The 144,179-nt window shown below is 44.8% G+C and overlaps 1 protein-coding gene and 1 non-coding gene across 3 annotated transcripts; both read right to left on the reverse strand.

The window, feature by feature from the left end:
- Positions 1 to 13,830: 13,830 nt before the first annotated feature.
- LOC137432984 (uncharacterized) lies at positions 13,831 to 116,127 on the reverse strand. Of its 2 annotated transcripts, XM_068125360.2 has the most exons (6): positions 115,992 to 116,085; positions 74,463 to 74,590; positions 73,939 to 74,172; positions 72,346 to 73,861; positions 71,977 to 72,141; positions 13,831 to 17,299 (listed from the first exon to the last, which is right to left on the reverse strand). In XM_068125360.2, the coding sequence occupies exons 3-6, from the start codon at positions 74,158 to 74,160 to the stop codon at positions 17,067 to 17,069; spliced, it is 2,136 nt and encodes a 711-aa protein (XP_067981461.1). In that variant the 5' UTR covers positions 74,161 to 74,172; positions 74,463 to 74,590; positions 115,992 to 116,085; the 3' UTR covers positions 13,831 to 17,066. The 2 variants fall into 2 exon arrangements, with proteins under 2 accessions (XP_067981461.1, XP_067981456.1); XM_068125355.2 differs by lacking the exon at positions 74,463 to 74,590 and having other exon boundaries at positions 115,992 to 116,127.
- TRNAT-GGU (transfer RNA threonine (anticodon GGU)) lies at positions 24,474 to 24,546 on the reverse strand. The gene has a single exon. It is a non-coding gene; the product is annotated as a tRNA-Thr (tRNA).
- Positions 116,128 to 144,179: the final 28,052 nt, after the last annotated feature.

Raw genomic sequence — 144,179 nt, forward strand, 5'->3', positions numbered from 1 at the left:
GCCAGGGGCATCGTGACCCTGCCCTAACCTTAAGTTGTGCTACCCATGGCCGTATCTTCCCTGGAAAGGGGGCCACGGGATCCCTCCCCTCACACTAAATTGACTAAAACATATTTTCCTTACAAAACTACATGACTGATTATGGACCAAATTTGGTACAATACATCAGAACAGTAAGGTCTCATGAAGTTGTGCTCCTTGCACCCTATAAAATTCAGGTAATTTATTTCAAAAATCTTTTCAGAAACCGTGAGGAAAAACCATCATTCCCTCACGGGGCTGTTTATTACTTGCAAAATCGAAGATTTTTCAAGTATATTGGTCGGTTGCGTTTGTGGTTCTGTCTGTCTGTTTGTTTGTCACCGGCCTACAGTTCACAATTTTCAACCGATCTTCACGAAACGTCACCAAATGGTAGAGTTGGTCATAAGCAAGAAGCCTATTGTTTTTGGGGTCAAAAGGTCAACATAGGCCAAAGGTCACCAACTTTGCTAAATTTCTAAAATCCTCAATTTTCATCGAATTGACTGGAAATTTGAAGAGGATTTGCATATCTGGTCACTGAATTCAACCACCAAATATTTTTGAGGTCAACATAGGCCAAAAGGTCAACATAGGCCAAATATCTAAAATCCTCAATTTTCATCCGATTGACTTCAAAATTGAACAGCATTTGCACATTGAGTCACTAAATAGGGAAACTATTTTGAGTCACTATTTTTGAGGTCAAAAGGTCACTCGAGGTCAACCTTCCAAAATCATTTTTCCTCTGAAAAATCGTCACTTTTCTTCCTGTTGACCCGAGCTTTGATCAAGATTGTCAATTTTAATCTTGATGAAATGGACAATTTGCTGTATCAATGGAATTTTTTTTGGGGGAGGGGGGGGGGGTCATCAGGTCTTGGGGGGGGTGGATTTTGCAAGTATCGTGCTCTGCATGACGTCTTCTTGTTTTTGTTTGTCACCACAGGTCACAATTCTAAAGTGATCGTCACGAAACTTCAAGTTTTAGAGGTCGTCAAAATTGAGAAACCTCTTGATTTTGAGGTCAAAGGTCATTGAAGTCAAATTTCTAAAATCTCCATTTTTAGTCTGACTTGAAAATTGAACAGCATTTTCATATCGAGTCACTCAATAGGAAAACCAACTATTTTTAGGTCAAAGGTCAACTCAAGGTCAAACTTTCAAAATCATCAATTTTCATCTGAAAAACAGTCAATTTTCATCCGATCAACTTGAAAATTGAACAGCATTTGCATATTACCTCACTGAATTCAGAAACCAACTATTTTTAAGGTCAAAGGTCAACTCAAGGTCAAACTTCCAAAATCATTTTTCAACTGAAAAATCGTCACTTTTCATCCTATTGACCCGAGCTTTGATCAAGATCGTCAATTTTAATCTTGATGAAATGGACAATTTGCTGTCAATGGAAACCTTTGGGTGGGGGCATGATATGTCATGTGCTATGGCAGCCAAATTGGATTAAAGGGAAAACTGGCAATCTTCTTCTTTGAAACTGCTCAATGAAAAAAATTGATACTTGACATATCAACTCCCCATGGGGAATAAAGTTTCATATTGCAGATGACATCATAGATGAAGTGGTGCAGCAGCCATAATTGGATGAATCAAAATCCTTATCCTTATCTGCTTGAAAGATTGATACGAAAATTTATATATGATCAACGAGCCATGAGAAGGTAATTTGACAAGTATGACATCATAGGTCACATGGTTTGGCAGCCATATTGGATCAAAGTTCCATGTCCCATCTGTCCAAAGATCAAAGTTCTGATCTGTTCTGTGTCTTAGCTCTTACACGAGCCTAGACCTTGTGTATAAAAAAGAAAAGTTTTTTAAATCATCTTCACTGAAACCACTTAACTGATTGATGCAAATCTTCAAATATATGATCGACACTACCGATGGGGGAAAAGGTTTGCTAACATCGACGTCAATGCAAGGCGGATTTGCTAACATCAACATAGTGCAAGGTGACCCAATTCTTTGTACGGATTTTCCTTTTCCTGCCCTCACTTTTTCATCTTTATTCGCTTTTAAATTAATTTTCTCTGCAACCGCCTGAGATATTGATTCAACTTTCAACATAGGAGCATCTACCCATGAAGAATTCCTTTTTTTTTTTTTCCTGTCTGGCAGCCATATAGCATGTGGCAGTTAATCTCGTTTCCCGCTCGCACTGTCTTGAGGGCATTGTGATCTCAATGGATGTATGTATTTTATGACCAGTGAATAACAACCAGGAACTGTGTCTTCATGATAGTCATGGTCATTAACTCCTGCTTGTTATCGTCCTAAAAAATTATATCGTACCTATTATGCAGTAGTGGTCATGAGATCAATCAACTGAGCAGTTGCTGGTTTGAGATTAAACTTTCTCTTGTCTTCTCCTTCTGTTATGTGTGTGTGTGTGTGTGTGTGTGTGTGTGTGTGTGTGTGTGTGTGTGTGCGTGCTCGCTCCTATGTTGAAAGTTGTATCAATATCTCAAGCGGTTGCAGAGATAATGAATTTAAGAGCTTGCAGCGATGTTAGCATCATGGATGACCTGACAGTTGTCCAACAGTCTGCTGATGCAGCAGTTGAGGTACTGGGACGACTGGAAAGGTTGATGCGGTGGGCTAGAAAGTCGAGGAGTGTGGTCGTGAGATGAGGAGTGGTGGATAACATGCACATGTTTGAGTTGGGAGGGGAGGTGGTTCCATCATTGGTAGCGGCCCCTGTGAAGAGTTTGGGAAGATGGTATACAGTGGAGTTGAATGATGTGGGAAGAGTGGAGGAGGTGACGAACAAGCTTTTGAGAGGTTTGAAGAGGATTGATGGATGTGGTTTGCCAGGTAAGTTGAAGGTATGGTGTTTGAAGTTTGGATTGATGCCACGAGTATTGTGGCCATTGATGATGTATGATATTGCAATTGGGCATGTAGAGGATGGAGGTTGTGGTGAGCGGGTTTGTGAGGAGGTGGTTGGGAGTGCCACGCTGTTTGACGAACATTGCCTTTTGTGGTCAGGGGGGAAAACTCCGGTTTCCCTTGACATCATTAACCGAGGAGTTTAAGGTGGTGAGGGTGCGGGAGTTCATGATGTTGCAGAATTCGAGTGATTCAGTGGTAAAGAATGCTCTCCCAGAGAAGAAGGGAAGTCGGAAGTGGAATGCAAGAGCAGAGGTGGATGAGATGGAGGAGCGGTTGCAACAGGAGGAGGTCATGGGGATGGTACAGCATGGGAAGCATGGCTTGGGGTGGATGAAGCATGAGTGATGGGGAAAGGCATGTGTGAAAGAGAGGAGGAAGATGGTTGAGAGGGAGGTGAGAAGAAAGGAGGAGTAGGGAAGATATGTGAAAGCAGTCAGACAGGCACAGCAAGGTGCTTGGATGCGGTGGGAAAGTCTGCGAGTGAGGACATTGAAGTGGCAAGAGATTTGGAGGATGGAGCCGATATTGTTGAGTTTCCTGTTGCGGGAAACAGATGATGTGCTTCCGTCACCAGTAAACTTGAGATTGTGGGGGTTGTTGCAGGAGGAGAGATGTTCTTTGTGTGGAGGTTTGGGGACGGTGCAGCATGTACTGAGTGCATGCTCAGTAGCATTGACAGCAGGAAGATACAAGTGGTGACATGATCAGGTGCTGGCGGTGGTGGTGCAGATGGTGCAACAAGAGGTGCTGAGATCGAGAGAGAGAGAAGAGTGGAGAAGGAGACGAATGGGGGAGAGGTGTTGTTTGTCAAAGAGGGCCAAGTGGTAAGAGGTGGAAAGAGGAGGAGGTGGAAAGCAAGAGGGCTGTCAGATGCTTGTGATTGGCAGGTGGTGGCAGACCTACAGCCACAATTGGTATTCCCAGAGGAGATCTGTGTGACAAGGTTGTGGCCTGACTGTCATTTGGTCAGGTGCAACAAGACAGGTCATCTTAGGGGAATTGTCTGTACCTTGGGAAGAGAACATGGAGGAGGTGCACGAGAGGAAAGTATAGTGAGCTGGAGGCAGAGTGTCGGGAGAAGGGTTGGCGAGTTTCTTGTCAGCCATTTGAGGTGGGGTGCAGAGGGTATATTGGCAATTCCTTTTCTGCATTTCTTGCTCGGCTGGGAGTGTGTGGGACAGAAAGAAGGAGGATGTGTGACAAAGTGGCCCAGGTTGCCTTGAAAGGCTCATTTTGGATATGGAGGAAGTTTATGGAGGCACGTCGAATGGTGTAGGTTGAGGGTGTGGGTGGTGGTTCATTTCAGCCAAAAGGGGTAGTGACTGAGCACGGAAGAGAAATGGAGAGGTGTGAATGGTGGTTTGAGCAGCAGTGTGCACTACTCACAATAAGTTAGGGATATTGTGGGAGTGAGTTTATATATTTTATAGGGGTTAGGGTTATGGTATTGAAATCAAGAATGCTGTTTTTTCACTCATTAATAACCATAGAATTAGGACCAACAACTTTTTTCAACATAATTAATACACAAAATCAACCACACCGAAGCACCTGACAATATCCCTAACTTAGTGAGTAGTGTATGTTGAGGCTACTTGGTTGGTTGTGTACGTGTTTTTGTATGTTGTAAAGGGAGATGTGTGTGTGTGTGTGTGTGTGTGTGTGTGTGTGTGTGTGTGTGTGTGTGTGTGTGTGTGTGTGTGTGTGTGTGTGTGTGTGTGCACGTGTGTGCATTTTGTGTGTATGTGATCTGGTCTGTGTTTTGTTGGTGAGTGGTAAAGGTTATAAAGGTGGGTGTTTGAGTGCTGCACCATGTTCACTTGTTTGGTGCTGTGGATTCTGGGAGTGGAGGCGATTTTGTTGTTGTAGTCTGTGTTCGCACTGGCTGGGGGTGGGGGTATGTACACATCCAGGTGTAGCTGCTGCATGTGGAGGCGTATGTGCCTCTGCTGGCCCACCTTAGCTGACCATATGGAGGTTGAAGGGCCGAAACGGGATGATGCTGAGGACTTCGACTGAGGACCCGGTCAGTGAGGCACACCAGGTGTGTTTTGAAATTATATATTATATTTATTGATATATATATATATATATATATATATATTACACACACACACACACATGACAATTATCAAATGAAAGACCAATAACTGCATTGTAGTCTCCAGGAGGAAGCCAGATAGACCCCCCCAAAGAAAACCACACACACACACACACACACACACACACACACCCTTCAGAAAGGATGGACTTTTTTCACATTTTGTTGTTACAGCCTCAATTTAAGATGGATTAAAAGTTTGTTTTTTTCACCGATCTACAAATAATACCCCATGTCAAAGTGGAATTTTTTAAATAGAATTTTTTACAAAGCAATTTTAAATGAAATACAGAAATTTCGAATTTAAATAAGTATTGAACCCCCTGAGTCAATACTTCATAGAGAGGCTTTGGCAGCGATTACAGTTTCGAGTCTTCTTGGGTATGTCTGTAACTTTGCACATTTGGATTTGGGGAGTTTCTCCCATTCTTCCTTTCATATTTATTCAACCTCTGACAACTTGGACGGGGAGTGTCGGTAAACAGCAATCTTCAAGTCTTTCCACAGATTCTCAATGGAATTCAAGTCTGCGCTTTGGCTGGGCCACTCAAGGACTTTCACATTATTGTTTTGAAACCATTCCAGTGTTGCTTTGGCTGTATGCTTGGGGTCATTGTCCTGTTGGAATTGAAATCTTCGCTGTAGTCTAAGGTATTTTGCACTCTGAAATAGGTCCTCCACAATGATTTGGCTCCATTCATTGTTCCTTTTATCCTTACAAGTCTTCCATTCCCTGATGCTGGAAATCATCCACATAGCTTGTTGCTGCCACAACCGTGCTTCACAGTAGGGATGGGGTTAGAGGGGTGATGAGCCTGCTCGGTTTCCGCTAGACATAGTGCTTTGCATTCAGGCCAAAAACTTATTTTGGTCTCATCAAACCACAGAATCTTTAGCCTCATGCTCTGAGTTTTTCACGTGCCTTTTTGCAAACTCCAGGTGTGCTGTCATGTACCGTTTTCTCAGGAGTGGCTTCCGTCTGGCCACTCTCCCATGAAGCCGAGATTTGTGAAGTGCTGCTGAGACTTGTCCTTCCGGCAGGTTCTCCCATCTCAGCCAAGGAACTCTGTAGTTCTGTCAGAGTGGTCACTGCGTTCTTGTTCACCTCCCTGACCAAGGTCCTTCTTGTCCAGTTGCTGAATTTGGTCAGACGAACAGCTCTACGAAGAGTCTGGGTAGTTCCATACTTCCATTTCCTAATGAAGGAGCTCACTGTGCTCTTGGGAACTTTCAACACTCTAGAAATTGTTTTATACCCTTCCCCAGATCTTTGCCTCCTCTCAATTCTATCTCGGAGTTCTACGGACATTTCCTTGGACCTCATAATGGAGTTTTTGCTCTGATATGCACTGTCAACTGTGGGACCTTAAATAGAAAGGTGTTTTTCTTTATAAATCTTCTCCAATCAATTGAATTTGCTACAGGTGGACTCTAATCAAGTTGTAGACATCTCAAATATGATCAAAGGCCATTGGATGCACCTGACCTCAATTTGGATTGTCCTAGGAAAGGGGCTGAATACTTGACAAGACCTCAGTTTGGATCACTCAGAAAGGGGCTGAATACTTGACAAGACCACAGTTTGGATCATCCTCAGAAAGGGGCTGAATACTTGCCAAGACCACAGTTTGGATTGTCCTCAGAAAGCGGCTGAATACTTGACAAGACCTCAGTTTGGATTGTCCTCAGAAAGGGGCTGAATACTTGACAAGACCTCATTTGGATTGTCCTCAGAAAGAGGCTGAATACTTGACAAGACCTCAGTTTGGATTGTCCTCAGAAAGGGGCTGAATACTTGACAAGACCTCAGTTTGGATCGTCCTCAGAAAGGGGCTGAATACTTGACAAGACCTCAGTTTGGATTGTCCTCAGAAAGGGGCTGAATACTTGATAAGACCTCAGTTTGGATCGTCCTCAGAAAGGGGCTGAATACTTGATAAGACCACAGTTTGGATTGTCCTCAGAAAGCGGCTGAATACTTGACAAGACCACAGTTTGGATTGTCCTAGGAAAGGGCCTGAATACTTGACAAGACCTCAGTTTGGATTGTCCGAGGAAAGGGGCTGAATACTTGATAAGACCACAGTTTGGATTGTCCTCAGAAAGGGGCTGAATACTTGACAAGACCACAGTTTGGATCATCCTCAGAAAGGGGCTGAATACTTGACAAGACCACAGTTTGGATTGTCCTCAGAAAGCGGCTGAATACTTGACAAGACCTCAGTTTGGATCGTCCTCAGAAAGGGGCTGAATACTTGACAAGACCACAGTTTGGATTGTCCGAGGAAAGGGGCTGAATACTTGATAAGACCACAGTTTGGATTGTCCTCAGAAAGCGGCTGAATACTTGACAAGACCTCAGTTTGGATCGTCCTCAGAAAGGGGCTGAATACTTGACAAGACCACAGTTTGGATTGTCCGAGGAAAGGGGCTGAATACTTGACAAGACCACAGTTTGGATTGTCCGAGGAAAGGGGCTGAATACTTGATAAGACCACAGTTTGGATTGTCCTCAGAAAGCGGCTGAATACTTGACAAGACCACAGTTTGGATTGTCCTAGGAAAGGGCCTGAATACTTGACAAGACCTCAGTTTGGATTGTCCGAGGAAAGGGGCTGAATACTTGATAAGACCACAGTTTGGATTGTCCTCAGAAAGGGGCTGAATACTTGACAAGACCACAGTTTGGATTGTCCTAGGAAAGGGCCTGAATACTTGATAAGACCACAGTTTGGATTGTCCTCAGAAAGCGGCTGAATACTTGACAAGACCACAGTTTGGATTGTCCTAGGAAAGGGCCTGAATACTTGACAAGACCTCAGTTTGGATTGTCTGAGGAAAGGGGCTGAATACTTGATAAGACCACAGTTTGGATTGTCCTAGGAAAGGGCCTGAATACTTGACAAGACCTCAGTTTGGATTGTCCGAGGAAAGGGGCTGAATACTTGACAAGACCTCAGTTTGGATTGTCCGAGGAAAGGGGCTGAATACTTGACAAGACCACAGTTTGGATTGTCCTCAGAAAGGGGCTGAATACTTGACAAGACCTCAGTTTGGATTGTCCTCAGAAAGGGGCTGAATACTTGACAAGACCTCAGTTTAGATTGTCCTCAGAAAGGGGCTGAATACTTGACAAGACCTCAGTTTGGATTGTCCTCAGAAAGGGGCTGAATACTTGACAAGACCTGTTTGGATTGTCCTCAGAAAGGGGCTGAATACTTGACAAGACCTCAGTTTAGATTGTCCTCAGAAAGGGGCTGAATACTTGACAAGACCTCAGTTTAGATCGTCCTCAGCAAGGGGCTGAATACTTGACAAGACCTCAGTTTGGATTGTCCTCAGAAAGGGGCTGAATACTTGACAAGACCTCAATTTGGATTGTCCTCAGAAAGGGGCTGAATACTTGACAAAACATTTCAGCTTTTCATTTTTAATTAATTTGTAAAAATTTCGATTAAAAAAAACAAACCACTGACATTATGGTGTATTATGTGTTGATCAGTGCAAAAAATCCATTTTTAATTCAGGCTGCAATACAACAAAATCTGAAAAAGGTCAAGGGTCATGAAAACGTTCTGAACACACTGTATACATATACTAACACACATATCTCGTTTTTTAAAATTTATTATACAGTAACAACTGTTCATAAAATATTATATTATATTATAATGTAATAGCCTCGTGTTGGCTTAGCGGTTAGGGTGCCGGCTTGGGATCCTAGGATCCTGGGCTCGAATCCCGGTCGATCGCTGAATTAATGCCAGGGGGGTTGACTCAGCCTGTCATCCTTCCAAGGTCGGCAAATTGAGTACCAGCTTGCTGGGATGAATGACCACGATGTGTACCCCGATTTAGAATAGGTACACAGTATCCCTGCGCATTGTAAGAGCGTGACCAAGGGTTGGCGTCAGGAAGGGCATCCGGCCATAAAAACATTGCCTCAAACAGGGAACCATGATTGTCATGGGGCCCGCAAGGCCAACCCCCACTTTAGTGGGGAAAAATGGCCTCAAAACGATCATTCATTCATATTCATTCAATGTAAAGGATCATGAAGAAGTGGACATGAGACTAGCCCTGCAGGTGCGAAACGCAGTCGATGCTGATCCCTCCATCATCCAGGTATGCAGTCTTGATACGGATGTTGCCATCATATTACTGTCTAACCAGAAAACCCGTTAGGACAGTAGATTTGAACTCTGTCTTCCGTTGCCTCAGCGAAGATGTCTGCACGTCCCTCATTGGCGTGCACGTGTTCACAGGATGCGACTCGGCCACCTGTTTCAGAGCCAAAGGAAAGAAGCAGCTCCTAGATATGGTACAGGCATCATCATGTCACTGCAATACATTCAGTGAACTTGGCCAGAACTTCAATCTTCCTGAACATCTGCGTGCTTTGCTCGAGCAGTTTGTGAAATGTACGCAGAAATGTTTGTTGAGGAAGCTCCAATGTCGTCTTTTTTTGTGGAGGAGAAAATGTGGATCACTCTCTGCCCTTGATGAGTGATGCTTTGTGGCAGCATTGGCTCGCATCAAATTATCATTGTGCAATCCTCAAGAATGGCCATCCCATCACTGGTTCATAAGTTCGCTCAATAATAGAATTTTTGTTTACATAACGGGACCTCTGACCTCTCGACCCCAAAATCTAACCAGTTCATCTTTACATCATTATACATACCTGTACCAAGTTTGACTTGGATCCCTTCAGCCGTTCTCAAGTTGTCGCGGTCACAAAAAACTATCACCGATGCACGGACGGACGGACAACCCGAAAACATAATGCCTGCAGCGACTTCATCAGTGGAGGCATAAAAATGATTTAAGAGATCTAGAGGATGAGAATGTTGGTGAATGTTGATGGAGCAGAAAAGAATACATTGAAAAACGTTGCAAGGCCACCAACTTGATCGAGAGAGATGAGCACGTTTTTGGCTTGAGTCTCAGTTGGAAAAATATTGAGTTTGAGGGATCCTTTAATGAAACACTTAGGAGCACCAGCTGTGGAGGGAGGCATAGTTATCTCTACCAAATAAATTAGAGAATTCATAGAACACCTTATCCCACACAGTCTTGAGAAATAAGGACATGGGCGGGGCAAGCGACAAATTTGATTGATCGAGATGATGTAAAATGCCCTATTATTTTGTTCAAGTAATGCTAAACAGGTTTTTTGAAGGTTCCAAAAAGGTGCTTTGCATTCTCCAATGTTCACCTATATTAGGCCACCAGTCTACCAGTCGGTCGTCTTTGATCAGATCACAAAATAGAGTGAGTTTCACGTGTATGCCATCATGTACTGTGCTTATGCCAAGTTTGAACAAAATCGGAACATGCATGTCCGAGAAATTGTTGAGGAGGGACGGATAGAGGAGACCGACAAGTGTCCTTTACGACAGTAAGTTTCCTGTTTGGAATGATTTTCAATTTTGTTTGACTGCCAGGCAGACAGAGTAAAAAATATTATCTCACTCCTCTGCACATGTGCGATCAGGACAAATTCAGAGACAAATTACTGCTAAATTTCATCAATGTGTGTACCATCCCTCAGATGGACGTTAGACTGGTGTCCCATCTCCTGGTATTAGTTGGTGGACGTTAAAGACCACAGGGTAACAACACCATGTATCAAATACCCTTCACGAAGAGTAGGCCAGCTATTGCCAGAACCATGAACAAATTCCTGCCCTGACTTCCTGAATCGGAGTGGCGACTCATCCGGGATTGTAACCCAGTAACTTCTTCAGCAGCACTAACGCTCTGCATAGGGCAGGGTGCATGATGATGCTGATGATCTGGATGTATTAAGAAATTGTAATGGTGGTAGAAAATTGATGAGGATGGTGAAGCTCGTCAAACTGATGGATTTGGACGTGTCGAGAAAATCTAAATTGGTGGAAGGGGGAGTCCAGGTGAGTTCAGAGCTGAACTTTAGAGCAAGGAGGTCACTGGTTCAGGTTTTGGTAACTACGGAAACACACGAGTTGGTTGTATCGTTCACAGAGAGGAGTGGGGTTTTGCCATGACAGTACTGTACAGGGTTAAATAACAGGTTCCTATATGGACCATGAATGGATGGTTGTAATGAGAGAGGCAGAAGCTGCTGAGCAGTAGAGACGAGAGGGTGCAGCAAAAATGAACAACGGAATTCTCTAAACATGTAGAAACATTCCAGCAAATAGACAAAGAATGAATATGCAAACTTGGCCTACCACTGCCCAAGGAAACAGGCTTTTAGCCTTACTCACCCCATTCTACAAGCTGGTGCTAATTACACAGCTAACCAGGGACTTTATCAGTACAGCTTCACACAATGACCTACCCTTTTCTGAATGACAATGGGATAATTTGATACATCCATGGCCCCAGCCAGACCCACATGGTTAAAGATACAACACCGCAGGCAGGTTGGTGGTCTTTCTGTCTTCTACCGACTCCTCTCCGGCCTTGCTCCCCCTGCTCTGTCTGTGCTCTGTCCCCCAAGATCTGCCTGCAACCCTCTTCTGGTGAAACTGCCAAAATCAAGTCTCTGTTCACCTTCACTCTTTCATTCCTCTTTTCTCCCACCTCTGGAACAAACTCCCTCAGTCCCTTCAATCCCTCTCCTCCCTCCAGGTCTTTATAACAGCTGTTCACCACCATCTCTCGTCTTCCCCCATCCAAAACCTCGATCTTTTCTACCCCCGCTAAAACACCCCAAACCCACCTCTTTCAATCCTCAACTTCATTCCTGAAATTCCTAGCAGTGTTCATTTGCTCTATACCATGTACCCCTATCTCCTCCCCAGCCCTCCCCCTTCCACAGATCTACCGACGTCCTTGTTCTCTTCTGTTGTTGTGCTTGTGTACTTCCCTCTCTCTCCCTCTTGTCTCCCGCTCCCTTCACTGCATGTTTTATGTGTCTGTGCATGTTTTCATGTTCAATGTGTTTAGCTCTTAGACGAGCCTCGATTCTGTATACAAAAAAAAAAAAAATCTGCTGGCAATATCAGACCAGCAGAATTAAGCCTCACTGGCACAGACTAGACCTCGAAGGTTGAGCACATGACCAACCTCATAATCGTGATCTGCATGCTTACCCGATAGTGAGATCCCCAAGTTCTGGCCCTGTTAGGATAATGCACAGGCCATTTCGAGTAACTGCCCCACGTCGTCATCACTGAACTGAAAATATATAGAACTAGCAGAAGTACCCGACATTGCCGGGCGGGGGAGGAGAGGGGAGGGGAGGGGAGGGGAACGGGGGGGAGGGGAGAAGAGGGGGGGAGGGGAGAAGAGGGGGGGGAGGGGAGAAGAGGGGGAGAGGGGAGAAGAGGGGAAGAGGGGAGAAGAGGGTGAGGGGGAGGGGGAGAAGAGGGTGAGGGGGAGGGGGAGAAGAGGGGGGGATGAGGAGGGGGAGGGGGGGGGAGGGGGAGGGGGGTGGGAGGTGGGAGGAGAGGACGGGGGAGGGGGGACGGGGTAGGGGGGACGGGGGGAGGGGGGAGGGGAGGGGAGGGGGGAGGGGGAGGGGGAGTCAAGTCGGAAGTCATTGTCGTCAATTGAATGTCGCATTTATTTTTTATTCCCTGTCAAATGGCATTGGTCCCGCATTCCGAACCCGGAAGTCGGAAGTCATTGTTGGCAAGTAAATGTTTCACTCTCTGTCACATGCCGTTGGTCCCATGTCAATCGGATGAAGTTGAAAAATTAACGTTACGAAGTTTCTCTGGGACGTACTGATTCCGAATATGAAGTTTAAAAATTAACGTTCCGAAATACGCTGATGACGTCATAATTTTAAAACGCGAAGTTATTTAAATTTTAAGGTGTGCTGTAGTTGCTCTGAGACGTACTGATTCCGTATATGTCTTTGGTTTTGCTCTGCGATGAGTAGTACTCGAGTTATAAGAGGACAAACAAACAAACATACTTTACTGCTTTATGCTTTATATAAATAGATGACCATTGCCATTCACACCACACAGGTGGTGAGGTAGCTACCGGGCGCCATCTTGGTTGGCACGCGATGCTGGGCGATGGCGATTTCCGTCACGCGTTTGCACGTAATTCAGAGCGAAAAGCGATTGCGTTTTTTCACCTTTTGTGCGATCGTTTTTCAATAGCAAACCTATCGCAGTTACTAGAAAACTTTCCTTTATCCTTTCCTTTTCACAAAAAAAAATTCGAGAACAAATATTGTTAATTTGGGAGCGTGAAGAACTCGGGACATTTTCATGAAACTTGCGAAGTCTGTCCGAATTATTTCACAATGATTTGTTTTTGGTCAAAATTGAAAACATGAATTTAGCTGTCCTTTTATTACGTATCAAAATAATGCAAACTAAAGTGATGAAATGTAATCAACTTTATTAAGTAGGCCCAAATGGTTGGCAGAGTGAGCAGCTGGGAGAATGTACATGTCTGTGTGTACAATGTGTGTACATGTAATGTTTGTTTTTGTATGCCACATGATTTTGTCATTATATTCACTCCAGTAGCAGGTATATAATCATCCTAAGTAACCGGTGTGCGTATATGTGTGTATATAATATGTATGTATGTGTGTGTGTATGTGTGTATGTTTGTGTGTGTGTGTATATATATGTCCGCGAGACATGTGTATGTGTATATGTATGTATATGTGTATATATGTCCGCGAGAGATCCGCGAAGCGAGTCGGGCTAACCAAGATGGCGACACGGCGGCCACACTTTTCACGGAGTATGAGCGTTCTATATATTTTCAATTCAGTTGTCCTCATCATGACTAATGAATTCACATCTTGCCTGATCAATAAAAAGCAACCAAAGTTGGGCCATATTTGTTTTAATCCACCATTGTCAGGCATTAATCTTAAAAGGAAAGAATAGTTTCTCAAAATAGTCAAAAATGATTTGATTGATGAAATATGTCTGAGTTATTCTCGTAACCATAAGCCTTGCACAGGTTTACCAAAAGGAGATTGAAGAGAAGATGAACGTCCAGTGCAGCTTCCTGCTTCTTTGTAGTTTTCCTGCCTGATTGGGACTTGATGATTCAAGTGAGTTCATCCAATACATTGTCAGTCTTGATTCAATTATGAACGCACAAAGTGGAGTTTTTGACCGAAGGTCATGCTGCTGTTGAGGTGCCGGTAACCAATAAGGGAAGTGATGTTCAACCTTCGGGAGTCACGTGATGGGGACGGAGAAAAGCCACGGAGGGTTCGGTGAATTCCTCACACCTTACGCTACGGGGTTGGAAGGTGAGGTGCTCGGTGGAAGATTTGTCATCACATGAAAGTAAAGACCCGCTTCACAATCACAGTCGTCAGAAGCATGAACCTATTTAGGGACCGACTTGGGTTCATGGAACGTGTCCGAGGATGAAGTTTTGGGAAAATGCAACGCCGTTTGGAGCATGCGGCAACGAGTGGCATCGCTGAGAGCACGGCTATGCCCCGACCTGCCTGCTTGGGGAATAAGTTTTCAGAATCGGCCAAAGGGGTTAGTGATAACTCCCCTACTCTTCACAAAAGACACCGTGAGATCGTTGATGTCCACCAACTAGCGATAGCAAACAGGACACCCAGCTTAACGTCCGTTCGAGGGACGGTCATGCAAAGCTCTAATCTGATTGTTTATAGTCGGGTCAGCGATTGAACCGTCGACTAGACAGCCCATAAGTGCACTACCCTGTGATGATGCCATTTGAGGCCACGTTCAACAATGTTTAACCAAACGTGGGTCCATATAGTCATTGCATTTTAAAAAAATTTGGGGGGGATTTGTCCCCATTTCCTATCTCGATCTTCTATCCCTTTTCTGCCGACTGCTCCCACATTCTCTCTCGCCCACTCTGATAATCCACTCTATTTAGCTCAACCCCCGCACACATATAATAAATATAAGGCCCCTCAATTGCTTCACGTCCAAAATCAGGTACAGTGGGAGTGACCATGAACACCATGTATCAAATACTCTCTTAAGTGAAAAATAACTTTTCTATCAAAAACAACTGAACTGCTCTATCGGTGAATAAAAATAAAATAATTTAAATATATTAAGTCTGGAACACCCAATCGCAGGGATTGGTGCAAGGAGCAAGATCAAGTTGTGAATGGACAAGTAACCCCGTTACGGGATGGCCGTGTCGATAATGCAGCACGTCCTTGGATTTGTGACGTGCTGGACTTCGAAGGCGGATCGTTCACCTACGGATGCAAGACGGTGGCATTTGCAATTTGCTACCTCTCTCGTCCCCTTAATCTTTTCTTTCCAAAAATTCCTCACGCTTGTGCATAAAGATTCAAAATTTACATGTGCAAAAAAAAAAAAAAAAAAATTTGAAATGTCCTCGTGAAACGAACACCCCCATGTTACTGGTGCATTGGAGGGCACAGAAGAGAAGAAGAAGCATACCAACCGATGCCGAGGGGGGGGGGGAACAAGAAAAGACAGATCCACGACCGTGCGGAAGTCTAGGAAAGATGAGAAAAGGATGAGAATGTTGCAGTTTGTGTATCGACCGATAAACGGCTGGGAAGAACCAAATCAGAGAAGTTTCTCAACAGGGGTCTTAAGATTTAGATCAAATCCACAAAGGCGGCCGACTCCGTACATGCATGCCACTTTGGAATGATCCTGCGACACCGACATGTGGTTAAAACATGACCTGTATAGGAAGGATAGCCTACATTTATGACAAGGAAATCGAATAATCAAATATGGTGACGGTGAGCACGAGTGTACAGGTTACGAGCTTGCCAAAGCAGCCGCCATGGTCATATTGAAAAGGACCATCACTTCATAATATAACCGAGTTAAACTCGAGAAGAAGAAGAAGAAAAAGGAAAAAATAAATAACAGCACCTCTGTCTGCTCGCCTCCACCACCCACCCGCCTTCATTGCCGTTTGTCCACGCTTGCACAGCTCACGCTCGCAGGAAGCTATATTATGACAAACAAAAAAGGACTACTCAACACGTGTTTATCATAATCATTATTTATCATTGTTATTGCAAGCCACGAGGCACGCATATAAAGTTATTTACACAGCTACATCCATAATCCATTTCCCCACAGAAAAAAAAAAAGAAAAAAAAAGAAGACGCTTATAACCTCTTATAATTACCGATAAAATTATAAATTAAAGCGACCAAGTTTTAAAAGTTAAGGGAGAGGTCTATTTATGATTGCGCAGGTCAGCCATTATAGAGAAGAAGAAGAAGAAGAGGAGGAGGACTTGTGGGTATGGTCGAGGAAGTGGCAGGTTCGGAAGGATACATGAGTGAGTGGACAAGCAGTTACATTAACACACAGTGGACTACTTTACCGGCCGGCTGTGGCATCATTCACCACAACCGCGATGAGTGTGACGAGGAGCTACAAACTGAGGTAGAAATCGTGGAAAAGGCCAAACCGAGGACAAAACCGGGGACAACGATGACGGGCCGTAATAAATGCGCGAGGCACGAATTTGTGGGCTGGTTGCGTTTTAAAACTGGAAACCAAGGGCAAGCTGTTATAATAAAGTTGTGGCTAAAAAGCTGACTTAAGTGCATGGAAACAAAGGAGAGGAGTATACAAACGAAAGAATAAAAATTTAAAACTGCATTCGCGTGACGACAGGCTGGAGTGAAGTCACGTGATGCACCTATACTGACTCCTCTTTCCTCAGTATTCCTCCAGAGCCCATCTTTCCAACACTGAAGATCAGTTTATGCAAACGGGTTTAACCAAGTAACCAGCTGACAGCTATGAGGATGGAGTGGTTACAAAGGGGTGAGCAAGTGTCGGGCCGTAGGGAAGGAAAAGCACTTGTCCAGGCACAATCATTATGCCTCCATCACATGGCCGTACAGCAGCTGGCAGGCACGTGGGCTCTAGTCACGTGACTCGCTGGTGGGGCCAAGACTTGGAGGTGAGGCAAAGTGCAAACAATCACAAAGCAGGGCTTGCCACTTCCCTTTCGCCCTCCCATCTCCCCTTACTCTTCCCCACCACTCCCCCACCCCTCCAACATTGCTGATCTTCAACTGGCTGTTGGCGTGGGTGGGGGGGGAAGGTCACATGGCATGGTGACGGTATAGGTAAGTATCCTCGATGGTCCAATCTGCAGGCAGCTCTGAGGCGGCGTGAGACGTCATATGAGTCTGCATGGCGGCCATGTTCGGGTAGAAAGCTCGGCAAAGAGAGCAGCGGTATGGCTTTGCACCGCCGTGCGTGCGTAAGTGCTTCGTCATCGCCGAATGGTCACGGGAACGCTGCCCACACAGCACGCACTCAAACGGCTTCTCACCTGCAAGGCATGCACAATTATGTATACACAAAGAATTAAGTTAAGCACCCCCCCGTTTTTTTACAACCTCGCACATTACAAGTTTGTTGTCGTCAAAACAGTGTAATATACCCATGATATTGCTATATTTTCTGGAGAAGTGATATTATGGTCACATAAAAACATAACAATCATGCCGTTTTCAATATTTTATTCTGAATAATTTAAGGTGAAATATTTTGGGAATTTTAGGCATATTTTCACCTCAATTTAAGTATGGAGCTATAGGTCCATCACGGACAGTGTGGATGACGTTGATGTTTTCTAACGTACAGTCATTGTTCTGAGAAGACCTCTAGCGATCTTTGCGTCAATAACGTGTGTAGGACCCACGTGATCGGATCACTGACTCAACCCTACGTCTCATAGACCCTGTGTATCTGCATTTCATCAATGGATAATTGCTAATGTCATACCAATCATTATTTGATCTCACATACCTTAGAATATATGCCAATGTATACATATACACAAAGAATATATATTAGGGGGTGCTTACCTTAATTCGTTGTGTAGGGGTGCTTAACTTAATTCTTTGTGTATATATACAATACAGTCAGTTCATCCTCCACGTCTACACATGATCTTTAGTAATCTCCATTGAAGCCCCCACGTCTCCCCATTTACTTGCGGGTCGTTACTCTCCTTCCCAATTCCCCTGTTCATCCCCATGTCACAACCACACAACACGTTCCACTGCACAACTGCCATTGTGATGGCTTCTACCATTCCATCCCCCTCCACCATAAGCCTAGCTAGACTGTCTACAAAAAACAAACAACGTAACCACAGATGGTTAATTTTCACTCGTGTGGCAGTTTTTATAGAGCTCAAATGTATTTTTTGGAATTAAAGTTTATATGAAAGATACCATTTTAATCTCACCTACCAAATGCATTGGCACCAACGTGACATCCGGTTTCGTGTCATTTTAGCTCTTTTCTCCATGTTTAGTGTGCGTCTCAAAATAAAATTTAAATAGATTGCATGAACAAACAACAAATGAATAACAACCATGTTAGGAGACCGACTTGGGATTTGGGCAAATGTGGTTCATGATGCTGCAATTCCAGGTTCAAATCAAAACAATATTGATTTGCTCATTATTATCTACTAGGACGTGCCCGTACGTGGGTGCCCGTTCCTTGCCAAAAAACAAAAAAAAAATGTCTTCGCCCATGCATGCATGGGCGTGCCCATGGGCCCATGGGCGTGCCCGTAAGTGCGTGATGTGACCGTACAATGAATGTATCGTTTCGACGCCGCAGCTCGGATGGCGCTGCAGTTAATCGGGCCTGTATCGGCAGAGTTATTATAAACATGTACTACAATCAATCGTACCTTACAGCGTCTGCTCGCCACGTTCAGCATCAGTACGTCGTCACTATGACTATCCGTAAGTCCGGAAGTGACGTCCTCATTTGACTGTCCGGAAGGTCACATATCGCAGTTACGATGAATCGCAAATTAGTTTTAATTAGTTTTAAAACATAGTTTAACGCCAACATAGCGCCAACATAGTTTGCCAACGTGAAATAAATGAATACGCTCTCAAATGTGCCGTCCGAGGCAGAGTCTGTTCGCCACGTTCGGCACACGTGATAGCTCGCTGCTCTCTGATTGGTTGAATCGTTTTTTGGACATAGCTCGGTAACTACTTCTCCGATTAATATGAAACCTTGAAAAGGCACATCCTCGGGTCCCCAGCAATATACCTGGCAAGTTTCAAGTATATCGGACCCGTGGTTGTCGAGAAACAGCGGTCACAGACAAACAAACACACAGACACACAGAGATTACTGGAATTATAGATAGATTAATATCCCTGCAAGTGATTTGATGCAAAAAACAAACAAGACCAAAAGTCCAACAGCGGCATAGCCAGGCTTGTAATATATTAATAAACCACAAACATACATGTTTAGCTTTTTAAACAGTCGCTAATGCTGTTCATAACATTAAACAAAGAAATTTGGAGGAATCCCGACATCCGTGAGGTAAGTTTTACTTACAGAACTGAGGGAAGATCTACTGTAATCTAGATTATACCTCACAAGGGTTGGGTTGATATAATGTTATGTCGGTGGGTAGGGGCATATATAGATTTAGGTAGATCTGCATAGGTAGGTGCTCGACTGTCGTGATAGGGAATCTAGATGTAATAAGTTCTGTAGCCCGAATGTCGGACTGTCGGAGTAAGCTTGTATCTTCGTACCTGTTATGAGGGGGCGGGGCATGCTAATTAGTACAGGGATTATGGGTAAAATTCCCTTGTGTGTCGTTCCCTCGGTGAGCACCCCAGAGTCCCTTATGGCAATACATCCCATAGATATTAGATAGGCCCATTAGTGCACCACACATTAAATAATTCCCCCGCCGCCACAATGACTTTGGAAGAACCAACAAACAATAGCCACGCCCAGGAGAACGTGTGATTGGTTGGGGTAAGAAGCTGGCCACTGATTGGTGAAAGGAAGGTGGAAGGAAGCAACACACCGATTGGCCACCGACCGTTGACACCTCGGCCAATCAGTGCGGAAGGCACGAACATTCGGCCAATCAGTGCGTAAGGCACAAAAACACTACTTAAAAGCAGGTCGCTGATTGAAGGGCAAGCGCCGGTGACGTCAGAAGGCGGCACGAAAGACCACAAAGAAACGAGGCACTGGTTGGGAGAGAGAAAGGGCTGACGTCACACCACGAGTGACATAACGACTCGCTCGCCAGCATTTTGGTCTCTTGGCTGTCTCTTTGCTGGGCTTCGCTCTCTCTTCCCTCGTGCTCTTCCCTTGGCCTCTTGCTCCTGATTATCCCTTCGTGTTGGGCCTTCTCTTGCTTCGGACCTGGTGGAGGAACGAGCAGTTTGAAAGACGGTGGAGAGAAGGAACGCCGTCGATTCTCTTCCTTGCGTTGGTGTGCGAACGACGAACGAGCGAGTCTTGCGTTGGAGCGCTGACGAGCGGGTGTGCCAAGCGCCGCTCCACGCCAAGGACCGGGCAGTTCGCGCCAACCGGAGCTGCGTCGGATGACGCACTCGAGCATCGACCCGACGCTACACTGCCAGACACAGATAAGCTCGCATTCACAAATATACGACGAGTCATTTATTTTATTCATTCTCCCTTTGTCTCATATTTGAAATCTGTGTGGGGACGTCCCAATTTAGAATTAGTTCTTCCGTCGCGTTTCCTTTGTATCGGGTTCCGCATAATACGGAATGTACATTGTTTTTTTGTACATTTTAACCCGGATTCCCGTTTGAGTTCATTTCCTTTGGATCGGAGCTGCCGGTGAGATCGCGTCAGGTAAGAGCTCGCCGCTTCTTCCTCTTCCTTCTTCCTCCCATGCTTGCATAATCACAAATCCATCATTAAATAAACGCCTCCATTAAAGTTTGTTTGGCCATCCGCGATCCCACGGTATTAACCAAGGGCATTCGCGCGACAATAACTTGCTATCAAAAAACCGAGGCGACTTCCTTACTTCCGCGGTTGTTAGTCCATACACCGCATATCATCGATTCATGAACCATACACTGCTTCAATCCATCAACATTGGGATTAGTGTTATTGTCATATTTACGATATTATTATTATTACTATTATGAAAACGATACACGACTGTATTAAGAAACCTGGGCTTAATTTGTCTGAAGCGGTCCGAAATGTAGGCACAAAGCCTTAGGCCTATACGTACCACATTGTTGCAAGAGACGTAACGCTGATGCTTTCGATATTTGATGATCATTTTAACAATCGGTTTGTTTGTGTTTCACACTGAATGAAAAACGTAAAGGTAGAGCATGGCGATTGTGATATATGACAGGTTCGACGATATTCTCGGCCTAAACGAAATTGGAATCAAAATGGCGGTGTGCGGAGTCAGCCGCCGTACCGCCGTAATGACATCACATCACCCCTGTCATTTGACCAGATCCACAGCTCTGATTGGTGTACGTTTGAGGGGACATACATACCTACATACATACCTACATACATACATACATACATACACTGTTCTAGACGGCTTTGCCCTATGGGCTACGCCGTAAAAATCGATTAAGGTTTGCTCCAATCAGCTGCTTCTCACCGACAAGACATTTCATTACCAATGTTTATGCCAGAGGTGAGGGAAAGCAACCACATGACATTATCCTAGTATTTGAACATCTCCAACATCAAAACCCAAAACTTCATGAAAAACAACTTCTGACATCAAAAAAAACAAGAGTAATCAAGACTGGTATTGAGAGTGTGGGGCAACGCTTTAAGGTCATGTGATCAAGGCATTATAAAGACTTCACAGTTATTTCGGGTAAATTTAGAGAATGATACAAACAAAAAAGGAGAAAATAGCAAAATGCTAAATATTCTAAATTTAATGTTGAGGAAATCACCTCTGTGCATACTGGGAAACAGCCTTACAACCTGAGGGAAACATAAATGGTGCTTAATGGAGCAAGGTTTTAATTTTCATGACATTACGACAGGTTGTATGGAAAGCAAAACTATTGTCACGCAACTCCGGTAGTGGTTTGCAACACGCCGAGCTAGAGTTGTTATAATTCTGAGCTCAAACAGCCAATCACATCGAGCAGAGACATGTTATCCTAATCCCACAAATGGTGCAATCTGGAACCTAATTGTACCACACACGGTCTTCCCTATGGGCTGGTACCCTAGCACCACATCTGTCTCTTGGAATCTCAAGCTCGCAACATTATTGGCATCTCTGGCAATGATGCTGAAAGCACACGGCCTATTGCTCTCACCTCAGGCAGGTTGATGGCGCACGCTTCTTTTTTTTTTTCTTTCCTGCCTCTAACTCTCTCTGCACTCTCAGCCTCATACCCTTCCCAGCTCCTCCAAGAGGACCAGGACACACACACCGTTCCAGTAACCCCCTCCTGGTTAAACTCCCAAATCCAGGCACACCTATCATTTGTTCCTCTTCTTCCATTTGTGGAGCAGCCTTTCTGAGGTTATTCAATCCCACTCTTCCCTCCAAGGCTTCAAGCAGAAGGTACAATAGCATCTCATGTCATCCCCATCCTCCCACCACCCCTTCCATCCCTGCCTGCCTGCAATCTTTTCTACGCTCATTACCCTGACTTAACCTATACCTCTTACTTGCAGGTTACTGTGTTCCTTCCCCTCCTCCCCTGCCACTTATTCCCGCTCTTTCTTGTTCATTCATTCGTTCTCCTGATGCATTTTTAACCTTTATCTCGCTATTTCACAAACCTTAATGTGTATAGGTAAAAATGAGAAGGCATAGCAGTGGATGGGCTGATAAAGCCTATTTCTAGTTAATGTGACTTTGCCCTTTGACCTAATTATTAATTACCCTTCTTCATCTTCTCATAATAAAGCAAAGCTTTGGTGAAAATTTGATGACAAAAGCTCAAATGGCTAAAAAGTTATCAGACAGACAGGCAGAAGTTATTGCAAAACCCCATCACCTGCCGCGTAGGTGGATGGGCTGATAACCAATGATAACCACAAGTTAAATAGTTCCAACTTCCAGCACAAAAACCCAAAAAGATCCCTTGAAAATATAATCAATTGGGGATGAAGGTATGAAGAGAAGGAAAATAAGATAGGTCAGTCTTTTTGGAAGGGTCTTGAGAGCATGAGGACATGTGGTGCAAGAGCTGAGGTAGCAGAAGCGATGGGGTGGGAGGATGGAGGTAACCGTTTCACCTGATTATCACTTGCAGGATCTATGGCAAAGAAACAACCATTGGTAGTGCAAGTGTCCAAGGAGATATTGGCAGGGAGCAGAGCAGCACAGTGAATGCTCAGGCAGGAAAGCCCGCAGGCATTCAAGGCCAAGAGCCAATGCAGTGACGGCAGTCTCACAGAAACAGTGCAGGACGCTTGAGGACGTCAACGTCACACAGGGTGGTGTAGTGAGTCCAGGAGAGAAAGCCCCAAGAGCACTTAAAGCCTTCATGACCCTTGAAGAGAAACGGAAATGCTGGTGAAGCACTGTGACCACGACCTCGCACTGTGATTGCCAAATGAACCAACTCTGAAAACCGGATATGGCAACTCCTCTCTGGATAACTCGGTCTTAATTGTACTGCCATGACTTTATCACTGTTCAGGTCCCTCTCCGAATCTCTTCCATGCTACCCCCTGAATCTCTCAAAAGCCAACTTTTGCCTTATCATCTCCTAAATTCCTTGCTCCAGATGCTTCACCCACAGTTTTTGTTTGAATCGGCTGACGTCGTGCAAATCAGCTCAAGCAACGGTGAGTTTGAACATGCCATCGAGAGCGGGCATGCAGGTGCATGTCAAAATGTTCAGCACACCTGCAGGTTGACAGTCAGCCCAGGTGGTAGGAGAATTGTTTATCAAAATTAATATCAGATTACGAAACAAACTAGAAATGCACACGCGGTAGATGCTGACTCGCACCAATGTGTTTCTCTTCCAAGAAGTCCAGGTTGTTTTTTTGCAATAAGAATTACCCGAGGATGGGGGAGACGATACCTAAGTTAGGTGTATATTAACATTTGTGTAGGTTTGTTGGTATTGCTACCTTTATAAAAACAATCACTTCTGTTGTAAAAACAATGCGTAGTAGCGCCAGTTGCCAGTGAAAATTCATTATACTGTAATAAAAAAATAGGGTAATTATCTATATGTGCATGCGGATAAAAACTTGAGCTTCATGGTTTTTTTTTATTTCAGCTTCACATATTTTTTTATGCTGAGAGTGAATACAGTATAGTCCTGTACTAATTTTCATTTTATATTTTTCCTTGTGAGCTCAAAGTTTAACTCATCCGAGACATTCACAACATGAAGCACTGTATCTAATATGGCAAATAAAGAGTCCAGTCTGACGTTTTGACTACAAGGTAGTCTACATGAGATCACAGAGTGGTTGCAATGTCAAACCTCAGCCTTTATGTTTTATGCACACCAAGCATTTACTAATTGTATGTGTGCGTTCTAATAAATGTAAGAATTTCATAAAATCAGGCCAAAATCCCTCACAGCGAAACGACACAAAAATGTAATATACAGCCTGACAGAAACAGTACTCAGGAAAGAAAGTTGTAATGACATAGGTTGATCAACTTTGACTTATATAATTAAATTGATGTACGTGGGAAAATTACATGCCCAGACCAGGAATCGAACCCAGGTCCTCTGGTGAACCATACCAGTGCTCTGCCATCTGAGCTATCTGGGCGACCCTGACTGAGCGTGCAATTTTTCCCACACATATGATTGCCACTCTCTTTCTATCAATGCTTCCGGAGCACTAGCTGCCAACCATAGGAGCACCAACGGCCTGAACACGAGGGGTTTTTCCTCCAATGGAGGGACAAATCCATGTCATCTATCATAAACACCACTTGGGGGCGTCGTGAAGCAACGAGATTAATGAACATGTTTAAATACTTAAATTGATATATGTGGGAAAAATTACATGCCCAGACCAGGAATCAAACCCAAGTCCTCTGGAAAACCGTACCAATGCTCTAACATCTGAGCTAACTGGGCAATCCCGACTGAGCAGGTAATTTTCCCACACATATGATGTAATTTTCATGTAATTTCCCCACATATATCAATTGAATTATTTAATCCTGTTCCTCTTACTATAATTCACCAAATGTCTGTCTGTCCGTTCGAAGGTACCACAAAAACAGCTCAACCGATCGCAACGATATTTTGGGTGGGTATTCCTGGGACCCCTGGGAGTAAAATAGGCTATATTGCTTTTCCAATTTTCCAGTTTTTCCAAACACGATGGAATAATATTTACCGATATGAACAGTGATGTGGCTTTTATTGAAATTCTACAAATACTGTTTAGATTTTGATGAGAATTACGAACCTACAGCGAATCCGGAAGTGGACAGATAACGGCAATGCCCGGGTTTGATCATATCCCAATACAACTGTCATTCATTTGTAATGTTAAATCGTTAAACGTTAATCATGTTAATCGTTTTGTTAAAGTGTCAATTGATGATTGGAATTGAGTGAATACAATTACGATTTTGAATCCGTAATTGTGTTCACCCAACCGTACGGAACTTCACATCAGGATTTAAATATTTGTTTATGTCACGAATGTTGTTAAAAGTTTATTTTTTATATTAATATTATTTAATTTGTGATTGGAGTTATGCTGTTTGGAATGAAAAAAGAGATATCGAGTTCAAGTGAATGACGAAATGCCATGATGGTTTCTACTTTCTAAACGTGAATTCGCGGATCGCCATATGCATATTCGCCATTGACTGGGTAATGGGTATGGAACAAACGTACCTGTTTCTTTGTGAACGGGTACGTTTTTTTCATGGAAGTCCTTCACAAACTTGCTGTCCATGTCTGACATGCGACTGAAGGTGCTACAGTAATGTGGAATTTATTAGTTTCATGCTTTAGCATTCGCCGTTTCTGCATTGTCTGTTTGCTTCTGGTCTCCAACCAGTGCATAGCACGGGTACCTCACTAGTACCTCACTAGTTTATCGAATTACTTATATAATTAAGCAGCAGAGGCAAGGGCAAGCCACAAATGAAAGTCTAAAGGGTTGAAAGCTGATGACGCAATACATGGATGAGATGAAAGTGCAACAACAAGAAAATAAAAACAGGACTAGAGTGGTCGATGGTGCAGCATCCCAAATCCCCACACTTCCCACTTAAAGCAAAATTAAAAGATAGCAAAACGTTCCCAAATATCAAATTTTTAGTGAAAAGAAAAATCTTCTCATGTGACCCCAAATCCCCACCCCGTAGGGCATGAACCGGGGATCAAAAAAAAAATCGTTACATATTTCACGTGTCCCACAATGTCGATTGCATATATAAAGTTTAATTTTAAAAATGTTTAGAAATGTGCCGGTAATTGCATTTTTACCCTCGCCTGAGGAGAGGGTATTGCATTTGAGTCCGTTTGTCTGTTTGTCCGCACAGAATAAATATGATTTTCTCTGCAACCGTTATCTTATCTCTGCTATCTTATACATGACAACAGGGTGTAGTGCTATCTTATCCATGACAATGGGGTGCAGTGCTATCTTATACATGACAACAGGATGTAGTGCTATATTATACATGACAACAGGGTGTAGTGCTATATTATACATGACAACAGGGTGTAGTGCTATATTATACATGACAACAGGGTGTAGTGCTATCTTATCCATGACAATGGGGTGCAGTGCTATCTTATACATGACAACAGGATGTAGTGCTATATTATACATGACAACAGGGTGTAGTGCTATATTATACATGACAACAGGGTGTAGTGCTATATTATACATGACAACAGGGTGTAGTGCTATCTTATCCATGACAATGGGGTGCAGTGCTATCTTATACATGACAACAGGATGTAGTGCTATATTATACATGACAACAGGGTGTAGTGCTATATTATACATGACAACAGGGTGTAGTGCTATATTATACATGACAACAGGGTGTAGTGCTATATTATACATGACGACAGGGTGTAGTGCTATATTATACATGACAACAGGGTGTAGTGCTATATTATACATGACGACAGGGTGTAGTGCTATATTATACATGACGACAGGGTGTAGTGCTATATTATACATGACAACAGGGTGTAGTGCTATATTATACATGACAACAGGGTGTAGTGCTATATTATACATGACAACAGGGTGTAGTGCTATGTTATACATGACAACAGGGTGTAGTGCTATATTATACATGACAACAGGGTGTAGTGCTATATTATACATGACAACAGGGTGTAGTGCTATATTATACATGACAACAGGGTGTAGTGCTATATTATACATGACAACACGGTGTAGTGCTATATTATACATGACAACAGGGTGTAGTGCTATATTATACATAACAGGGTGTAGTGCTATATTATACATGACAACAGGGTGTAGTGCTATCTTATACATGACAACAGGGTGTAGTGCTATCTTATACATGACAACACGGTGTAGTGCTATATTATACATGACAACAGGGTGTGGTGCTATATTATACATGACAACAGGGTGTAGTGCTATATTATACATGACAACAGGGTGTAGTGCTATCTTATACATGACAACAGGGTGTAGTGCTATATTATACATGACAACAGGGTGTAGTGCTATCTTATACATGACGACAGGCTGTAGTGCTATCTTATACATGACAACAGGGTGTAGTGCTATCTTATACATGACAACAGGGTGCAGTGCTATATTATACATGACAACAGGGTGTAGTGCTATATTATACATGACAACAGGGTGTAGTGCTATATTATACATGACAACAGGGTGTCGTGCTATATTATACATGACAACAGGGTGTCGTGCTATATTATCCATGACAACAGGGTGTAGTGCTATATTATCCATGACAACAGGGTGTAGTGCTATCTTATACATGACAACAGGGTGCAGTGCTATATTATACATAACAGGGTGTAGTGCTATCTTATACATGACAACAGGGTGCAGTGCTATATTATACATGACAACAGGGTGCAGTGCTATATTATACATGACAACAGGGTGTAGTGCTATCTTATACATGACAACAGGCTGTAGCGCTATCTTATACATGACAACAGGGTGTAGTGCTATATTATACATGACAACAGGGTGTAGTGCTATATTATACATGACAACAGGGTGTAGTGCTATCTTATACATGACAACAGGGTGTAGTGCTATCTTATACATGACAACAGGGTGGAGTGCTATCTTATACATGACAACAGGGTGTAGTGCTATCTTATACATGACAACGGGGTGTAGTGCTATCTTATACATGACAACAGGGTGTAGTGCTATCTTATACATGACAACGGGGTGTAGTGCTATCTTATACATGACAACAGGGTGCAGTGCTATATTATACATGACAACAGGGTGCAGTGCTATATTATACATGACAACAGGGTGTAGTGCTATCTTATCCATGACAACGGGGTGCAGTGCTATATTATACATGACAACAGGGTGCAGTGCTATATTATACATGACAACAGGGTGCAGTGCTATCTTATACATGACAACGGGGTGTAGTGCTATCTTATACATGACAACAGGGTGTAGTGCTATCTTATACATGACAACAGGGTGTAGTGCTATCTTATACATGACAACAGGGTGTAGTGCTATCTTATACATGACAACAGGGTGTAGTGCTATCTTATACATGACAACAGGGTGTAGTGCTATCTTATACATGACAACAGGGTGTAGTGCTATCTTATACATGACAACAGGGTGTAGTCCTATATTATACATGACAACAGGGTGCAGTGCTATATTATACATGACAACAGGGTGTAGTGCTATCTTATACATGACAACAGGGTGTAGTGCTATCTTATACATGACAACAGGGTGTAGTGCTATCTTATCCATGACAACAGGGTGTAGTGCTATCTTATACATGACAACAGGGTATAGTGCTATATTATACATGACAACAGGGTGTAGTCCTATATTATACATGACAACAGGGTGTAGTGCTATATTATACATGACAACAGGGTGTCGTGCTATCTTATACATGACAGGGTGCAGTGCTATCTTATCCATGACGACAGGGTGTAGTGCTATCTTATCTATGACGACAGGGTGCAGTGCTATCTTATACATGACAACAGGGTGTAGTGCTATCTTATACATGACGACAGGGTGTAGTGCTATCTTATCCATGACGGCAGGGTGTAGTGCTATCTTATCCATGACGGCAGGGTGTAGTGCTATCTTATCCATGACAACAGGGTGTAGTGCTATCTTATACATGACAACGGGGTGTAGTGCTATCTTATACATGACAACAGGGTGTAGTGCTATCTTACACATGACAACAGGGTGTAGTGCTATCTTAGACATGACGACAGGGTGTCGTGCTATCTTATACATAACGACAGGGTGTAGTGCTATATTATCCATGATGACAGGGTGTAGTGCTATCTTATACATAACAGGGTGTAGTGCTATCTTATACATAACAGGGTGTAGTGCTATCTTATACATGACGACAGGGTGTAGTGCTATCTTATACATGACAACAGGGTGTAGTGCTATCTAATACATGATGACAGGGTGTAGTGCTATCTAATACATGATGACAGGGTGTAGTGCTATCTTATACATGACAGCAGGGTGTAGTGCTATCTTATACATGACGACAGGGTGTAGTGCTATCTTATACATGACAACAGGGTGTAGTGCTATCTTATACATGATGACAGGGTATAGTGCTATCTTATACGTGACAACAGGGTGTAGTGCTATCTTATACATAACGACAGGGTGTAGTGCTATCTTATACATGACTACAGGGTGTAGTGCTATCTTATACATAACGACAGGGTGTAGTGCTATCTTATACATAACGACAGGGTGTAGTGCTATCTTATACATGACAACAGGGTGTAGCTATCTTATACATGACAACAGGCTGCAGTGCTATCTTATACATGACAACAGGCTGTAGTGCTATCTTATACATGACAACAGGCTGTAGTGCTATCTTATACATGACAACAGGGTGTAGTGCTATCTTATACATGACAACAGGCTGTAGTGCTATCTTATACATGACAGGCTGTAGTGCTATCTTATACATGACAACAGGCTGTAGTGCTATCTTATACATAACAGGCTGTAGTGCTATCTTATACATAACAGGCTGTAGTGCTATCTTATCCATGACAACAGGGTGTAGTGCTTTCTTATACATGACTACAGGCTGTAGTGCTATCTTATACATGACAACAGGGTGTAGTGCTATCTTATACATGACGACAGGCTGTAGTGCTATATTATATATGACGACAGGGTGTAGTGCTATCTTATACATGACGACAGGCTGTAGTGCTATCTTATACATGACAACAGGCTGTAGTGCTATCTTATACATGACAACAGGGTGTAGTGCTATCTTATACATGACTACAGGCTGCAGTGCTATCTTATACATGACGACAGGGTGTAGTGCTATCTTATACATGACTACAGGCTGTAGTGCTATCTTATACATGACAACAGGCTGTAGTGCTATCTTATCCATGACAACAGGGTGAAGTGTTTTCTTATACATGACTACAGGCTGTAGTGCTATCTTATACATGACAACAGGGTGTAGTGCTATCTTATACATGACGACAGGCTGTAGTGCTATATTATACATGACAGGGTGTAGTGCTATCTTATACATGACAGGCTGTAGTGCTATATTATACATGACGACAGGGTGTAGTGCTATCTTATCCTTGACAACAGGGTGTAGTGCTATATTATACATAACGGGGTGTAGTGCTATCTTATCCATGACAATGGGGTGCAGTGCTATATTAAACATGACAACAGGGTGTAGTGCTATATTATACATGACAACAGGGTGTCGTGCTATCTTATACATGACAACAGGGTGGAGTGCTATCTTATACATGACAACAGGGTGGAGTGCTATCTTATACATGACAACAGGGTGTAGTGCTATCTTATACATGACAACAGGGTGTAGTGCTATCTTATCCATGACAATGGGGTGCAGTGCTATATTATACATGACAACAGGGTGCAGTGCTATATTATACATGACAACAGGGTGTAGTGCTATCTTATACATGACAACAGGGTGTAGTGCTATCTTATCCATGACAACGGGGTGTAGTGCTATCTTATACATGACAACAGGGTGTAGTGCTATCTTATACATGACAACAGGGTGTAGTGCTATCTTATCCATGACAACAGGGTGTAGTGCTATCTTATACATGACAACAGGGTGTAGTGCTATCTTATACATGACAACAGGGTGTAGTGCTATATTATACATGACAACAGGGTGTAGTCCTATATTATACATGACAACAGGGTGTAGTGCTATATTATACATGACAACAGGGTGTCGTGCTATCTTATACATGACAGGGTGTAGTGCTATCTTATCCATGACGACAGGGTGTAGTGCTATCTTATCTATGACGACAGGGTGCAGTGCTATCTTATACATGACAACAGGGTGTAGTGCTATCTTATACATGACGACAGGGTGTAGTGCTATCTTATCCATGACGGCAGGGTGTAGTGCTATCTTATACATGACAACAGGGTGTAGTGCTATCTTATACATGACAACGGGGTGTAGTGCTATCTTATACATGACAACAGGGTGTAGTGCTATCTTACACATGACAACAGGGTGTAGTGCTATCTTAGGCATGACGACAGGGTGTAGTGCTATCTTATACATAACGACAGGGTGTAGTGCTATATTATCCATGATGACAGGGTGTAGTGCTATCTTATACATGACAACAGGATGTAGTGCTATCTTATACATGACAACAGGCTGTAGTGCTATCTTATACATGACAACAGGCTGTAGTGCTATCTTATACATGACAACAGGATGTAGTGCTATCTTATACATGACTACAGGCTGCAGTGCTACCTTATACATGACGACAGGGTGTAGTGCTATCTTATACATGACTACAGGCTGTAGTGCTATCTTATACATGACAACAGGCTGTAGTACTATCTTATCCATGACAACAGGGTGAAGTGCTTTCTTATACATGACTACAGGCTGTAGTGCTATCTTATACATGACAACAGGGTGTAGTGCTATCTTATACATGACGACAGGCTGTAGTGCTATATTATACATGACAGGGTGTAGTGCTATCTTATACATGACAGGCTGTAGTGCTATATTATACATGACGACAGGGTGTAGTGCTATCTTATACATGACAACAGGGTGTAGTGCTATCTTATACATGACAGGCTGTAGTGGTATCTTGTACATGACGACAGGGTGTAGTGCTATCTTATCCTTGACAACAGGGTGTAGTGCTATATTATACATAACGGGGTGTAGTGCTATCTTATCCATGACAATGGGGTGCAGTGCTATATTAAACATGACAACAGGGTGTAGTGCTATATTATACATGACAACAGGGTGTCGTGCTATCTTATACATGACAACAGGGTGGAGTGCTATCTTATACATGACAACAGGGTGTAGTGCTATCTTATACATGACAACAGGGTGTAGTGCTATCTTATCCATGACAATGGGGTGCAGTGCTATATTATACATGACAACAGGGTGCAGTGCTATATTATACATGACAACAGGGTGTAGTGCTATCTTATACATGACAACAGGGTGTAGTGCTATCTTATCCATGACAACGGGGTGTAGTGCTATCTTATACATGACAACAGGGTGTAGTGCTATCTTATACATGACAACAGGGTGTAGTGCTATCTTATCCATGACAACAGGGTGTAGTGCTATCTTATACATGACAACAGGGTGTAGTGCTATCTTATACATGACAACAGGGTGTAGTGCTATATTATACATGACAACAGGGTGTAGTCCTATATTATACATGACAACAGGGTGTAGTGCTATATTATACATGACAACAGGGTGTCGTGCTATCTTATACATGACAGGGTGTAGTGCTATCTTATCCATGACGACAGGGTGTAGTGCTATCTTATACATGACAACAGGGTGTAGTGCTATCTTATACATGACGACAGGGTGTAGTGCTATCTTATCCATGACGGCAGGGTGTAGTGCTATCTTATACATGACAACAGGGTGTAGTGCTATCTTATACATGACAACGGGGTGTAGTGCTATCTTATACATGACAACAGGGTGTAGTGCTATCTTACACATGACAACAGGGTGTAGTGCTATCTTAGGCATGACGACAGGGTGTAGTGCTATCTTATACATAACGACAGGGTGTAGTGCTATATTATCCATGATGACAGGGTGTAGTGCTATCTTATACATGACAACAGGATGTAGTGCTATCTTATACATGACAACAGGGTGTAGTGCTATCTTATACATGACAACAGGCTGTAGTGCTATCTTATACATGACAACAGGCTGTTGTGCTATCTTATACATGACAACAGGCTGTTGTGCTATCTTATACATGACAACAGGGTGTAGTACTATCTTATACATGAATACAGGCTGTCGTGCTATCCTATACATGACGACAGGGTGTAGTGCTATCTTATACATGACAACAGGCTGTAGTGCTATCTTATACATAACAGGGTGTAGTGCTATCTTATACATGACAACAGGGTGTAGTGCTATCTTATACATGACAACAGGCGGTAGTGCTATCTTATACATGACAACAGGCTGTAGTGCTATCTTATACATGACAACAGGCTGTAGTGCTATCTTATACATGACAACAGGCTGTAGTGCTATCTTATACATGACAACAGGCTGTTGTGCTATCTTATACATGACAACAGGCTGTTGTGCTATCTTATACATGACAACAGGGTGTAGTGCTATCTTATACATGAATACAGGCTGTAGTGCTATCCTATACATGACGACAGGGTGTAGTGCTATCTTATACATGACAACAGGCTGTAGTGCTATCTTATACATAACAGGGTGTCGTGCTATCTTATACATGACAACAGGGTGTAGTGCTATCTTATACATGACAACAGGCTGTAGTGCTATCTTATACATGACAACAGGCTGTAGTGCTATCTTATACATGACAACAGGCTGTAGTGCTATCTTATACATGACAACAGGCTGTAGTGCTATCTTATACATAACAGGCTGTAGTGCTATCTTATCCATGACAACAGGGTGTAGTGCTTTCTTATACATGACTACAGGCTGTAGTGCTATCTTATACATGACAACAGGGTGTAGTGCTATCTTATACATGACGACAGGCTGTAGTGCTATATTATATATGACGACAGGGTGTAGTGCTATCTTATACATGATGACAGGCTGTAGTGCTATCTTATACATGACAACAGGCTGTAGTGCTATCTTATACATGACAACAGGGTGTAGTGCTATCTTATACATGACTACAGGCTGCAGTGCTATCTTATACATGACGACAGGGTGTAGTGCTATCTTATCCATGACAACAGGGTGTAGTGCTTTCTTATACATGACTACAGGCTGTAGTGCTATCTTATACATGACAACAGGGTGTAGTGCTATCTTATACATGACTACAGGCTGTAGTGCTATCTTATACATGACAACAGGCTGTAGTGCTATCTTATCCATGACAACAGGGTGTAGTGCTTTCTTATACATGACGACAGGCTGTAGTGCTATATTATACATGACGACAGGGTGTAGTGCTATCTTATACATGACAGGCTGTAGTGCTATATTATACATGACGACAGGGTGTAGTGCTATCTTATACGTGACAACAGGGTGTAGTGCTATCTTATACATGACAGGCTGTAGTGGTATCTTGTACATGACGACAGGGTGTAGTGCTATATTATACATAACGGGGTGTAGTGCTATCTTATCCATGACAATGGGGTGCAGTGCTATATTAAACATGACAACAGGGTGTAGTGCTATATTATACATGACAACAGGGTGTCATGCTATCTTATACATGACAACAGGGTGGAGTGCTATCTTATACATGACAACAGGGTGTAGTGCTATCTTATACATGACAACAGGGTGTAGTGCTATCTTATCCATGACAATGGGGTGCAGTGCTATATTATACATGACAACAGGGTGCAGTGCTATATTATACATGACAACAGGGTGTAGTGCTATCTTATACATGACAACAGGGTGTAGTGCTATCTTATCCATGACAACGGGGTGTAGTGCTATCTTATACATGACAACAGGGTGTAGTGCTATCTTATACATGACAACAGGGTGTAGTGCTATCTTATCCATGACAACAGGGTGTAGTGCTATCTTATACATGACAACAGGGTGTAGTCCTATATTATACATGACAACAGGGTGTAGTGCTATATTATACATGACAACAGGGTGTCGTGCTATCTTATACATAACGACAGGGTGTAGTGCTATATTATACATAACGACAGGGTGTAGTGCTATCTTAGACATGACAACAGGATGTAGTGCTATCTTATACATGACAACAGGCTGTAGTGCTATCTTATACATAACGACAGGGTGTAGTGCTATCTTAGACATGACGACAGGGTGTAGTGCTATCTTATACATAACGACAGGGTGTAGTGCTATATTATCCATGATGACAGGGTGTAGTGCTATCTTATACATGACAACAGGATGTAGTGCTATCTTATACATGACAACAGGCTGTAGTGCTATCTTATACATGACAGGCTGTAGTGCTATCTTATACATGACAACAGGCTGTAGTGCTATCTTATACATGACAACAGGGTGTAGTGCTATCTTATACATGACAACAGGCTGTAGTGCTATCTTATACATGACAACAGGCTGTAGTGCTATCTTATACATGACAACAGGCTGCAGTGCTATCTTATACATGACAACAGGCTGTAGTGCTATCTTATACATGACAACAGGGTGTAGTGCTATCTTATACATGACAACAGGGTGTAGTGCTATCTTATACATGACAACAGGCTGTAGTGCTATCTTATACATGACAACAGGCTGTAGTGCTATCTTATACATGACAACAGGGTGTAGTGCTATCTTATACATGACAACAGGGTGTAGTGCTATCTTATACATGACAACAGGGTGTAGTGCTATCTTATACATGACAACAGGCTGTAGTGCTATCTTATACATGACAACAGGCTGTTGTGCTATCTTATACATGACAACAGGCTGTAGTGCTATCTTATACATGACAACAGGGTGTAGTGCTATCTTATACATGAATACAGGCTGTAGTGCTATCCTATACATGACGACAGGGTGTAGTGCTATCTTATACATGACAACAGGCTGTAGTGCTATCTTATACATAACAGGGTGTAGTGCTATCTTATACATGACATGGTGTAGTGCTATCTTATACATGACAACAGGGTGTAGTGCTATCTTATACATGACAACAGGCTGTAGTGCTATCTTATACATGACAACAGGCTGTAGTGCTATCTTATACATGACAACAGGCTGTAGTGCTATCTTATACATGACAACAGGCTGTAGTGCTATCTTATACATAACAGGCTGTAGTGCTATCTTATCCATGACAACAGGGTGTAGTGCTTTCTTCTCCATGACTACAGGCTGTAGTGCTATCTTATACATGACAACAGGGTGTAGTGCTATCTTACACATGACGACAGGCTGTAGTGCTATATTATATATGACGACAGGGTGTAGTGCTATCTTATACATGGCGACAGGCTGTAGTGCTATCTTATACATGACAACAGGCTGTAGTGCTATCTTATACATGACGACAGGCTGTAGTGCTATATTATATATGACGACAGGGTGTAGTGCTATCTTATACATGGCGACAGGCTGTAGTGCTATCTTATACATGACGACAGGGTGTAGTGCTATCTTATACATGACTACAGGCTGTAGTGCTATCTTATACATGACAACAGGCTGTAGTGCTATCTTATCCATGACAACAGGGTGTAGTGCTTTCTTATACATGACTACAGGCTGTAGTGCTATCTTATACATGACAACAGGGTGTAGTGCTATCTTATACATGACAGGGTGTAGTGCTATCTTATACATGACAGGCTGTAGTGCTATATTATACATGACGACAGGGTGTAGTGCTATCTTATACATGACAACAGGGTGTAGTGCTATCTTATACATGACAGGCTGTAGTGGTATCTTGTACATGACGACAGGGTGTAGTGCTATCTTATCCTTGACAACAGGGTGTAGTGTTATATTATACATAACGGGGTGTAGTGCTATCTTATCCATGACAATGGGGTGCAGTGCTATATTAAACATGACAACAGGGTGTAGTGCTATATTATACATGACAACAGGGTGTCGTGCTATCTTATACATAACAGGGTGGAGTGCTATCTTATACATGACAACAGGGTGTAGTGCTATCTTATACATGACAACAGGGTGTAGTGCTATCTTATCCATGACAATGGGGTGCAGTGCTATATTATACATGACAACAGGGTGCAGTGCTATATTATACATAACAGGGTGTAGTGCTATCTTATACATGACAACAGGGTGTAGTGCTATCTTATCCATGACAACGGGGTGTAGTGCTATCTTATACATGACAACAGGGTGTAGTGCTATCTTATACATGACAACAGGGTGTAGTGCTATCTTATACATGACAACAGGGTGTAGTGCTATCTTATACATGACAACAGGGTGTAGTGCTATCTTATACATGACAACAGGGTGTAGTCCTATATTATACATGACAACAGGGTGTAGTGCTATATTATACATGACAACAGGGTGTAGTGCTATCTTATCCATGATGACAGGGTGTAGTGCTATCTTATACATGACAGGGTGTAGTGCTATCTTATCCATGACGACAGGGTGTAGTGCTATCTTATCTATGACGACAGGGTGCAGTGCTATCTTATACATGACAACAGGGTGTAGTGCTATCTTATACATGACGACAGGGTGTAGTGCTATCTTATCCATGACGGCAGGGTGTAGTGCTATCTTATCCATGACGGCAGGGTGTAGTGCTATCTTATACATGACAACGGGGTGTAGTGCTATCTTATACATAACAGGGTGTAGTGCTATCTTACACATGACGACAGGGTGTAGTGCTATCTTAGACATGACGACAGGGTGTCATGCTATATTATCCATGATGACAGGGTGTAGTGCTATCTTATACATGACAACAGGATGTAGTGCTATCTTATACATGACAACAGGCTGTAGTGCTATCTTATACATAACGACAGGGTGTAGTGCTATCTTATACATGACAACAGGATGTAGTGCTATCTTATACATGACAACAGGATGTAGTGCTATCTTATACATAACGACAGGGTGTAGTGCTATATTATCCATGATGACAGGGTGTAGTGCTATCTTATACATGACAACAGGATGTAGTGCTATCTTATACATGACAACAGGCTGTAGTGCTATCTTATACATGACAACAGGCTGTAGTGCTATCTTATACATGACAACAGGGTGTAGTGCTATCTTATACATGACAGGCTGTAGTGGTATCTTGTACATGACGACAGGGTGTAGTGCTATCTTATCCTTGACAACAGGGTGTAGTGCTATATTATACATAACGGGGTGTAGTGCTATCTTATCCATGACAATGGGGTGCAGTGCTATATTAAACATGACAACAGGGTGTAGTGCTATATTATACATGACAACAGGGTGTCGTGCTATCTTATACATAACAGGGTGGAGTGCTATCTTATACATGACAACAGGGTGTAGTGCTATCTTATACATGACAACAGGGTGTAGTGCTATCTTATCCATGACAATGGGGTGCAGTGCTATATTATACATGACAACAGGGTGCAGTGCTATATTATACATAACAGGGTGTAGTGCTATCTTATACATGACAACAGGGTGTAGTGCTATCTTATCCATGACAACGGGGTGTAGTGCTATCTTATACATGACAACAGGGTGTAGTGCTATCTTATACATGACAACAGGGTGTAGTGCTATCTTATACATGACAACAGGGTGTAGTGCTATCTTATACATGACAACAGGGTGTAGTGCTATCTTATACATGACAACAGGGTGTAGTCCTATATTATACATGACAACAGGGTGTAGTGCTATATTATACATGACAACAGGGTGTAGTGCTATCTTATCCATGACGACAGGGTGTAGTGCTATCTTATACATGACAGGGTGTAGTGCTATCTTATCCATGACGACAGGGTGTAGTGCTATCTTATCTATGACGACAGGGTGCAGTGCTATCTTATACATGACAACAGGGTGTAGTGCTATCTTATACATGACGACAGGGTGTAGTGCTATCTTATCCATGACGGCAGGGTGTAGTGCTATCTTATCCATGACGGCAGGGTGTAGTGCTATCTTATACATGACAACGGGGTGTAGTGCTATCTTATACATAACAGGGTGTAGTGCTATCTTACACATGACGACAGGGTGTAGTGCTATCTTAGACATGACGACAGGGTGTCGTGCTATATTATCCATGATGACAGGGTGTAGTGCTATCTTATACATGACAACAGGATGTAGTGCTATCTTATACATGACAACAGGCTGTAGTGCTATCTTATACATAACGACAGGGTGTAGTGCTATCTTATACATGACAACAGGATGTAGTGCTATCTTATACATGACAACAGGGTGTAGTGCTATCTTATACATGACAACGGGGTGTAGTGCTATCTTATACATGACAACAGGGTGTAGTGCTATCTTACACATGACAACAGGGTGTAGTGCTATCTTAGGCATGACGACAGGGTGTAGTGCTATCTTATACATAACGACAGGGTGTAGTGCTATATTATCCATGATGACAGGGTGTAGTGCTATCTTATACATGACAACAGGATGTAGTGCTATCTTATACATGACAACAGGCTGTAGTGCTATCTTATACATGACAACAGGCTGTAGTGCTATCTTATACATGACAACAGGGTGTAGTGCTATCTTATACATGACTACAGGCTGCAGTGCTACCTTATACATGACGACAGGGTGTAGTGCTATCTTATACATGACTACAGGCTGTAGTGCTATCTTATACATGACAACAGGCTGTAGTACTATCTTATCCATGACAACAGGGTGAAGTGCTTTCTTATACATGACTACAGGCTGTAGTGCTATCTTATACATGACAACAGGGTGTAGTGCTATCTTATACATGACGACAGGCTGTAGTGCTATATTATACATGACAGGGTGTAGTGCTATCTTATACATGACAGGCTGTAGTGCTATATTATACATGACGACAGGGTGTAGTGCTATCTTATACATGACAACAGGGTGTAGTGCTATCTTATACATGACAGGCTGTAGTGGTATCTTGTACATGACGACAGGGTGTAGTGCTATCTTATCCTTGACAACAGGGTGTAGTGCTATATTATACATAACGGGGTGTAGTGCTATCTTATCCATGACAATGGGGTGCAGTGCTATATTAAACATGACAACAGGGTGTAGTGCTATATTATACATGACAACAGGGTGTCGTGCTATCTTATACATGACAACAGGGTGCAGTGCTATATTATACATGACAACAGGGTGTAGTGCTATCTTATACATGACAACAGGGTGTAGTGCTATCTTATACATGACAACAGGGTGTAGTGCTATCTTATCCATGACAACGGGGTGTAGTGCTATCTTATACATGACAACAGGGTGTAGTGCTATCTTATACATGACAACAGGGTGTAGTGCTATCTTATCCATGACAACAGGGTGTAGTGCTATCTTATACATGACAACAGGGTGTAGTGCTATCTTATACATGACAACAGGGTGTAGTGCTATATTATACATGACAACAGGGTGTAGTCCTATATTATACATGACAACAGGGTGTAGTGCTATATTATACATGACAACAGGGTGTCGTGCTATCTTATACATGACAGGGTGTAGTGCTATCTTATCCATGACGACAGGGTGTAGTGCTATCTTATACATGACAACAGGGTGTAGTGCTATCTTATACATGACGACAGGGTGTAGTGCTATCTTATCCATGACGGCAGGGTGTAGTGCTATCTTATACATGACAACAGGCTGTAGTGCTATCTTATACATAACAGGGTGTAGTGCTATCTTATACATGACATGGTGTAGTGCTATCTTATACATGACAACAGGGTGTAGTGCTATCTTATACATGACAACAGGCTGTAGTGCTATCTTATACATGACAACAGGCTGTAGTGCTATCTTATACATGACAACAGGCTGTAGTGCTATCTTATACATGACAACAGGCTGTAGTGCTATCTTATACATAACAGGCTGTAGTGCTATCTTATCCATGACAACAGGGTGTAGTGCTTTCTTCTCCATGACTACAGGCTGTAGTGCTATCTTATACATGACAACAGGGTGTAGTGCTATCTTACACATGACGACAGGCTGTAGTGCTATATTATATATGACGACAGGGTGTAGTGCTATCTTATACATGGCGACAGGCTGTAGTGCTATCTTATACATGACAACAGGCTGTAGTGCTATCTTATACATGACGACAGGCTGTAGTGCTATATTATATATGACGACAGGGTGTAGTGCTATCTTATACATGGCGACAGGCTGTAGTGCTATCTTATACATGACGACAGGGTGTAGTGCTATCTTATACATGACTACAGGCTGTAGTGCTATCTTATACATGACAACAGGCTGTAGTGCTATCTTATCCATGACAACAGGGTGTAGTGCTTTCTTATACATGACTACAGGCTGTAGTGCTATCTTATACATGACAACAGGGTGTAGTGCTATCTTATACATGACAGGGTGTAGTGCTATCTTATACATGACAGGCTGTAGTGCTATATTATACATGACGACAGGGTGTAGTGCTATCTTATACATGACAACAGGGTGTAGTGCTATCTTATACATGACAGGCTGTAGTGGTATCTTGTACATGACGACAGGGTGTAGTGCTATCTTATCCTTGACAACAGGGTGTAGTGTTATATTATACATAACGGGGTGTAGTGCTATCTTATCCATGACAATGGGGTGCAGTGCTATATTAAACATGACAACAGGGTGTAGTGCTATATTATACATGACAACAGGGTGTCGTGCTATCTTATACATAACAGGGTGGAGTGCTATCTTATACATGACAACAGGGTGTAGTGCTATCTTATACATGACAACAGGGTGTAGTGCTATCTTATCCATGACAATGGGGTGCAGTGCTATATTATACATGACAACAGGGTGCAGTGCTATATTATACATAACAGGGTGTAGTGCTATCTTATACATGACAACAGGGTGTAGTGCTATCTTATCCATGACAACGGGGTGTAGTGCTATCTTATACATGACAACAGGGTGTAGTGCTATCTTATACATGACAACAGGGTGTAGTGCTATCTTATACATGACAACAGGGTGTAGTGCTATCTTATACATGACAACAGGGTGTAGTGCTATCTTATACATGACAACAGGGTGTAGTCCTATATTATACATGACAACAGGGTGTAGTGCTATATTATACATGACAACAGGGTGTAGTGCTATCTTATCCATGATGACAGGGTGTAGTGCTATCTTATACATGACAGGGTGTAGTGCTATCTTATCCATGACGACAGGGTGTAGTGCTATCTTATCTATGACGACAGGGTGCAGTGCTATCTTATACATGACAACAGGGTGTAGTGCTATCTTATACATGACGACAGGGTGTAGTGCTATCTTATCCATGACGGCAGGGTGTAGTGCTATCTTATCCATGACGGCAGGGTGTAGTGCTATCTTATACATGACAACGGGGTGTAGTGCTATCTTATACATAACAGGGTGTAGTGCTATCTTACACATGACGACAGGGTGTAGTGCTATCTTAGACATGACGACAGGGTGTCATGCTATATTATCCATGATGACAGGGTGTAGTGCTATCTTATACATGACAACAGGATGTAGTGCTATCTTATACATGACAACAGGCTGTAGTGCTATCTTATACATAACGACAGGGTGTAGTGCTATCTTATACATGACAACAGGATGTAGTGCTATCTTATACATGACAACAGGATGTAGTGCTATCTTATACATAACGACAGGGTGTAGTGCTATATTATCCATGATGACAGGGTGTAGTGCTATCTTATACATGACAACAGGATGTAGTGCTATCTTATACATGACAACAGGCTGTAGTGCTATCTTATACATGACAACAGGCTGTAGTGCTATCTTATACATGACAACAGGGTGTAGTGCTATCTTATACATGACAGGCTGTAGTGGTATCTTGTACATGACGACAGGGTGTAGTGCTATCTTATCCTTGACAACAGGGTGTAGTGCTATATTATACATAACGGGGTGTAGTGCTATCTTATCCATGACAATGGGGTGCAGTGCTATATTAAACATGACAACAGGGTGTAGTGCTATATTATACATGACAACAGGGTGTCGTGCTATCTTATACATAACAGGGTGGAGTGCTATCTTATACATGACAACAGGGTGTAGTGCTATCTTATACATGACAACAGGGTGTAGTGCTATCTTATCCATGACAATGGGGTGCAGTGCTATATTATACATGACAACAGGGTGCAGTGCTATATTATACATAACAGGGTGTAGTGCTATCTTATACATGACAACAGGGTGTAGTGCTATCTTATCCATGACAACGGGGTGTAGTGCTATCTTATACATGACAACAGGGTGTAGTGCTATCTTATACATGACAACAGGGTGTAGTGCTATCTTATACATGACAACAGGGTGTAGTGCTATCTTATACATGACAACAGGGTGTAGTGCTATCTTATACATGACAACAGGGTGTAGTCCTATATTATACATGACAACAGGGTGTAGTGCTATATTATACATGACAACAGGGTGTAGTGCTATCTTATCCATGACGACAGGGTGTAGTGCTATCTTATACATGACAGGGTGTAGTGCTATCTTATCCATGACGACAGGGTGTAGTGCTATCTTATCTATGACGACAGGGTGCAGTGCTATCTTATACATGACAACAGGGTGTAGTGCTATCTTATACATGACGACAGGGTGTAGTGCTATCTTATCCATGACGGCAGGGTGTAGTGCTATCTTATCCATGACGGCAGGGTGTAGTGCTATCTTATACATGACAACGGGGTGTAGTGCTATCTTATACATAACAGGGTGTAGTGCTATCTTACACATGACGACAGGGTGTAGTGCTATCTTAGACATGACGACAGGGTGTCGTGCTATATTATCCATGATGACAGGGTGTAGTGCTATCTTATACATGACAACAGGATGTAGTGCTATCTTATACATGACAACAGGCTGTAGTGCTATCTTATACATAACGACAGGGTGTAGTGCTATCTTATACATGACAACAGGATGTAGTGCTATCTTATACATGACAACAGGGTGTAGTGCTATCTTATACATGACAACGGGGTGTAGTGCTATCTTATACATGACAACAGGGTGTAGTGCTATCTTACACATGACAACAGGGTGTAGTGCTATCTTAGGCATGACGACAGGGTGTAGTGCTATCTTATACATAACGACAGGGTGTAGTGCTATATTATCCATGATGACAGGGTGTAGTGCTATCTTATACATGACAACAGGATGTAGTGCTATCTTATACATGACAACAGGCTGTAGTGCTATCTTATACATGACAACAGGCTGTAGTGCTATCTTATACATGACAACAGGGTGTAGTGCTATCTTATACATGACTACAGGCTGCAGTGCTACCTTATACATGACGACAGGGTGTAGTGCTATCTTATACATGACTACAGGCTGTAGTGCTATCTTATACATGACAACAGGCTGTAGTACTATCTTATCCATGACAACAGGGTGAAGTGCTTTCTTATACATGACTACAGGCTGTAGTGCTATCTTATACATGACAACAGGGTGTAGTGCTATCTTATACATGACGACAGGCTGTAGTGCTATATTATACATGACAGGGTGTAGTGCTATCTTATACATGACAGGCTGTAGTGCTATATTATACATGACGACAGGGTGTAGTGCTATCTTATACATGACAACAGGGTGTAGTGCTATCTTATACATGACAGGCTGTAGTGGTATCTTGTACATGACGACAGGGTGTAGTGCTATCTTATCCTTGACAACAGGGTGTAGTGCTATATTATACATAACGGGGTGTAGTGCTATCTTATCCATGACAATGGGGTGCAGTGCTATATTAAACATGACAACAGGGTGTAGTGCTATATTATACATGACAACAGGGTGTCGTGCTATCTTATACATGACAACAGGGTGCAGTGCTATATTATACATGACAACAGGGTGTAGTGCTATCTTATACATGACAACAGGGTGTAGTGCTATCTTATACATGACAACAGGGTGTAGTGCTATCTTATCCATGACAACGGGGTGTAGTGCTATCTTATACATGACAACAGGGTGTAGTGCTATCTTATACATGACAACAGGGTGTAGTGCTATCTTATCCATGACAACAGGGTGTAGTGCTATCTTATACATGACAACAGGGTGTAGTGCTATCTTATACATGACAACAGGGTGTAGTGCTATATTATACATGACAACAGGGTGTAGTCCTATATTATACATGACAACAGGGTGTAGTGCTATATTATACATGACAACAGGGTGTCGTGCTATCTTATACATGACAGGGTGTAGTGCTATCTTATCCATGACGACAGGGTGTAGTGCTATCTTATACATGACAACAGGGTGTAGTGCTATCTTATACATGACGACAGGGTGTAGTGCTATCTTATCCATGACGGCAGGGTGTAGTGCTATCTTATACATGACAACAGGGTGTAGTGCTATCTTATACATGACAACGGGGTGTAGTGCTATCTTATACATGACAACAGGGTGTAGTGCTATCTTACACATGACAGCAGGGTGTAGTGCTATCTTAGGCATGACGACAGGGTGTAGTGCTATCTTATACATAACGACAGGGTGTAGTGCTATATTATCCATGATGACAGGGTGTAGTGCTATCTTATACATGACAACAGGATGTAGTGCTATCTTATACATGACAACAGGGTGTAGTGCTATCTTATACATGACAACAGGCTGTAGTGCTATCTTATACATGACAACAGGCTGTTGTGCTATCTTATACATGACAACAGGCTGTTGTGCTATCTTATACATGACAACAGGGTGTAGTACTATCTTATACATGAATACAGGCTGTCGTGCTATCCTATACATGACGACAGGGTGTAGTGCTATCTTATACATGACAACAGGCTGTAGTGCTATCTTATACATAACAGGGTGTAGTGCTATCTTATACATGACAACAGGGTGTAGTGCTATCTTATACATGACAACAGGTGGTAGTGCTATCTTATACATGACAACAGGCTGTAGTGCTATCTTATACATGACAACAGGCTGTAGTGCTATCTTATACATGACAACAGGCTGTAGTGCTATCTTATACATGACAACAGGCTGTAGTGCTATCTTATACATGACAACAGGCTGTTGTGCTATCTTATACATGACAACAGGCTGTTGTGCTATCTTATACATGACAACAGGGTGCAGTGCTATCTTATACATGAATACAGGCTGTAGTGCTATCCTATACATGACGACAGGGTGTAGTGCTATCTTATACATGACAACAGGCTGTAGTGCTATCTTATACATAACAGGGTGTCGTGCTATCTTATACATGACAACAGGGTGTAGTGCTATCTTATACATGACAACAGGCTGTAGTGCTATCTTATACATGACAACAGGCTGTAGTGCTATCTTATACATGACAACAGGCTGTAGTGCTATCTTATACATGACAACAGGCTGTAGTGCTATCTTATACATAACAGGCTGTAGTGCTATCTTATCCATGACAACAGGGTGTAGTGCTTTCTTATACATGACTACAGGCTGTAGTGCTATCTTATACATGACAACAGGGTGTAGTGCTATCTTATACATGACGACAGGCTGTAGTGCTATATTATATATGACGACAGGGTGTAGTGCTATCTTATACATGATGACAGGCTGTAGTGCTATCTTATACATGACAACAGGCTGTAGTGCTATCTTATACATGACAACAGGGTGTAGTGCTATCTTATACATGACTACAGGCTGCAGTGCTATCTTATACATGACGACAGGGTGTAGTGCTATCTTATACATGACTACAGGCTGTAGTGCTATCTTATACATGACAACAGGCTGTAGTGCTATCTTATCCATGACAACAGGGTGTAGTGCTTTCTTATACATGACTACAGGCTGTAGTGCTATCTTATACATGACAACAGGGTGTAGTGCTATCTTATACATGACGACAGGCTGTAGTGCTATATTATACATGACGACAGGGTGTAGTGCTATCTTATACATGACAGGCTGTAGTGCTATATTATACATGACGACAGGGTGTAGTGCTATCTTATACGTGACAACAGGGTGTAGTGCTATCTTATACATGACAGGCTGTAGTGGTATCTTGTACATGACGACAGGGTGTAGTGCTATATTATACATAACGGGGTGTAGTGCTATCTTATCCATGACAATGGGGTGCAGTGCTATATTAAACATGACAACAGGGTGTAGTGCTATATTATACATGACAACAGGGTGTCATGCTATCTTATACATGACAACAGGGTGGAGTGCTATCTTATACATGACAACAGGGTGTAGTGCTATCTTATACATGACAACAGGGTGTAGTGCTATCTTATCCATGACAATGGGGTGCAGTGCTATATTATACATGACAACAGGGTGCAGTGCTATATTATACATGACAACAGGGTGTAGTGCTATCTTATACATGACAACAGGGTGTAGTGCTATCTTATCCATGACAACGGGGTGTAGTGCTATCTTATACATGACAACAGGGTGTAGTGCTATCTTATACATGACAACAGGGTGTAGTGCTATCTTATCCATGACAACAGGGTGTAGTGCTATCTTATACATGACAACAGGGTGTAGTGCTATATTATACATGACAACAGGGTGTAGTCCTATATTATACATGACAACAGGGTGTAGTGCTATATTATACATGACAACAGGTTGTCGTGCTATCTTATACATAACGACAGGGTGTAGTGCTATATTATACATAACGACAGGGTGTAGTGCTATCTTAGACATGACAACAGGATGTAGTGCTATCTTATACATGACAACAGGCTGTAGTGCTATCTTATACATAACGACAGGGTGTAGTGCTATCTTAGACATGACGACAGGGTGTAGTGCTATATTATCCATGATGACAGGGTGTAGTGCTATCTTATACATGACAACAGGATGTAGTGCTATCTTATACATGACAACAGGCTGTAGTGCTATCTTATACATGACAGGCTGTAGTGCTATCTTATACATGACAACAGGCTGTAGTGCTATCTTATACATGACAACAGGGTGTAGTGCTATCTTATACATGACAACAGGCTGTAGTGCTATCTTATACATGACAACAGGCTGTAGTGCTATCTTATACATGACAACAGGCTGCAGTGCTATCTTATACATGACAACAGGCTGTAGTGCTATCTTATACATGACAACAGGGTGTAGTGCTATCTTATACATGACAACAGGGTGTAGTGCTATCTTATACATGACAACAGGCTGTAGTGCTATCTTATACATGACAACAGGCTGTAGTGCTATCTTATACATGACAACAGGGTGTAGTGCTATCTTATACATGACAACAGGGTGTAGTGCTATCTTATACATGACAACAGGGTGTAGTGCTATCTTATACATGACAACAGGCTGTAGTGCTATCTTATACATGACAACAGGCTGTTGTGCTATCTTATACATGACAACAGGCTGTAGTGCTATCTTATACATGACAACAGGGTGTAGTGCTATCTTATACATGAATACAGGCTGTAGTGCTATCCTATACATGACGACAGGGTGTAGTGCTATCTTATACATGACAACAGGCTGTAGTGCTATCTTATACATAACAGGGTGTAGTGCTATCTTATACATGACATGGTGTAGTGCTATCTTATACATGACAACAGGGTGTAGTGCTATCTTATACATGACAACAGGCTGTAGTGCTATCTTATACATGACAACAGGCTGTAGTGCTATCTTATACATGACAACAGGCTGTAGTGCTATCTTATACATGACAACAGGCTGTAGTGCTATCTTATACATAACAGGCTGTAGTGCTATCTTATCCATGACAACAGGGTGTAGTGCTTTCTTCTCCATGACTACAGGCTGTAGTGCTATCTTATACATGACAACAGGGTGTAGTGCTATCTTACACATGACGACAGGCTGTAGTGCTATATTATATATGACGACAGGGTGTAGTGCTATCTTATACATGGCGACAGGCTGTAGTGCTATCTTATACATGACAACAGGCTGTAGTGCTATCTTATACATGACTACAGGCTGCAGTGCTATCTTATACATGACGACAGGGTGTAGTGCTATCTTATACATGACTACAGGCTGTAGTGCTATCTTATACATGACAACAGGCTGTAGTGCTATCTTATCCATGACAACAGGGTGTAGTGCTTTCTTATACATGACTACAGGCTGTAGTGCTATCTTATACATGACAACAGGGTGTAGTGCTATCTTATACATGACAGGGTGTAGTGCTATCTTATACATGACAGGCTGTAGTGCTATATTATACATGACGACAGGGTGTAGTGCTATCTTATACATGACAACAGGGTGTAGTGCTATCTTATACATGACAGGCTGTAGTGGTATCTTGTACATGACGACAGGGTGTAGTGCTATCTTATCCTTGACAACAGGGTGTAGTGCTATATTATACATAACGGGGTGTAGTGCTATCTTATCCATGACAATGGGGTGCAGTGCTATATTAAACATGACAACAGGGTGTAGTGCTATATTATACATGACAACAGGGTGTCGTGCTATCTTATACATAACAGGGTGGAGTGCTATCTTATACATGACAACAGGGTGTAGTGCTATCTTATACATGACAACAGGGTGTAGTGCTATCTTATCCATGACAATGGGGTGCAGTGCTATATTATACATGACAACAGGGTGCAGTGCTATATTATACATAACAGGGTGTAGTGCTATCTTATACATGACAACAGGGTGTAGTGCTATCTTATCCATGACAACGGGGTGTAGTGCTATCTTATACATGACAACAGGGTGTAGTGCTATCTTATACATGACAACAGGGTGTAGTGCTATCTTATACATGACAACAGGGTGTAGTGCTATCTTATACATGACAACAGGGTGTAGTGCTATCTTATACATGACAACAGGGTGTAGTCCTATATTATACATGACAACAGGGTGTAGTGCTATATTATACATGACAACAGGGTGTAGTGCTATCTTATCCATGACGACAGGGTGTAGTGCTATCTTATACATGACAGGGTGTAGTGCTATCTTATCCATGACGACAGGGTGTAGTGCTATCTTATCTATGACGACAGGGTGCAGTGCTATCTTATACATGACAACAGGGTGTAGTGCTATCTTATACATGACGACAGGGTGTAGTGCTATCTTATCCATGACGGCAGGGTGTAGTGCTATCTTATCCATGACGGCAGGGTGTAGTGCTATCTTATACATGACAACGGGGTGTAGTGCTATCTTATACATAACAGGGTGTAGTGCTATCTTACACATGACGACAGGGTGTAGTGCTATCTTAGACATGACGACAGGGTGTCGTGCTATATTATCCATGATGACAGGGTGTAGTGCTATCTTATACATGACAACAGGATGTAGTGCTATCTTATACATGACAACAGGCTGTAGTGCTATCTTATACATAACGACAGGGTGTAGTGCTATCTTATCCATGACGACAGGGTGTAGTGCTATCTTATCTATGACGACAGGGTGCAGTGCTATCTTATACATGACAACAGGGTGTAGTGCTATCTTATACATGACGACAGGGTGTAGTGCTATCTTATCCATGACGGCAGGGTGTAGTGCTATCGTATCCATGACGGCAGGGTGTAGTGCTATCTTATACATGACAACGGGGTGTAGTGCTATCTTATACATAACAGGGTGTAGTGCTATCTTACACATGACGACAGGGTGTAGTGCTATCTTAGACATGACGACAGGGTGTCGTGCTATATTATCCATGATGACAGGGTGTAGTGCTATCTTATACATGACAACAGGATGTAGTGCTATCTTATACATGACAACAGGCTGTAGTGCTATCTTATACATAACGACAGGGTGTAGTGCTATCTTATACATGACAACAGGATGTAGTGCTATCTTATACATGACAACAGGATGTAGTGCTATCTTATACATAACGACAGGGTGTAGTGCTATATTATCCATGATGACAGGGTGTAGTGCTATCTTATACATGACAACAGGATGTAGTGCTATCTTATACATGACAACAGGCTGTAGTGCTATCTTATACATGACAGGCTGTAGTGCTATCTTATACATGACAACAGGGTGTAGTGCTATCTTATACATGACAGGCTGTAGTGGTATCTTGTACATGACGACAGGGTGTAGTGCTATCTTATCCTTGACAACAGGGTGTAGTGCTATATTATACATAACGGGGTGTAGTGCTATCTTATCCATGACAATGGGGTGCAGTGCTATATTAAACATGACAACAGGGTGTAGTGCTATATTATACATGACAACAGGGTGTCGTGCTATCTTATACATAACAGGGTGGAGTGCTATCTTATACATGACAACAGGGTGTAGTGCTATCTTATACATGACAACAGGGTGTAGTGCTATCTTATCCATGACAATGGGGTGCAGTGCTATATTATACATGACAACAGGGTGCAGTGCTATATTATACATAACAGGGTGTAGTGCTATCTTATACATGACAACAGGGTGTAGTGCTATCTTATCCATGACAACGGGGTGTAGTGCTATCTTATACATGACAACAGGGTGTAGTGCTATCTTATACATGACAACAGGGTGTAGTGCTATCTTATACATGACAACAGGGTGTAGTGCTATCTTATACATGACAACAGGGTGTAGTGCTATCTTATACATGACAACAGGGTGTAGTCCTATATTATACATGACAACAGGGTGTAGTGCTATATTATACATGACAACAGGGTGTAGTGCTATCTTATCCATGACGACAGGGTGTAGTGCTATCTTATACATGACAGGGTGTAGTGCTATCTTATCCATGACGACAGGGTGTAGTGCTATCTTATCTATGACGACAGGGTGCAGTGCTATCTTATACATGACAACAGGGTGTAGTGCTATCTTATACATGACGACAGGGTGTAGTGCTATCTTATCCATGACGGCAGGGTGTAGTGCTATCTTATCCATGACGGCAGGGTGTAGTGCTATCTTATACATGACAACGGGGTGTAGTGCTATCTTATACATAACAGGGTGTAGTGCTATCTTACACATGACGACAGGGTGTAGTGCTATCTTAGACATGACGACAGGGTGTCGTGCTATATTATCCATGATGACAGGGTGTAGTGCTATCTTATACATGACAACAGGATGTAGTGCTATCTTATACATGACAACAGGCTGTAGTGCTATCTTATACATAACGACAGGGTGTAGTGCTATCTTATACATGACAACAGGATGTAGTGCTATCTTATACATGACAACAGGATGTAGTGCTATCTTATACATAACGACAGGGTGTAGTGCTATATTATCCATGATGACAGGGTGTAGTGCTATCTTATACATGACAACAGGATGTAGTGCTATCTTATACATGACAACAGGCTGTAGTGCTGTCTTATACATGACAACAGGCTGTAGTGCTATCTTATACATGACAACAGGGTGTAGTGCTATCTTATACATGACAACAGGCTGTAGTGCTATCTTATACATAACAGGCTGTAGTGCTATCTTATACATGACAACAGGGTGTAGTGCTATCTTATACATGACAACAGGCTGTAGTGCTATCTTATACATGACAACAGGCTGTAGTGCTATCTTATACATGACAACAGGCTGCAGTGCTATCTTATACATGACAACAGGCTGTAGTGCTATCTTATACATGACAACAGGGTGTAGTGCTATCTTATACATGACAACAGGGTGTAGTGCTATCTTATACATGACAGGCTGTAGTGGTATCTTGTACATGACGACAGGGTGTAGTGCCATCTTATACATGACTACAGGGTGTAGTGCTATCTTATACATGACGACAGGCTGTTGTGCTATCTTATACATGACAACAGGGTGCAGTGCTATCTTATACATGTCAACAGGGTGTAGTGCTGTCTTATACATGACAACACGGTGCAGTGCTATCTTATACATGACAACAGGGTGTAGTGCTGTCTTATACATGACAACACGGTGCAGTGCTATCTTATACATGACGACAGGGTGTAGTGCTATCTTATACATGACAACAGGGTGTAGTGCTATCTTATACATAACAGGCTGTAGTGCTATCTTATACATGACAACAGGGTGTAGTGCTATCTTATACATGACAACAGGGTGTGGTGCTATCTTATACATGACAACAGGCTGTAGTGCTATCTTGTACATGACGACAGGGTGTAGTGCCATCTTAAACATGACTACAGGGTGTAGTGCTATCTTATACATGACAACAGGGTGTAGTGCCATCTTATACATGACTACAGGGTATAGTGCTATCTTATACATGACTACAGGGTGTCGTGCCATCTTATACATGACTACAGGGTGTAGTGCTATCTTATACATGACAACAGGGTGTAGTGCTATCTTATACATGACAACAGGGTGTAGTGCTATCTTATACATGACAACAGGCTGTAGTGCTATCTTATACATGACAACAGGCTGTAGTGCTATCTTATACATGACAACAGGGTGTAGTGCTATCTTATACATGACAACAGGGTGTAGTGCTATCTTATACATGACGACAGGGTGTAGTGCTATCTTATACATGACAACAGGCTGTAGTGCTATCTTATACATGACAACAGGCTGTAGTGCTATCTTATACATGACAACAGGGTGTAGTGCTATCTTATACATGACGACAGGGTGTAGTGCTATCTTATACATGACTACAGGCTGTAGTGCTATCTTATACATGACAACAGGGTGTAGTGCTATCTTATACATGACGACAGGCTGTAGTGCTATATTATACATGACGACAGGGTGTAGTGCTATCTTATACATGACAGGCTGTAGTGCTATATTATACATGACGACAGGGTGTAGTGCTATCTTATACATGACGACAGGCTGTAGTGCTATATTATACATGACGACAGGGTGTAGTGCTATCTTATACATGACGACAGGCTGTAGTGCTATATTATACATGACGACAGGGTGTAGTGCTATCTTATACATGACAGGCTGTAGTGCTATATTATACATGATGACAGGGTGTAGTGCTATCTTATACATGACAACAGGGTGTAGTGCTATATTATACATGACGACAGGGTGTAGTGCTATATTATACATGACGACAGGGTGTAGTGCTATCTTATACATGACAGGCTGTAGTGCTATCTTATACATGACAGGCTGTAGTGCTATTTTATACATGACAACAGGGTGTAGTGCTTTCTTACACTGAAGGAAATATGGTCATTCACTGGTTAGTGTGTATGTTACAAAGAATGCATTTGGGTATTTCAATAGTGTGAGTGATAAAATTGTTCGCATAAGTACTCATTATTTCGACTTTGAGAAGGCTTCATTTTCCACAGCAATAGACCTCAAGATTCGAAATTGAACACAGTCATACAATCACCTGTTGACTTCACATGAATGGAATGCCAACATCATACTCGGACTAATTGGGGTGAGGTGACCACAGTAAATAGCTACTTCATCATTAAAAGACAGATAAACCTTATCATCATCATCTTTGATGCTGTGCACACAGGTACAGAAATGGTACGGTGGTACTGCTAACTACACATCACCTTCCACAAATCGAAGCCTTTTCAAAGTCATCTTCAGAAAATGACTAATTAAGGAATGAAAATCAGCTAGTTTGCCATAAATAGGTTATCTGATTATAATGAAAACGAATTGACATGCACATGTCGGTATGACACCATTTCAAATAATATCTTGCAATAGCGAGCAAACCTCCGCATGGTTGGCCATATCACTCAATGGTGAAGAATCACTTAAAAATTTTTACTAGCTGGATCCGGATCTTCACCAAAATAGAATTGAATCATCCTCGTCAGACACCCTCAATCGGTCCACCAAGTTTCCATCCACACCTTTTTGAGATATTTTGTTCACAAACGGACAGACAAACGGACAAACAGACAGACAAGGATGAAAACATTCACCCCATCCACCTTTGGTGGTGGCGGAGGTAATTCATAGGAAGGAGTGGTCATAATTTAACTGATACAGCATTGAAATGTTGTATGAAATCAGCAGATTGGTCTCATCATCATTATCATCCTGTACATTCCGCCCTCAAATAACTCCTCGGTGGCTGTTCTGGAGCTATTCTTACAATTCTGCACTTATAAATATCCGTGCAGGACAGGTAGAGGAGCGACATGAACACAGTCTCATTTTGACATTTTGCCTGTGCAACATCATTTCTGGGGCTGGATCTTGTGTCATCCACAGAAATTACAATTCATTACCGGTAACTTGCCAGCCATGACCGACTGGAGAAGGAGTAATGGCGGGGGAGAGGGCCCGTCTGTGTATGGCGGCTTGATGGCCCGCAAAATATGTTGGTGTCGGGCATCATCTCTTGTAGGTGACATACACTGTTCTCCTGGTGACGAAGCCAAGCAAAATACTCGATCGTGCATCATACGCATCAGCTGCTGAGTCTTGACCGTAAATAGCACAAACGAATATCTCCAATACCGGTTGCCATGTCGAAATCTGCCCCCAGTTGTGCGAAGCCTTGCACAAAGTCTCGCTTTTGTGCATGACGGAAAATCTCCTTTTACCATACCAATAAAACGAACATGTGGAGTCACACCCGGTCAGGGTATGAAACCCAATGAGACTCTAAGACAATGGCTCCCCATGGCCATCTTTGATGTGCCCTATATCAATCACACAGGTGCGATTCTTTACACCAGTCCAAAAAAACAAATTTGCTGGTATTTATGAACTGAGAGCAGTATCGATCACTGTGACATCATTATCTGGACTGTGAATGGCAACATCACGATTACTGGAACTGGAGTGCTTTGCATGGAAGAGGAGTTGGGTGTCAGCCTCCTCATGATCACACTGCAACTCATACACTACCTATACGTATAGCTCACCTGATGACACTTTCAACACGTGGCATTGGTCAGAATGCGTCACATAAATTCTGTAATCTCGCTCCAGATCAGGCGGTTTGCTTGACCGCCAAGTGGTGAAGATTAAATCACAGTGCTTCTTTATTCTCACCCCGAGCGAGACATTTCTTCCAACGACTTGGAACTTCTTGATCGCGGCTATGACGTGCAGTACATGGAGTGTGAGTGCACATATGAAGTGTGTTGTCCAGCATATGAAGTGTGGTGTGTAGTACATGGAACGTGTTGTGCAGCATATGAAGTGTGGTGTGCAGTACATGGAACGTGTTGTGCAGCATATGGAGTGGTGTGCATCATATGGAGCGATGTGCAGCATATGGAGCGATGTGCAGCATATGGAGTGATGTGCAGCATATGGAGTGATGTGCAGCATATGGGGAGTGATGTGCAGCATATGGGGAGTGATGTGCAATATAATGTGTGATGTGCAATATAATGAGTGTGATGTGCAATATAATGAGTGTGATGTGCAATATAATGTGTGATGTGCAATATAATGTGTGATGTGCAATATAATGTGTGATGTGCAATATAATGAGTGTGATGTGCAATATAGACTGTGATGTGCAATATAATGAGTGTGATGTGCAATATAATGTGTGATGTGCAATATAATGTGTGATGTGCAATATAATGAGTGTGATGTGCAATATAATGAGTGTGATGTGCAATATAATGTGTGATGTGCAATATAATGAGTGTGATGTGCAATATAATGAGTGTGATGTGCAATATAATGTGTGATGTGCAATATAATGAGTGTGATGTGCAATATAATGAGTGTGATGTGCAATATAGACTGTGATGTGCAATATAATGTGTGATGTGCAATATAATGAGTGTGATGTGCAATATAATGTGTGATGTGCAATATAGACTGTGATGTGCAATATAATGAGTGTGATGTGCAATATAATGTGTGATGTGCAATATAATGAGTGTGATGTGCAATATAATGAGTGTGATGTGCAATATAATGTGTGATGTGCAATATAATGTGTGATGTGCAATATAATGTGTGATGTGCAATATAATGAGTGTGATGTGCAATATAATGTGTGATGTTATATAACTAATAACTTCCGCTTCCGGTCCGGTCTGAAGAGGACGCAGGCGTCACATGCTCGCCGCTTCTTCGACTGGGCCACTGTCTGTGGCTTGCTTTTTTGGTGGTCGTGCGGATTTTTTGGCCATTGAGTCTGCCCTCCGCATAGTCCCGGCTCTGCTCCCTGCTTCGCCTACCCGGCTCCTTCGCCTGCTCGCTGTTTCCTCGGGCACGCTCTCGTGGGTTGTGTCCTTCGCAGCGGTGTGGCGGCGGTTTTGCCGCCGTGATCTTGATTTGTAGCGGCGGCGGTTGATTGCCGCTGCATTTCCCGCTTTGCCGTGATCAACCTTGGCCTCGTGATCGTCTCTTTGCTCCTGTCTGCCCTCTGCTTGGTCCCGACTCTGCTCCTGGCTTCACCTACCTGGCTCCTTCGTCTCCTTGGGCCTGCTCCCGTGGGTTGGGACCATTGTTTCACCTCCTCAACCTTGGCCTCGTGATCGTCTCTTTGCTCCTGTCTGCCCTCTGCTTGGTCCCGACTCTGCTCCTGGCTTCACCTACCTGGCTCCTTCGTTTCCTCGGGCCCGCTCCCGTAGATTGGGACCATTGTTTCACCTCCTCAACCTTGGCCTCGTCTCGTCTCTCCGCTCCTGCCTGGCATGGCTCTGCCGTACTCCGCCGCAAGGCTCCTTCTGCTCAATACCCGCTCCACCCCATCATGCATCTCTGCCATCAAATCAAATGGACTCCTCCGACGACCCAGGTACATTCACCGTGGCTCCGGTCGTAAGTTTGTATATGTACAATCAGGTCACTCCATCCCCGTCCTCTGGTAGGCTCAGCGCACTCCCACTCATCGTCCCAGCGCACCTAGTCACGGCAACGCACAAAATCGCACCTCCTGCCTGCGAACCCTGGCTAAATCACCTGAATTCATCCCCGCTGTTCAAAACAACATCAAGCTCACCCTGTTCAACACCCGGTCCCTCAACAACAAATGCCTCATCCTCAACGACTACATCCTGGATAACAAACTGGACTTTCTCTGTCTCACCGAAACCTGGCAACAACCACTGGACTACGACACGCTCAACCTCACCACACCCAATGGATATTCCGACGTCAATAAACCACGCTCGGAGGGCCGAGGTGGTGGAATTGCCGTTATCCACCGTCAAGACATCAGGACCAGCCTCATCCCCATCCTTTGAACACCTGGCTTTTAAACTCTCTGGTCGCACGCAGTCAGTCATGGCTGTCGTCTACCGCCCTCCCAAACCACACCCATCATTCCTGTCTGACTTCTCCTACTTTCTGACCCAGCTATGTTCCCTCTCCCCCTCAATCCTCCTCCTTGGTGATTTCAATATCCACATGGACTCCACTGACTCCACAATAACCACTGACTTCACTGATTTACTCACCTGCTTTAACCTCACTGAACATGTCAACTTTCCTACGCATATCCGTGGTCACATTTTTGACCTTGTCTGCTCCACTGGATTAATTTTGCACCATCTCTCTGGCTCCAACCTCACCCTCTCTGACCACTTAGCCATCACTATGACCATCAACATCCCCACCCCAAAACCAAGACATTATCGCACTATCAACTTCCGTAAGCTAAACGCTCTTTCACCTACCTCATTCTCATCCACCCTCTCTGAAAAAATGTCCACTTCTCCCTTCATTGACCTCCACACCCCTTCCGACCTCACTGACTACTACAACCACACTCTCTCCTCCTGCCTTGACCAGCTTGCGCCTGTAAAAACCAAAACAGTTTCTTTCACCCATTCTGCTCCCTGGTTTACCCCTGAACTCCGCCTGATGAAAACTCGTGCTCGCCAACTTGAAAGACTCCGCAATAAAACAGGTCTTACAGTTCACTCCCAAGCCTACAAGGACCACCTACAACACTACAAAGATGCCCTCTCCCACGCCCGCTCCGCCTACAACTCTCAAATTATCCACTCTGGCTCCGGAAACCCAAAAGCACTCTTCTCGACAATAAACAAACTCCTCCCCTGGACACCACCACCCAGTCATTTACAGTAGACAACTGCATCTCCTTCCTTTCTTTCTTCCAACGCAAAATTGACAACATCTACAACAGCTTGACCACCGCCACACCCGCTCCCCCTCCAACCACCTGCCCCCCCTTATCCTGCCTTCCCCTGTCTCAATTCTCCCCGGTCTCCCCTACTGACCTCTCTGAACTCCTCATAGGAATGAAAACTGCCACCTGCACTCTTGACCCCATCCCCTCCAGCTTTGTCAAGGCCTCCCTCCCTGCTCTCTCTCCACTTATCATTGCAACAATAAACTCCTCCCTGTCTACAGGCATCGTCCCACCATCCCTCAAAATTGCTGCTGTTACCCCCATTCTAAAAAAACCTGGTCTAAACCCTGACACCCTAAATAACTTCAGACCCATCTCCAACCTACCCTTTCTGTCAAAAGTTTTGGAACGCGCTGTAGCCGCTCAACTCAAACATCACCTCTCTGCCAATAACCTGGATGAAACATTCCAATCCGGATTCCACTCCAACCACAGTACTGAAACTGCTCTCCTCAAAATCACCAATGACCTTCTCCTCTCCTCTGACCCTGGCAACCTCAACATTCTCGTCCTCCTCGACCTCAGCGCTGCCTTTGACACCATCGATCACACCATCCTCCTCACCCGACTTGAATCCACCTTTAACGTTACCGGCACTGCCCTCTCTTGGATTAAATCATACCTCTCTGACAGACGCCAGTTCATCTCCATCAATAACTGCAAATCCCCCACTGCTCCCCTCCCCCAAGGTTCAGTTATTGGCCCCCTCCTCTTCATCCTTTACCTGTCCCCCCTCGGTCACTTAATCCGCCGTCATGGTCTCCAATTCCACTGCTTCGCCGATGACATCCAGCTTTTCATCTCCACGAAGTCTGTCTCCACCGACACCCACTCTATCCTGACAAACTGCATCTCTGAAATAAAATCCTGGCTTCAAATCAACTTCCTCAAACTTAACTGTGATAAATCTGAAATAATCATCATTGGCCCAAAAACGCTCACAAAATCCACCCATAACTTTGCCCTCAACATCGACGGTATCCCAGTATCCACCTCCCCTCTCATCCGGAATCTTGGCGTCATCTTTGACCAAACCCTCTCCTTCGACAAATACACTAAACAGATCACAAAGACAGCCTTCTTTCACCTGAAAAACATCACCCGTCTCCGCTCATCCCTCTCCTCCACGGCTGCAGAAACCCTCATCCACGCCTTCATCACCTCCCGTCTGGACTACTGCAATAGCCTCCTCTATGGTTCACCCTCAACAATCACCAATAAACTCCAATACATTCAGAACTCCGCTGCCCGTCTACTCACCCATTCCCGGACCCGTGACCACATCACCCCCGTCCTTTACAAGCTTCACTGGCTCCCCATCTCCCAGAGAATCCAGTACAAAATCCTCCTCTTGACCTACAAAGCTCTCCATAACCTGGCCCCATCCTACCTGGCTGACCTCCTCTCCAGACACACTCCCACCCGCAACCTCCGCTCTGCTGGTACCAACCTGCTGACCCCCCCCCCCCCCCCCCCATCCGGACCAAATTCAGATCCTGGGGGGACAGGGCCTTCTCCATCGCTGCTCCCACCCTCTCGAACTCACTACCTCACACCATCAGAGACTCCTCCTCACTCACCACATTCAGAACATCACTCCAGACCCACCTGTTCAACACTGCATTCAACATTCAACCCACAGCATTTAACCCCTGACTATCACTTCTCCTTCTCCCTCCTTTTGCTTTAAATATTTCCCTATTGATTCTTGTCTTTTTGCAATTGTTGTTTTCATGTTTTGTTATGCATTATGTTTTGCACTCTGTCAAAGCGCCTTTGGGCTTCATGAAAAGCGCTATACAAAATAAATGAATTATTAGGTTTACTCTCCATAAATGGAGAGTAACCTATTATTACTGCTAGAGTTTTTCTTATTATTATTATTCTTCCACCCTATTTTGCACCTCCGAAAACTTCATAATTAAGTTTCTCAGCAACCGCTGGTCGGATTGACAGGAAATTTTCATCAAATGATCGGCTAGGCTCGTATAATTTTTTTATGCTAATGATGACGTCATAGGTCACGTGGTATGGGCGCCATCTTGTAAAACACCTTCAACTTTGCCCCTCTGTATCTCCGAAACGGCTCAATGGAAAAATTTGAGGAATGGCTCATTCTAAAGAACTCTGCAATGGGAACAAAAAACATGTGTATTGAGTATATCAAAAATGCTAACGTTAAGAGGTTAGAATTCGTCAAACACAGTTTTTCTCCCCCGAAAATGAGATTTTTTCCCCAGATGCTTAGTTAAAAAAAACTCAGAATGCGAAAATTTTCGAAGTCATACGTCACATGGTTCGGCCGCCATCTTGTTTTCCGTGAAAAAACACAAAAAACCCTTTTTCTCCGCAACGGCTGAACGGATCGAGCCCAAACTTGGCATGCATATTCGGATACCCATGACAAACAAAAAAGTCAGCGAGCACGATGTCATCCGACACGTGGTTTCAGAGTTATGACGTTTTAAAATTTCAAACTAGAAATGGAATCACCTCCATAATTTGTGGAGATATCGAGTGGAAACTTTACACAAATGTTCCACATGGGGGGATGTTTCATCGTTACTTGAGACGTTTTGATAAGTCACATGGTTTGGCCGCAATAAATAATGGAAGTTAAATTTTAAAAAGCTTGTAACTCTTGAACCACTGCATGGATCGACTTGAATTTTTAATGCAATGTAGCTCTCATCGGGTGGAACAAGTGTGCAAAATTTCAAGATGATTGGATGTACGGTCGCGAAGCTAAAGTCTTTATTGTTGAAAGAAGAAGAAACACACCATTTTGTCCCCCCAGGCCACGACATCATCCGACATCAGTGCGATTGCCATTTTAAGTTTTAATTTCCTTTAAAAAACATTTTCTCTGCAATAATAGGGCCTATTGAGATAAAATTTTCACCATAGGAGGGACTCGGTCTGTAGAATATTTTAATGGTAATTATGACGTCGCAGGTCACGTGGTTCGGCCGCCATCTTGTTTTTCGTGAAAACACGAAAATCCCTTTTTCTCTGCAACGGCTGAACAGATCGAGGCCAAACTTTGCAAGCAGAATCGCATACTCATGACGAACAAAAAAGTCAGCGAGCACGACATCATCCGACACATGGTTTCAGAGTTATGACGTTTTTACGCATGAACCTTTAAAACCTAGCTCCTCCCTCATTTTTGATCCAATCGAGGAGAAAATTCACAGATCTGTTCAGCATGTCAGTCTACTAAAATGCCATTTTAGAATTTGCGATAGGTCACGTGGTTTGGCAGATATCGTTAATTAAACTGATTTTATTTTTAATGGATATCTCTTGAATCGCTTTATTGATCGACGTGAAACTTCATACTGTAGTAGAAGTCATGACGATTAACAAGTGTGCAAAATTTCAAGATGATTGGATGTACGGTCGCGAAGCTATAAGTCTTTATTGTTGAAAGAAGAAGAAACACACCATTTTGTCTATCCAGAACGTGCTCACGATAACGCGATCTCCCGCGGTCATTTGAACCGCAAAAAAAATTATAATTGCATATTTGTCAATAGATGAGGCATATTAACAAACGAATGAAACAGATTTGCTCAAATTCTGACTATTTTTAACTCGATCGTATTTCACTGAAAGTAAGCCCATCAAGGCGCGTCCGTAATACACGAAAATACAATGGCCCATTTGCGCATATGCAAACATCCATCCACATATTACGTAAGGTGCTGTGCGAGAAGGAAATGGCTGTCATGGTCGTAATTGGTCTTGAAATTTGCGAAAATAAATGCCCTACACGATGCCGTTTATTTCGTCACAATCCATCCAGCCGATCTGAAGTTATATGAAGAAATGCATTTACGTCGTGACGTCATCACGCGATTTTCGAATTCAGACGTCTTTTCGGAAATTAAATAAAGATATAAATCGAAATGAATCATGTCCGCGATCTGCGCATGCGCGGTTTTCTCAGTCGCTTTTCAGTGGCATCGCAGTGCAACCCATCTGCGCATGCGCCAGCTATTGAAAATTGGGTCGCCACGGCAAAATCCAAGATGGCCGCCACCATGTATGTCTGAACCTTGCAACCTGCATATCTTGAAAAATAAGCGAAGTAGCAACTTCTAATTTGGTGTGTGGGTGTATCTAGGCACAAGGAAGAACGCTATCGAAAATTGGGTCGCCACGTCAAAATCCAAGATGGCCGCCACCATATATATGTCTGACCTTGCAACCTGCTTATCTTGAAAAATAAGCGTGTGTGTGTGTAGGGGGGATGTGTGTGTGTGGGGGGGTGGAGGGATGTGTGTGTGTGTTTGTGTGTAGGTGGGGGGGGGGGGGGGGAGGTTGGTTGTGTGTGTGTGTGTGTGTGGGTGGGGTTAGGGGGGATGTGTGTGTGTGTGTGTGTGTGTGTGTGTGTGTGTGTGTGTGTGTGTGTGTGTGTGTGTGTGTGTGTGTGTGTGTGTAGGGGGGATGTGTGTGTGTGTGTGTGGGGGGAGGGATGTGTGTGTGTGTGTGGGGGGGGGAGGGATGTGTGTGTGTGTGTGTTTGGAAGGGTGTGCATGTGGGGGGAGGGGTGTGGGTGTGTGTGTGGGAGGGGGTAGGGGGGATGTGTGTGTGTGTGTGTGTGTGTGTGTGTGTGTGTGTGTGTGTGTGTGTGTGTGTGTGTGTGTGTGTGTGTGTGTGTGTGTGTGTGTGTGTGTGTGTCGGGGTTGTATCCAAGGGCCCTCCCTTGCTTGTCAAAGCATGTCCAATGAAAGTGGGGTTGTATCACAAGTGGGGTTGTATCAAAAGTGGGGTTGTATCAACAGTGGGGTTGCATCAAAAGTGGGTGCGAGTAAACCGGTCATCACTGCCAGCAGTTTTAAAGTGGCAGTTCTAGTTATTATTATTATTGATGTGCAATATAGAGTGTGATGTGCAATATAATGTGTGATGTGCAATATAATGTGTGATGTGCAATATAATGAGTGTGATGTGCAATATAATGTGTGATGTGCAATATAATGAGTGTGATGTGCAATATAATGTGTGATGTGCAATATAATGTGTGATGTGCAACATAACGAGAGTGATGTGCAACATAACGAGAGTGATGTGCAACATAACGAGTGTGATGCGCAGTCCACCGAGTGTGATGCGCAGTCCACCGAGTGTGATGCGCAGTCCACCGAGTGTGATGCGCAGTCCACCGAGTGTGATGCGCAGTCCACCGAGTGTGATGCGCAGTCCACCGAGTGTGATGCGCAGTCCACCGAGTGTGATGCGCAGTCCACCGAGTGTGATGCGCAGTCCACCGAGTGTGATGCGCAGTCCACCGAGTGTGATGCGCAGTCCACGGAGTGTGATGCGCAGTCCACCGAGTGTGATGCGCAGTCCACCGAGTGTGATGCGCAGTCCACCGAGTGTGATGCGCAGTCCACCGAGTGTGATGCGCAGTCCACCGAGTGTGATGCGCAGTCCACCGAGTGTGATGCGCAGTCCACCGAGTGTGATGCGCAGTCCACCGAGTGTGATGCGCAGTCCACCGAGTGTGATGCGCAGTCCACCGAGTGTGATGCGCAGTCCACCGAGTGTGATGCGCAGTCCACGGAGTGTGATGCGCAGTCCACGGAGTGTGATGCGCAGTCCACGGAGTGTGATGCGCAGTCCACGGAGTGTGATGCGCAGTCCACGGAGTGTGATGCGCAGTCCACGGAGTGTGATGCGCAGTCCACGGAGTGTGATGCGCAGTCCACGGAGTGTGATGCGCAATCCACGGAGTGTGATGCGCAGTCCACCGAGTGTGATGCGCAGTCCACCGAGTGTGATGCGCAGTCCACCGAGTGTGATGCGCAGTCCACCGAGTGTGATGCGCAGTCCACCGAGTGTGATGCGCAGTCCACCGAGTGTGATGCGCAGTCCACCGAGTGTGATGCGCAGTCCACCGAGTGTGATGCGCAGTCCACCGAGTGTGATGCGCAGTCCACCGAGTGTGATGCGCAGTCCACGGAGTGTGATGCGCAGTCCACGGAGTGTGATGCGCAGTCCACGGAGTGTGATGCGCAGTCCACGGAGTGTGATGCGCAGTCCACGGAGTGTGATGCGCAGTCCACGGAGTGTGATGCGCAGTCCACGGAGTGTGATGCGCAGTCCACGGAGTGTGATGCGCAGTCCACGGAGTGTGATGCGCAGTCCACGGAGTGCGATGCGCAGTCCACGGAGTGCGATGCGCAGTCCACGGAGTGCGATGCGCAGTCCACGGAGTGCGATGCGCAGTCCACGGAGTGCGATGCGCAGTCCACGGAGTGCGATGCGCAGTCCACGGAGTGCGATGCGCAGTCCACGGAGTGCGATGCGCAGTCCACGGAGTGCGATGCGCAGTCCACGGAGTGCGATGCGCAGTCCACGGAGTGCGATGCGCAGTCCACGGAGTGCGATGCGCAGTCCACGGAGTGCGATGCGCAGTCCACGGAGTGCGATGCGCAGTCCACGGAGTGCGATGCGCAGTCCACGGAGTGCGATGCGCAGTCCACGGAGTGCGATGCGCAGTCCACGGAGTGCGATGCGCAGTCCACGGAGTGCGATGCGCAGTCCACGGAGTGCGATGCGCAGTCCACGGAGTGCGATGCGCAGTCCACGGAGTGCGATGCGCAGTCCACGGAGTGCGATGCGCAGTCCACGGAGTGCGATGCGCAGTCCACGGAGTGCGATGCGCAGTCCACGGAGTGCGATGCGCAGTCCACGGAGTGCGATGCGCAGTCCACGGAGTGCGATGCGCAGTCCACGGAGTGCGATGCGCAGTCCACGGAGTGCGATGCGCAGTCCACGGAGTGCGATGCGCAGTCCACGGAGTGCGATGCGCAGTCCACGGAGTGCGATGCGCAGTCCACGGAGTGCGATGCGCAGTCCACGGAGTGCGATGCGCAGTCCACGGAGTGCGATGCGCAGTCCACGGAGTGCGATGCGCAGTCCACGGAGTGCGATGCGCAGTCCACGGAGTGCGATGCGCAGTCCACGGAGTGCGATGCGCAGTCCACGGAGTGTGATGCGCAGTCCACGGAGTGTGATGCGCAGTCCACGGAGTGTGATGCGCAGTCCACGGAGTGTGGTGCGCAGTCCACGGAGTGTGGTGCGCAGTCCACGGAGTGTGATGCGCAGTCCACGGAGTGTGATGCGCAGTCCACGGAGTGTGATGCGCAGTCCACGGAGTGTGATGCGCAGTCCACGGAGTGTGATGCGCAGTCCACGGAGTGTGATGCGCAGTCCACGGAGTGTGATGCGCAGTCCACGGAGTGTGATGCGCAGTCCACGGAGTGTGATGCGCAGTCCACGGAGTGTGATGCGCAGTCCACGGAGTGTGATGCGCAGTCCACGGAGTGTGATGCGCAGTCCACGGTGTGATGCGCAGTCCACGGAGTGTGATGCGCAGTCCACGGTGTGATGCGCAGTCCACGGTGTGATGCGCAGTCCACAGAGTGTGATGCGCAGTCCACGGTGTGATGCGCAGTCCACGGTGTGATGCGCAGTCCACGGTGTGATGCGCAGTCCACGGGGTGTGATGTGCAGTCCACGGAGTGTGATGTGCAGTCCACGGAGTGTGATGTGCAGTCCACGGTGTGATGTGCAGTCCATGGTGTGATGTGCAGTCCACGGTGTGTGATGTGCAGTCCACGGTGTGTGATGTGCAGTCCACGGAGTGTGATGTGCAGTCCACGGAGTGTGATGTGCAGTCCACGGAGTGTGATGTGCAGTCCACGGAGTGTGATGTGCAGTCCACGGAGTGTGATGTGCAGTCCACGGAGTGTGATGTGCAGTCCACGGAGCGTGATGTGCAGTCCACGGAGCGTGATGTGCAATATATGGAGCGTGATGTGCAATATATGGAGCGTGATGTGCAATATATGGAGCGTGATGTGCAATATATGGAGCGTGATGTGCAATATATGGAGCGTGATGTGCAATATATGGAGAGTGATGTGCAATATATGGAGTGTGATGTGCAATATATGGAGTGTGATGTGCAATATATGGAGTGTGATGTGCAATATATGGAGTGTGATGTGCAATATATGGAGTGTGATGTGCAATATATGGAGTGTGATGTGCAATATATGGAGTGTGATGTGCAATATATGGAATGTGATGTGCAATATATGGAGTGTGATGTACAGTATATGGAGTGTGATGCACAGTATATGGAGTGTGATGCATAGTATATGGAGTGTGATGTACAGTATATGGAGTGTGATGCACAGTATGGAGTGTGATGTGCCAGCAATATATGGAGTGTGATGTGCAGAGTGCATGATGATTGAAATACTATGATTGGGCGATGTCACCACTTACCCATCTAAATGTAGCCATTTCTCAAAGCAGTCACAACACTTATTCCATCTAACCTCAGAGAACGGACACACATTCTTTGCTTTTACCAAAGCTAGATACAAAACACAGTATAAGGGAGACTTCCCAATAGATTTTGCTTTGGCCATGACTCGCCTCATGCCGACATGGAGACCGCCATTTCAGGACAAGTAGTGCACGTGTTTACAAAAATGCGGCTATGGATTGACTTGGAGTGCTATTGCTGTGCTGACTGGCCTAATTACTCCGCTGCTCACAGTCACCTGACACGTTTCCACCAAGAGAATTGAGTGCTTGTAACTCGTACCCAATGCTAATCCATGAGCTTTGTTCATGTGGACAACTTTACACACACAGTAGGAAATACCATTTTATCCATATTCTCAGTTAGACTAGTCACACCTCTTCCACGGAAAGAAATGAAAGGACAACGGCAGATGCCCATGGCCTATAAATGGGTGTCCTGCCTTTCAACATTAATTGATGGACGTTAAAGATCCCAAGGTATCCTTCATGTAGCGTGGTCAAGCTATTGCCAGCACCCCAATCCAATTACAAATTCCTGTCTAAACTAGTTCTGGGAAGGCATTGGCAAACTACCCAGTACAACCCTTGTGCAGGAAGCTGCTTTGGCAGCACAGACACTTAGTAACGAGTGTGGTACATCAGATATTAAATAAAAATCCCAACTGAATAACGAGTGGAAAAAAAAAACTGAAAAGGAAATTAAAGCCGTTTAAAAAGGATAGACACTGACATATAGAGAGGGAGGGAGAGTGGGGAGTGGGGAGTGGGGGGGGGGGGGGGGAATTGGAGGTGTGAGGGATGTGCTGTATTATTATCCTTTTTTTAAGCAGCAAATATGTCCAAGGAAAAGTGCCCATCATTTCAGTTTTTCAAATAGATGAATACGACCTTATCCACAAGGTTGCTGAAAAAGAACTTCCCACATCTGGGGGGGAAAAAAAAAAACTGTACAGATGACAGTATTTTCTCTCAATCGAGGTTTAAGGGAAACCCAGATCAGATTGAATTAGCGGTAAATCCGTGTTTAAGGGAACGAGGTATATCTTAAAAGACAGGGGAAATAGCCTTGGTCCTGTGGATTAGATTGCATTTTTCCATTGATGCCCTCTTAAGATGGAAGAACAAAAAACAAAACAAAAATGGCTTCAACTTCTATCATCCAAGATATCTCAAGTCTATATTGACATTGCATTTCCAATACTGCACTTTGAGCCCCATAATAACTCTGCTTCTTCTTTTGAAACAAGGCTGATACAGGTCCAATAAAGTAGTCCTGATAGATTCTGTGAAACACATCGAGGGTGGAAAAGCAGGACCGACGTGTGATACATGGAGCAATGGCAACGGTTCATTAAAATTAATTGCATTTTTGTGTTACGTGTGGGCAGATGATTAAAGCTGTTTGAGTCAACGTGTAACAGTAAAAATGTCGGCATACTTTAAGACGTCGTATTACTCAGAGGATAAACTTTTCTGAAAGCAAAAGCAGTGCAGATCATGCAAAAGAAAAAGAGTGCATGACGCAAACTTCAAGCATCCTTTTGAATTAGGATTAGTCTCCAGCAACAACCAAAAAAAAAAAAAGAGTGAAGGCTAAACCACACAATTGTTGGAATTTATGATTTTTGTTGGATGAGACGGTGGTAGAGGTTGGAGAGGTATACGAATGATGAATGAATGAATATGAATGATCGTTTTTTTAAGGCCATTTTTCCCCACTAGAGCAGGGGTTAGCCTTGCGGGCCCCATGACAATCATGGTTCCCTGTTTTAGGCAATGGTTTTATGGCCGGATGCCCTTCCTGACGCCAACCCTTAGTTGCCTCTTACGATGCGCAGGGATACGGTGTACCTATTCTAAATCGGGGTACACACCGGGATCATCATCCCAGCAAGCTGGTACTCAATTTGCCGACCTCAGAAGGATGACAGGCTGAGTCAACCCCCCTGGCATTAATTCAGCAATCGACCGGGATTCGAACCCAGGATCCTAGGATCCCAAGCCGGCACCCTAACCGCCAAGCCAACACCAGGAGGGGGTCGTACTTATAACAACTCATACAAGTCGACGCTTTAACTATGGGTGCGCGCAGGTGTCATATTTTTATATGGTCAACCTTTTATTTGTCAGAAACTCGACCAAACTACATTGGGGAAGTCATATGGTTATGGAAACTGCTCTGGGATCTTGTGACCAAGGATGTGAGGGGTAGATCTTCTATAGTACGTGCTCTAATGGTATAAACCACAGACTTCAGGTGTCCCCAAAGAAAAAAAAGACAAGTGGCGTTACATCTTGACTCCATGGGGGTCATTTTAACGGTGCACGATGTCCTACCCACCTCAATTTGTTTTTAATATTCCCTCTGATTCTGGACTTTTGGAAACTTTTGTGGCCCAAATATACTGCTGTCAAAAAGAAGAATATTAGAAGCAATGATGAATTCAACAAAAGCAAATGCAAATGAAATAGTGATTGATATAGCCGACAATCGATTGGGAATATTTGTGTGACAGAAGCTGGGGTCCCACTGGAAATTTTAATTTCTAGCCAGCAGTTGGTAAATGTTTTAGCCAAACAAGTTTCTTTTTCACCACACTCAACTTACATGGCAAGTGAATGGTTGATGTCACTGAACTTAGTTTTCTTAATCTTATTTTTTTCAATTTCCTCTCTAATTAGTGATGGGCATCTTGTTAATTAAAGCAATCCATGAGTAGGTTTTGGAAATAGCAACTTTATATCAACAAAAACAGCTCGCTTTGAATTTACCTCATGCTACCCTAACAGCTTATACCACCGTGCCTTGGATAGAATATAATTTTAGTCATTGACAGTATGCCAATGCAGGATAGCCTAGAGATGCACACACTCGCCTCCAAGCTGTCGAGCCTGGGTTCAAATCCCGGCGCAGCTATAAACGATCATCCCGATGTTTCATCAATGTGTGTGCCGTCCCTCGAATAGATATCAAATGTCCCACGGTATCGGCGAGCTATCGCCAGCAACATGGACAAAATCCAACCCTAACTGCTTGGTCGAGCGTCAGGCCTGGCCAGCTGGTTCGTGATAGACTTGAGCCAAAAACTTTCATGAGCCAACCCCACATGGGAAGAAGAAGGAGGAGAAGGAGGAGGAGAAGGAGAAGGAGAAGGAGGAGAACGAGTGCGCCAATGCAAACCTGCGAAAGCATTCTCGCAAACCTATGCCCAAATGCAAAATGGTGAAAGGCTCATTCAAATTAAAAAGCTGTTTAAGGGAAACTACATTACAAAAATCAACGAAATAACCTTGCTTCCTCCAATGTACGATCCAATGTATTGCTGAATGGAGGACAATTAAGTCTGGGGCATGCATATTAATAAGACATTAACAGGATATAGATAGTCGATAGGAGAACATGCATCTATTAGAGATTGGCCTTTCACTTTACATAATAGTCTCAACTCAAAAAATATTCGGCACCAGATTTTTCCCAAATTAACTTATGAGCCAGATGGATTTTAAGTTGCATTTTAGCAAATTTTGAGTGCCGGCCAACCCCCTTCAAGAAGAATCAATAAAAATTTGTTCAAAGTTGCTGAAATATGCTGCATTTCTCAAAACTATGAATTACATACAGTTAATGCAACTTTTGAACAAAGAACAATAACCTTAAATGGCCAAAACCTTTCTCCTCAAGTAACCTCCTGGTAAAGCTCCCAAAGTGCAGGCTCTTGGAAAACCTCCACACTTGCTGCTATTATTTCCCATTTGTGGAACCACCTTCCTGAGGCTGATCAATCCCACTTTTCCCTCCGAGGGATGAAGTTGGCGGTGAAACGCGATGCACTTCCATCCTCTCATGCCATTCTCCATTCCCTACCCTTGATCTTTCCTACCCCCCATTAATCTCCTTCCTTCCCAGCCACTCACGACTCTTCATGCAGGTTACCATTTCCACCCCCTCTTTCACCTGTTCTCTTACTTAGTGGGGCAGCACACAGATGCAGCGTCAGTACGTTTGCCCTTTTGCCCGTTTTCACCTTCACTCTTCCATGGGTTGAGATTTTGTACAAAAAGGTTCGCTGGAATTGAATGGATTTCTTGTGGGTTAGGTGGTGATGATGGGTGAGGCAATGAGGTAACAGGTTGCAAGAAATTATAAATTGCATTGGAAAAGTACCAACAGGTAAGATTTCCTCATTCATGTGCACAGTACCTGTGTGTACACGGTAGTGAGTCTTCAGCTGGTGACGCAGTGTGAAGGTTTTCCCGCAGACCTGGCAGGCATGAGGCCTCTCTCTCCCATGTGCTTTGCGGTGGGCACGCAGAGCTGCTTCGTCTCTGCAGCGTGCGCCACAGAACTCACAAGCCACTCTCCGTTCTGCATGCAGGAGGATAAAAGAAAGTGGTCAGGCTGAAATTACATCAGTACAAGACAAAGTTATTGATAAACTTCCAAGTATCTCTCACCTTGAAACTATTGCTCCATATCCTCACTCATCTGCACAGTGTGTAAACCTCAATTAAAAATTGAAAAAAAACAAAAAACAATTGAACAGCTGTGACACTTTTTTTTATCGATTACCTATTTGTCGAGGTGCTCGTTCACCACGCTTTCGCCGACCACCCCTTCGTGCTGTTGCATCTCCACTCTCACCAGTGTGTATAATTCTCTCACCCCCAACAATGCCATCCACATCTGCTTCTATCTCCTGCTTCACCAAGATGGCACCAGTGGTCGCAGCGGCAACCCTCCCAAAATCACCACCCTCAGAACTTACAGGTGAAGCTCCACGTGAGTCACAAAAAGTTTCATGATTGGCCACGTCGAGGGAGGCACCATCTAGAGACGCATCAGATTGGTCCAGGTGAGATTGTGGTTCCAGCTTTGGTCTGAGTGGAGAGAAGTAGTCTCCCCCAACTACATCCTGCCTCTGACACGTCCCAGTTCCATTGCTCTCTGGTTTGGCATTGGGGAAAGATGATCCAATTGAAAATTCGGCACCCGAGGAGTTTGGTCGTGTGTCTAATCGGGCTGGTGAAGAATTTCTGGGCATGCCCAGGGAAGGTCCACCAGCATCAGAGGTATTGGTGGACAAATGGACAGGGCGTGGTGGTGGTGGCTGTGTGATTACTCCAAGCACAGATGTTGGAGGAGCAGGTGGTAGCAACGGCAGACCTTGTGTTCCAAGACTCCGTGAGGTTTTTGCCCCAAGCCTCCGTGCTACCAATGTAGAAAAGTCGGGCAAGGGTGCCATTGCTCCCGCTGCTCCCTCAGTAACGAATGTGGTGTTGGTCAGAGGTGGAGGGAAGCGCTCGGTTGATGCATAATAAGCTACAGAACTGCCCTCTTTGGTGCCATAGTAAGACCACTGCACGCCACGTTCCTGCTCCGATCTACGGCCTGGAAATTCTGTACTTTTTACAACTGTCTCTGCTGCCAGCTTTGTTGCCTCAGCAGAATCGGTCCCAACTCCAAACCCTTCATCTTGCCTAACTCCATTTGCTGCAGTAGTGGCAGGTGTGTCATGCTCGTCTCTGTGCTCACCATCCTCACATCCATCATTGCCTTCTCTGTCTTCTTCTTCATCTTCACCCTCCCCACGCATCACTTGCAAGTTCACACCGCCAACATACATCACTCGGACTTCACGAGCATGTGGCTTGGTTAATCCTAGAGCTACACTATCATCCTCTGCTGAAATTGTCTCTCCTGTGTCCCCAGCTCGTTTCATCGCTTCTGCTGCCAGTGCAACGTCTGGCAACTCAGGCCTCGGGGCTACAGATTCTACACTACCAGCAGCTGTCACGGAAGGTGTTTGTTCTGTCGAAAACTCAGTTGATGGCCTGCTAACATAGGACTGCACCCTTTCACTTTCCTGCACTGCCGGAGCCACGCTCTCCACCTCCCGATGTGGGTAAGGGGAGTTGTCAAAAGGTGGTTCGCCATCATTCTGGATAGCATCAGAAGCCCCAGGCCGTGCTAACCCAAAGCAGAGTGTACATAAGCAATCGATCTGGAGCAACTGGGCAGCTTGCAGCAGCCGCGGAAGTTCATCAGGACAAACGTCCACGCATCCGGTATAAGCATAGTCGAGTATCTGGTAAAGAAAGAATCAAAATCACATGCACATCCAGCTAATTTTATATGACACAAACCTCATCGGCATGCCCATACCTGCTGGAAGGTACTGGGTTGCAGGAAGTCGAGCGTGTAGCGCAGGCTGGCTTGCCGGAAGAGTGCCTCCAATGTTCGACTTACACATGCCAACACCAGCTTGTGTGCATAAAAGCGCCGACTGCCAACAGCGATGACGACATCACAAAGGGCGCCGGCTGTGCGCAAGCGCCCGGCCTCTCGCACCACACGCGCAGCATGCCCGGGATTCTCGATTCTCATTGCCCTTATGATCTATCCAGGTTCAGAGACAAAAAAAATTTAGTCAAAAGCAGGGTTTAATCAGAGATATTCTATAGTAACTAGCACTTACTAAGTCCCAATACTTTTCAAACTTGGTAAAGTTTTGGCGGTCACGATAAAATATTCAATATGGGCCAGGCAAGTAGGCATGTAGTGACCAGGTTGGTGTCATTGAGAAGGTAGGTCACGTGATTGTTGTTGTGATGGGAATCGCTGCAGATAGCATCCTCAGAAAGCAAGCTATACCACACCAATTGTTTTTGCAATGTTCATACACTTACTCCATATTACTAATCCATGGTCTCGGCCAGATTTAGTTCGAAGCTTTGACGCACTAACTTCCATTCACACAAACGTCAGCTCTCGAAACTTCAGATTTACTCCAGTCTAACCTTTCTGGGTGAACACACTGAAAGGAAAAGTGCAGGCAAACTTAAGAATAACCCACCAATTCAGCATTTTTCCACCTTCAGACAATCAGGGAGAATCAACATTAGCAATACAAGATTCAAAATCATTCACCATATTGCATGTTCAACATTGAAGATTCAATCAATGAAAATAGAAAAAGTTACAACAAATATGAAGCAAGTCAGAATGGTCAAAGCCTTGAAATCCTGTGCGAGATCAAGGAGTCAAAAATACACAAAACAAAAAGGGATCTGAAATTGACAAGCTACTCACTTCCGTAGCTCATTCTCCTGATTGTAACAAATTGAAAATTGTCTCGTTATCAAAGCATGCTTTTTCAACACGACCGTACTTTCCCAAAGCTGCCATTTTGGATTGCACATGCACTACTGATCAATCTGATTTGTGAATGAAATTTGATTTAAACAAAACAAAACAACTATGATCGATTCAAATGCTCGACAAGAGCAGCATTCGATATCAAATAACCAATTTTGAGAATTTGTTTTCATTCGCCAGTCATTTTCATGCAACTTGGCAGTTTTGGTATAATAAAACCTGAGGACAAATTTCAGGTCCCTCAATCAAACTGATCCTGTGATGGTGTCCTGGACATTTCATCAGAATGGAGCATAGCCTGAGAGAAAATATATAATGAGAGCTAAGACGGCAGTAAGGTTGGGGCCTTTGTCAGGGAATGCATGGAACGGTCTCCCAGGAAAGATAGCGGTAGCAGAAACAGGAGACGAGTTTAAATTGGAATCAGATAGGTACCTAGATGTATTGGAGATAGAGGGGTATAGGGACGTTGGCAGGACTTGGAGGTAGCTTGCGTGTGAATGGGTCATGGTATCTTGTGTTGGTGTAGCACAGATAATGGCCGAATGGCTTCCTCCTGTGCCAAAATTCCTTGTATATCCTTGCAAAATGTGATTTCTTTGGCCCTTATAAAGTCTTCCTTATTACCCTGTGGAGTACCGTGGAGCTTAAAAAATTTATAAAAACTAAATTTTTATTTTTGAAAGTCTTTCCCCCTTAATCTGTTCCATATAATATAGAAACACTGTATAAGAAGTTTGAGCACTAAATAATTATGTTTAGGGGTAGCTCAAGGGCCTCAAAGATTATGAAAATTATAAAAATTCAACGAATTACGAGTATATCAGACTATATCTTAATTTATTTTAAACAACACACTTGAACACAGTATTTATTTTTGAACACGTTAATAGTGAATTCTTTGTTCAGTTTCTGACAGAGTTCATAGTATCAGTCTGACAATGTCCAGCAAACCCCAAATTTATTATTTTCATGGCATCCCGGACAGTGTATGTTTTCTGCTATCAGGGTACATTCTGCGATGGTCCTCGACAACTTGCAGCAGGAATTGCAGCTGAGTTTCATCGCGGGTTATCAACCCACTGTACTCCTGAATGAGTGCCACTCCACGTTCAGCGTAGTCATTGACAACTTTTAGAGAGTTGACTGTTTCTGCAGCCTGCTTGTAGTCGTCTGTCATCCCACAAGTCCGGATCAACCGCGAGAAATCCATCTGGATGTTCCATCATTCGCAGAAGTTTCATTGACCTTGCTGTGATGAAATCTTCCAAGTTCTTGTCCTTGAATGAATCAAGAGCAACAGTGATTCGCTTGGAATGATCCTGATCTTGGTCTTCTTCATTCTTCATGGCACTCACCATCAGTCTCTTGGTTGCCGAACTGACCCGACTGTCGAAGAAAGCCAAGCTAACAAGTTCCTGTGACAAGTACCACACGTGATTGGAAAACTTGCGTGATGTTGACTTTGAGATGGCTGGATGGATTGCTGAGTATTCAAGCAGTGACTTCAGCAGCAGCAGGTCACTGTAAGGAGCACCTGATGCTTGAGGTGCAGAGATCCAGGCTGTCAGATAGACACGTACTGTGAATACACACACATCACGTAATCCTCTCTTTTCTTCAGGAGTCAGTTTGAATTGAGCCTTGAACATCCAGATCTTGAGACAGTATATTACTTTGGACATCCAGCGGGTGTGGTGCATTGCTCCGGGTGACATGAATCGCACTCCTCTGGCAGGAGCAGCACCGAGAAAGACAATCACAAGTTCCAAGAATTCTTTATAATCATCTCTCGGCAAGATGCTCGACTCTGTTCAAGATGCTTGTTGACATAATCGATAGTGCCTTGCTTTATGTCTTCCACTAGACTTGCCACATCATCAGCTGCAATCCCTGGTTCATACTTGGCCGTGTCTATGAATCCCCAGTATTCCTGGAAGCGTTTGAAGAGTGGAACCTCGGAAGAAGATTTGGCTCCCAATCCCATACACACTTGGAACACTGCACCAATTATCAATTCCATAATGTGATGCCTACAAGCTAGTGACAAGAGCTCCTTCTCAAGCTTCTGCTCTAGGAGGACACAGGCACCAGCGATCCGACCAGTGTTTGAGCTGGTCGTGTCAAAACACATAGCTCGGATGCTGTCGGCTACGCCCCAGTCTTCAATGGCTCCAAAGACAGCAGCAGCCTGAGCCTCACCTGTTCCAGATGGAAACTTGGCAACTGTGAGTAGCTGAGAAACTCCCTTCCCTGAAACCAATACTGGCAGGCGATCAACCTTCTCTTTTCCAATTAGATCAAGGATCAGTTTGCCGTCCCAGTGAACAACAAGGGGAACGTTACCCTGAAACTCCGCCTTTATATTTGCAGATCTCTGGACTCGGTGTTGTACTCTTTGTCGGTGAATTGAGTCTCTGTTTAGAGCAAGTTCATCAATGTTCTGTCCCAAGCTTTGGGCAGTTTCTGCTATAACAAAAACGGCTTTGCGGTCTGACACTTTTGTGCGATCTAGAGCGGCTGCGAGTTCTTCAGTAACGACAGTTTTTCGCCCCCTCTTTCTTTTTCGTGTCTGAAATGTGATGCCTCCAGCAGCTCCCTCACTTGCATTGTCCCCAGTTTCCATCTTTTCACTATCTTCTGCTGAGCTGTTTTCAGATTCAGAACCAGATGAAATCAGTTCAGCTGTAGAAACTGCTAACTGTTTCATTTGCTCCATTCGCTGTCGCCTGGCAAGCATTTCCTCCTCTCTTTTGGACGCCGTTTTCTCCTTCGCAGCAAGCTTTACATCTACTCCAGCCAGCGACCCCCTTCTTCACTTTTCTCGCTGGGCTAACAAGAAATCCTTGTCTTCTTGTAATACTGACGTATTGGTCAGAGCATCAGCGTGAGCGACATCAAAAAGGTCTTCAAGCCTGGAAACAAAAGCCGACTCTCTCGCGAGTTGAGTTGGTGACGTTCGCGCTTTGTTCTTTTTCAGAAGACGCCATTCTTCAAATGTCTGCTCAAGCTTGGTTTGGCAGTTTTGATGAGCTCTCATTGGGATTCTAGCTTTCTTCCAAAAGTTAGCTATTTCCGTGATGGTAACAACCGAAGATTGTCTTACGGTCTCCTTCAGATCGAGATGGTGATGTAGGAAGAATCCAAGAGCCATACGCAATGATGGCAACTTGCTGCCACTTAATTCAGTCACAGAGTCGCCAAGGAGATACAACTTGGTTTGAGATCTTGTTGCTTTTTTCATAGATGCCATTTTCAATCAGATATGAATCTGAAAGAAGTAGAACATAGCATTAAGAAATTAAGAATCAAGAAAATTCAAACAGTTCTATTAATAACTGAGCAGTGAGCACAATGCCTCAAGCAATTACACAAACATACTGCTGCAACAGTGTTGCAGCTGTTGCTTAGTCAGCATAGTCAGTCCATTGAGTCCAAACAGTAAACAAGTCTGAACATGTCTGGAATATAAATTCATGGAAAATTTGCATTATCAATTTATCAGCAAAACAATGGGATTCGGATGATTGGTTGGACAATAGATATGAACCAGAACTTTGAACCACAATGATTATGCTTCTATAATCTGTGATAATATTATACCATGTTTATACACCCATTGTGTCTGTGATTCTCTGCAAAGCCTGTGATAACTTCGTTTTTATTTTCAAATAGTGTTCTGTGATACACCTATGTACAGTGTTTACTTTTAGATACTATGGTGATAAGCGTTCCCAGGTCAGCGCTACATCTCATTTTAGCATTTATTGTCTAGCAGACTCTAGCTCAACGAACATTTTACTCTTTTATTATAACAGATATTGTGTATGTACAATGTACATATTACTACTGTAATTATTTATTTAATGGAGCACAGAGTTTTATAACTTAAAGGTTTTATCTGTGTTCCCAGTAATTAATTTTACCACAATGATTGCATGTTGTGTGTATGATGATAGGAGAGAGTGTCAATTTACTTAGTAGTTAAAATTGGGTTCTTAATTTATCAACAGAATTAATCTATTATCAGTAGTATGCGAAATAAAAGGGCGGCCGCAGCTTTGGGGTATCAGAAACTTTACCATCATTGAGCTACCCCTACATATTGTTCAATTGTGCTCATAGTTTGCCTGAATTTTTATTTCATATATAGGAACAAATTGAGAGGGTAAGAAGATCATATTTCAAAAGTTCAAAAATAAGCTCCACCCTGCTGTGGAGGTCATTTAGCTCTTTAAAAAACCCAAAATGGCAAAAACAAAACATATAAACATAAGACAACCTTTAAACACACAATCAAGCGGCTTAAAATATTTAAACACCATAAAGCACAGTTCAGGAAAACTCAAGAGCATTAACAATTTTGGGAAGAATAAAAAGCTTAAAAGTACCATTTGAATAAACAATCAATTCCAAGCACAAAAGGCAAAGAAGAATAACAGTAATGAAAGTGAAAAGACATTTGGTAAAAACGCAGCAATTTTGGTAAATTAAAGCCCTACCCTCACACACACAACTTTACCCAACGCCCTAATTTGAGTTACAGGGTGGGCAATACATTTTTCCCGACTAGCGAAGAACCTGTACTAATGGACAGGATAATTCTCCCAGAATTGGTGTATGTTAGTACGACCTGCAATACTCCATCCCCCCACCAGGAGCGCCACTATGCCATACATATTTACATAGAGAATTGGAGTCCTCCCCCCCCCCCACACCCCCACCCACCCACCCTTAGCCCCCGAGACGACAATTTTTTTTTAACCCACGATACCCCGAGTACAATCACCAGTTTTCAACTCATTCCATCCAGCGGTACAGGAGTGCATAAAAGTAAAACAAACACTTCCTGAGTTATGATAGTACGCTCATTTGCTGAAATCAAAGCAATGTATGAAATTTGAAGCTGGAATCTTGGCGTTTTTCCGATGACATCTTACATAAGGAGTATTAGAAATCACTCAAATGGAATAAGACATGACACGCTTATTGAACAAATTATTATATAAACTGGTCGCCGTGGCAAACAAACCTGACAGGACAGGTACATTTTCTTCCAGGATGGCAAATTGATGTGGGAGGGGTGCAATTTTTTTTAATTTCTGGTACACCTTTTGACTTTTAGAAGCATGGAAACTATTCCAACATGCAATTGTGATAAAATTAACCTGGAGGCAGGAATGAATGGCAAATGAATAGTAAACATAATACAACAACAACACAACAGGCATTTTAAGGCCATGTTCCCTGCTCGAGCGGGGGTTAGCCTTGCGGTCCCCGTGACAATCTTCTCCATTTTGCCCTATTTTCTGCATCTCTCCTTGTTAACCCCCTTGACCGCATTTCTTCTTCCACCAACTTTAGCCAAGTCTTTCTCGGTCTTCCCCGTCCTCTACTTCCTTCTACATTCATTTCCATCACTCTTCTCAACCAGTCACTTTCATCCTTCCTCAACACGTGACCAAACCATCATATATAATGACCAAACATAATAATATAGTATAATGGATATTGCCGTTATGCTCCGAGGTCAACTCAAGTTCTTTGTTCGTATGTAGCACAAGGCTGCGGGGTAGCATCATTGGCCGAGGGCACGGCTGTGCTTCTGATGTAATGCCCTCTGCTGGTTAGGGCAGGAACTTTCTAATTTGTTCAGGGTGCCGGAGATAGTTTGTCTACTCTTCACGAAGGGCACCATGTCATCTTTAATGTCCACCAATTGATGCTGGCAGACAGATGTCCATTTAACGTCCATCTGAGGGACGGCACACACGTTGATGAATCGCTGCCTGTGAAACACTGGGATGACAGTTTAAAGCTTGGTCGAGATTCGAAGCCAGGCTTGACAGCTTAGAGGCAAGTGTGCGTACCTCTTCTAGCTAGGTAGGCCATCCGATCAACGAGGTTAACTTAAATGACTTTTTTTTTCTTTTTTCTTTTTTGTATACAACATCGAGGCTCGTGTAAGAGCGAAAACTTGAACTTAAACTTGACCAACGCAGTTAACCTGGCTGAGAAATGTTACTTCAAATGTTCCTTTCCTCTCAATAAATTAAGTGTCAGCTGCTTTCTGCACAGCGATTCCATTGCATTCCGTTGGTTGGTATTGGCAGAAAATCCCCGCAAATAAAACGACAGTCCCTTAGGATAATATCGAGCCGATGCATGAAATAAAATAAAAAGGCCAGCACGTTATCATCAATGAGCTGCGATTTGAGCCTTCAACCCCACCCCATTCCCTGTCCACCCTGAAAGAGCCACTCTAATCCTTTTTAAGGGTAACATTCACCTGCTCAACTTCTTTACTTTGGCTCTGAATTTGTCCTGATCACACATGCACAGAGAGGAGTGAGGGAATCTTTTTACTCTGTCTGCCTGTCTGGAAATCAAGAAAAATGGAAAGTCATTCCAAACAGGAAACGTACTGTTTTTAAGGACGTCACAAAGGACACAAACAACAGGCATGAAGAGCTAATGTAACATTTTAATTAAGGTGGTGTAATAAAAGACTGTGCATCAACAGCAGTAAACTTCAGAAAATGTATTTTTTCTCCAACCATTAAAATCTTTATTTTATTTCAATAGAATATACAATATATACTTAAACACTGCAGAACTCAAATGGCCTTATTGGCATTTTTAAAATCCTGCTGTTTAGCAGTACTTGGACAAAATACTAGGCATTTCGCATCATCTCGACCAAGATAATTTGCCGCTCGTATACCCTGACCATGGCCTTGTTTCTCGAGACTGCACGGGGTAAGGTGTTCTATGAACTCGTTAATTTTTTGGAAGAGTTTGGATTCTTAATTACTGGTTAAAACATTGTTTACCCGTGATGTAAACAAAACTCTTGTTTTTTTAAACATTGTTATCAAGTTGATGACATTTTAAAAATTTCCAGTGAGAATTTAAACTGAGCATACCGTACTTGAAATTAACTAGTGCGTGCCCGTACGTGCGGGGAGGTAAGTACATGGACATACGTACGTTGACGTACGTACCAAAAATAAGGCCTCACTGTCCGGAAGTTCGCATATCGCAGTTACGATTAATCGTAAATTAGTTTTAATGGCCAATTCTTCAATTAGCGCCAACATATTTTGCCATTTTGCAATTTCATCGCAAGGAAAAGCACAAAGAGAAGACAACAACAAACACACACGCGGTTCCCTTCGCTGTAGCTTGACCGTACGTGCAAAAAAAAAAATTTAAACTTTCATCGTTCCTTCGGTCTTCGCTCTCGTCCTTCGCCGTTCCTTCGCTCTCGTCCTTCGCTCACATACAAAACATATGTGTTTGCTAAATAAATGGCCATAACTTGGTAACCACTTGTCCGATTAATAGCAAACCTTGAAAAGGCACATCCTCAGGTCCCCAGCAATATACCTGGCAAGTTTCACTTAGATCGGACCAGTGGTTGTCGAGAAACAGCGGTCACAGACATACACAGACAGACACACAGAGATTGCTTGCATTATAGAGAGATGTATATAGCAAACAGAACAAGTAGAAGTTATGAATATAGGAGATGAACAATATTTAAATGAACAATATTTTAAAGAACAAAAAACGTGGGATGGGAGGGGGGGGGTCAGATACCAAAAAATGCAACTTAGGGTCACAGGGGTCAAAATAGGGAAAATGTATACTGGGTCGCATCACAATTCCTAATGGAACCTTTTGCCCTCTTTCAACTTTGCTTTTGACAGGAAGAGTGGGGATTTGTGACCGTGAGCCGTCGACTTCGCTCAAGTTTATTTGTAGTTATTAAATGACAACGAGAATGACAGTTACCATTTCAGATCACTATAGCACAGCCACACCCTCAGCCTTGTGCTGCATACAAACGAAAAATATCACTATGGTTAAAAACTCATCTTTTAAACATCATGTTGATGTGGCAAAAAGCTTCACAACTCAGAATATGAACTTAAAACAAAGCTAGCAACTTCATAGCTACATAATTCACAGGTTTGCCACACAGGAAGCAAATGCATTGAGGAAGGAGTAGAAGATGACGTTTGTAGAATGGGACAAAGTAGCTCCAAGAAAGACTGATAAAATGAAGTTAATGTACAACTCATTTATGGATGCCCTTCGTAGCCAAAGGTGGCCATTCACATTTGCTATTTGATGTAGGAACAATCTTGGTACACAAATTTGTTTATAGTGTCGAGGCTGCTTCCCAAACATCCACACCCACAAATAGCAAGTAGTGCAACCTGATGTCAAGGGATAGCCAAGAAGACTGAACCACTTTCTACCCACCATTTTAGGCAGGAATTTGCAATTTGTTCAGGGTGCTGGTGACAACTCGCCTACCTTGCGCAAAAAAACGCTCGTATGCAGGACGATGCATCGCAGCACCAGGGTGCCAGTTTATAGGTGGGCCGAGATTCAGACGCAGGTGCGCATTTCTCCAAGCTACTACCTGCCAGCCCCAAAAATGTATAGCTATTGTTCACACTGGCGAAGGATTAAAACCTCAAGTGATACTTCGTAAGGAATACATTGCCCGTGCGACAATAAAGTTGTTTTTCTAGCAAGTGATGGAGCACAATGCACCAAACCAAGAATGGTCAATTAGTTCATCCAAGACAGCAACGAGCTTATATACTCGTACATTAAACGCCCAAAACAACATTATTTGTAGGACCAACCAGCCAGAGTTCCCAGAACCCACCGTGTTCTACGGAAACACTGTGCGAGGTACTTGGCAATAAGATGATGGTATTTCCTTTACCACACCCAAAGGCACCCGTGCCTGGAAGTCAGGCAGACTCCGAGCGAGCTGTGTGGGAAGCTGAAACCCAAGGTATACGTACTCAATCCCAGGAGGCCACCTTGGCCACTAACATTCAGTCGAAATGAGCCTCAAGTTGATACAATGCTTTTTCCGTTTCATCTGCTGTTTTTTTTTTTTAAGAGTGTGAAACAAGGGTGGTGAGCTAGCAAATGAATAGTACTAGTACAAATTCAAGGCCACAATGAAACAATCTACATATACAAGAAAGAGCAATCAGAGATTTCAGACCCTCATCAGGACTTGTTGTGTGGTGCCGGGTGCATCGTGTAAATTTAATACTGTATGTTCCTTCCCTGCTCATTGTGTCCAACTGTGGTCCCACGGTCTCCAAGTCAGTGCAATGCCCTTTTATCCTCGGTCTCCTTATTCTTCCATGCACCTAGATTGTGCATCTTGCTGTAATTCACCAAATGTCTGTCTGTCTGTTCCCAGGTACCGCAAAAACGGCTGAACTGATCGCAACGAAATTTTGGGTGGGTAATCCTGGGACTCCCTGGAGTAAAATAGGCTATATTGTTTTTCCAATTTTTCCCCAATTTCCATTTGTTCCAATTTTCCAGTTTTTCCAAACACGATGGAATAATATTTACCGATATGAACAGTGATGTGGCTTTTAATGAAATTCTACAAATACTGTTTAGATTTTGATGATTTGCATGTGATATGATTTAGCGGATGTTTATATGAATCGTTTAAAATAAAAAAGCCTTCAATTTCTGATATTTTGCCTTTTCATTTAGGCCTCCCAATTGAAACCCCGCCCGTAGGGCGGGTACCGCTGCTAGTTTCTTTAATACATAAAAAAAAACACCCAGCTTAACATAAAATCAGACATGCTGAACTCATTGATGTAACCCCCTGCCTGTGCATCTCCATGGCAGCAGTTTATAGTCAGGTCAGAAATCAAACCCAGACGAGAGAGTTCAAAAACAAGTTTGCATGATGCCACACTCTCACAATGCCACGTCCACTTCCCAGAGGCTGTGCCCGACAGCTCGTGTTTACATACACCACCCTTATTAGAAGATTTTGAAGTTTTACGAAGGTGACTTGTGTTCTACAATGTTCAAGAATCCTTACCATAATTCACGGACCGGTGTTTGTGTGTTTGTTTGTCATGCTACTCCTCCCACAGTTCTGGCCCGATTAAATCCTGACTTGCTACATGGTATCAGCATGACCGCAATTAATGTATAGGGGTGTTTTCATTTTTGCCGGTGGTCTCCGTGTTGAGGGAGGGGGTGAAAATTCTCAATGTAAATGTGGATTGCATAGCGCCGCCTCAAGGTGGGAGATGGTATTACAAGTCCACACCCTTCAAAGTATGCACAATATTCCTGTCCCCACGTCTTCCACGGTAGTGACGTGTTTTGAACTAGAAGCAGTGGGAATGTTTTTGCTTCATGCACATAACCCAGGTTATTATTTTTTTATTATTCTCAGGAGCGATTGAGGGAGCTGTCTGTTGCCTATACACCACCCAATGTGTCAGACGAACGCATTGCCTGCTTAGAACAAGGTCGCCCATAGGTTGGATACTCTGCTAGTACAATTCAATTTAAATGAAGGTTTAAATGCATATATGCATATATAAATAAATAGATTCTGGGTTTTACCACCCTTTGACGCAGTGTCTATTACATCACCCTATCCAACACGTAACATTAGGTATTTGTGCTGATTGTATGTGTCCTTTACTATGTCTTTAAAAGCAGTATGTATATAACGTCCTACTCATGGGAAGCGAAAACCAGGGTTAAGCAATTGGTTCATGCCTGTCTGTCTATAAACATCAATTTATGATCAATTAACTATGAACCAGCTCGTAACTATGAATTAACGCTACAACTTCCATGAACTGTAGTTTTTATTTTATTTAGAGTTTATAGTCTTAATTACTGCTCATTAAAAACCAAATACTGTACAGAATTTGGGAAAGAGCCACCGTTAGGAAATGTTCTGCTTATGTCCTGTTACCCTCGCCAGTGGAGAGGGTATTGCATTCGAGTCCGTTTGTCTGTTTGTCCGCACAGAACAAATATGATTTTCGCTGCAACTGTTGGTCTGATTGACAGGAAATTTTCACCATCGGTGCACCTCCTCCTGTAGAATTTTATAATGACAATGACGTCATATGTGACGTGGTATGGGCGCCATCTTGGAAAAACTGAAAAACCTGCACCTCTATATATGTCTATATCTCCGAAAGCACTGCATAGAAAATATTGAGACATGGCTCATTGTAAAGAATTCTCCATGAGGAACAACATATGTTAATGATGATGTCATAGGTGCCTCCATCATAATTCGACAAGTACAAAACTTCATCCGATCAAGATGAAATTTCTTGAGCGTAATCTAGGGACAAGTTGGTGGAAAAAAAAGAAAAAGAATAATGACGTTATCGGTCACGTGATTCGGCCGTCATATTTGTTTTAATACAAAAGCCCTAAAAACCACGAAAAACACGTCCTGGCGAGGGTCTGCAATCACCGATTGCTCTTTCTTGTTTTGTTACTGCAATTGTGTACATTTGCATTTGCCTGAGCTTTTATTTTTTAAAGTTAGACCTCAAATAGTGCCGCAAATGCAAAAATTACCTGAATACATATGTATTTATATATTCAGGACAAAGACAAGAGCAAGCATTGGTGTACATTTAAATGAATTGCCAAAACATCAGTACACAAGGGACAAACATTGTCTATGGGATTTGAACCTGGGTCCCTTGTATCATAAGCCAGAATTTCAGAAGGAAACATGACAAGACAACCGCAATCGTTGACCTGCAAATGCCTCCACAGTCTCTTAGTTAAAATTGATATTACCTCACTTCACCGTGGGTTGGCTTGTCTGGTATTCCTATCCGAGCACAGATCATTACATTGAGATCATAGTTTTAAACTGACATGCACAATGTTCATTTTTTATCAATGTACTCACACTTTGCGTTAAAGTATTGCTAACTAATAAATCAGTTCTACTCGTCAAGATGGGTGATGGGATGACAATTCATTGATGATGTGATGGGATGATAATGCATTGATGTGATGGGATGATGGGTGATGGGATGATAATGCATTGATGATGTGATGGGATGATAATGCATTGATGTGATGGGATGATGGGTGATGGGATGATAATGCATTGATGATTTGATGGGATTATGGGTGATGGGATGATAATGCATTGATGTGATGGGATGATGGGTGATAATGCATTGATGATGTGATGGGATTATGGGTGATGGGGTGATAATGCATTGATGTGATGGGATGATGGGTGATAATGCATTGATGATGTGATGGGATTATGGGTGATGGGATGATAATGCATTGATGTGATGTGATGGGATGGGTGATAATGCATTGATGATTTGATGGGATTATGGGTGATGGGATGATAATGCATTGATGTGATGGGATGATGGGTGATAATGCATTGATGATGTGATGGGATTATGGGTGATGGGATGATAATGCATTGATGTGATGGGATGATGGGTGATAATGCATTGATGATGTGATGGGATTATGGGTGATGGGATGATAATGCATTGATGTGATGGGATGATGGGTGATAATGCATTGATGATGTGATGGGATTATGGGTGATGGGATGATAATGCATTGATGATGGGATTATGGGTGATGGGATGATAATGCATTGATGATGGGATGATGGGATGATAATGCATTGATGATGTGATGGGATGGGATGATGGGTGATGGGAAATGTCCAGCTTGTAACCGATTTGTCAAACTAGAGCTATAACATTGAGCAATTTATCTTTGGGGTCACGTGCATTAATTTATCTAGTTGCACAAAGTAGAAAACACATCTGGAATAGTTAGTTGTTGAAGCATTACAATATAAGACTGTTCACGTGCTCTATCATCGTTATCGCTTTGTGTTCAATGTTGGACAGTACGTTATACACATTTCTAATGCTTTCTTCAGGGAATTAGACAGGGAATAGCTCAGTATGAAAATGAGATTTTCAAGTTTGGAGAAAAGGCATCAACTTTTGCACAACCTTTCATTTAAGCCAACTACTTTCAGACTCTTTGATACCATCTGGAAGTGAGAGATTATTGCAATACAACACAGTACTGGAAAGCATCCACAAATGCAGAGGCCATCCACGTTCGCTTTGTACTCAAACTAAACGGTCCGACAGAAACAACATCTAAAAAAAATTTTTTTTTACATTTATTAATTCGTGTTCTCCATATTCTTATAATAAAGGTTTGTGGAAAATTTAATGACAAAAGCTCAAATGATATTTTTAAAAAAAACATATATGACACACACAGACAGCCAAAAGCGATTGCAAAACTCGGTCTACCGCTGTGCGGGCACGGGCTGATTAATATTAGATTCACACGTCGATGATGGGTTATGATGGGAAAGGTTAATCTTTAGCTATCGTCGATTTGATTTGAGCAACAAATCTTGCCTAATGGGCACACACCGGCAGGGGGGAGAGAGAGAGAGAGAGAGAGAGAGAGAGAGAGAGAGAGAGAGAGGCCGACAGAGAGGGGCCGACAGAGAGGGGCCGACAGAGAGGGGCCGACAGAGACGGGCCGACAGAGAGGGGCCGACAGAGAGGGGCAGACAGAGAGGGGCAGACAGAGAGGGGCAGACAGAGAGGGGCAGACAGAGAGGGGCAGACAGAGAGGGGCAGACAGAGAGGGGCAGACAGAGAGGGGCAGACAGAGAGGGGCAGACAGAGAGGGGCAGACAGAGAGGGGCAGACAGAGAGGGGCAGACAGAGAGAGGCAGACAAAGCGAGACAGACAAAGCGAGACAGACAAAGCGAGAGAGGCAGAGAGACAGACAGATGAGTGAGAGACAAAGAGAGAGAGACAAAGAGAGAGAGACAAAGAGAGAGACAGACAAAGAGAGACAGACAAAGAGAGAGACAGACAAAGAGAGAGACAGACAAAGAGAGAGACAGACAAAGAGAGACAGACAAAGAGAGACAGACAAAGAGAGACAGACAAAGAGAGACAGACAAAGAGAGACAGACAAAGAGAGACAGACAAAGAGAGACAGACAAAGAGAGACAGACAAAGAGAGACAGACAAAGAGATACAGACAAAGCGAGACAGACAAAGCGAGACAGACAAAGCGAGACAGACAAAGCGAGACAGACAAAGCGAGACAGACAAAGCGAGACAGACAAAGCGAGACAGACAAAGCGAGACAGACAAAGCGAGACAGACAAAGCGAGACAGACAAAGCGAGACAGACAAAGCGAGACAGACAAAGCGAGACAGACAAAGCGAGACAGACAAAGCGAGACAGACAAAGCGAGACAGACAAAGCGAGACAGACAAAGCGAGACAGACAAAGCGAGACAGACAAAGCGAGACAGACAAAGCGAGACAGACAAAGCGAGACAGACAAAGCGAGACAGACAAAGCGAGACAGACAAAGCGAGACAGACAAAGCGAGACAGACAAAGCGAGACAGACAAAGCGAGACAGACAAAGCGAGACAGACAAAGCGAGACAGACAAAGCGAGACAGACAAAGCGAGACAGACAAAGCGAGACAGACAAAGCGAGACAGACAAAGCGAGACAGACAAAGCGAGACAGACAAAGCGAACAGACAAAGCGAGACAGACAAAGCGGGACAGACAAAGCGGGACAGACAAAGCGGGACAGACAAAGCGAGACAGAGAGAGAGAGGCAGAGAGAGACAGACAGATGAGTGAGAGACAGAGAGAGAGAGACAGACAGAGACAGACAGACGAGTGAGAGAGAATAACAGCTATCGATGTAAGGAAGTGTGTTGGCAAGCATAATTAACTTATTGTAAGGTATACTATATTTATGAAAGGTTTGTTTCAACGCTGAATTCTGCATACCTAAGCAACTGCTGTTTGTACGACTTCCACAACTATGCTCAGCATATGGACCGAAAACAAGGTGAAATGACAGAGTGGGATGACATCTAAAGTCGTCAGAGGAAGACAGGTGGTACGAGTTTTTGTAAGATGTTGACAGAGTGCAAACAAGGCTTGGTGATGATTACCCTGATGCAGGAAGAGACACCATGAGAGGCATGTGGGACTGAGGCCTACCTCCCCTTACTAAAAGTGTGGATATAGCTTATACTCTAATGCAGAGGAGAGAAACCACAATGACCTCCAATGGAGAGAGATCCGTCTGACCAACGTCACTGTGAGCAGCACCATTGATCTTTGAAAAGACCCCAGGACATCAGAAGACACAAATAACAGATGACAATTGTGATGGTGTATCAACTGTATCATGTGTGTTATTAGGATTGCATGTTACACCTGACATGCACAGCCTTGTCAGACAATTTATGACTATGGCCTTACCACAAGTACAGCCATCAAGGTCAAGGTCAAGGTGTGTGGGTGTTTCTTTCGAATCCAAGAGACAACCTTATGAAACAATTAAAAATTGATTGCAATTCAATGGATTTGAACCAATGCTGCTAATAAAAGGGGTCAAACCATACAAGTCGACAAGGTATCAAAAACTGCTTTTGAGCATTGAAAGGCTGGCTGTACGTGTGGGCCGCAATGCAAACGAGGAAGTAAGAAACCTAATGTGATGGAGTGGGAGGTGGACAAAAAAATTGTGGGGATGGGTCAGGAAGAGGAAAATTATGGGAGGAATAGAGCAGATTGAAAATTGAATAAGGGATGGAGGGTGAGGAAAGGGGCACAAAATAAAAGAGAGAGGAAGAGCGAGGTAAGTAGGGGTTCATCAGTTGGTACAGGGGGATCCATTACAGGTGATGAATAGGAGACCAGTATGGGGTGAGTGGAGAGGCAAAGGGGTTTTAAACATCCACACAACCTTGAGGACATTCCACTCGCAGCTTGACGGGTTGGAAGCTATAACAAGATTTGTAACATCACACAGCTTTAAACATCAATATCTGACACCTGTTACGAATGGGGGGCAGGTGACTTGCTTGCTCTGGCCAGGTGTTACACCTGTGCAGACAGATTTTAACAGCACCAACCCCACAGCAAGGACCATGTATGGATGCCAGTCGACAAAGCACACATGAAACAATGCTCATCATCATCATCACAATCGTGTACCATGCCCGAAGCGGTATGTTGGTTCTGCCGAAGCGGTTACTCGGCTATAATCCTGGTCGCGTTTCCACTCACACTCCAGGACGTCAGGGCATTCATTTGGGATTTGGCCATGGTGCCGGCGACAGCTCGCCTACTCTTCGCGAAAGAACACCGTGGGATATTTAGCGTCCACCAACAAATGCCGGCAGATAGGACGCCCGGCTTAACGTCCATCGAGCGAGGGGACAGCCATTGATGAATCACCCTGCCAATGCCAATAGGAATACGAAAGACCAAATCAAGACGAGGAACCCCCACGAGATGGCCACCTTCATTGATAATGATGAATCAACAGGGATAAGCAAGCTTTTGATACAATTTGCATGCAGCTCATTCCCATATTTCACAAACGTCTCTGCAGCATCGTTCATTGTGTTGTTACATAACAGCTCGTGCCAGTATAACCTCAAAACATGATTTCAAACCATTATACAGTACATATTGCAATAAAACAAGAGTACCTGGGTTTACTAATGGACACAATGGTTTTGATCTGTGGCTTAGCCGTGCAATTTTAAAACCCAAGAGCTAGTTTTACGCAGGTAACCCTAGCTACTCAAAGCTAAACGGAAAACACAGAGCGTCATGAAAGGCTGAAAAGAGAACATGGTACAATTAGGCACCTGCCACCTAGGACCAATTAGTTCGACAAACAATGTTAGAAAGGGAAAGGGAAAGGAAAGGGAAAGGAAAGGGAAAGTTGGGGGCGGGGTGGGCGGGGCCATCAAGCAAAACAGTCCAACCAAATACACACAAGATCACATCGCCATTATACGATGTACTCATATGATGTGCCAGTGATGTGGTGAGATCTGCATCGAGATGAGAGATGGTGATATCCGAGGATGGGCTGTCGAGCCAAACATACACAAGATCACATCGCCATTATACCATGTACTCGTATGATGTGCCAGTGATGTGGTGAGGTCTGCATCGAGATGAGAGATTGTGATATCCGAGGATGGGCTATCGAGCCAAACATACACAAGATCACATCGACATTATACCATGTACTCATATGATGTGCAGTGATGTGGTGAGATCTGCATCGAGATGAGAGATGGTGATATCCTAGGATGGGCTGTCGAGATTCACCGCGATTGGTAACCTCAAAAAGATCAGAAATGCCTTGTTCACCTCGTACCCTGTCCTCCCAAAACCTTTTTACTTTACTTTCCACATGGACTCAGAGGAGTCGGAATACAAATCATGCACACACATGCACACAAATACATGAAACACTGGACCTTCGCTTGAAACCGCCAGTGAGCTCGGAGGATGCAACGGCACTTTTCAAGAGCACCTTGAGAACCAGTGATGTCGTCTTTATGACATCGATTTTCTCTCAAAGCTCAGCAGGGGAATAGAGGCATTTCCTCCTTCCCATGGAAGCCAACCGATGGGGTTTGTCTGTGCTCTATTCTTCAAATGCTGAGCATAAAGCAAGCAAGCAAGCAGCATGAGCGAATTTTAAAACCCTTCATATATGTTTCTGCCCGGGTTAGAATCAAGCTGACGACTTCCGAGACTCAAAGTGGACATTCTATGCAACTGAGTCTGGTGAACAGATGTGTTGGTTTTGCTGAAACTGAACAGCGCACATTGGAATATTCAAACTGTCGACCAAAAAAAAGGGCCAGCAAGGGCAGAAAGCCTTATTTAAAATGGTGAGTTGAGGTGATGCTGGTTTGGATTTATATAAAATGGTGAGTTGAGGTGATGCTGGTTTGGATTTATATAAAATGGTGAGTTGAGGTGATGCTGGTTTGGATTTATATAAAATGGCGAGTTGAGGTGATGCTGGTTTGGATTTATATAAAATGGTGAGTTGAGGTGATGCTGGTTTGGATTTATATAAAATGGTGAGTTGAGGTGATGCTGGTTTGGATTTATATAAAATGGTGAGTTGAGGTGATGCTGGTTTGGATTTATATAAAATGGTGAGTTGAGGTGATGCTGATGCTGGTTTGGATTTATATAAAATGGTGAGTTGAGGTGATGCTGATGCTGGTTTGGATTTATATAAAATGGTGAGTTGAGGTGATGCTGGTTTGGATTTATATAAAATGGTGAGTTGAGGTGATGCTGATGCTGGTTTGGATTTATATAAAATGGTGAGTTAAGGTGATGCTGGTTTGGATTTATATAAAATGGTGAGTTGAGGTGATGCTGGTTTGGATTTATATAAAATGGTGAGTTAAGGTGATGCTGGTTTGGATTTATATAAAATGGTGAGTTAAGGTGATGCTGGTTTGGATTTATATAAAATGGTGAGTTGAGGTGATGCTGATGCTGGTTTGGATTTATATAAAATGGTGAGTTAAGGTGATGCTGGTTTGGATTTATATAAAATGGTGAGTTGAGGTGATGCTGGTTTGGATTTATATAAAATGGTGAGTTAAGGTGATGCTGGTTTGGATTTATATAAAATGGTGAGTTAAGGTGATGCTGGTTTGGATTTATATAAAATGGTGAGTTGAGGTGATGCTGGTTTGGATTTATATAAAATGGTGAGTTGAGGTGATGCTGGTTTGGATTTATATAAAATGGTGAGTTGAGGTGATGCTGGTTTGGATTTATATAAAACTAGGGCATTGCCCGTACTATATCTATATCTAAAATTATATCCCCCCATGAAATGGTTTGGTCCAAAGCGAACGGCTTGCGAGTACGGTGACAATCCCCCCCCTCTATTTACATGCAATGGTTTGGTCCAAAGCGAACGGCTTCCGGAGTTTGGTAAAGAAATCGCCATCGCGTGCACAAACGCGCAGGAAAGCGAATGAATCGCAAATTCGTTTTTATTAGTTGTAAAACATAGTTTAACGCCAACATAGTTTGCAAACGTGAAATAAATGAATACGCTCTCAAATGTGCCATCCGAGGCAGAGTGTGTCCTCCACGTTCGGCACACGCGATCGTTCGCTGCTCTCTGATTGGTTGAATCGTTTTTTGGACATAGCTCGGTAAGTAATTGTCCGATTAATATGAAACCTTGAAAAGGCACATCCTCGGGTCCCCAGCAATATACCTGGCAAGTTAAAAGTATATCGGACCCGTGGTTGTCGAGAAACAGCGGTCACAGACAAACGTACAGACGTACAAACGTACAGACGTACAAACAGAGATTACTGGAATTATAGATAGATGGTGAGTTGAGGTGATGCTGGTTTGGATTTATATAAAATGGTGAGTTGAGGTGATGCTGGTTTGGATTTATATAAAATGGTGAGTTGAGGTGATGCTGGTTTGGATTTATATAAAATGGTGAGTTAAGGTGATGCTGGTTTGGATTTATATAAAATGGTGAGTTGAGGTGATGCTGGTTTGGATTTATATAAAATGGTGAGTTGAGGTGATGCTGGTTTGGATTTATATAAAATGGTGAGTTAAGGTGATGCTGGTTTGGATTTATATAAAATGGTGAGTTAAGGTGATGCTGGTTTGGATTTATATAAAATGGTGAGTTAAGGTGATGCTGGTTTGGATTTATATAAAATGGTGAGTTAAGGTGATGCTGGTTTGGATTTATATAAAATGGCGAGTTGAGGTGATGCTGGTTTGGATTTATATAAAATGGTGAGTTAAGGTGATGCTGGTTTGGATTTATATAAAATGGTGAGTTGAGGTGATGCTGATGCTGGTTTGGATTTATATAAAATGGTGAGTTAAGGTGATGCTGGTTTGGATTAATATAAAATGGTGAGTTAAGGTGATGCTGGTTTGGATTTATATAAAATGGTGAGTTAAGGTGATGCTGGTTTGGATTTATATAAAATGGTGAGTTGAGGTGATGCTGGTTTGGATTTATATAAAATGGTGAGTTAAGGTGATGCTGGTTTGGATTTATATAAAATGGTGAGTTAAGGTGATGCTGGTTTGGATTTATATAAAATGGTGAGTTGAGGTGATGCTGGTTTGGATTTATATAAAATGGTGAGTTGAGGTGATGCTGGTTTGGATTTATATAAAATGGTGAGTTAAGGTGATGCTGGTTTGGATTTATATAAAATGGTGAGTTGAGGTGATGCTGATGCTGGTTTGGATTTATATAAAATGGTGAGTTAAGGTGATGCTGGTTTGGATTTATATAAAATGGTGAGTTGAGGTGATGCTGGTTTGGATTTATATAAAATGGTGAGTTGAGGTGATGCTGGTTTGGATTTATATAAAATGGTGAGTTGAGGTGATGCTGGTTTGGATTTATATAAAATGGTGAGTTGAGGTGATGCTGGTTTGGATTTATATAAAATGGTGAGTTAAGGTGATGCTGGTTTGGATTTATATAAAATGGTGAGTTGAGGTGATGCTGGTTTGGATTTATATAAAATGGTGAGTTGAGGTGATGCTGGTTTGGATTTATATAAAATGGTGAGTTAAGGTGATGCTGGTTTGGATTTATATAAAATGGTGAGTTGAGGTGATGCTGGTTTGGATTTATATAAAATGGTGAGTTGAGGTGATGCTGGTTTGGATTTATATAAAATGGTGAGTTAAGGTGATGCTGGTTTGGATTTATATAAAATGGTGAGTTAAGGTGATGCTGGTTTGGATTTATATAAAATGGTGAGTTAAGGTGATGCTGGTTTGGATTTATATAAAATGGTGAGTTGAGGTGATGCTGGTTTGGATTTATATAAAATGGTGAGTTAAGGTGATGCTGGTTTGGATTTATATAAAATGGTGAGTTAAGGTGATGCTGGTTTGGATTTATATAAAATGGTGAGTTGAGGTGATGCTGGTTTGGATTTATATAAAATGGTGAGTTGAGGTGATGCTGATGCTGGTTTGGATTTATATAAAATGGTGAGTTAAGGTGATGCTGGTTTGGATTTATATAAAATGGTGAGTTGAGGTGATGCTGATGCTGGTTTGGATTTATATAAAATGGTGAGTTAAGGTGATGCTGGTTTGGATTTATATAAAATGGTGAGTTGAGGTGATGCTGGTTTGGATTTATATAAAATGGTGAGTTGAGGTGATGCTGGTTTGGATTTATATAAAATGGTGAGTTGAGGTGATGCTGGTTTGGATTTATATAAAATGGTGAGTTGAGGTGATGCTGGTTTGGATTTATATAAAATGGTGAGTTAAGGTGATGCTGGTTTGGATTTATATAAAATGGTGAGTTGAGGTGATGCTGGTTTGGATTTATATAAAATGGTGAGTTGAGGTGATGCTGATGCTGGTTTGGATTTATATAAAATGGTGAGTTGAGGTGATGCTGGTTTGGATTTATATAAAATGGTGAGTTGAGGTGATGCTGATGCTGGTTTCGATTTATATAAAATGGTGAGTTAAGGTGATGCTGGTTTGGATTTATATAAAATGGTGAGTTGAGGTGATGCTGGTTTGGATTTATATAAAATGGTGAGTTAAGGTGATGCTGGTTTGGATTTATATAAAATGGTGAGTTGAGGTGATGCTGGTTTGGATTTATATAAAATGGTGAGTTAAGGTGATGCTGGTTTGGATTTATATAAAATGGTGAGTTGAGGTGATGCTGGTTTGGATTTATATAAAATGGTGAGTTGAGGTGATGCTGGTTTGGATTTATATAAAATGGTGAGTTAAGGTGATGCTGGTTTGGATTTATATAAAATGGTGAGTTGAGGTGATGCTGGTTTGGATTTATATAAAATGGTGAGTTGAGGTGATGCTGGTTTGGATTTATATAAAATGGCGAGTTGAGGTGATGCTGGTTTGGATTTATATAAAATGGTGAGTTAAGGTGATGCTGGTTTGGATTTATATAAAATGGTGAGTTGAGGTGATGCTGATTTGGATTTATATAAAATGGTGAGTTAAGGTGATGCTGGTTTGGATTTATATAAAATGGCGAGTTGAGGTGATGCTGGTTTGGATTTATATAAAATGGCGAGTTGAGGTGATGCTGGTTTGGATTTATATAAAATGGTGAGTTGAGGTGATGCTGATGCTGGTTTGGATTTATATAAAATGGTGAGTTGAGGTGATGCTGGTTTGGATTTATATAAAATGGTGAGTTAAGGTGATGCTGGTTTGGATTTATATAAAATGGCGAGTTGAGGTGATGCTGGTTTGGATTTATATAAAATGGCGAGTTGAGGTGATGCTGGTTTGGATTTATATAAAATGGTGAGTTGAGGTGATGCTGGTTTGGATTTATATAAAATGGTGAGTTGAGGTGATGCTGGTTTGGATTTATATAAAATGGTGAGTTGAGGTGATGCTGGTTTGGATTTATATAAAATGGTGAGTTGAGGTGATGCTGGTTTGGATTTATATAAAATGGTGAGTTGAGGTGATGCTGGTTTGGATTTATATAAAATGGTGAGTTAAGGTGATGCTGGTTTGGATTTATATAAAATGGTGAGTTGAGGTGATGCTGGTTTGGATTTATATAAAATGGTGAGTTGAGGTGATGCTGGTTTGGATTTATATAAAATGGTGAGTTGAGGTGATGCTGGTTTGGATTTATATAAAATGGTGAGTTAAGGTGATGCTGGTTTGGATTTATATAAAATGGTGAGTTGAGGTGATGCTGGTTTGGATTTATATAAAATGGTGAGTTAAGGTGATGCTGGTTTGGATTTATATAAAATGGTGAGTTGAGGTGATGCTGGTTTGGATTTATATAAAATGGTGAGTTGAGGTGATGCTGGTTTGGATTTATATAAAATGGTGAGTTAAGGTGATGCTGGTTTGGATTTATATAAAATGGTGAGTTGAGGTGATGCTGGTTTGGATTTATATAAAATGGTGAGTTGAGGTGATGCTGGTTTGGATTTATATAAAATGGTGAGTTGAGGTGATGCTGATGCTGGTTTGGATTTATATAAAATGGTGAGTTGAGGTGATGCTGGTTTGGATTTATATAAAATGGCGAGTTGAGGTGATGCTGGTTTGGATTTATATAAAATGGTGAGTTGAGGTGATGCTGGTTTGGATTTATATAAAATGGTGAGTTGAGGTGATGCTGGTTTGGATTTATATAAAATGGTGAGTTGAGGTGATGCTGGTTTGGATTTATATAAAATGGTGAGTTAAGGTGATGCTGGTTTGGATTTATATAAAATGGTGAGGTGATGCTGATGCTGGTTTGGATTTATATAAAATGGTGAGTTAAGGTGATGCTGGTTTGGATTTATATAAAATGGTGAGTTAAGGTGATGCTGGTTTGGATTTATATAAAATGGTGAGTTGAGGTGATGCTGGTTTGGATTTATATAAAATGGTGAGTTAAGGTGATGCTGGTTTGGATTTATATAAAATGGCGAGTTGAGGTGATGCTGGTTTGGATTTATATAAAATGGTGAGTTAAGGTGATGCTGGTTTGGATTTATATAAAATGGTGAGTTAAGGTGATGCTGGTTTGGATTTATATAAAATGGTGAGTTGAGGTGATGCTGGTTTGGATTTATATAAAATGGTGAGTTGAGGTGATGCTGGTTTGGATTTATATAAAATGGTGAGTTGAGGTGATGCTGGTTTGGATTTATATAAAATGGTGAGTTGAGGTGATGCTGGTTTGGATTTATATAAAATGGTGAGTTAAGGTGATGCTGGTTTGGATTTATATAAAATGGTGAGTTAAGGTGATGCTGGTTTGGATTTATATAAAATGGTGAGTTAAGGTGATGCTGGTTTGGATTTATATAAAATGGTGAGTTGAGGTGATGCTGGTTTGGATTTATATAAAATGGTGAGTTGAGGTGATGCTGGTTTGGATTTATATAAAATGGTGAGTTGAGGTGATGCTGATGCTGGTTTGGATTTATATAAAATGGTGAGTTAAGGTGATGCTGGTTTGGATTTATATAAAATGGTGAGTTAAGGTGATGCTGGTTTGGATTTATATAAAATGGTGAGTTGAGGTGATGCTGGTTTGGATTTATATAAAATGGTGAGTTGAGGTGATGCTGATGCTGGTTTGGATTTATATAAAATGGTGAGTTGAGGTGATGCTGGTTTGGATTTATATAAAATGGCGAGTTGAGGTGATGCTGGTTTGGATTTATATAAAATGGTGAGTTGAGGTGATGCTGGTTTGGATTTATATAAAATGGTGAGTTGAGGTGATGCTGGTTTGGATTTATATAAAATGGTGAGTTGAGGTGATGCTGGTTTGGATTTATATAAAATGGTGAGTTAAGGTGATGCTGGTTTGGATTTATATAAAATGGTGAGGTGATGCTGATGCTGGTTTGGATTTATATAAAATGGTGAGTTAAGGTGATGCTGGTTTGGATTTATATAAAATGGTGAGGTGATGCTGATGCTGGTTTGGATTTATATAAAATGGTGAGGTGATGCTGATGCTGGTTTGGATTTATATAAAATGGTGAGTTGAGGTGATGCTGGTTTGGATTTATATAAAATGGTGAGTTGAGGTGATGCTGGTTTGGATTTATATAAAATGGTGAGTTGAGGTGATGCTGGTTTGGATTTATATAAAATGGTGAGTTAAGGTGATGCTGGTTTGGATTTATATAAAATGGTGAGGTGATGCTGATGCTGGTTTGGATTTATATAAAATGGTGAGTTGAGGTGATGCTGGTTTGGATTTATATAAAATGGTGAGTTAAGGTGATGCTGGTTTGGATTTATATAAAATGGTGAGTTAAGGTGATGCTGGTTTGGATTTATATAAAATGGTGAGTTGAGGTGATGCTGGTTTGGATTTATATAAAATGGTGAGTTAAGGTGATGCTGGTTTGGATTTATATAAAATGGTGAGTTAAGGTGATGCTGGTTTGGATTTATATAAAATGGCGAGTTGAGGTGATGCTGGTTTGGATTTATATAAAATGGTGAGTTGAGGTGATGCTGGTTTGGATTTATATAAAATGGTGAGTTGAGGTGATGCTGGTTTGGATTTATATAAAATGGCGAGTTGAGGTGATGCTGGTTTGGATTTATATAAAATGGTGAGTTAAGGTGATGCTGGTTTGGATTTATATAAAATGGTGAGTTAAGGTGATGCTGGTTTGGATTTATATAAAATGGTGAGTTAAGGTGATGCTGGTTTGGATTTATATAAAATGGTGAGTTAAGGTGATGCTGGTTTGGATTTATATAAAATGGCGAGTTGAGGTGATGCTGGTTTGGATTTATATAAAATGGTGAGTTAAGGTGATGCTGGTTTGGATTTATATAAAATGGTGAGTTGAGGTGATGCTGGTTTGGATTTATATAAAATGGTGAGTTAAGGTGATGCTGGTTTGGATTTATATAAAATGGTGAGTTGAGGTGATGCTGGTTTGGATTTATATAAAATGGTGAGTTGAGGTGATGCTGGTTTGGATTTATATAAAATGGTGAGTTGAGGCAATGCCAGTAGGTAAATGGGTCTTGAGGGTCTTCCAGGTCTAAAGAGTGCTTGGGGTCTAAAGGGTCTTAGTGATCTTTGAGGTCGAAAGGGTCTTGGTGATGTTTGGGTTATTCGGGATGTCAAAGGTCTTGAGGGTCTTTGGGTTCTTAAGGGGACTAATCTGCAATCATGTAAAAATTCTTCTCTCAAGCATTTTTAAATGGGTAGAAGAGTCTTTGGGGGTCTTTGAAGGCTGAGGTGGTCTTTGTAAAAAAAAAAAAACACGAACAGACAGACAGACATCTGACGAATTGTATTTACTAGTGGGACGCCCGTGGTAAACCCACGAAGGGTTTTACAAAATGGGTTAAAAAAAAAATTAAAATAAAATAAAACACTCTCCTCACGCCCATCCCCCTTCACTCCTCTCCTTTAGTTTCCTTTCCCCAACCCTCACTCATCCTCGAACCACCCCCACCTCCTCCCCCCTCACTCCTCCTCTCCTCCCCCCCACCGAACTTCCCTCCTCTCCTCCTTCCACCCACCTAACTTTCCTCACCTTCCACCCCTCACTCCTCCTCCTCTCCTTCCACCCCTCACTCCTCCTCCTCTCCTTCCACCCCTCACTCCTCCTCCTCCTCTCCTTCCACCCCTCACTCCTCCTCCTCCTCTCCTTCCACCCCTCACTCATCCTCACCTTCCACCCCTCACTCATCCTCACCTTCCACCCCTCACTCCTCCTCCTCTCCTTCCACCCCTCACTCCTCCTCTCCTTCCACCCCTCACTCATCCTCTCCTTCCACCCCTCACTCATCCTCTCCTTCCACCCCTCACTCCTACTCTCCTTCCACCCCTCACTCCTACTCTCCTTCCACCCCTCACTCCTACTCTCCTTCCACCCCTCACTCCTCCTCTCCTTCCACCCCTCACTCCTCCTCTCCTTCCACCCCTCACTCCTCCTCTCCTTCCACCTCTCCTTCCACCCCTCACTCCTCCTCTCCTTCCACCCCTCACTCCTCCTCTCCTTCCACCCCTCACTCCTCCTCTCCTTCCACCCCTCACTCCTCCTCTCCTTCCACCCCTCACTCCTCCTCTCCTTCCACCTCTCACTCCTCCTCTCCTTCCACCTCTCACTCCTCCTCTCCTTCCACCCCTCACTCCTCCTCTCCTTCCACCCCTCACTCCTCCTCTCCTTCCACCCCTCCTCTCCTTCCAAACCTCACTCCTCCTCCTCCTCCTCTCCTTCCACCCCTCACCCCTCACGCCACCAACACACTAACACACACATGCCACCAACACACTAACACACACACGCCACCAACACACTAACACACACATGCCACCTCTCCTTCCACCCCTCGCTCCTCCTCTCCTTCCACCCCTCACTCATCCTCTCCTTCCACTCCTCACTCCTCCTCTCCCCCTTCATATTCCCAGCACAAAGTGACTCTGTGTTTTGCTTGTATGTATTATCTCGGCGACATCACTCAGCCACTAACACACACACACACCACCAACACACTAACACACACACACACCACCAACACACTAACACACACACACCACCAACACACTAACACACACATGCCACCAACACATTAACACACACGCCACCAACACACGAACACACACACGCCACCAACACACGAACACACACACGCCACCAGCACACACACACATGCCACCAACACACAAACACGTCACCAACACACAAACACGTCACCAACACACAAACACAGTAACACACACACGCCACCAACATACTAACACACACACACACGCCACCAACACACCAACACACCAACACACACACTTAAAACTTTCAGATTGATCACCTGGTGTTTTACATCCAAAACAAGAGAAAAATGACCACAGTGTAGTCACCAGCTGCGACGTGTAGAATCATGAGGATATCCGTTGCAATATGCGCTACCAAATTCGACCAGTCATTAAATTATACGCATGCACTAGCGGCTTTTTGTCTTTCAGTTCTGGTCTTGTCCTTTGTTTTGCGACGCAACATGCTTCATCAACTGATTACATATAATGTATGGACGTGAATGTTATTTCTGTTAATGTTAATTCATTAATGTTATTTATTAATGTTCATTCTGGGTGGCAGAGGGATAATTTGAAACGGGCTTGGTCGGTAGGGGATTTGAAAGTGGGTGCGGTTCTGTGAAAACAGTGGTATGGTTCTGTGGTTCTGTTTGGTGTGAATGAATGACTGATCGTTTTAAGGCCATTTTCCCCGCTAGAGCGGGGGTTAGCCTTGCGGGCCCCATGACAATCATGGTTCCCTGTTTGAGGAAATGTTTTTATGGCCGGATGCCCTTCGACGCCAACCCTTGGTCACGCTCTCTTACGATGCGCAGGGATACGGTGTACCTATTCTAAGCCGGGGTACACACCGTGATCATTCATCCCAGCAAGCTGGTACTCAATTTGCCCACCTCGGAAGGATGACGGGCTGAGTCAACCCCCCTGGCGTTAATTCAGCGATCGACCGGGATTCGAACCCAGGATCCTAGGATCCTAAGCCGGCACCCGAACCGCTAAGCCAACACCAGGCTGTTTGGTGTGGTGTGGTGTGGTGAAAGTGATTCGAAAGTAAAAAAGTTCTGTGAAACGAGATTGATATGAAAACATTCATGTTGTCTTTGTTGCTAAATTAATTCTGGTTTCTTCAAACAAATCGCGATTTTAGTCCACGATGTTCTTACCTCATACCAACGCAGGTCAGAGTGTATGCGCATGCGCTATTCAAAAAGGCACAACAACAACAACAACAACAACAACAACAACAACGCGGTCGTCTCATAGAGCTGCTCGTCACAGCTAAAAACTTAAAATTGTGATCCAACAAAGACAAATATGATTACAGTACATCCCAAAAATAATTTTCAGTTGCACAGTACAGTCCAGTGTGTCCCACAAAACATGTCACTTCGTATCATATCACCACTTTAAATTGCTCACCGAAGATGGGCCGATGCCAGTTAACCATAATGCAGCTCTGGTGAAGGTTAGACATTTAAATGTATTGTAGTTGAGGGGGTACGAGGGGTAGGTGGAGATGGAAGGTGTGTCACGACTGTCGGTAACAATCGTGGATAAAAGTAAAATCATGTTTTTATGTTCAAAACAGACAAAAATCATTTAATTGGTCCAGAACACCATAACATCCAAAGATACAAACACTACTGTACAGCAAACATTACATATTTACAGTGCATTCAGAAAGTATTCAGACCCCTTCACTTTTTTCACATTTTGTTATGTTGCAGCCTCATGCTGAAATCGTTTAAATTCATTTTTTCCCTGAGGAGAGGCTTCCGTCTGGCCACTCTGCCATCAAAGCCCAGATCGGTGGAGTGTTGCAGTGATGGTTCGCCTTCTGGAAGTTTCTCCCATCTCCACACAGGATCTCTGGAGCTCAGCCAGAGTGACCATCGGGTTCTTGGTCACCTCTCTTACCAAGGCCCTTCTCCCCCGATTGCTCAGTTTGGCCGGGCGGCCAGCTCAAGGAAGAGTCCTGGTTGTTCCAAACTTCTTCCATTTAAGAATGATGGAGGCCACTGTGCTCTTGGGAACCTTCAATGCAGCAGACATTTTTTTTGTAGGCTTCCCCAGATCTGTGCATCGACACAATGCTGTCTCTGAGCTCTGCAGGCAGTTCCTTCGACCTCATGGCTTGGTTTTGCCTGATATGCATTGTCAGCTGTGAGACCTTATAGAGACAGGTGTGTGCCTTTCCAAATCATGTCCAATCAATTGAATTTACCACAGGTTGACTCCATTCAAGGTGTAGAAACATCTCAAAGATGATCAAGAGAAATGGGAGGCACCTGAGATAAATTTCAATTGTCATAGCAAAGGGTGTGAATACTTATGTCAATGTGATATTTCAGTTTTTTCTTTTTAATAAATTTGCAAAATTCTAAAATCCTGTTTTCTCTTTGTCATTATGGGGTATTGAGTGCAGATTGATGAGGGAAAAATGAATTTAAACGATTTCAGCATAAGGCTGCAACATAACAAAATGTGAAAAAAGTGAAGGGGTCTGAATACTTTCTGAATGCACTGTACATACATAAGGCTGCTAGGATAGCTTAGAGATACGTGCACTTGTCTTTCAAGAGCTGTCTAGGCTGGGTTCAAATTTTGACACATCTACAAACCTGGTGTTCCTCATGCAGGTTGAGGCATCATGTGCACCGTCCAGTGGAAGGACAAGCCAGAGGACCCACCTGCCAGTGATGGTTGTTGGTGGATGTTAAAGATCCCTCGGTGTCTTTCATGAAGAGAAAGTGAGTTATCGTCGACACCATGGCCAAATTCCTGTCATGGTGAAACATCAGGTCTGGCCAGCCAGTTTGCGAAAGACTCGGATCAAATTGCGAAAAGGTCGGATCGAAACCTTTCTCCGGCCGGCCCCACAATGTACGAATAATTGGGCGTTTGAAATGGTTTGAATTTAAGAACTACTGTACTGTATATTCGAAATTTCCACCATCTGTAACCTGCAGCCTTAACGACGATACTCAGTCACATTAAGCGGTCTGTATTTGTAAGTACACACCAATAAACCAGACTCCGTGTTGTAATGGTTAGAGCGTGACCTGATCCGAGTCTGGGAGGTCAACGGGTCAAACCATGGCCTAGTCATATGAAAGTCTTCAAAAAATTATACGGCCTGCTTCCTTGCTTGATGCTCAGGATTTAAAAGGACAGAGCACAGACAAAACGCTGAGAAGGCAATGGCAAACCACCTAGTATAACTCTCGCCAATAAACTGCTTCGGCAGCACTGACAGTCTGTGAATAGATTATGGCACATATTTATTTGTAAGCAAGTAGACAAACGCTCAAGGTTAAATGTATACAAATCATTCCGCCATTACAAAGATATATGATTCCATTGATGATGCAGAGAGAGCTTTGCACACAATGTTTAATGACTCTATAGAAACACGTTTCTTGGGAATGCAAAACAACAACAATAAAACTTACAGCTGTTAACAACCAAACCTTTAGAATCAGTGCAACTGTGTGTATTTATAAACAGTGGGAGCGGCAAAATAGATTACAGACATGATATCAATGCTGGGATGTACGGAAAATAAACACCTCAATCGCAAATTCAGAACATGCCTTGCAATTCCAGGCTTTCTATATTTACCTCCACCACCGAAGGTGGACAGAGGTTGTGTTTTCACCCATGTCTGGTTGTTTGTCCATCTGTCTGCTTGTGCGCAGGATATCACAAAACGTTATGGATGGATTCAGACGAAACTTGGTGGACAGGTTGGATAGGTGACAAGAACAAGCCAATTCGATTCAATCAGGTCCAGATCCAGATCCGGCCCAGCAATGTGATACAAAACGTTAAAAAAACCTCTCATCCATGCAGCCATAAGTGGTCAACAGGAAAACCAAGGCTGATAATCTAACAACGGCATAGCCAGGCTTGGATCTGCGGAGTGCAGCATCTGCTGTCGCCCTGTCATGTGACCAGATCCTCAGCTCTGATTGGTGGATTTTTGTGAGGAACATGCACACATAAACACAAACATATACATACATATACATATACATATGCATGCATTTTGTCCAGATGGACAAATGCTATTCCAGACGCATTTTTTTTTTGTATACAGTCAAGGCTCGTGTCACATCTCCCTGCTCTCAAATGTTGTTTGTGTGCTTCCCCTTCTATCCCCATCTTGTCTTCCGCTCCCTCTTTTTATATATTTTGTTTGTCTGGTTGATTTGTTTGTGAAGTAAATGTTAGCTCTTTCACGAGCCTCGATTCAGTATACAAAAAAAGGAAGAGAAAAAAAAAAAAAAAAAAAAAAAAAAAAACTAACATTACACACGAGGACATGCACGGACCCATAAAAAAAAAACCGCCTTTAGAGGCCATTTTTCCCCGCAAGCGGGGGTTGGCCTTTTTCGGGGACCGTGGTTGTTGTTGTTTTTTGGTCCCCTTTTTGAAGCAATGTTTTACGGCCGGATGCCCTTCCTGCCGCCAACTCTTTTTGTCGCCTTTTTACGACAAACAGGGAATTACCAGTGAACTGGTACTCAATTTGCCGACCTCGGAAGGATGACAGGCTGAGTCAACCCCCCTGGCGTTAATTCAGCGATCGACCGGGATTCGAACCCAGGATCCTAGGATCCTAAGCTGGCACCCTAGCCGCTAGCCCAACACCAGGAATAAAACATACTATAAACAAGAAAGCGCAATCAGATTGCAAAACCTCGCCAGGATGTATTTTCAGTGGTTTCTAAGGATTTTGTGTTAAAACAAATATGGCGGCCGAACCACGTGACCGATGACATCATTATTTTTTCCTCCACTAATTTATTCCAAGATTATGCTCAAGAAATTTCATCTTGATAGGATGCAGTTTTGTACTTGTCGAATTATGACGTCATAATGGAGGCACCTATGATATCATCATTAACATTTTATTCCCCATTGAGAGTTCTTTACAATGAGCCATGTCTCCATTTTTTCTATGCAGCGCTTTCAGAGATATAGAGGTGCAAAGTTTTTCGGTTTTTCCAAGATGGCAGCCGAACCACGTGGCCTATGACGTCATAATTATCATTACAAAAATTCCACAGGTAGAGTTACACCTGTGGTGAAAATTTCCCGTCCATCGGACCATCGGTTGCAGAGAAAATCATATTTATTCTGTGCGGCCAAACAAACAGCCAAACGGACAAAAATGCAATGCCCTCTCCTCAGGCGAGGGTAATAAAGGGAGCGGGAGACAGAGGGAGTGGGAGACAAGGGGAGAGAGAGGAAAACATACAAGCACAACAACAGTAGATAACAGGGACATCGGTAGTTCTGTGGAAGGGAGAGGACCAGTGGGGTGGGGAGTGGAGTGGGGGGTGTGGAGGGGGGAGGGGGGTGGAAGGGGTGCACAGTACAAAACAAATGGACACAACTAGGAATTTCAGGAAAGAAGTTTGAGATTGAAAGAGGTGGATTTGGGGGTGTTTTAACGGGGGTAGAAAAGATCAAGGTTTTGGATCGAGGAAGGTAAGAGATGGTGGTGAACAGCTGTTTTAAAGACCTGGAGGGAGGAGTGGGATTGAAGAGTGAGGAAGATCATTCCAGAGGCAGGGAAAAAGAGGAATGAAAGAGTGAAGGTGAGCAGAGCGTCTTGATTTGGGCAGTTTCACAAGAAGAGGGTTAATGGCAGATCTTGGGCGACCTGCAGGAATATTTGGAGGACAGAGCACAGAGAGAGCTGGGGGAGCTAGGCCAGAGAGGAGTCTGTAGAAGACATAAAGACCACCAACCTGCCTGCGGTGAGAGAGTAAAAGGCCCAAAGAATCAGCTTCATCGCGGGAGATTCCAATGATTCTGAATGCTTTGGTTTCAACCGCGTGAAGTCGAGCTAATTGTGAGGCAGGAGCATCAGCCCAGAGGGGAGAGCAGTACTCCATTGAGCTGCAGATGAAACCTTGTATGTTGTGAGGAGCTCAGAAGTGCCCAGAAAGGACTTCGCACGACGGAGGATGCCCAGTCGTCGACTGGCTTTGGAGGCCAGCTTGGAAATGTGGTTTTCCCAGGAAAGATCATGGCAGATAGTGAGACCCAAAAACTTGAGTGACAGAACTTCATGGAGAGGATTGTTGAGAAAGTATATGGGAGGGTTGTCCAGACGGTCCTTTCGGAGAGACATAGTAAGAGTGTGAGATTTGTCAGGATTGAAAGACATGTTCCACATGTTTGACCAGTCTGTGATTTTGTCCAGGTCTGCAGAGAGTGAGGAGGCTGTAGATTGCCGATCTGAGGGTTGATACATGGAGCGGCAGAGAGTGGAGTCATCAGCAAAGAGGTAGAGAGGATTTTCCAGAGAGTCGTAGACATCATTGATGAAGACCAGAAAAAGCACAGGGCCCAGAACACAGCCTGAACAGGAAGGGGAGATAAGAGAAATCCATTCAGGGCCACATGTTGACTACGACCAGAGAGGAAGTCCGCAAGCAATGCGTGGAGATTTCCATGGATACCATAGGAGGAGAGTTTGGTGAGCAGAGCGGGGTGCCAGACCGTATCGAAGGCACGTGATATATCAAGGGAGACAGCTCTAATTTCCTGTTTGACATTGAGGACCTCCATCCATTGTTGAGATAGCCGAAGCAGCATGTAAAGCACGGACGCAGCACGGGCGGACAGACAAACGCTGTTCCAGACAGCATTGCCCCAAAAGGACTACGCCATAAAAATTTAAACTCACAAATTGGAAAACTAACACACATTTATACTTAAATTTGCCTGAATAACAAACCTCAAAACAGTTGTTTCCCCAAAGTAAGAACCTTAGTGACTCGCAAGCAATGGATAGATTTTCTGGCTGTCTGGATAATCAGCTGGGTCATGTTCTTCATGGAGGTTTCAACCCTTTCATCCATTTATGGATAGAACGTCTCCAAACAGTGGGTCCACAACCTCAGCCGTGGTCAGTCAATAAACCCGGAACTGCAACCTCACTATTCAAACTCTCTACCTGCAGCTTTATCTATACAAGTGTACTTTCTTTGCTAGAGGATCGAGTGCATCAGCGTGTACTGATCATGCTCATCGCACATTCTATCACATAACGCCAAGCTTCATGGAGGTAGTGCAGGCGACACATGTACCACCTCCACCATGTGTCTAAGATGAATGGACAAGAAACAAAACGTTTTCGCTCCACATTACTCACCCCTGGCTTAGCGGTTAGGGTGCCAGCTTGGGATCCGAGGATCCTGGGTTCGAATCCGGGTCGATCGCTGAATTAACGCCAGGGGGGTTGACTCAGCCTGTCATCCTTCCGAGGTCGGCAAATTGAGTACGAGCTGGCTGGGATGAATGATCACGGTGTGTACCCCGATTTAGAATAGGTACACCGTATCCCTGCGCATCGAAGAGCGTGACCAAGGTTTGGCGTCAGGAAGGGCATCCGGCCATAAAAACATTGCCTCAAACAGGGAACCATGATTGTCATGGGGCCCGCAAGGCTAACCCCGCTCTAGCGGGGAAAATGGCCTTAAAACGATCATTCATTCATATATATTCATTACTCACCCCCCACCACAACCACCTTTGTGTGGAATTAAAGTTAACATTTGGTGAACAATTTAGAGTTGCTGATAATTCCACAACATGATACTTTCGACTGGAACACTGTGTGCTTAAAAAATAATGTGGGATATACTGTAACCATGTTTGGCTTCACTGGACAACACTAGAGTTTTTGTGATGTAAAACACCAAGTGATCTCTCAAAAGGAAACCCTTAAGGTAAACTCAAGCAGTGTTTTTTTGTTTTGTTTTTGTATCCAAGATCGAGGCTCGTGTAAGAGCTAACATTAATCACAAAAAGACAAACTAAAACATAAAACATAAGATAAAAGGAGCGGGAGACAAGATGGGGACAGAGGGAAGCACACAAGTACAACATTTGAGACCAGGGACATCGGGAGATCTGTGGGAGGGAGAGGGCTTAGGGGGAGGAGGCATGGGAAGGTGGGGGGGGGAAGGTATAAAACGCATGGACACTGCTAGGACTTCCAGGAAAGAAGTCGGAATTTCAAAAAAGTGGATCTGGGGTGAATTAACGGGGGTAGAAAAAAAAAATCAAGGTTTTGGAGGGGGGAAGACAAGAGATGGTGGTGAACAGCTGTTTTAAAGACCTGGAGGGAGGAGTGGGATTGAAGGGAGTGAGGGAGTTTGTTCCAGAGGCGGGAGAAAAGAGGAATGAAGGAGTGAAGGTGAGCAGAGAGTCTTGATTTTGGCAGTTTAACCATAAGAGGGTTGCAGGCAGATCTTGTGCGACCTGCAGGAATATTTGGGGGACAGAGCACAGAGAGAGCTGGAGGAAGCAAGGCTGGAGAGGAGTCAGTAGAAGACAGAAAAGTATTGTTTCTTTCACTTTGGCCAAGGATTGATAGAGTAGAGCAACTTCCACATTCAACACCAATGACACGGAGGCCACACCGTCTGCTGGAAGACCTCAGAATAAAAATGCATTTTTCTTCATCTTGGAAAGTTCAGAGCAAGAACCATTTACATGCATTAAAACACCTTGTAATCGAGTTCCCTTACAATGAACTGCAATGCAAGAGGAGGCCATCAGGCTCCATCGAGGCCTGTGCTCTGGTTGTCCGTCCATGCTTTATCCTTTCAAATGCTGAGCGTCAAGCAAGGAAGCAGCACGTACTGTTTGAAGTCTTTGGTATGACTCGGGCGGGGGTTTGAACCACCGACCACCCTGACTTGGAATGGATCCTCGAATCGAGTATAACCACTGTGCAACCAGTGTGTTAATAAACATGGTTCCTCATTCCACCAATTATAACAACAACAACAACAACAACAAAAACAACAAAAACAACAAAAACAACAACATGCATTTTAAGGCCATTTTCCCTGCTAGAGCGGGGGTTAGCCTTGCGGTCCCCATGACAATCTTCTCCATTTTGCCCTATTTTCTGCATCCCTCCTTGTTAACCGCCTTGCCCCCATTTCTTCTTCCACCATCTTTAGTCAAGTCTTTCTCTGTCTTCCCAGTCAGCTACTTCCTTCTACATTCATTTCCACCACTCTTCTCAACCAGTCACTTTCATCCTTCTTCAACACATGACCAAACCATCTCAACCTGTTTCTCTTCACAGCATCAATCACAGGCTCTATTCCCATCAACTTTCGCAATTCATCATTTGTCTTCCTCTCAACGATACTCCGCACATCCACAGAACGATTCGCATTTCCACCCTTTCCAGCCTTCGTTGCTGCTCTACGTTCATTACCCATGTCTCGCTCCCATAAATCATAACACTTCTCACACATGCAGCATACACCTTTCCCTTCAGCTTCAACGACACTCCCCTCCCCATCAGCAAGCCACTCAGTTCCCGAAACTTCTTCCATGCACATCTCACTCCAGCAACCGTTGCCGAGTCTGATCCACCTTCTCCATTCAGCATGTCTCCGAGGTAGTAAAACGTTTTCACACCTTCCAGCTTCACGCCGTCTCCAAGATCCAACTCAACATTTCCTCCATCTGCAGCGACCTCTGTGCACACCTTACATTTGAATGTAGCTGCCACACTGGTTAATGACCCTCCAGACCACTACATTTTTGATGAACCCACTCAGCGCACATTGTACATTGAATGGAGTTCACTCCGACACCCTTCCTGCACACAGCACACGGCCACTTCCCAGTTCTTTCCAGCTCACCACATGCTTTACCACTTGCCATCACCTTCGTCTTTCCGATATTCACCTTCAGACCTTTTGTCTCCATACATTCCTTCCACTTGTTCATCTTTTCCTTCAGTCCATCCATACTTTCCGCAATCAACACCAGATCATCTGCATACAAAAACTCCCACGGTAAACCCTCCTTTACGTTCTGAGCCAGCACCTCCATCACAGCTACAAATAGTAGTGGACTTAGTACCGACCCCTGATGCACTCCCACCTTCACCTCAAACTCACCACTGTTCCCGTCCTTCCAGCTGTGCGCGCTCTTTTGTACATTGCCATCACTAGTCTGATCAACCATTCCTCCACTCCTAACTTCCTCAATGCCCATGTCTATACTTCGTGTGGAACCCTATCGAATGCTTTCTCCAGATCAACAAACCCAAGAAACAACTTCTTCCTCTTCTCCATGTACTTCTCCTGCAACTGCCTCACAATAAAGAGCGCGTCTGTTGTTCCTCTTCCTGGCATAAATCCAAACTGCATTTCGTCGATCTTCACTTTCTTCCTTATCCTCCTCTCCAACACCCTTTCCAATACCTTCATTCCATGCTCCAATAACTTTATCGCTCGGTATGAGCTATACTCCAGAGGGTCACATTTCCCCTTGTATAGAGGGACAAGGGTACTCAGTTCCCAATCCACTGGAATGCGGCCTTCTTTCACCACCAGATTACAGATCTCAGTCATTCTCTTCACACCCCAACTTTCTGCTGCCTTCAACATATCTCCCACAACTCCCGTCGGCCCTCCCGCTTTTCTACTCTTCATTGCTTTTATCGCTTCCTCAACTTCCTTCTCAGTTATCTTCTCTGCCGGTCCTAAAACTGTGTTACTCTCTATGTTGCCATCCCATTCATTCTCTGTATTAAACAGCATTTCCATATATCTTTTCCATCTTCCTTTAATTCCATCTGGGTCCACAACGATTTGTACCACTTCATCCTTCAAGCAACTCAACCCCATCACATCACACCTCTTTCGCTATCTGCTTTGCAATCCTGAATACCGCTCTCTAACCCTCTTCCGAATCCAAGCATTCTCCGAACATTTTCCTACATGCCTCCTGCGCCTTTGCTACCTCTTTCTTTGCAGCCTTCTTGGCTGCCTTATAACTTTCATGCTCTGCTTTTTCTGCTCCCGTACCCTTCGCCTTCTGCCACTCCTTGAACTTCTTCCTCTTCTCGTCAATCCTCTTTCCAACTTCATCATCCCCCCCCCCCCCACCACCACCATGTTTCCGAGTGCCTCGGTGGTCCTTTTGTCCATCCACATACCTCACCAACGGCTCCCAACAGACTATCTTTCATTGACATCCAACCACTTTCAAGCTCAACCACATCATCCTCGACCCTACTCAGCCTCTCTTTTAATGCCTCCCTTACTGTCACCTCTTTCAACCTCCACCTTCATTCTCGGTTGGTACTTCACCCGCCGAGCTCTCCTCGCACCTTTCACCCTTATGTCGCAGACAACCAAGTGGTGCTGTGAAACAGCCTCCTCCCCCGGGATCACCTTTGTGTTCCGGAGGTGCCCCCTATCTCGCCTACGCACCATCAGGTAGTCAACGGTTGTCGTCGACCCACCTGACGTGTATGTAACAAGCTTATTTTTATTTTAGCTTAGTGGCAGTACAAGTGGCAGTACAGTGCAGTACAGTACAATACACAGTGGCAGTGGCAGTGGCAGTGGCAGTACAAGCTTATTTTAGCTCTTTCTGGAACTGAGTATTACAAATCAACAAATCAGCTCCATCAGCAAACTCCAAAATCCTTTCACCTTCTCCATTTCTCACACCATATCCGTAACCCCCATGAACTCCCTCAAAACCGTCCATACTCCTTCCCACATGTCCATTTAGGTCTCCTCCGACCACAACAACTTCCTCATCTTTCACGTTTTCCATCAGCTTCTCTATCGCACACCAGAACTTGTCCTTCTCTTCATCGCTCCGACCAACCTGCGGATCATATCCCAAGATGACGTTCACCAAGAGCTTTCCAATCATCATTTTCACCATCATCAACCTATCACTCACTCTAGTCACACTCACCACACTGTCTACAAACTCCTCAGAAAACAGGACACCAACACCATTCACGCCCTCCGGGCACCCTTGCCACACAAACTTGTATTTCTGTCCTTGCCTACCCTTCACCATTTTCACACCACTTCCCTTCCATCTCGTCTCTTGCACACAACATATGTCCACTCTTCTTCTGACCAATACTTCCACCACTTCTCATGATCTCCCTGTCATTGTCCCTACATTCCATGTCCCAAACCTCAGAAACTGATCTCCACTCCGGGCTGTACCCTGCCCATATGTAGTTGTAATTGGCATGGCTCTCTTTTTAAGGCAATGTTTTTATGGCCGGATGCCCTTCCTGACGCCAACCCTCTTAGTCGCCTCTTACGACACGCAGGGATAAGGTGTACCTATTCTAAACCAGTGTACACACCGGGATTCCACCAATTATAAATACAACTCAAAATTCCCAACACAGAAGGATCACATACAAAACAAGGTCAAGTGTATATCTGAATTATCATCATACCAATATACACAATTTGGTGTCTGTCTGTCTGACCGATACATTTGGTCGTTACTAATCCAATCCCAACCAAACTTGAAAGGAGGACTAAGGGTCACATGACGGAGGTTGTGGCGACTTGATTTGTCCACCTCTCCAAGGGGGTTTTCTGCCTTGGGAGAAATCCTTGTTAAGATGGATAATCGTGCCATTTTGACAATGCCACTTCTAATGACAAAAGTAATAACACTAATAACTAGAAGGCACTCAGTAGAGAGCTCAGTAGAGCCTCCACCTGGTTGGCCAAATAACTCAATGGTGAAGAATCACTTTAAAAATTCTACTAGCTGGATCCGGATCCACATCTTCACCAAAATCGGATCGATTCTTCCTTATCACACACCAAACCTGTCGAACAAGTTTCGTTCAAATCCATCCATAACTTTTTGAGATATCCTGCTATGTATCGTTTTTGGCCCTACCTCCCAATGGGTGAAGAATCACTTAAACAATTAAATAATTCTCATTTCCGAATCCATATTCAGATCTTCACAAAAATCGAATCTGTTTGTCCTTGTCAGACACCCAACCGGTCCACCAAGTTTCGTTCAAATCCGTCCACATTTTTTTGAGATATCCTGCTATGTATCGTTTTTGGCCCGATCTCCCAATGGTGAAGAATCACTTTTAAAAATTATACTAGCCGGATCCGAATCCGGATCTTGACCAAAATCTAATCATTCCGTCCTTGTCACATCCGCTACATCTCTGCCAAATTTGTCCAAATCCGTCCACAACTTTTTGAGATATTTTGTTCACAAACAGACAAACAGACAGGGGTAAAAACATAACATAAAACATAAAATACTTGTCTAAACACCAAAGGTGTTTTCAGTTTTAGCTTGAGTGATGGAGGTAATAACAGCATAATATTAATGTTCTTACAAAACAATATTAATACTACTTTCCCAAACTCCCAAGCGGTTATTCCTCCATAGACAAACGCTGTGTTCCGTGGTGGCACCGCTACCAGAAATAAAAATGTATTATGAATGACAAACACTGACGATACCATTATAAACAGCCTCGACTGATGTTAATAATAATATAAACAACAGCAATAATACAATAATTGGGAATAATAAGGATAAGGATAACAACATGAGCCCTAAGGGAGAGGGTGTGTTATAGTAGTAGTACTTAAATAAATAAGTACTGTACAAGGAAAACAAACTACACCAACATGACAATAAAAACACACAGCATTGTTTGGACTGTGTGTTGCCATGACAACGCCTGCTTCAGAACCCAGGTTCAAATCCAGTGCACAATATACATACGAATGTGTACGTCCAGTCCTGTCGTTCACATCGAAGTACACCGATGTCTGCTGACGTATTTGTCCTGCCAGTGATACAGGTACATGTACCACATCCACCACGAGCCTTAGATGGATGTACAAGAAACACAAAAAGGTTTGGCCCCACATTTACCCCCCACCCTACCCCCTTATAGCCCCCAATCCCCATCGATACGAATCAATCTCGAAACACTCGACCACCAAGGTACAGGTAAAAATAACCACTAACCAGGGAACCAAATCATTGGCACAACCCAACAACAACGATGTACACGTGAGATTACACACACTGGGAATCAAAACAAATAATAATCGCCTAACGGAGTGTGCGGCACGACCAGGCAAACGTCCTCGGCGCTCATAAAGCAGCCGGACATAAGGACGAACATGGCGCCACACGACGTCACCATGTACGATCACACTCGCACAGGCAGCCCTGTGTACACGTTCCAACAATAAACGTTCATTAGTACAAGCGGACCAGGCCGCCCAAGGGCGAGGCCTCTGCGCCTTTACTCAACCAGTCCCTTCGCCCTTTCCTCGGAACGCCATTTCTTCATCCGCACACCCCACGCTGGAAACATACAACTTTATTTCGTGACTCGGTACGATTGATAATATCGACCGATAATAATAATTGCTACGATAACACGAACCTCCACCTCCCCTCAGCGCACAGTCCGACCGCACGCGGCCTCTCCCTCCTCACTCGGGGGCCATCATGACTGCGCATCACGTGACTCGATGCTCTCCGACTCGCTCTGGCGTCGAGACCACGTGACCCGGGCTTCCTCTTCATGCTCTGCGTATCGCTTCGCTTTTTACACATTTACACCTGGTCTGACGTGCAACATATGCTGCTGTTTATTAGTTCATATAATCGCTGTTTGTTGATGATTTTTCCGTTCCCTTTCTCGGGTTTCCTGCCGATTAAGCTACCTTGTGCCAAAATGGTCGTTTGCTTATACATTTCTAGTAGTATTTATGGCAGGAATTTTGAATTGCATCAAGCCTCAAGGTTAGGCCAGGCAACGGCCCAGCTGCTCTTAGTGAAAGCTACTGTGGCTGTGGGGATCGTTAATGTCTACAACTCGATGTTAGCGGACCGAATGTCCAGGTTAACGTGCAGAGACGGACGCACGCACGCCCTTCCTGCGAAACGCCCAACCGACAGTTTGCAGTCGGGCTGAGGGTCGGAAATGAAACGTAGGCTCAAAGGTAAGTGCGCTACCTGTGCATTGCACCATCCTGCCACTGTTTGCAAATGAGAAACACCTCTTTTGTGTAAAAGGCAAAATTTCAAAAAATTAAAACTTTGTGACAAAGTTCGAAACTACCGAGGTACACAGTTATGCAAAGTCACAAAAGTTTGCCAAAGGAATTTCAACCCTAACCCTTCCTCCAAGGCCAAAATACCTGCTCAAAGAACAAACGTCCTCTGTGTCTGCACCACGTGACCTTCTGTTGACAACATCATCAGCAAGTCAAAGTGATATTAAAAACACTCTGGACTTAAGCCGAAAGGGCACCCTGAATGCAAAGATGCTGAAAAACCTTTAATAGCAAAAAATGAATTACACACAAAAACCTTTACCGGTGGAGATAGAAAGGGGCGAGAGAACAAAAAAGGTCGTGGAGCTATGAAGTCAGTATGACGAGCAACCGAATGAAATTTCAAATTCACTAAAGGTGATAATAAAGCGCGGCGTTACGCGCGCTGCTTGTGAGCAAGGAGGAAGCGGACAAGCGGTAACATATAAACGTCTTTATTGTAAGACTACACTGTAACACTGAACTCCTCCGGGCTGGTCGCCCGGTGTATAGCATGAGGCCACGCCTACCCCTCGGGCGTGGCCACCGCCCACTTGGTGCGTGGAATGATGTCACCACGCCAGTGGGCTTTTGTGTCCGCCACACGCGCCCCCCCAGAATTCCCGCGCACCTGGAGGGCCAGTTTGTGGGGCAGTCGAATGACCCGGCCGAAGCGCCCCCTGGCGATCGGCGGCGTCCGGGGTGCAGGGATACCAGGTGGGATGCCCCTGGCTGCCCCTGGGATGGGTGCAGGACCGGGGGGCGCCGTGGCGGCGGGGATGGGCGGTGCCGGGGGTCCGCCCGCAGGAGGGCGGCCCCGACGTGGGGGTCGGGCCACTGGCGGTGGATGGTCCACATCGAGGTGGGCCGGCTTGAGGCGGTCTACCGAAACGCGGTCAGGAGTACCGCCGATGTCCAGGGTGAAGTGCTTCGCCCCGGTCTCCAGCACGCGGAAAGGCCCGTCGTACGGGGGCCGCAGTGGTGTCCGATGGGCATCGTGGCGGACGAAGACGTACTCCGCCGTGCGAAGCTCCGGGGCGACGTGCGTCGGTGGGTGCCCGTGGCATGCCGTTGGCACTGGGGCGAACCTCTGGGCGGTCTCTTGCAGAGCGGAGCGCTGCTGTGCCGCGGACCATGGTGCCGTGGAGTCGGGGAGGAACTCGCCCGGCACCCGCAGCGGTTGCCCGAAGACCAACTCCGCCGCGGATGCGCGCAGGTCCTCCTTGGGCGCCGTCCGGAGGCCCAGCAGGACCCAGGGGAGCCTGTCGACCCAGCCGCCGTCGCGGAGGGTGGCCCGGAGCGCGGCCTTCAATGAGCGGTGAAATCGCTCACACAGGCCGTTAGCCTGGGGGTGGTAGGCCGTGGTTCGGTGCAACCGGACCCCGAGCCCCTGCGCAACCGCCCCCCAGAGCTCCGAGGTGAACTGGGGGCCGCGGTCGGATGAGATGTCTGAGGGGGCGCCGAACCGGGCGACCCAGGTGGCGATGAAAGCCTGCGCGACATCGGCCGCCGTTGTCGACGCCAAGGGCACGGCCTCCGGCCACCGGGTGGTGCGGTCCACCATGGTGAGGACGTGGGTGAAACCCCGCGAGGGGGGCAGAGGTCCCACCAGGTCCACGTGGACGTGGTCAAACCGGCGTTCCGGCACCGTGAACGGGGCCAACGGGGCCTGGGTGTGCCGGTGCACCTTGGCGCGCTGGCACGCGAGGCATGTCCTGGCCCAGCCGCGGACGGCCTTCCGGAGGCCATGCCAGACGAACTTGTCGGCGATCAGCCTTTGGGAGGCCCTCGCGCCCGGGTGGGACAGGCCGTGGATGGCGTCAAACACCTGGCGCTGCCAGCCCGCCGGCACAATGGGGCGAAGACGCCCGAGGGAGACGTCGCACAAGAGGGCCGCGCCCGCGCCGTCGAATGGCACCTCGGTGACGCGGAGGCCCGTGACGGCGGTCCGCAAGGCCTGGACGTCGGGGTCAGCGGCCTGGTCCGCTGCCATCCGGGCATAGTCGATGCCGAGGTGGACTGCGTGGGCGACGGCCCGGGAAAGGCAATCCGCAACCGGGTTGTCCTTCCCCGCGACGTGCTGGATGTCCGTCGTGTACTCGGACACGGCCGAGAGGTGACGCTGCTGCCGGGCCGACCACGGCTCGGTGACCTTGCCCATCGCGAAGATCAGCGGCTTGTGGTCGACGAAGGCAGTGAACGCCCGGCCCTCGAGCAGATGGCGGAAGTGCCTGACCGCCAAGTGAAGTCCGAGCAACTCGCGGTCGAAGGTACTGTAACGGCGTTCGGGCGGGCGAAGCTGCCGGCTAAAGAACGCCAGCGGTTGCCAAGCTCCACGCACCCATTGCTCGTGCACCGCGCCCACCGCGTAGTCCGAGGCATCGGTGGTGAGGGCGATCGGTGCATCGGGCGCCGGGTGCGCGAGCATGGTGGCGTTAGCCAAGGCGAGCTTCGCGCCCGTGAACGCCGTGTCCATTTGCTCGGTCCAGGTAACGTCGCCTTTGCCCGGCTTACCTCGGAGAGCTTCGTGCAGGGGGCGCAGGAGCTGGGCGATACGGGGCAGGAACCGATGGTAAAAGTTCACCATGCCCAGGAACTCCTGCAGCCCTCTGATCGTGCGGGGGCGCGGAAACCCCTTCACCGCCTCCACCTTGGCCGGCAGGGGGACGGCTCCGTGCCTGGTGACACGGTGCCCCAGAAAATCGATTGTGGCGGCGCCGAACCGGCACTTTGCGGGGTTCACAATCAGGCCATGCTGGCCCAGGCGTTCGAAGAGCGTGCGGAGGTGGCGTAGGTGCTCTTCGCGGGACGCGCTGGCGACGAGGATATCGTCCAGGTAGACGTAGACAAAATCCAAGTCGCGCAGGACGCTGTCCATCAGTCGCTGGAACGCCTGAGCCGCATTCTTCAGACCGAAGGGCATGCGCAGGAACTCGAAGAGTCCGAATGGCGTGATGACCGCCGTCTTCGGGACGTCCTCCGGCCTGACGGGGACCTGATGGTAGCCGCGTATGAGGTCCACCTTCGAGAAGAAGGACCTGCCCGCCAAACGGGCGGAAAAGTCCTGAATGTGGGGGACGGGGTAGCGGTCGGGAGTCGTGGCGTCATTGAGACGGCGATAGTACCCGCACGGTCGCCACCCCCCCGCCGGGCTTCGGCACGATGTGCAGCGGCGACGCCCAAGCGCTCTCTGAGCGCCGAACGATGCCGAGTCGCTCCAGGGTAGCGAACGCCGCTTTTGCCACCGCCAGCTTCGTCGGCTCGAGGCGGCGTGCCCGGGCGTAGACCGGTGGCCCGACGGTGGGGATGTGATGGGCCACCCCGTGCTTGACGGCCCCCGCCGAGAAGGTGGGCCGCGTGAGGGCCGGGAAGCCGGCGAGGAGGCGAGTGAATGCGTCCGCTGCCGGAAGCGTACAGACCAACGTGGCCGGAACCGAATCGTTCGGCAAGCCGCTTGGCAAGCCGCTCGTTGAGCTGGGCAACGCACATGCGAGCGAGCTGAACGTCTCGGCCTGGACAAGCCGTCTGCGCTTGACGTCGACCAGGAGCTCATTAGCGCACAGGAAGTCCGCGCCAAGCAGTGCCATGGGCACGTCGGCGGTGACGAACGTCCATCGGAAAACCTGCCCTCCAAACCGCAGAGAGAGGCAGCGTTTTCCGTACGTACGGATGGGCGTCCCGTTCGCGGCAAGCAGCGCGGGGCCCCCACCCGCGGCGTGCTTGTCTGACGTGCCGGCGGGAATGACACTCACCTGTGCTCCCGTGTCGCACAGGTAACGGCGCCCGGAGAAGGTGTCCGTTATGAACAGCAGGCTGCTCGAACGGCCGGCGCTCATCGCCACAATTGAGCGCCGGCCCGGGCGTTTCCCGACCCGTTGAAGGAGCACGGCGGATGACACCGCCGAGCTTCGTGGCCGAACTTGGCGTGGAACCAGCACCAGGTGGTGGAGCTGGAGGAGCGCGGCTGGCTCCGCCAGGCCGGTGGAGTCGACGGGTTTCCCCGCGGTGGCGGTTTTCGCCGCGGCGGTGGGCGGGGCGTGGCGGCGTTCACGAGGTGCGTATCAGCATGCTGTTGAACCTCAGCGTGCTGTAGAAGATGATGCTGTGGAACATCAGCGTCGAAGGCCGTGACGGCCACGCCAACGCTCGCCCGCGTGTCCGAAGCGGCGAAGTACTTGTCCGCCTCGGCCGCCAATGCTCGGGGTTCCGTTAGCCCGGTCCCGGCCAACGCGAGGCGAACCTGCGCTGGAAGTTGGCGACGGAAAAGCGCCCGGAATAGCGAACCGGGGGCTTCGTCGCCCAACAGTGACAGCATATGGTCCATTCGGACCGACGGGCGCGTCTCACCGAGCTCGGGGAGATCCAGGAGGCGATCGGCCCGTGCGTCGTCCGTGAGGCCGAACGTGGCTAGGAGTAGCCGCTTGAGTGCCTCGTACTTGTGGCCGTCCGGTGGGTGGCGAAGGACGGACACAACTCGAGCGGCCGTGCCGGGCCCGAGGGAGGCGACGACATGGCAGTAGCGCAGGTCGTCGTTGGTGAGGCGCCGAAGCTGAAATTGGGCTTCGGCTTGAACGAACCAGACTTCGGCCTGGGCCTCCCAAAATTCGGGAAGTTTAATCGCCATTGCCTTGTCGTTGGCCATTGCAATGGCGTCGTGTTCGGAAGGAAGGATCGCTACGGCAGATCCAACGTCGAGGGTCACCAGTAAAGCGCGGCGTTACGCGCGCTGCTTGTGAGCAAGGAGGAAGCGGACAAGCGGTAACATATAAACGTCTTTATTGTAAGACTACACTGTAACACTGAACTCCTCCGGGCTGGTCGCCCGGTGTATAGCATGAGGCCACGCCTACCCCTCGGGCGTGGCCACCGCCCACTTGGTGCGTGGAATGATGTCACCACGCCAGTGGGCTTTTGTGTCCGCCACAATAACATCGTTGTGTCGGTCATTAAAACATAAGCAAGATGAGAACGACACTCGGTAGCGCGCATACGTCTGCCTGGTGAACAGTTTACGGTTTGTATCCCACTGATAGGCCGGCACTTGTCCACCAAGTTTAGTCAAAACTCGTCCATAACTTTTTACGGCGTAACCCATAGGGCAAAGCCGTCTAGAACAGTGTTTGTCCGTCTGTGTAGGGCAAAGGGGGACATTAAGCTCCAGGGGGCATTAGGCTCCACTACATTGTAAATGGATTATATTTTATTCATGACTAGCAGAAGTACCCGGCATTGCCGGGCGGGGGAGGGGAGGGGGTGGGGGGAGGGGGAGGGGGAGGGGGAGGGGAAGGGGGAGGGGGGAGGGGAAGGGGGAGGGGGGAGGGGAAGGGGGAGGGGAAGGGCGAGGGGGGAGGGGAAGGGGGAGGGGGAGGGGGGAGGGGAAGGGGAAGGGGGAGGGGGGGGAGGGGAAGGGGAAGGGGGGAGGGGGAGGGGAAAGGGGAGGGGGAAAAGGGAGGGGCCCTCCAGTACCGGCGGGGCCTTCACCGATCCTGTGACGCCCTCCAGTACCGGCGTTGCCGGGCGGGGGAAGGGAGACCCGTACATTCCCAACCAGTACATTCGCCCTCTCGACTCAAGCTCACTCGGACAAAAGCCTCGCACAAATTACACCGTGAAGGCCCAATGGTCATGTCTATGCCACAAATCAAGTACGTGAGCGAGTCGGGCGCACTGAATTGAAAATATATAGAACGCTCATACTCCGTGAAAACTGAAGCCGCCGTGTCGCCATCTTGGTCAGCACGACTCGACCAACTCGCTTCGCGGATCTCGTTTGTTTTGAATGTGTCCCAGATTTTAAAAGCCAGACAACTGTTAAAATGCCATTTTGTGCGGCAATAAACTGCTCCAATCGGTTACGGAAGGGTTGTGGAAAGACGTTTCACAGCTGTTTCAAAGACATTAATTAATTAAAATTTAAAAGACGAATTCGTATTCGAAATCGAAAGGGGAAAGGGGAAATCCTTCGTATTCGAATTCGTAAACACGAAATATGAATTAAAATTTAATTCATATCGCATAAAGGTCAAAAATCGCAATCGGTTTTCGCCCTGAATTACGTGCAAACATGTGACGTGTGACGGGATGGAAAATCACGTGATCGCTCTGAGCGAATCAGTCTGGCGGCGGGGATGGAACATCACGTGATCGCTCTGAGCGAATCAGTCTAGCGGCGGGGATGGAACATCACGTGATCGCTCTGAGCGAATCCGTCTAGCGGCGGGGATGGAACATCACGTGATCGCTCTGAGCGAATCAGCGAGCTGCTCTGGCACCGGCTGAGATTAGCGGGTACTTCGCTGAAATGCGCTGAGGTAAATATGAATAAAAAATATGGATCTCATCAAATATGGTCTCGGCCATGTTCGTCCCAGGCTCAATGGCCATGTCTATGCCAAATATCAAGCACGTGAGCCTCTCCGTTTCGGAGTCTATCGGTAACATTACACACACACACACACACACACACACACACACACACACACACACACACACACACACAAACTGTGTTTTATATATATAGCTACACCGGCCATGTTCTCAAGTGACTCAAGAACCAATCAGAATGAGTTTTCTTGTACAGGAAGTTATTATAAAATGCATTTACAATGTAGTGGAGCCTAATGCCCCCTGGAGCTTAATGCCCCCCTTTGCCCTATGTATGTCCCCTCAAACGTATACCAATCAGAGCTGAGGATCTGGTCACATGACAGGGTGATGTGATTGTGTCTGATGTCATTATGGCGTTACGGCGGCTGACTCTCCACACTCCGGCATTTTGATTCCATTTTCGTTCAAGCCGAACATATCGTCGAACCTGTCATATATCACAATCACCACACTCTACCCTTACGCTTTTCATTCAGTGTGAAACACAAACAAACCGATTGGTAAAATGATCATCAAATGTCGAAAGCATCAGCGTTACGTATCTTCCAACAAAACAGTACTGTATAGGCCTTAAGCTTTATGCCTACTCTTCGGACGGTTCAGACAAATTAAGTCCAAGTTTCTTAATACAGTTGTGTATCGTTTCAGTCGTATCGTTTTCGTAATAGTAAAAATAATAATATCGTAAATATGACCATCACACTTTAATCCCAATGTCGTGAATACAAAGTTAGTGAATTGAAGCGGTGTATGGTTCATGAATCGATGATAAGCGGTATATTGACTAACAACTGCGGAAGTAAGGAATTTGCCTCGGTTGTTTTTTGATCGCATGTTGTTAACCCAACCCTTCTGAGGTATATAGATTACAGTAGATCTTCCCTCAGTTCTGTAAGTAAAACTTACCTCACGGATGTCAGATTCCTCCAAATTTCTTTGTTTAATGTTATAAACGGCATTAGCGACTGTTTAAAAAGCTAATCATAAGTGTTTGTGGTTTATAATATTTTACAAGCCCAGCGACGCCGCTGTTAGACTTTCGGTCTTGTTTAAATATCATGTTATATATCGCTTTTGGCCCTATCAATGGTGAAGGATCATTAAAAAGTTGTCAGATCCGGATTTGATTCTTCACCGAAGTTGAATAAATTCTTTGTTGTCACACACTCAACCTCTCCACAAAGTTTCGTCCAAATTCGTCCATAACTTTTTGAGATATCCTGCTCACAAAGACAGATAAACAGACAAACAGGTGTGAGAACATTGCCTCAGTCCACCTTAGGTGGTGGAGGTAAAATTGGCCAACAAGAGGTTGGCAGTTTGTTTAGTGCTCCCATGGCCCTTCCGAAACAACGGACTCATGAAGCAGTGAACTGACATTCAAATCCCTTGTACAATATTGTTGCGGGAATGCCTTCTAGAGGTTAACATTGTGTTGTTTAACAATAGTTATTTCCATAGTGCATGTTTAGAGTAAGCGTGAAGTAAAATGACCATATGAAATTACCTTTCCTGCATGTTCATGCCGAAAACAGCTTCCCGGTACAACCTTTGTAATGTTTAATCCGTCCGTAATCTGTCTTACATGTCCTTTTTGAGGGAAGACAAGCCGTGCGCATAAGTATTGGAATGAAGACGGATTTGGGGAAAAAGGGGAGCACTTCCCCCCCCCCCCCCCCAAAGTTTGCAGAAGTTGCGAGAAGTCTAGGCATGGGGATCGCCTTGATTAGCTGGCTGAAGCACCAATCAGCGCAGGGCGGATGATGCTAAGCTACATCACAGGGTGGAGCGTAGGCCAGTGGGATGAAGGTGGAGGCAAACAGGGGCATAAAGAGTTGGACCTTGGACTTCGGGTGGGAGCCTGCACATTCCCTGAGTGCACAGTCTGCATGGCAGACCTCCTGTCACACAGCGCTTCTCCCTCTTCCCCCATGCAAACCAGGGCCTCTGCAAACCGCCGCAATCAGCCTGCACACCTGCATCCCGGACGCTCTGGACCATGGCTGCTTGAGGACGGTCGAGCCATGCCAGACATTCCTCCCTTGAGGCCTGCTGTGCTCCACCGAGTACAGTGACTGCATTCCTAGTCTCGTTACTCTCCCTGATCCTTCTTCTGTGGTGTGCTTGACGCCTTTAAGGTTGTTTGTTAAGGAGCTTCTGTTCATCCGATACCTGGAGCATGTATCTTTGTAAATACGTTGTGTACATTAATGCTTTCGTGCCCTTGTTCTCCCACTCAACCCCCAGCCCCCTCCCCACCCGTTTATTTATTAAACTATCAAAAGTACGGGGCATTGCCGGGTAACAATGAGTCGCTTCCTGATGGGAATATGATATATACGCAAGCTGGGTCCATCATCTCGAGGGAATTTTAAAATCAGATTGCAAGTACAGTGGAGCAGTGACGTATCGAGGAAAAATGACGCTCGGGGCGAGATGTCAAATTGCCGCCCCTCGTAACTTCCCATAAGTCCTTGAATGGTGTGTGTGTGTGTGTGTGTTTGTGTGTGTGTGTGTTCCGTGTGTGTGTGTGTGTGTTCCGTGTGTGTGTGTGTGTGTGTTTCTGTGTGTGTGTGTGTGTGTGTTCCCCCATGTGTGTTTGTGTGTGTGTCCCAGTGTGTGTGTGTCCCCGTGTGTGTGTGTGTTGGAATGAGGGGTTAGACATTCCCCGTGTGTCCCCGTGTGTGTGTGTCCCCATGCGTGTGTGTGTGTGTGTGTGTGTGTGTCCCCGTGTGTGTGTGTGTGTGTTTCCCCGTGTGTGTGACTCTGTGTGTGCCCCCGTGTGTGTGTGTGTGTGTGTGTGTTTGTGTGTGTGGGTGTGTGTTTGTGTGTGTGGGTGTGTGTTTGTGTGTGTGTGTTTGTGTGTGTGTGCTTGTGTGTGTGTGCAGTGTCCAAAATGTCAGGGCTGTAACCTTTTACCAGGGATTACGGCATCAGCCCACGGGTCCTAAAATCCTGTTCTTCCGCTCTTTCACTCCCTCTCTGTGTTCTCTTCACCCTCTCTTTTGATCAAGGTCATCTGCCATCTGCTTGGAAATCTGCCAACATCACCGCTTTGCACAAAAAAGGTGCAAAAACAGATACCAGCGACTACAGACCAATCAGCCTTCTCCCAATTATCAGCAAAGTCATGGAATCCATCATTGCTTCAGATATGAAATCTTTCCTCTTCTCCAATGGCTTGATCTCTGATCATCAATTTGGTTTCAGACCTGGACACTCTACTCTGGACATGCTGCTTCTGCTTTCTCAACAATGGATGGAGGTCCTCAATGCCAAACAGGAAATTAGAGCTGTCTCCCTTGACATATCACGTGCCTTCGATACGGTCTGGCACCCCGCTCTGCTCACCAAACTCTCCTCTTTTGGTATCCATGGAAATCTCCACGCATGGCTGGCGGACTTCCTCTCTAGTCGTAGTCAACGTGTGGCCCTGAATGGGTTTCTCTCATCTCCTCTTCCTGTTCAGGCTGGAGTTCCCCAAGGCAGTGTTCTGGGCCCTGTGCTTTTTCTGGTCTTCATCAATGATCTCTCTGACTCTCTTGAAAATCCTCTCTATCTCTTTGCTGATGACTCTACTCTCTGTCGCTCCATTCTTCATCCCTCAGATCGGCAGTCTGCAGCCTCCTCACTCTCTGCAGACCTGGATAAAATCACAGACTGGGCATACAAGTGGAACATGTCTTTCAATCCTGACAAATCTCACACTCTTACGATGTCTCTCCGAAAAGACCGACTGGACAACCCTCCCATCCACTTTCTGAATAATCCTCTCCAAGAAGTTCTGTCACTCAAGCTTTTGGGTCTCACTATCTGCCATGATCTTTCCTGGGAAAACCACATTTCAAATCTGGCCTCCAAAGCCAGTCGCCGACTGGGCATCCTCCGTCGTGCGAAGTCCTTCCTTGGCACACCTGAGCTCCTCACCACATACAAGGCTTTCATCCGCAGCTCAATGGATTACTGCTCTCCCCTCTGGGCTGGTGCACTTGCCTCACACCTAGCTCGTCTTCATGCTGTTGAAACCAAAGCATTCAGAATCATTGGAATCTCCCGCGATGAAGCTAACTCCAAGGGCCTCTCACTCACTCACCGCAGGCAGGTTGGTGGTCTTTCCGTCTTCTACCGACTCCTCTCTGGCCTTGCCCCCCCAGCTCTCTCTGGGCTCTGTCCAGCAAATATTCCTACAGGTCGCACAAGATCTGCCTGCATCCCTCTTATGGTTAAACTGCCAAAATCAAGACTCTCTGCTCACCTTCACTCCTTCATTCCTCTTTTCTCCCGCCTCTGGAACAAACTCCCGCATCCTCTTAAATCCCACTCCACCCTCCAGGTCTTTAAAACAGCTGTTCACCACCATCTCTTATCTTCCCCCATCCAAAACATTGATCTTTTCTATCCCCGCTAATTTCACCCCAATTCCACTTTTTTGAAATACCAACTTCTGTCCTGGAAGTCCTTGGTGTCCTTGTGTTTGATACTTCTGCCACCCTCTCCCCCCAAGCCCTCTCCCTCCCACACATCTCCCTGCTCTTAAATGTTGTGTGCCCTCAAGTGTTTGTGTGCTTCCCCTTCTCTTGTCTTCCGCTCCCTCTTTTTATATATTTTGTTTGTCTGGTTGATTTGTTTGTGAAATAAATGTCAGCTCTTTCACGAGCCTCGATTCAGTATACAAAAAAAAAAAAAAAAAATTTGAGTTTTGTCATCGAATTTTTACCAAAGCGTTATTATGAGAATATGGGGAACGCAAATTAATAATTTTGTCAAAAGGTCAAAGGTCAGTATCACATAAAATCATCAATTTTCATGCGATTGACCTGAAATTTTAATAATTTGCATATTGGGTCAATTAATTTGTTCACCAATCAAAAGCTAGAAACAGATTGTTTTTTTAGATCTAAAGATGAAAGGTCAAGGCTGCATAAAATCATCAATTTTCATTTTGTATTTTTTAAAAACTATTTACGTTATTTTGAACAGACGGAAGAAGTAGAAGATGTCTGAATATATACGGATGGACGTGGACAGGCTTTGCATCTTCAGATGCTTTTGGTTAGCAGTTACAACTGAAGTCCTACCCCCATTCCCACCCCCCCCCCTCCACTCGACCCTCCATCCCTACTCCACCCTCATACAACTCTCCCTCCAAACCCCCTCCCACTCCTCCCTTCACCCCCATACAACTCTCTGGACTTCACCGGGCAGTGTTCACACCTTTATTTCATTTCCACACACAGTTAAACACACGATTAAAAACCACAATGCGATAAGCTCTACAAACTCTTAATCCGAACCGATCCTCAAAATTCCAACTTCCTAATTGACTCTAACAGTTACAGCTGCCCCAACTACTAAAAAAGTGTTCTTTGCTAAAAACGTTTCATTAAAAAAATGCGTCTCCGAGCAGTTCCCATGGAAGTATGAATTAAGTTTAAAATGATTATTCAGTTAAATTTAAAAAACCTAACCACAGAATGAGAATCACAGCCTCACTTAAATAAATGCATATATACACTTAGTTATAAAATCGCAAGATAGGTAAAATTTTGTCAGATTTCACTCCAGATTTGGACATTATTTAGTCTACAGCATCCAATCCTCATATCCAAATGCAGATTTTGATGATATGCTTCAATTATGTAATGATAATCGATCGTGTTTCCAAGGCAAGGCACGTTTGAGTAGGCCGAAACAAAATGTAGGCTTAAGAACCCAGCGAGGTGCAGTGGGCTGACCAAGATTGTGGGCCGCCATATTGGTAAGCCACCACATCGGGTTTTTTTCTTATGAGGACCTCGTTAATAATCTTCAAAAATGGTGTTGTAACACACCCAAACACACAGTTTTCATCCATGCAATCTTTTGGAGGTCCAGGTGTATGCATGCAAAGTTTGGGGCCGCTAGGTTTCATGGTTTTGGATTTATGGAGGAGACAGACAGACAGACGGACGGACGGACGGACACTGTCTTTTATTGTTCTAGATAGAAGATATGCACATGCAGTCACTTTGTCTCTGGGTGATTAGAGTTGCCCTGATCACTTCTGGCTTCAGTAATGAATCATGCATTAAAGGACAGCATGGGTTCGGGACGATTAGTGTCCATGCAAAAAAGCTCCCCGGTTTGGCGTGGTGACCGTTCAAACCACCATTTGGGTGTCAGGCATGAGAGCATACCAATATGTCGCTTAGCTGGCTCAGACGTTCCACCGAAGCAGTGCCGTAAATAAAGATGTTTCGTGGGGTGATCTTGCCATCTTTTGATCTCGCTGCTTCATGACGTCATTGGCCGAGCCATGTCACATGATTTTTCGGCGGCATTTTGTTACCCATTCAATTACCGTCGCATATTCAATACTGCGTGGGCGGATTACCACACATTAGTGAGTTTTATCACTCTAGATTGTGATCGAAATAGTGTGTTGTGTATGTAGCAGTGGGGTGTCATTCACGAGATGGACAATGGATCCTGAGGAATCTTTGGTTTTATCATACTTGACCAGGAGGCAAAATGGTGCTTGACTCGGCAAAGTAGATTCAGAGATACGTATTAAGCCAATAATGTGGATTTTTGTCTCAAAACTACAAGGATGATATTTCAGCAGAAAGTAAACTGTATCACACAAGTAAATACCACGTTGAAATCTGGGATCGCAATCGATCGCAAGCTTTTTTTTTTTTTGGTATACAAGATCGAGGCTCGTGTAAGAGCTAACATTAATCACAAAATGTCTACCGACTCCTCTCTACCTGTCTACCGTCTTCTACCGACTCCTCTCCGGCCTCGCCACCCCCAGCCCTGTCTGTGCTCTGTCCCCCAAATATTCCTACAAGATCTGCCTGCAACCCTCTTATGGTTAAACTGCCAAAATCTCGGCTCTCTGCTCACCTTCACTCTTTCATTCCTCTTTTCTCCCGCCTCTGGAACAAACTCCCTCACTCTCTTCAATCCCACTCCACCCTCCAGGTCTTTAAAACGGCTGTTCACCACCATCTCTTATCTTCCCCAATCCAAAACCTTGATCTTTTCTACCCCCGCTAATTTCACCCCAAATCCACTTTTTTGAAATACCAACTGCTTTCCTGGAAGTCCTTGGTGTCCTTGCGTTTTATACCTATCCTGCCTCCCCCCAAGCCCTCTCCCTCCCACACATCTCCCGATGTCCCTGCTCTCAAATGTTGTGTTTGTGTGCTTCCTCCCCTTCTCTCCCCATCTTGTCTGCCCTCCCCTTTTTATATACTTTGTTTTCTTGTTTGTTTGATTTGTTTGTTTGATAAATGTTAGCTCTTTCACGAGCCTCGATTCTGTATACAAAAAAACAAAAAAACAAAAAACAAAAACAAAGACAAACTGACACATAAAACATAAGATAAAGGGAGCGGGAGACAAGATGGGGAGAGAGATGGAAGCCCACAAGGACAACACTTGAGAGCAGGGACATTGTGAGATCTGTGGGAGGGAGAGGGCTTGGGGGGAGGAGGCATGGGAAAGGGGGGAGGGGAGGTGGGAGAGGTATAAAACACATGGATACTGCTAGGACTTCAAGGAAAGAAGTCGGTATTTCAAAAAAGTGGATCTGGGGTGAATTAACGGGGGAAGAAAACTCTTCATAGTGTTTTTCTTCGTGTCTTCATAGGTCTTTGACCGTCACTCTTCATAGTGTCGAGGTCGCGTTTGTTCTCCGCAAATCCCAAAATTTGTTTTGTGTCCTGCTCAGTAAGCCATGTTTGATTCAGATCCATCAATAACTCAGGATCGATTTTCACCGAGTTCAAAATAATTTAGCTATTATTATTCATTAATCATAAAATATTATTCATGGTTCATACGTCTGGGACTGTGAGTTATTCAGTTCGTTGGTTTTGTGTTCTCACTACTGAATCTCCTGTCGTTGCACATGGTCGAACTTTTGGTATCTTAAAATGTAATAATTAATATTTTTACAATCGACTCAGGTATACAGGCCCACTTGTAATTCCAGAAAAATCAATTGCTTTTCCACAATGCCTGAAGATTATATTTGAATCACATCATTATGGAACGCCATCACGCTCGTACTCTCCCTGTATTTAGCAATATCGGTGAAAAGCAAAGGTTATTCGAGTTCATGATCACATTGATATCAAGTGTCATTCTGGAAGATGCAGTTGCTTGCAGTAAATGGATACACATTTGCATATGAAATCAGATTCATCTGGCACCATTCATCATGTATGGCAACCCTCAATCCTCTCCCCTCCTAAAAAATTCTGCTACCCTTATGATATTCCAGAGCAGACGGAGTTTTTTAGACCCTTGTGGACCCTATGAAGACCCATAGAGACCTCGTTGTCCAATGGAATACTGCTAGTGCAATGTAAATTGGGTGTGCTCACCATTTCGATCAAAATTGTCTCGATATTGAGATTCGGTCGAGTAGTTCTTGGGATCGAAAGGGTTGACCATTTAAGGGCCTGGTGCTCAGTCTCTAGCCCTCTTTTACCCCAACCCCCATGCTACCAAGCTTTCCCCCTACAACCACCCACCCTTGAACCTATCTGACCCTATCCCCTATTTCACTCCGATCCATGTCTTAGCTAGGTCAAAAATCAGTTCGTAATTCGTGTCTTTATAGCTACGATTGCATGGCGATGGCACGTGGTTGGGCAACAAAATGGCACCTATTACGACACGATAGTCGAGTTGGCCAGTCTCTCTATGCAATATTGGGTAAAATACCAGGAACATAGAAAAGGCCCCTTATATAAGGGGATGTACCATGTGGCAAAGTATAGAAAAGAAGGGACATTCCATAGCTTGTAGAAAATGCCAAACAATACAAAACAAGAAGACGTCATGCAGAGCACGATACTTGCAAAATCCACTCCCCCCCCCCCCCCGCCCCCAAAAGTTTTCCATTGAATGAATGATCGTTTTAAAGACCATTTTGCCCGCTAGAGCGGGGGTTAGCCTTGCGGGCCCCATGACAATCATGGTTCCCTGTTTTGAGGCAATGTTTTTATGGCCTGATGCCCTTCCTAACACCAACCCTTGGTCACGCTCTGACGATGCGCAGGGATACGGTGTACCTATTCTAAGCTGGGGTACACACCATGATCATTCATCCCAGCAAGCTGGTACTCAATTTGCCGACCTCGGAAGGATGACAGGCTGAGTCAACCCCCTTGGCGTTAATTCAGCGATCGACCAGGATTCGAACCCAGGATCCCAAGCCGGCACCCTAACCGCTAAGCCAACACCAGCTAAGTTGGCTAAGCCAACATTGTCCATTTCATGAAGATTATAATTTACTATCTTGATCAAATCTCGGGTCAACAGGATGAAAAGTGACGATTTTTCAGATGAAAAATTATGATTTTAGAAGTTTGACCTTGAGTTGACCTTTGATTTTTTGACCTCAAAAATAGTATGTTCCCCAATTTAGTGACTCGATATGCAAATGCTGTTCAATTTTCAAGCCAATCGGATGAAAATTGATGGTTTTTCAGATGAAAAGTGATTTTGGAAGTTTGACCTTGAGTTGACTTTTGACCTTTTGACCTCAAAAATAGTATGTTTCCCAATTTAGTGACTCGATATGCAAATGCTGTTCAATTTTCAAGTCAATCGGTTGAGAATTGATGGCTCTTTAGATGAAAATTGATTATTTTTAAAATTTGACCTTGAGTTGACCTTTGACCTTTTGCCCTCAACAATAGTTCATTTCCCAATTTAGTGACTCAATATACAAATGCTTTTCAATTTTCAAGTCAATCGGATTTAAAATGGCGATTTTAGAAATTTGACCTCCAGATGATCTTTGACCTTTGACCTCAAAATCAATAGGCTTCTCAATTGGGACGACCTATACAACTTGAAGTTTCGTGACGATCAGTTTAGAATTGTGACCTGTAGGCCGGTGACAGACAAATAAACAAACAGACAAACAAACAAACAGACATACAAAACCACAAACGCAACCGACCAATATACTTGAAAAATCTTCGATTTTGCAATTAATAAGGGGCATTCAAAAAATCTCGTGTGCGTGCTGGACTACTCTTGTGTTCTGAGGAGGAAACAAGTAATGCTCTAGAAAAGTTCATATGAAGGGGTGCCCTAAATCTGGCAAATAAAATACATATACTTCTTCATGTAAGTGTATGAGTCAAATTGGTGCCCCTTTATATGAACTTCTCCAGAGCATTACTTGGTTCCTGCTAAGAACACAAGGGTAGTCCAGCATGCACACAAAATATTTTTTTGACTGTCCCTTCTTTTCTATACTTTGCCACATGGCACATTCCAAATAAAGGGGCCTTTTCTTTGCCCCTGAAATTTTTTACAAGATACATTTTTAATTCGAACAAAATGCATTTGTTCATCGAACAAGACTTTATTCAAGACGATACAAAAGACTTGAAAAAGTAAGGGGAAAAAAATCCAACCCAGACAGGATTCAAACCCACAATCCACAGCTGGGGAGTCTGATGCCTTTATCCATTAGGCCATTAGACCAACATGTGTGATTAGTGTAATAATATTTTGAAGAGTTATAAAGTGTGTATATATTTATATATATTTATTTATGTATATATACGTATATATTTTATTTTAAAGCAAAAACTATAGCACTTAGGTAGAATTTGTTTCAAAAGCCATTAACTAGAACTATCGGCCGGTGTATATTCCAAGCTTCAGCTAGTTTAAATGTATAGTCCTTGAGATATAAGCGCCAACACATTTTCGGCGGACGGACGGACAGACACCAACGTGATTTCGAGGATTCTCTAACTATAACTCAAGAATGCATAAGTGGACGTTGCTGAAATTTGGAACATATTACCTCAACGTACAAAGCATTTACTTTTGAAATTTGCAGCCGATTTCGTCCAGTAGAAGCCGAGAAACGTATTGTTGCGGATCTCACACGTCAGCCTTTCCCCTTACCAAGGGGGGATTAATCCCCTTGTCTTTTATCTAGCCGACGCGATCCGGAGCTATGACGTTCCTTCCAGACGGCGTTAAATAGGGTTGTAAGCCAAATTCTTATCACCTAATTACTAACACCGCCCAGGAAGCAAGGAAATAACTCCCGCCCGAACATCGGTTTTAGATGGGAATGCCGAGCGGTAGCGAGCCGCGATTCGGGCCGTTTACAGGTACTAAACCCGATCTGAGCGGTTGTAAATCGTGCCACGTTTACCCAATGGATAAATCACTGAAACGGTCGAATCAGGAAAGACAGGAAGAACAGATTGGTTTATTCACACTATGTACAGTGAAGAAGAAGCAATGTACAGTGAAGAAGAAGAAGCAGATACACAGGGCAGCCTTTACAGTCTTAACTTATCCCTGGACATGGGCCCGTTCGCACTCAGACTCACACGGGGGTTGTCGATGGTCGGGTTGAGGGTCCAAAGATGGCGTCCACAGCTCGCTCCGGTCTCTGACTCGTACCACAAAGAAGATGGTAGACGGCAGGCAAGCTCTCCACGTGTCGTTGTCACGGATCGGACAATTATATGGGGGGATCGTTAAGCTGGGCTAGCAGTTACTTCGCGGCTCACGGCCGTGTACGTAATAGAAATACCGGCGCGTTATATGCGCTCCCCGCAAGCCCAAAGCTAAATCCTCAACGAGTCCTTGCAATCACTCAGGATAGCAGCGCCTCTCCCAACCAATCCTCAAACAGGGCGATCTCCAATCAGGCCTCTTTTATGCGCCAATCGTGCGAGTCCTCCTCGCAATGCAATGCGCTCCAAACGAGTCCTTATCACGCGAGTCCTTCCCCAATAGCAAGTCCTGTTGCAAAATCCCCTCACTCATCAGTCTTCTCGATAAAGCGCATCAGTCCTTTGGTAAGTCCTCTTTGCGCAGTCCTTCGATCAAGTGCATCAGTCCTCTCGATCAAGCGCATCAGTCCTCTGGTAAGTCCTGTGGAAGGGCTTTGCGTGGGCGTATATATAGCGCCGCCCAGCGAACCCTCTCGAATGTGCCAGACGTGCACTTACCACACCCCTTAGGCCATGCCCACTGAGCCCTGGTTGGTTGTTGGGGTCTTACCGGCTCCGCCCTTGACGTCTGTTTGACGTGGCCACACCCCCGACCTCGCGCTCCGCCCCTTTTCCAGGCCTTACCTCGTGGCATTTGGCTGGTTTCAGCATCCTAATGCGAGGGGCAATGGGGCGCAGACTGGATGGTGCGCAATGGGGAATGGGGCGCAGACTGGATGGTGCCCAACAAGGTCGATTGGAGGGTGGGCTGTAAAATGAATGGGACCTACTCTTATTTATTTTACACAACGCAGGTATCACTATTGGAAATGGCCTTATTCTACACATATACTATGACATAACTAAAGTTCTTAGGTGGCCGACATGTTGCATGTGGACTAACTATGGGGGCAAAACCTTTAACCTTTATTAATCAATATGTACATTCACAGAACCGCAACACTGCACCCCTCCTTCGCCAGGCTCGTACCCGAGCCGGACCCACACACCAGTGAGCCCGGCCGGTTCTGATGCAAGGGTCAGGACTACTTTTTAACAATTAGTGTGACACTTATGTGTAGTTTCCCTCTACATTTAACCTAACACCCTGGGTGCGACAGTTTTAAACACTAGATATGTCCCACCTACTGCATTGTGTACTAACTAACTGACTCACGCCCACAATTAACCGAATTACGGAAAGAATTCCCAAACTATACATGAAGCCGGTGGGGAGCATGTTATTTTCAAGACTACTAATTATATTTACAATACTACAACCCAGGACCTGTTCTTTTTGTGGGAGAGAAAAGGAATTTTGAGAAGAGGAAACACCGAATGTACTGCACTGCACCAATACACCATACACCCATATGCACAAAAATAACAACAATGCACAAAAAGGCACCAAAATGCACAAAAACCATTTCATAAACCAATGATGTCTTGTGCTTGCTTGGCTGCTGGGCCGTTGTATCTTGGCTGCGTCTTCTTCTTCGGGGTGCCGTAATAAACTTGGAGATCTTTCTTCCTGGCACACCGGAATAATAAAAAGTGCACAAACCGTGTCCGCTTTTTATTTCGGCCAGCAGGGCCAACTTAGGTGGTCGACTGAATGGCATCGATGGCCACTTAAAAACACAGTAGTCCGCAGGGCAAGATAAAGTGTGCCACCATTGTCTGCCCAAGCAAAGGTGCCAGGCCACAGAATGTGTGGTCCATATGGTGTACTGGTGCAGGCAACAGGTAGCAGGGTGCAGTGCAAAAGTGCACCCGCACAGCTCAGGGTACCTGCACACTCCCCTCAACAAAAGATAATGGGTGGGGAGGAAAGACAAAGCAGAGAGAGTCAGTGGGGAAAAGCGCGCAAGGGTACACATCAATACGAGGTAATGCAACATGAGGGGCGCGGCAGAGCGAGCGGAGAAAGCTCACCCCTAGCAGTTCGTAACCCCCCATGTCAACCTACACTACCCTTGCCCTTCCCCGTATTTACAATTTACAAATTCCGTCTCTACCGTCTCGTCTCCAATATCTCCCCCTAAACCAAATTCGTCATCCAATCCCTCCCAAGAAGGTAGGGATGGAATCACACAATGTCTCACCCACGTCATGATGCGTCTTTCATTCCAAATCATCTGCAAAGTCTGGTGTGGAGTCCTGTCATCTTGGTGAGTGGATGCGGATGGTGCGGAGAGATCTTCATCCTAGCTATCCTTCTAATTACATTTACTCTTTAAACTACCCGGGGTCTTGCCCTGCCAATTGGCAACTTTAACTATGCGGTTCTAAAAACCAATTCCCATTGACCATCCTGTGGTGCCTCCCAAATTGGGGTCTCACTCCCCCATTTATTTCCTACTGTGCCCTCGCACAATTTCGGGGCTGGGTCATGTGGCTCTACCAGCAGGTCTACCTACCTGCGCACCTCGCCACTGAAGTCACCACCCGAGTTTGCCTAGCTCCTGCGACTACCCTACACTGGGGAAGGCCCTCCTGGCTCTCTCACCCCGCTAACGCCCTCTCTGGCATTGGGCTACCCGGGTCCTTCCTTTGGATCCTCGGGCCCCGCTGAACTCTACACTGAACACTACCTGGCTCTCAGAGCCTACCTGCGGCCTCACCTGGCCGACAGACTACCAGTGGCGGAGTGCCCATTTAACCATACTTCCCAATTAAGCCCACACGCCCAGCCATTCCACTCACTCATGCACCCCTCAAAGCAACAACTTGCTACTGGGATGGAGGGAGCTGCAGATGGAGGAAATGTTGAGTTGGATCTTGGAGACGGCGTGAAGCTGGAAGGTGTGAAAACATTTTGCTACCTCGGAGACATGCTGAATGGAGAAGGTGGATCAGACTCGGCAACGGTTGCTAGAGTGAGCTGTGCATGGAAGAAGTTTCGGGAACTGAGTGGCGTGCTGATGAGGAGGGGAGTGTCGTTGAAGCTGAAGGGAAAGGTGTATGCTGCATGTGTGAGAAGTGTTATGATTTATGGGAGCGAGACATGGGTAATGAACGTAGAGCAGCAACGAAGGTTGGAAAGGGTGGAAATGCGAATGGTTCGATGGATGTGCGGAGTATCATTGAGAGAGAGGAAGACAAATGATGAATTGCGAAAAATGATGGGAATAGAGCCTGTGATTGATGTTGTGAAGAGGAACAGGTTGAGATGGTTGGTCATGTGTTGAGGAAGGATGAAAGTGACTGGTTGAGAAGAGTGATGGAAATGAATGTAGAAGGAAGTAGAGGACGGGGAAGACCGAGAAAGACTTGGCCAAAGATGGTGGAAGAAGAAATGCGGGCAAGGGGGTTAACAAGGAGAGATGCAGAAAATAGGGCAAGATGGAGAAGATCGTCATGGGGACCGCAAGGCTAACCCCCGCTCTAGCAGGGGAAATGGCCTTAAAATTCATGTTGTTGTTGTTGTTGTTGTTGCCCAGCCATTCCACTCACTCATGCACCCCTCAAAGCAACAACTTGCGACTCCCTGCACCACAGATGTCAATATCAAAACAATTTACCTACTCCCTCTACCTAACTTTAAACTACCCTCCCCGGGTATTCGTGAAGGGGTCCATCTTCCCCCATCCACTCCTTCGCACCATGCACTCCACACCACTCATTCCACACACCATTTACTCCACATAATTTATTCCACACCATTTATTTACTTGCACCCCATGCAAGTCAATCACTCAAAACACTTAAACACATCCTAAATACACCACTCATACACTTTCTCCGGTCATCCCAGACCATTGCCTCATTTCACCAAGTTCCTTCCCATACTCACACACAGCATCATCTAACTAACTAATTCCCTCTAATACTGGTGCTTTCCCCATCTTCCCTTATACTAAGCACATCCCTCGTCATTATCATCCTTCTAATCTCCCTACGTCCCCTCTACATGTACAAAGTCACTACTTACATCTCAGTCTCCTATGGTCATCTCTAAGTCCCTAGCAATTATCCTAGCCCGCCCTCGGCGAGCTTTCACTGCCAAACCCCGTAAACTACTGCTCCTTTGCCCCAATGTAAACGATGTGAGGGATGGTAGAGCTACCATTCGCCATCACTACTTATATTTGTCCACCAACTACGAGCCTCTCGGTGCGGCAATACATTGTCACAGCTCGGCTTCGAAAAGCCGAGCAATGCATACTGGTGGTCAGTCTCCTGTTGGTTGGGTCCGTCCGGCTTTTTCGATTCTGGGGAGGAGGCATACTTGGACCGAGGTTCCAGGCGCCATCTCGACACGGAGCCTTCCGGTCTCCGGCACGATGACCCATCCTCCCCCGGCCGGAGCACCGCGACCGCCAGGGGGCGAAGGTGCGACCTGGCCTACCTCCCCCGGAATCGTGCCGTTTGCCTCTTGCGCCACGGCACGGTACGGCACCGACCATACAGGGCGGCACCCGGCCCGAATCGTGCACGGCGCTCCTTGCGAGACCGCCGCGGCAACGATCCCCGCCGGCTCCCGCGGCAACGATCCCCGCTGGCTCCCGCAGCACACAAAGCGCACCACGCCCCGAGAGCTCGCATCGGCTATCCGTCGGCCTAAACACTGCCCCGGTCCGCGTCGATGCTCGAGTCGCATTCTCACATCCACACGCGACCCTTTCCATACTCACACATCCCGGCGCTCCAGCGCCTCCCATACACCCCCTGCATGCCGTTATTGCACTCTTGTGCACACTCGTTCCCCGCACACTCCGGTGCACACCACTCAGGCACACTCACACACTCCATTAACACACACCCTCGTGCCCACCCTGGCGCCCTCATTCTACTCGCACACTTCAGTACGCACTCTCTTACCGCACAACCAGGCGCACACGCGCTTTCCACATACTCTGATGTGCACTCTTCTTGCACACAGTCTGTAATACCCATGGGTGTGCACTCCTGCACACACCCACTCATCACCGCACACCTTCACGCACATTATTGCGCACACTCCTCCGTTACGTACTCCGTAACGCTCACGGGTGTGCACTCTGTTGCACACCCAATCACCCGCTCCGGTGTGCATCCCCGCACACGCTCTACAACACACTCTGGTGTGCATCCTCGCACACTCTCTTCATCCATCTCACACTCTGTGTCACACTCACTCTCACTCTCCGTAACACACTTGTGCTCCGGTGCCGTTCGCACCCGCGTGCCATTCACTTGCACATCTCGCACCACGGACCTTCCACGAGCGCCCGGATGACGTCGGGATCCCAAGCACACGAAAAATCTTTTCGCGGCAAACACTTTCGCGCCATACACAATCCTGCTTACCTTCAGGACCCTTTTCCACAGCAGCACTTGCAAATTCTCATTGGGGTTAGACAGCACGACATCACAATGCGAATGCAGACTTTGGGTACATTCCATCTTTTCCTCCCGCGATTGATTTTCTAAGTCTGCCGTCTCTTCAGCCCCAATTTCCACTATTTCTTTTATTTCAATTTTTTTTCCCTCGACGACCGCCGGTGCTAATAAAATAAAATTTTCTAATTCGGCGGCCGTCGGCTTTTCTATACCCCGTGTCGCGATTTCTACCCCGGTCCACATGGCTGTGCTTTGCCCCGGCTCGCTTTTCGCGCGTTTCAAACACCGCGCTACCCCGTCGCGTACCACTGCAACCTTTTCGCTTGACCTGCGCTCTATTTCTTTCCCCATTTTTTTTATTTGGCCTCCTATTCTGCTACCTCACCCTTTTAACCCGTCTTTCATCCCTTTCATTCGGTTCTCTTGAGTGCCCATCCTGTTTGCCAACCCCATTAACCCCTCGTTCATTTCTCCCATTTGGCCACCCATGTCCTTCAATTGTCCCCCCATTTCCTTCATTTGGCCCCCCATTTCTTTTTGCTCCCAGGTGGATTTATCACTTTGGGCATCCAATTTTTCTGTCAATTTACCCAATTCTTCTCCCATATACGCCCGGAGTTGCATCATAAAGAGGCCCATATCTATTGGCGCTGCAGGCTCGGCCCTTGCCACAATGTGCGAGGCGCAGCCATTTTCTTCGCCTGCCACCCCTACTGCTGCACCCTCATTAATTCTCTCCTCCATTTCTCCCAATTCTTGGTCCTGGGTCGATTCTACCTCTTCCTCTACCTCCTCATTCACCCCCACCGGCATCCGACCGTCTTGACTAGCCATGGCACGATGTTAATTTGGGTGTTAATACAATTTCAGCCGCTCGTAATTTTGAGTGCGTTAGGCGCACTTCGGGTCCAATCCCACTCCTGACACCAATGGTTGCGGATCTCACATGTCGGCCTTTCCCCTTACCAAGGGGGGATTAATCCCCTTGTCTTTTATCTAGCCGACGTGATCCGGAGCTATGACGTTCCTTCCGGACGGCGTTAAATCGGGTTGTAAGCCAAATTCTTATTACTTAATTACTAACACCGCCCAGGAAGCAAGGAAATAACTCCCGCCTGAACCACGGTTTTAGATGGGAATGCCGAGCGGTAGCGAGCCGCGATTCGGGCCGTTAACAGGTACTAAACCCGATCTGAGCGGTTGTAAATCGTGCCATGTTTACCCAATGGAGAAATCACTAAAACGGTCGAATCAGGAAAGACAGGAAGAACAGATTGGTTTATTCACACTATGTACAGTGAAGAAGAAGAAGCAATGTACAGTGAAGAAGAAGAAGCAGATACACAGGGCAGCCTTTACAGTCTTAAATTATCCCTGGACACAGGCCGTTCGCACTCAGACTCACACGGGGATTGTAGATGGTCGGGTTGAGGGTCCAAAGATGGCGTCCACAGCTCGCTCCGGTCCCCGACTCGTACCACGAAGAAGATGGTAGACGGCAGGCAAGCTCTCCCCGTGTCGTTGGCGTGGATCGGACAATTATATCGGGGGGATCGGTAAGCTGGGCTTGCGGTTACTTCGCGGCTCACGGCCGTGTACGTAATAGAAATACCGGCGCGTTATATGCGCTCCCCGCAAGCCAAAGCCTCAACGAGTCCTTGCAATCACTCAGGATAACAGCGCCTCTCCCAACTAGTCCTCAAACAGGGCGATCTCCAATCAGGCCTCTTTTATGCGCCAATCATCATGCGAGTCCTCCTCGCAATGCAATGCGCTCCAAACGAGTCCTTATCACGCTAGTTCTTCCCCAATAGCAAGTCCTGTTGCAAAAGCCCCTCGCTCATCAGTCTTCTCGATAAAGCGCATCAGTCCTTTGGTAAGTCCTCTTCGCGCAGTCCTTCGATCAAGCGCATCAGTCCTCTCGATCAAGCACATCAGTCTTCTGGTAAGTCCTGTGGAAGGGCTTTGCGTGCGCGTTTATATCGCGCCGCCCAGCGAACCCTCTCAAATGTGCCTGACCTGCACTTACCACGCCCCTTAGGCCATGCCCACTGAGCCCTGGTTGGTTGTTGGGGTCTTACCGACTCCGCACTTGATGTCTGCTTGATGTGGCCACACCCCCGACCTCGCGCTCCGCCCCTTTTCCAGGCCTTACCTCGTGGCAGCATCCTAATGCGAGGGGCAATGGGGCGCAGACTGGATGGTGCGCAATGGGGAATGGGGCGCAGACTGGATGGTGCCCAACGAGGTCGATTGGAGGGTGGGCTGTAAAATGAATGGGACCTACTCTTATTTCTTTTACACAACGCAGGTATCACTATTGGAAATGGCCTTATTCTACACATATACTATAACATAACTAAAATTCTAAGGTGGCCTACGTGTTGCATGTGGAATAACTATGGGGGCAAAACCTTTAACCTTTATTAATCAATATGTACATTCTCAGAACCACAACAGTATTTTCAGTCCCCATGTAAAAGCTGCATACAGAGAAACGATCCTTTATATAAAGGGAGGGGCACTTTACACCTCCCTTTGATACGGCACTGCAATGAAGTACAGTGGCGTGGGAAATAGGCCTGCAACCCTGCTTGGAGGGTCAAAACTGGTGGACAAGGCATGACCACTCTGACAGTGGTTTGTCAGGATTCAAACCAGGCAACTCATAGGGCCGGCCTGACTACTGTAACAATATATTAGTTTGTCTATTGTCTGCAAATATCCTTGTAATTCATGTAAAGGTATATATTTGTGTCTCTTGATATCCTTGTTCTACACAATATGTGCTTAGGCACTACTCTGTGAACTTAATCATCTATCTATAATTCCAGTAATCTCTGTGTGTATGTATGTATGTATGTATGTATGTATGTATGTCTGTATGTCTGTGACCGCTGTTTCTCGACAACCACGGGTCCGATATACTTGAAACTTGCCAGGTATATTGCTGGGGACCCGAGGATGTGCCTTTTCAAGGTTTCATATTAATCGGACAAGTAGTTAGCGAGCTATGTCCAAAAAACGATTCAACCAATCAGAGAGCAGCGAGCTATCACGTGTGCCGAACGTGGCGAACAGACTCTGCCTCGGACGGCACATTTGAGAGCGTATTCATTTATTTCACGTTGGCAAACTATGTTGGCGTTAAACTATGTTTTAAAACTAATTAAAACTACTTTGCGATTCTTTCGCTTTCCTGCGCGTTTGTGCACGCTATGGCGATTTCTTTACCAAACTCCGCAAGCCGTTCGCTTTGGACCAAACCATTTCATGTAAATAGAGGGGGGGGGGGGGTTGTCACCGTACTCGCAAGCCGTTCGCTTTGGACCAAACCATTTCATGTAAATAGAGGGGGGGGGGGATTGTCACCGTACTCGCAAGCCGTTCGCTTTGGACCAAACCATTTCATGTAAATAGAGGGGGGGGGGGGATATAATTTTAGATATATATATAGTACGGGCATGCCCTAGTCTATCTATAATTCCAGTAATCTCTGTATGTCTGTATGTCTGTGACCGCTGTTTCTCGACAACCACGGGTCCGATATACTTGAAACTTGCCAGGTATATTGCTGGGGACCCGAGGATGTGCCTTTTCAAGGTTTCATATTAATCGGACAAGTAGTTACCGAGCTATGTCCAAAAAACTATTCAACCAATCAGAGAGCAGCGAGTTATCACGTGTGCCGAACGTGGCGAACAGACTCTGCCTCGGACGGCACATTTGAGAGCGTATTCATTTATTTCACGTTGGCAAACTATGTTGCCGCTATGTTGGCGTTAAACTATGTTTTAAAACTAATTAAAACTAATTTGCGATTCTTTCGCTTTCCTGCACGTTTGTGCACGCTATGGCGATTTCTTTACCAAACTCCGCAAGCCGTTCGCTTTGGACCAAACCATTTCATGTAAATAGAGGGGGGGGATTGTCACCGTACTCGCAAGCCTTTCGCTTTGGACCAAACCATTTCATGTAAATAGAGGGGGGGGATTGTCACCGTACTCGCAAGCCGTTCGCTTTGGACCAAACCATTTCATGTAAATAGAGGGGGGGGGATTGTCACCGTACTCGCAAGCCGTTCGCTTTGGCTTTGCGAATGGACCAAACCATTTCATGTAAATAGAGGGGGGGGATATAATTTTAGATATATATATAGTACGGGCACGCCCTAGTCGTTAAAATTAAAAGAAAACGCAATGACTTTTCTGTCTCTATAGATCTCTATAGATCTCTATAGAACAACGGTCTCTATAGATCAGGCTCGTCTCTCTGGACATATCTAGTGCTGTTGATACAGTCTGACATCCTGCCTTACTCTCCTAACTCTGCCTATGGAGTCTAGGG

The sequence above is a fragment of the Myxine glutinosa genome, chromosome 1 (genome assembly GCF_964187855.1).
Source record: "Myxine glutinosa chromosome 1, kmMyxGlut1.1, whole genome shotgun sequence".
Lineage (NCBI taxonomy): Eukaryota > Metazoa > Chordata > Myxini > Myxiniformes > Myxinidae > Myxine > Myxine glutinosa.

Excerpts from the sequence above, each read along its gene's own strand:
- LOC137432984 (XM_068125355.2), bottom strand. The coding sequence starts at position 74,160 with ATGAGAATCGAGAATCCCGGGCATGCTGCGCGTGTGGTGCGAGAGGCC. Across the intron at positions 72,142-72,345 it reads ACGAGCACCTCGACAAATAG|AACGGAGAGTGGCTTGTGAG; the intron begins GTAATCGATAAA and ends TCCTGCATGCAG. Across the intron at positions 17,300-71,976 it reads TCACTACCGTGTACACACAG|GTGAGAAGCCGTTTGAGTGC; the intron begins GTACTGTGCACA and ends CATGCCTTGCAG.